Source organism: Panthera leo, chromosome F2 (genome assembly GCF_018350215.1).
Source record: "Panthera leo isolate Ple1 chromosome F2, P.leo_Ple1_pat1.1, whole genome shotgun sequence".
NCBI classification, from domain to species: Eukaryota; Metazoa; Chordata; class Mammalia; order Carnivora; family Felidae; genus Panthera; species Panthera leo.
In genome coordinates this window covers 41,909,875-42,054,053 of record NC_056695.1, presented here as the reverse complement: position 1 = coordinate 42,054,053, position 144,179 = coordinate 41,909,875, and the positions used below count along the sequence as shown (strand labels likewise).

Below are 144,179 nucleotides of genomic sequence, written 5' to 3'. Positions count from 1 at the left end.
TGTATAGCATACCTATATAAATATACTCCATAAACTACACAGACTCTTAAACTTTGATTCATAATCCCCTTAATGTCTCCATAATTTCTCATGGTATCCCTAGGCCAAAGGAAATGCCTAATAGTTCTATTTATTAATGAAACTAATTGAACAATTTCATTTATTAATGTAAGAATTTGGTCCTGGAGTAGGGTGGAGGGAACAAAAAATAAATTAGACTTCATTAAATATTTCTTATTTGTAGACATGTCTTTTGAACTGTAAACATATATTATGCAAATGAAAAACAAAATTAAAACTTCTTAAAGCAAGTCTTGAAAATCAAAGGAAAAAAACCAAGTGAATTTAACTACATATGTAGTTGGTGGCATTAACGACATGGAAAGGAATTATTCCAAGTTAGTTTAATTAGAAAAATTTGACTATGCATACCTAATAGGATATGCTCTAAGGACAAAAAGAAATGCAAATGATAACAACTTAAACTGACTTAAGTAATTATAACTTTTATGTTATCATTTGTTTTATTCTAGTTGTCTATTGTGGGACAAAGCAATTAAGCAAGCATGATGTTATAACTGAGAACCATAATATTCAGCATGGAGGAAGCAGATACAATGTAAGACTAATGAGGTTAAGTGAAAAATTGGCAGTCCTGAATTTGAACTGGATGTATCAGTACAAACTCATAACGTATTTTATCTTCAAAATATTACATGCCTTGGCAACTTCTGGGAAATATGGTCAAGTAGGAAATCCTAAGTTTACCTCATCCCATGGATACAACTAGATAACATCCACATCTGTGTACATAACCCAGAAAATACACCTGAAGACTGGCATAACAGACTCTCCAAAGATAATGTAGAGAGGAGGTGACATCAAAGGGAATATACAGGACTGAGACACTATAAGTAGCTAAATAGACCCTCAGGACTGTCTGTGGGAGGGAGGGACACTTCAGACACAGAGAAGGAAGAGGACCATACACCCACACCAGGCACTCCGGGGAACAAGGGACCCAAATGGGTAAGATGAATCCCCATAACATTTGACTTTGAAAAACAGACAGGCCTAACAATCAGTGTGGCTTAATACCTGGAACTTTAAAAATAAGTGGGCTTGGATATGGGATTGCTGGGAAAGTGAAGTCCCCACCTTAAAAAGACAGCACAGCTAACACCTCCATTGAGATACAGCACAAAAGTTTGAAAACCACCTGAGTTATATGGGAAGGAGATTTATTACTAATCTCCGAGCATGTGCTGGAAGGGCAGGGATCTTTGGGAGACTTCAAGAACAAAAAAGCTCACAGGCACCATTTCTCTCCCCCTCCCTCCAGCCTAAATACACAGACACTTGTGGGAACCAGTACAAGATGAACACCCTCCACCTAACTTGCTAACAGCACACCCCACCACCAAGTGCTTCTGTGGATCCACCCCATCAAACCCCACCAGCCTTAGTAGGAGTTTCCCCAGGCAGCTACAGGTCCCCTACCCTTATCAGACCAATGGGGAGCTTGCAAGTATCATGTACCCCACACCTGCTTTCTCCTGAGGACCTACCCCTACAATAAGCCCTTGGTTGGAGCCTATCCAAAGTGGTGCCAGAGGCCTTTATATGTCCACATAATAAAGGCCATATGTGAAAAACCCACAGCTAACATCATACTCAATGGGGAAAAACTGAGAGCTTTTCCCCTAAAATCAGGAACAAAACAAGGCTGTCCACTCTCACCACTGTTATTCAACATGATACTGGAAATCCTAGCCACCGCAATCAAACAAGAAATAAAAGGCATCCAAATTGTTCAGAAAGAAGTAAAACTTTCACTATTTGCAGATGATCTGGTACCACATATAAAAAATCCTAAAAACTCCACTAAAAACCTACTAGAACTGATAAATAAATTCAATAAGGTCATAGGATACAAAATGAAAACACAGAAATCCATTGCATTTCTACACAATAAAGTAGCAGAAAGACAAATTAAGGATATAATCCCATTTACAATTACACCAAAAATAATAAAATATCTAGAAATAAATTTAACCAAGTGAAAAACCTGTACTCTGAAAACACTGATGAAGAAAATTGAAGATAACACAAATAAAATGGAAAGATATTCCATGCTCATGGATTGGGAGAATATTGTTAAAATGTCTATACTACCCAAGCAAATCTATAGATTTAATGCAATCCCTATCAAAACACCAACAGCATTTTTCACAGAAGTAGAACAGTCCTAAAGGTATCACAATCCCAGATTTCAAGATATACTACAAAGCTGCAGTAATCACATCAGTATGGTACTGGCACAAACACAGACACATAAATCAATGGAACAAAATAGAAAGCCCAGAAAAAAACAAACACACACAATTTTATGGCCAGTTAATCTTTGACAAAGGAGGTAAGAATATGCAATGGGAAAAAGACAGTCTCTTTAACAAATGGTGCTGGGAAAACTGGACAGCCACATGTAAAAGGATGAAACTGGACCACTTTCTTATACCATATACAAAAATAAACTCAAAATGGATTAAAGAGCTAAATGTGACACCTAGAACCACAAAATTCCTAGAAAACAATAGTTTCTCTAACATCAGTCATAGTAATATTTTTCTAGATTTGTCTTCTGAGGCAAGGGAAACAAAAGTGGAAATAAATGATTGGGACTAGATCAAAAGAAAAGGCTTTTGCATAGCAAAAGACAATCAACAAAACCAAAACACAACTTACTGAATGGGACAAGATATTTGCAAATGACATATCTGATAAAGGGTTAGGATCCAAAATTCATAAAGTACTTATACAACTCCACAGCTACTAATAACAACAACAACAATCATCCAATTAAAAAATGGGCAGAAGACATGAACAGACATTTCTCCAAAGACGACACATAGGTGGCCAACATAAACATGAAAAAAAAATGCTCAACATTACTCATCACCAGGAAAATATAAATCAAAACCGCAATAAGATATCCCCTTATATATCTGTCATAAAGGCAGTAAAAAAAAAATTTTTTTTTTTTTAAATTATAGAATTACCATATGATCCAGTATTCTACTGGGTATTTACCCAAATAATACGAAAACATTAGTTCTAAAAGATATAAACACTCTTGTGTTTATTGAAGAATGACTTACAATAGCCAAATTATGTAAGCAACCCATCTGTCCATCAATAGAGGAATGAACACAGAAGATGTGTATATATAGACAATGGAATATCATTCAGCCATTAAAAAGAATGAAGTCTTGCCATTTGCAACAACATGGATAGATCTAGAGGGTATGATCATAAGTGAAGTAAGTGAGAGAAAAACCAATACTATATAATTTCACTCATGTGGAAAGTAAGAAAAACAAATGAACAACAACAAAAAAAGCAACGAACCACAAAACAGACTGTCAACTACAGAGAACAAACTGATGGTTACAAAAGGGAATGTGGATTAAACAGGTGAAGGGGATTAAGAGTACTCTTATCATGAGCACTGAGAATTTACAGAATTGTTGAATCACTATATTGTATCATGAAATTAATATAACACTATATGTTAACAGTACTGGAATTAAATTAAAAAAAAAAAAACAGTATCTTCTCATAGCTTTGTCTGCTGAAAAAGCCTAGAAACTAGGACTAACCTCAGAAATCAGCATCTCTGTACCCAGATTGGGTTCTAAATGTCATTTTCCACTAGCAGGCCCCGAGAATCTTTGCAGAAATGGATGACCCCAGGTCTGGGGGCAGGAATTAGGAAAGATGAGCCTAGACTATCTTATCATTCCAAAAGACAAAAGATGCAATCAAAGACCATGTCAAAAGGACGTGGAAGATGATCCATGAGAATGACCCAAGTTCCTCATTTCTGAGTAGTAGAAGCATTCATAAAGATAAGGGAGGTGGGGCACCTGGGTGGCTCAGTTAAGCATCTGACTCTTGATTTTGGCTCAGGTCATGATCTCAAGGTTCATGAGATTAGGCTGATAGAGTGGAGCCTGCCTGGGATTCTGTCTCCTCTCTCTCTGCCCCTCCTCCCACTCATACTCTCTCTCTCAAATAAACAAACTTTAAAAAAAAAGATAAGGGAGGTTTTCTGTGGACATGTTAAGTGTGGGGATCCAGTAGAGAAGGCAATATCCAGAAGGAAGTTGTATTCCCTGCTCTAAAGTTCAGGGGGAGGTTTAAGTCTTAAGGTAAAGTTACAAGGGTGCATGAAATCGCTTTTGGAGAACTAGAGAATGAGGAGGGATAATGACCAGGGACAGAAGCCTAGGAGAACAGTCATCCTTTTCTTGATGAATTAATGCACACCAACAAAGAAGGCAGAGTTTATGGGAAGGAGAAACCTATGGAATCACCTGGACTGACCCAGCCTACTTGCCTGCAAAGACCTCTGAGAGGATATGTGGCAGAGGGTAATGTGCCAGGAAGCCACTAACAAGTGATACTAGTTGGAGAAGGAGAGGAGGACCAAGAAGGATGGTGCTAAAGAAGAAAAGAAAGGAGATGGTATCAAGAAAGGAGAAAGGAACAATTACTAGTGACAGAGAGAGCAAGCAAAATGAAGAATGAAAAAGGTCCCCTGGAGTCAGCAAATAGTGGGTTTAGTCAGGGTGAATTTAGTGGAGAGATGAGGGGAAAAGAAAACATGCAGATATGTAACCTTCCTCACAGAGGGAAATGACCAGAAGATAAGCAGATGATGTCAATATGGACAGAGGAACATGGGGGCATAACCAGAAAGCACAATCCTAAATAGAGGAAAGGACTTTACCAAAAGGTAAAAGCGATGGTTTAGAAGTACAGGTCTACATGGGGTGCCTGGGTGGTTCAGTTGGTTGAGCATCCGACTTCGGCTCAGGTCATGATCTCGTGGTTCATGAGTTCAAGCCCCGAGTGGGGCTCTGTGCTGACAGCTTGGAGCCTGGAGCCTGCTTCGGATTCTGTGTCTCCCTCTCTCTGTTTCACCGCTGCTCACATTCTATCTCTGTCTCTCTCAAAAATAGACATTAAAAGAAAGAAAAAAAAAAAAGTACAGGTCTACAATCCCTTATCCAAAACCATTGGGGCTAGATGTGTTTCCATATTCAGAATTTTCCAGATTTTATAAACTTAGTAATGGAACATATAGAGTTAATACATAACACTTCATAACCAAATACCCTAATATTTCTTCAGACAAGTGTATGAATATTAACAGCAAGTAGGACAAATAGCTTCACATCAATTCAGGTCTATCTTTGTCACAAGATACAAAGAGCTTTCAGGTCAGCATTTATTTTTTTCAGAATTGCAGACTTTATAGCAAATAAATGCTAAGGGCAGATCTATGACAAGTTTCTGCTGAGCAGATGGCGAAAGGGACATTCACTGAGAAGAATAAAGGTCCAAGTGCCCAAGAGGGCAAAATGGAACATGCTGGGAAAGGGGACAGCAGAATAAGGAAGATGGAGGAGAAAGCTCTGGGCAGTATGCAGAGAAAAGGACTCTGAATAGAGGCTTAGCATTAAGGGAAAGGAACAAGATGTCAAGGATATGAACATGGTTGAACTGACGGCGCTTATGAATGCTGAGTCACAGGAAGTATCAGGATAATGATACTGGATGCTGAGTCCCAGGAAATATCAGGATAATGAGTTTAAAAGACTACATCTTTTTCTACTTCCCAAATGGAAAACTGATGAGAGGCTCTTCTGAAGACTTCTGAAGAGAAGTCTGACCAAAGTGGATAAGGGGTCAAGAAGACTTTGCAAATCCATCTTGCTTATGGTATCACAGCTGCTGGGGATGGTGAGGGGACTTACGGCTTTATGTTTATAGCACAAGACCTCTCCCCATGTGCTAAAGGAAGAGAAGGATCTTGTATCTCACAAGTGTCTTCCAGGCCTTGACACCCCAAAATGTGGGTGTTTGCAGTCTTAGAGCTCTGCTATCCCTTTCATGGACCTAAAGAAAAAGGATTACCAGGTTCCTTGCCTTCCTCCCTCAAGAAGGTCATTCCTGAGAACCAGCAGTTCATGCTTTTAATGTACTTGAACATCATAGATTAAAGGCATGTTTTAAAGTAAACATGTAACTGTATATGCCTTTGGAATGTCTTTTTTCTACCATGCCTTCTAGGTTTAACAGTAGGTATAGAGATTATATTTGGCTTGTTCTAGTAATGTTTAATACACCCCCATCGGGCTGGAAAGACTCTTCAGCCTCAGCCAAAGTTTTTCCTTACAGATTCACATGCAATGAACCCCAGTCAAGGTAAATCCCTGGCCAAGGAGGCAAGAGACCATGCACGCACTGTTTGAGGCAGAACCAGACCCCAAGTACAGTCATTCCTGCCCCGTACACTTCAGCAAAATGAGCAGAGATTAACAAAACATCACATTAAACCACTCAGCTCCCTTTCACAAAAGTCACGGATGGAATGAGGGGAACACAAGGCTTTGGCTCAGGCCTGTCAGGATGCTGCTGGCCAGGATCCCCCGGGAAGGTAAGGGGTTTATGAACACCTGAGAGCAGGCATGTGAGCCGGTGTTTAAGCAGTTCCAACATATCATCAAGGGCTTCAGCCAAGTTAATGAGAACCAGAGCTCCAGACCAAAACACTTGTTTTGGAAATACCTATTTTTCAAAGATTTTTGCATTTTAAATTAAACCATATGAGTAATTGTATCCTAGTTTCATAGTCCATTTTGGAAAATAAAATTCTTGTCCCCTAACTTGGAGAAGAACATCATGAATTTGCAAAAGAACAGCAGCTAGTGGGGAGGAGAGTGGGGAGGAGAGTGGAGGGTCGATACCTGGGGCCACCTGGAGGAGCAGGGAAGTAATGCCCCTGAGAAGAGTTTCCAGACCACTACCTCTTCCTCCCCCCATATATCCAAGTTCATCTTGCAGGCTGATCCTACCTACACCTTGCTTCTATAGAAGATGAGAACTAGCTACAAACTACTGAATTTTAGGCATTCGAAATTCACGGATTAGAAAGAATTATGTAGGGGGCACTTGGGTGGTTCAGTCAGTTAAGTGTCTGACTTCGGTTCAGGCCATAATCTCACCATTCATGGGTTCAAGCCCCACATCAGGCTCACTGCTGTCAGCCTGTCAGTGTAGAGCTGGGAGCCTGCTTCAGATTCTGTGTCTCCCTCTCTCTCTGCCCCTCCTCTACTCACACTCTGTCTCTCTCAAAAATAAATAAACATAAAAAAAAAATTTTTTTTAAGAATTATGTATAATCCAAGCATTGCTATGGCCTTTAAATGGGACAAATTCATCTTGTTGGTATGGGTATTTCTTTTTATTTCTTCCCTCTATTTAATTTTGTTTTGTTTTGTCCTAGGAATTATCTGCCCTTTCTGGGTTTTAGGTCTTAGAATCGAAGAGTGCTCTAAGCAGCTATCTCCAGAAAAACTGCATACGGTTAAACTGATGATAGGCATTCAGACTACAGATTTCCACAGACCTAATTCTTTTGTTTCTCCTTTGACCCGGTGATGTTACACCCAAAACAATTTAGTTCTAGAATAATTATTTTCTTGTTTTTGAAATCAATTAAGGAGCCATCAGTAAAACTTGCTCATTCTTGCAAGAGGCATTCATCTCCCCATTAAATCATTAAATAAGGCGATGATAGGAGGCTGCAGGGAGTGCCCATGGGGAACCAGATAAGTAGAGGGGTCTGATGGAGTCAAGCAAGGTTGCATATTCAAATCCTCCTTCTGCCACTGAATCTTGTGTGTGGCCATCTGCCAGCCTTGTGAATAGAAGTTAATATGCACAGAGCTCTACCACGCACTAGGCACTCTCCTTGTATATAACCTCATTTAATTTTCACACATAAAATCCATTTCCATAAGGAAACTGAGACACCAAGAGGTTACTTTGGCTTGAACAGTGCCTGAGAACTAGAAAGTGGCAGAAGCAGGACTCGAATCAAAGTCTGCCAAACTCTAAAGCCCCTTCTCTTAGGACTTAGATTTGCAAACTAGGCCCCAGGAATTTCACATTAATTCATTGATTTGCATCCAGCTGTGATATGAGGGAAAGAACAGGGCATCTGAATGCTTCTAAATTCAGACTCTTCCCCTTACTAGTAGTGTTTGTTTCCACACTGAAAAAAATACAACTAATAATTACACTTACCTCCTAGTCTTATTGTCAAGGTCAGATAAGAAAATGAAAGTAGAAAGCATCTATCACACAGTATCTCAGTAGATTCTGATTAATTAGGTTACTCAAAAGGAAATACAACATAGTGTCTAAACACTTGGCCTCTGGTTCATTCTACAGGAATCAATCCTAGTTTGATCATGTAGCAGCATCACCTTGGGCAAATTACTTTAGTTCTTGGCAAAATGGATATAATGTTATAAGAATCTCTGCTATGTCCTAGGACAGTGCCAGACATAGTATTAAATGAATGGGTTTTTGTTAGAATTATTATCAATGTAAGTGAATGCAGACTCCTTGAAAATGCTAAGTATACCACATGCTTGGAGAAAGTACTCCTACAGAAAAAAAATATTAATCTACAAGTTAGTACTAAATGGCCCAAGCTAAAAGGCTAACACTTGGTAGAGACATAAATACATAGCTGTGACTCAGTGGGTGATAATAATGAATCATTTATGAAACACATCAAACACATTAATTTGATTTTTTCCACACCATTTTTGGACACATAGTGTGTTCCCAGCACCATGCTTGGACTGGGAATGCAAAGATGAATGAGGGAGGATCCCTGATCTTGAGAAGTGTATCCTCTGTGAAAGAAACGGACATGAAAACAATTCCAATTCAGGTACTAAAAACTACATCAAGGTTAAAAGTTAAAATGATTTTATATTACTTAGTGATACAATTATGCATGCAGAGTATCACCTTTTCAGGCTGTGAAAAGGGGTAGGCAAGAAAGAGAGGGAGACAGAGACAGAGAGAAAGAAGCCCAATGTAGGAAATAGAGATTCTGTCATGGCTAGCAGGAAGAGAGACATGGATGGTCACAGCAGTCAGCCTATAAGGATTCTGGTAAAATTATAGTGGTGGTATGATGGTGATGGCAACCAAATGTTCAAAAAACTAAATGACGCTTCTAATTTCAAATATTTTAAAGCATTACTTTCAGAAGTATACAAATAAATGCTGCACCTACAAATTCCAATTTGGGGTTTGCAAAATATAGGCAACATAAGTCTAGAAAATAATGCCCATGGGGAGGTTGTAATTAAGGCCGAACAGGGCTAGTGGCTGGGGGAAAATAGCCATTGAGTGCTGGGTTCAGTTCAAGATTAGAAAAGGCAGCACCCAGTGGAGGCAGCAACAGATGATCCTTCCAAGTTGATGAGAAATCAGCCAGGAAAAGCCAGAGCCCAAAGGTTCTCCATTTCAGGCACTTAGTATAGTGCAGTTTAGGATACTTCTGAATAGTTTGCTTGCCAGTGACCTCTATGTTTGTTAATCTGCTGCATATGGGGGGAATTTCCTAGGAGAAATTTTCCAGAGGGAGACTCCAGATCCTCAAATATGAGATCAAAAAGACTAATTCAGGAAAACTGAAAGGGCTACTTCATCTAAGAGACAATTTGGGACTGGAGGCCAGCATGGGCAAGACCAGCAGGGAAGGGACCATCAGATCTAAGTTTCCTGGGCCATTCCTCAAGGTCCCCCAAAGCCCCCACTGACCCCCATGGCTTTCACCTGGCACATACCTTTCTCCCCAACTAGACTACAAGCAGGAATAAGTCACTGAGAAACCCAGGCTGTGGAAGTTCCATCTTTTTTTTTTTTTTTTTTTTAACAGCAAGAGTGAACTAGAGGGAGTGAGAGCATGCAGGGGAGAGGGGCGGGAGGAGAGGGAAAAAGAGACAGAATTTCACCCTACCTGTTCTTAACAGCTATGTGAGCTTGGGCAAGTTGTTTGTCATCTTACCTCTCAATTTTTGCATAGTAATAATTAAGTAATAATTAGTAATAATTAAGTGCATATGAGCACTTATAGTAGTGCACATACTTTGGTAGATCATGAACAGTGATTTTCCATAGCCCAATGAACAGTGCATGTTAATTTGCTTTGCTAAGTTTTCTCATCTGAAAAATGAGGGTATAAGATTCAGTCTCACAATTTCTATCGAGCTAATGGAAGTTAAAAAACATGTTGAATGAAAAAATGCAATCCAAATGTTTGTGTTTGCTGTTATCACTGCACATAGTAGGCAATGCAATCAATGATGGCTAAAATATGGAAACAAAATAGACACCGAGAGGTTGGACCAGACCCTCTCAAGACCCACCATCCCGAGATCTTGCACAGGAAAATTATTTGTAAACGTGAATGCCAGACAAGTGTTCCTTGTTAGCTATGCATGGGCCCTGGAGACCAGCACTGCCATGTGGTAAGAAGAGACAGACTCTGCCAAGTACAGCTCTGAGGCCATCCTTCACATGTGCCTGAGAAATAACTCCCCCAGAGGCCTCCTGTGCTGTGAAGTGCCCCACCCCCATCTTGGCTACCTCCCCAAAGACCCCCAGCTCCTCCTCCAGCAATCTTCCAGACTTTGGCCATTCCCAGTTGGCATGGAAGTGCAGAGCTTGGCACATTCTTCACTTCATCCCCCTGGATTCACCCCAATGGGGTGGTTCTGCCTGGCTGTCCCACACAGCATCTCTCGGAGAGTTAGAAAGGAATGTGCTTAACTTGCCAGCACCAGGAGCAGAACCAAAGCCAGCATGGCCTGTCATACAAGATAGTTTAGTGCTCCCATCATCACTGCAATATACACACACAGCAGGCCCTGAGAAGAGTCTGCACCTCCCCCAGAGCCGGACAGGTCCAGAAAACCACATGGGAATGTGGGTTCTCCTGCACTGATAATGGAGCCTTGAATTCCTTCCAAACATACACCTGACATGTAAGGGAAAAGAGGGAGAACTAGCAGAAAAACAGCATCTGTCCCTGAAGCTCTTGGATCCATATAAAACTTAGAATGGCATGTTTAATATCAAATCCCAGAGCTTTGCAAACCAAGGCCATTTGCCTACCACTGTGCTCACTGCTTGCCACAGAGTACATACTCAAGCCCATTTCCTCAATCACTTTAACCCAATGCTACAGGTACCCTCAGACATGGACAACTCGAGGGCGATAAGCATGACATTCCCAGCACTACAGTCTCAGAGTTATTTAAAAATGCTGATTCTCCCACTTCCAACATGGAATCAGTCTGTTAGTCCTTATTTTGCATAAGCAGGATTATGATCTTTAATTCAAGTCATTCATAGTCACTCATCCATTTATTCATTCAATCAACAAATACTTATTGACTGCCTACAATGTGCTAGACATTATGCTAGACCAGGAGACAGAATAGTGATCAAAGCCAGAGATGATTCTTGTTCTTGTGGTCTAGTACATTGTTCTCAACAGAGGCAATATTGCCCCCAAAGGGGACAAACTGGTTCCTATGTAGTGACAAAATCTTACTCATTTTACGTGTAAAACATGGATACATATATAGCACACACTATACACACACACACACACACACACACCCCTAAGTACCCATATAGTTGTATTATTTTCCTATTGTTGCTACAACAAATTACCTTAAACTACTAGATTTGTGGTAACACAAATTTATTATCTTCCAGTTCTGGAAGTCAGAAGTCTACAGTGGGTTTCACTGGACTCAAATCAAGATGTTGGCAAGGCTGCAGTTGTTCTGCAGGCTTTGGGAAAGAACTAGTTTCCTTGCTTTTTCCAGTGTCTAGAGGTTGCCCACATTCCCTGGCTCTTGGTCCTCCTCCAACTTCAAAGCCAGCCATGACGGTCCAGTCTTTCCTAATTGCCATCTCCCTCACACTGACTTCCTGTCTCCCTCTTTCACTTATAGGAACATTTGTGATTACTTTGGGCCCACCAGGATAATCCAGGAGAGTCTTCCCATCTCAAGGTCAGCTAATTAACAAAGTTTAATCCATCTATAGCCTTAATTCCACCTTTCCATGTAATGGGACTTACAGTTTTCAGGGTTTAGGATATGGATGTCTTGGTGGGGGGAGGGTGGAGGAAGGAAGCCACTATTCTGCCCATAACAGTATATCTGTAGTATTAAATTTTTCCAGGGGGAGGATTAGTAAAACATATCTTAAAAGGCTCTTTAAAGGAGCAAGAATGAAACAAAGATTCAGAAATCTTGGTCTACCAGGTAGGCAAATGCAATGTCTTGGTTAAATCTGTACACATTGCGGTCAACAGGCCTGGGTTAAAATCCAAACTCTGCCTACTAGCTGTGTGGCTATGAGCAAGTTACTAAAGGCCTCAGGAAGGACAGTAACTTCCTCAGTTACTGTGAGGACTTAATAAGTCAATGCACTGAGAGGACTTAGAAACTGCCAAATACAGATCATCCTTGATTAACAATGAGGATATTTCCTCATTTGTAATTATGTGGATGGAACTAGAGGGTATTATGCTAAATGAAATCAGTCAGAGAATTTGTTGTCAGAACAGACAAATATCCTAGGACTTCACTCATATGAGGACTTTAAGACCCAGAACAGATGAACACAAGGGAAGGGAAGCAAAAATAATATTTAAAAAAGGAGAGGGAAAAAACATAGGAGACTCTTAAATATGGAGAACAGAGGGTACTGGAGGGGTTGTGGGAGGGGGGATGGGCTAAATGGGTAAGGGGCATTAAGGAATCTACTCCTGAAATCATTGTTGTACTATACACTAACTTGGATGTAAATTTTTTAAAAAATAAAACAAAATGCAATGAGCCTATGTCCTGATAAACTCACTGTAAGTTGAAAGTAAGTTGCAAATGCATTTTATACACCTAACCTACTGAACACCACAACTTAGCCCAGGCTACCTTAAATGTGCTCAGAACACTTCCATTAGCCCATGGTTAGGCAAAACCATCCAAAAGAAATCCAATTTCATAATAAAATGTTGAATATCTCATGTAATTTACTGAACGCTGTACTGAAAACAAAACAAAACAAAACAACAGAATGGTTGTATGGGTGCAGCATCATTGTGAGTGTATGGGTCATTTACCCTTGTAGTCACATGGCTGACTGGGGGCTGTAGCTGCCCCTGCCCAACATCAGAACAGAGGATCACACTGCTTATCACTAGCCTGGGAAAAGATCCAGATTCAGAATTCAAAGTTTGGTTTCTACTGAACAGGTATCACTTTTGCACCATCATAAAGTCAAAAAATTGTAAGTCACACCATCATAAGTCAGAGACCATTTATATACAGTAAGTGTTGGATAAAAGTTTTCAATAGTGTTAGGGGAGACAACAAAAGATTCAAATAATCACAGAAATCAATGTCCAAGTTCAAATGACGTTAAATGCTGGAAAGGGAAAGAAGAATTGATCTTGCGGTATTGTAAGAGTATAAGCAAGGAGGTCTCACAGTGGGTAGGAGGGAAGAGTTTCCTACAGAAGTTACTTCTGAACTAAAATTGGAAGAAGGAGTAGGCATCAACTAAGGTCAAGAGAATGGGGGTAGAGAGAGAGTCAGAGGGAGTCATGGAGAGGTTCCCAAGCAGAAGAAACATCAGGGGCCCCGGGGTGGCTCAGTTGGTTAAGCATCCAACTTCGGCTCAGGTCATGAGCTTGAGCCCCGCTTCAGGATCTGTGCTGACAGTGCAGAGCCTGGAGCCTCCTTTGGTTCTAAGTCTCTATCTCTCTCTGCCCCTTCCCCACTCATGCACTCACTCAAGTGCACGTGCACTCGCTCTCTCTCAAACATTAAAAAAAAAATTTGTAATTAAAAAGAAAAAAAAAGAAACAACATCATGAAGGTTTCCTTGGGGCAGGAAGGGCCTGGCACAAACTCCTGGGACTGACAGCCCAGTATGACTGCCCAATGAAGAGCAGACAGACGTACAGGGTGGATGCCAGGCCAGGCTGGAGACCAAGATGGGGCCAAACCAAGGATTTTCAGCCTTATCCTAAGAGCAATAGGAGGCACTGATTGAACTGAAGCAGAAATGGTGGTGAGAGTGAAATGATCCAGACTGGAGGGGAGAAACAGCAAAACAGCAGATGCACAGCAACTAATCTGAAGGTGATGGGGCTGGCGGGGGTGAGGCACATGGAGAGGGAAAGGTGAAGAGAAAGATACTTAAAAGGTAAAATCAACTGGATTTGTGAAATGTGGCAGAGAGGGGTGGGTTATAGATGCACACATCTAGTTTCCAATGTCCCATGTGCAGGTTCTCATGCATCCATCAATGCCCAAAGCCTCCCCAAGCTTGCGGGTAGTCTGTCCAGAAAAAAGCCTGCCAAAATGACTGATCAGTCCTGCCCAGATGTGCAGTGACTTCTTGTAGCACTCCACACACCATTCTGTATCTCGGGTATAAAATAAACTTTAAATTGGATACAGCTTTAACAAAAAGTAGTGCTGGAAACAGCTCTTCTTTTAGGACCTCTGTTTACTATAGAGTGTTTTAAGCATGACATTTTAATTTCATTTTTTTTAAATATGTATTTTGTGAGAAATAAACAGAGATGACTTAACTGGAAATTGAATTGGGGTCTCCTGGCCCCTGGCCCACATTTCTACCCAGAGACGACTGTCTGCTGTAGTATAAATCCATCTCTGCAAGCTGCTGTATGATCGAAGTGAGATGTGCTTATGTTCTTCTTAAAAATGTATGCACTTCTTAGCCAGAGGGCCCATACGCCCAAGTATTGATCTGTTAGAACTTCTGCTAATTCAATTTGTGACATAATGATTCAAGGTTAGATTGTGGCTACACATATTGTCCCAAAAGTTCTCTGCATTTGCCTATTCAATATCCAGGACAGGACCACAGTTTACCAATCAACAGCTCTGAGTTCCTTAAGCCACTTGCCATAGCAATAGTTGAAAAAGAATCTGCTCAGAATAAAGAAGACTGGAAGAATCTAAACCATGAAAGAAATTAATAAGGATTAGGGGTGAAAGAAGGAGAAAGGAGGGCTGTCCCTGTTTCTTTCAGAAATAATGAAGTCTAGTGACTTGGGTTTTGGGGTGCCTGGATGGCTCAGTTGGTTAAGCATCTGACTTCAGCTCAAGTCATGATCTTGCTGTTCTTGAGTTCAAGCCCCGCGTTGGGCTCTGTGCTGACAGCTCAGAGCCTGGAGCCTGTTTCAGATTGTGCCTCCCTCTCTCCCTCCCTCCCTCCCTCTCTCTCATTTCTCTCTCTCTCTCTCTCTCTCTCTCTCTCTCTCTTTCTGCCCCTCCCCCACTCACATTCTGTCTCTCCCTCTCAAAAATAAACATTTTTAAAAAAGAGAGAGAGAAACATGGGTTTTACTCCCACTTCTGCCACTGATTACCTATGTAACCTTTGGCAACTTAGTTCTATGCTCAACCAACAGTGAACAAATTAATGAAGGACTTCATCAGGCAAGTCAATTAGCCAAACACTGCAGGAGGCACTGAGTGTCCAAAGATTACCTAAGGATAGTACCTACCTGTGGAGAGTTTAAAAATAAGAGGTGGATACCTAAGCAGGAACACAATACCTAACAGGAATAAACACTGAAACAGAAATACAATAAAGGATCATAAGTGATAAAGCATAAATATGCCCCAAAGGACTATGGGAGAGACAGATCCCAACCTGGGTGCAAGGAAGACTTCCTTGAGACAAAGACACTTGTGCTTGTATCAAAACATGAGTCCAATAGGGGTGCCTGGGTGACTCAGTTAAGCATCGGACTTTGGCTCAGGTCATGATCTCACCATTCGTGGGTTCGAGCCCCGTGCCAGGCTCTGTGCTGACAGCTCAGAACCTGAAGCCTGCTTCAGATTCTGTGTCTCTCTCCTCTCTGCCCCTCTCCTTCTCACGTTCTCAAAAATAAATTAAAAACAGGGGCGCCTGGGTGGCGCAGTCGGTTAAGCGTCCGACTTCAGCCAGGTCACGATCTCGCGGTCCGTGAGTTCGAGCCCCGCGTCAGGCTCTGGGCTGATGGCTCGGAGCCTGGAGCCTGGAGCCTGTTTCCGATTCTGTGTCTCCCTCTCTCTCTGCCCCTCCCCCGTTCATGCTCTGTCTCTCTCTGTCCCAAAAATAAATAAAAAACGTTGAAAAAAAAAAAATTTAAAAAAAAAAAAAAATAAATTAAAAACATTAAACAAGAATTAAAAAAAAACACATGAGTCCAATAATGAAGCAGAAGAAAGAAAGAAAGAAAGAAAGAGAGAGAGAGAGAGAGAGAGAGAGAGAAAGAGAGAAAGAAAGAAAGAAAGAAAGAAAGAAAGAAAGAAAGAAAGAAATCCCATTTGAAACTGCACCCAAAACAATAAGATACCTAGGAATAAAACTAAAGAGGTAAAATATCTGCACTCTGAAAACTATAGAGTACTTATGAAAGAAATTAAGGGTGGGGGGAAGAGAAGGAAACCACAAGAGACTCTTAATAACAGAGAACAAGCTATAGGTTGATGGAGGCAGGTGAGTGGGAGATGGGCTAGATGAATACTAAGGAGGGCACTTGTGATAAGCACTGGGTGTTTTAAGTGATGAATCACCGAATTCTACTTCTGAAACCAATATTGTACTATATCTTGGCTAATTAAAATTTAAATTAAAAAAAAAGAAAGAAAGAAACCCTGAAGTACGTCAGGAGCTTAAACTGCCCAAGGGCCTACTTTAGACTAAAGCAAGTTTGAAAATAAAATTAGCACCAGAATTGCTATGACTCATGATTCCATGGTTTAATATTGGACTAGGAAGAGGGAGAGCGACAATGTATAATAAAGCCTTAAAAACTAAAAAAAAACAAAAAACAAAGAAACGATGAGCAAGAATTAACTAGGTGAATAAAAGCGGAAGAGTATATTAAAATAAGCCATGAGAGAATGCTGGGCAGCTCACAGAACTGTCACAAAGGCTGAAGAATCAAAGTGGACAGTTGTCACTCTTCAGCTCAGCATCTGAAATTCCTTTGGGGAATTTTTTTTTAAGTTTTGTGGGTTTCCCTGCATAGAAGGTGAATTATCGTTCCCCCATCCTATGCAATTAGGGACAGACATCTGACTTAGGCTTTGTTCGACAAGTACGTCCATATGCCAAAAATATTCAATTGAGAGCTAATGGCACAAGAAACACAGACCACAAAAAAAAAAAGAAAAACATTTCTGGTACTGAAAAAAGCCATTCAAGGTCTAGCTTTCACAGACAGTGGTGCTGAAGGAGCCAGGGCAGTCCCCAGGGTCAAGATGCAGGCAGAGCAGGCTGTGGTGTGGGGGCCCTGGCAATGCAATCTCAACAGACCTGCTCCAGAGCACCATCTGAGCTACAGTTTCAGTTGGGTAGCCTCTCACCCAGTTCTTCAGCCTTTGTGGTAATTCTGTGAGCTACCCAATGACAGTTTAATAAACTTCTTTTCTGCCTAAGTCAACTGGGGTTGGCTTCATTTTTTGCAGCCAAAACATCTAACTGATAAAAGAATAACATAAGCACACCCTCACAGGTGAGGGACAGTTTGGTGGCTGTGGATGTGTAGTGGGGGCACTGCAAGCAGTTCAGTATCAAGAAAGCATAAAGAATGAAATGGAAAGGATGGGAAATGAGGCTAGAGAGATGTAGCTAGAGAGAGCCACAGAGTGGCTGGTACACTGGGCTAAGAAACTTGGAATTCATCCTAAAGGTGATGGGTGCCTTAGCACAGAAGTGGCATTCACCATATTCATATTTTAGAATGATTAATCTAACATTAGTAGCAAGACTGTAAAGTGGACAGGGGAAGATTGGGAAAGGCCAGACAAGAGGCTGTGGTGATAGGACCCAAAGAAAAGGTGATGAAGGCTGAGCCAGGGCAGTGGTTGTGAGGAGAAAGAGGTGGTGATGGCCTTGAGAAATATTTAGGCAACAGAGTAGGATGCCTACCTTCGCAAGGAGAGGAGAGAAGTCTCTTTACCATTCTGGTCCACAATTTCTTCAACTATGTATTAGGAGTGAAGTCTAGGTATCCTACAAGGCATGTAACAGTCCCTGATTCTAATTACTGGAGATGCAGGTGCATTTGCCTAAAGACAACAGAAACTTCACTAAAAGAGAAAGAAAATTCCTTGAGGACAGTTCAAACAGGCAGGCATCTTCTAATGATTAAAAGTGTAGGATTAAAATTAGAAGTTTGTAGAATTGTGAAAGACACCACACATGGTAAAGATGGGTTTGTTTACTGAAACTTATGCTTCTATGACTGAAAGCTTAAAAGAGCAGGATGTCCTTTTATGAAAGGAAACACTTCATTATACAACAGGTGCACTGCCGAAGTATACTAACCTTTGAAAACCTGATACACTGTAAAATACACAATCTCCTTTATAAACCGATTTTTTACCCTTTATCCAGATATTTCCCCATTACATAGACATCAATTCATGGGTGGATGTGAGGTCTTAAACATTTACAGTGAAATGTTTCCTTCATGAGATTAAAGCATTTCTTGATTGACATTACTATTCTTCCAACAAAACAAGTATCTGAAGGGCATCAAAACATACAAAATAGGATTCCCCTTTTAAGTGTGTGTATAGCTAAAATTTAAAAAAGCAACCAACAGCAGAACCATAAAAAATGGACATTTTCACAGAATCTCAGAGTTTCTGTGCACAGGGAAAACATACTTCTGGTCCTAGTAGAATTACTTGCCTTTGCAATTCATGAGTTCTTTCTCAGCTACAAAAAAAAAAATTGAGTTACTGCAATTATAGTTTTGTTTGAAAATGTCAAGTCCTTTTATTTCCATGTAAATATTCTATTCACTTTCCAAAAGATTTCCCATATAATCCCTTTTGACTGGATTCTTTTTATCTGAGTGCATTTTTTTCAAACATTTCCTAAGTTTTTAATTCATTAACAGTGTTCTATTAGTTTCAGGTGTGCAATACAGTGATTTAACAATTCCATACATCACCCAGTGCTCATTACAACAAGTGCCCTCCTTAATCCCCATCATCTATTTAACACATCCCCCACCTACCTCCCCTCTGGTAGCCATCAGTTTGTTCCCTATAGTTAAGAGTCTGTTTCTTGGTCTCTGTCTTTTTTTCCTTTGTTTTGTTTCTTAAATTCCACATATGAGGGAAATCATATGGTATTTGTCTTTCACTGACTTATTTCGCTTAGAATACTCTCTAGCTCCACCCACATCATTGCAGATGGCAAGATTTCATTCTTTTTGATGGCTGAGTAATATTCCACTGTACATATCAATATATGATACCTTATCTTCTTTATCCATTCATTATAGATGGACACTTGGGCCACCTCCATATGTTGGCTATTGTAAAAAATGCTGCTATAAACATAGGGGTGTGACAACATCGCTCAGATGTTGGGGGAAAGTATAACTCCCTCATCCCAGTCCCTTCTGACCCTACATACCCTCCCCCAACCACAGGCAGAACATGACATTGGGCAACTTGCTCATAAAGCCCCTTCACTGTCACGATTATTTGGCCCACAGAAAAGTATAAATTAAAATAATACTTATAATCATTGTCCATTCTAGTTTGTTTTTTCTGTCTTTCAATCTGAGGAATATTTGGCAAGTTTCTGATAGGATGAGTATATAATAAAACCCCTCCATACTCAACACACATCCATACACAACCATCCTTCATATACCCTTCCAAATTGGGCACACAAGAAATCAAGTTATGTCTTGAAATAGCCAGGAAGAGTATTTGCCTCTTATATTCAGCTTGTTATCTGTTGGAGGATAATCCCATTTTTGAAAATCACCTTGATTTGATGAAGAATAGATTTGTTTCTAAAAATCAGTTTTAAAGAAACTAATGCACTCTTTCCCAAGCAGAGCTGAGTTTTTAATAGCTAAAGACATTACTATTATCCTTATTCCCTCTCCCAACAAAAAGGGATTTATAAAAATAAATAAACCTGTGTTCCTGGAGACTTCCAGGTGTGTTTCCAAAGCCATAGCAACTTCTAAGGTGCCCAACAGTGGGGAGAAGGGCAATCCACCCTAGCTGGTGCAGTTCTTTTTTTCTCATATTTCTAATACTTCCTAAAACCATGAACTTCAGTAAAATTTGCTATATAGACAAATGTTAATATCTTGGACTAATTTGCTCAAAGAGAAACAAGTTGGCCATGGCTGCAAGTGGACAGGGTAAGCAGCCCCTAAGCTGTGAGGCAAATCCTAAGAGGGGTCTCCAGTAAAAATACAGGAAGACAGTTTCTTACTACTAACCAGCTCACCTCTGCTATGAAAAATCAATTAGAGGTCGGGAAAGTTACTTTAAAACAGATTTTTTTTTTTTAACATCAAGTTACTTAGTATAATTTTCTTGCCCCTTCTTTAAGAAGTATGTCCTCACTGGCTGACAGGGACAAATTTCTCCCTACTCCCCAGTATAAATGCACCTCACCATCCACTTCTCCACATCCCTGTGGCCCTCAAATTGGATTCCATGATAAATAAATAATGCTGCTGATGCCCTTGTCTTTATCTCAAACCAGAAAATTAACACAATTTCAAAAACCTGTTTTCTAAACTCCCAGTGACTGAGACAGGAAGGGGTGGCAGGGGCGGGGAGAAGAGGACGGGCGGCCTGTTTGTACACCCACTGGCACTGCGTTTTCCTCACCAGTGAAGCTTTCCATGGAAATTCTGGCTGCATTAGCCTTGGCTAAGCTTGGGACTATTTTTGGAAGCCTAAAAACCTCAGGGGAGTGACTTTTACTTTTATTCATGTACAGGGTCCTTACTTTTATTTATTAAAGAAACAAAAACATGTCTCCTGCTTAACTTCAACCAGCTTTCATGTCAAGTAAAACAAAACTTGTTGGCTGGTCCAATCGGCCATTGGCCAGGGTAGAGGGGGAGCCCCTGCCACAGTGCGTCTGAAGCATATGTGACCTGGGTATTAATCACCCCACAGAGAAAGGGAGGAGTTATGGTCTTTTGAGACTCTTGTACCAAAGGAACAACGTTGGGAGTGTGTTTGAGTCCAGCTGGGAGAGGAAAAAGTCTCTGGGCAAAATTCCAGCCAATTTGAAGTGTTTTCAAAAGCATTTCAGGTGGGAAAGAAAGAGATGGAAGGCTCAGTGCTCCCCCCGACTCCCAACACTGTGACACTGACATCGTAGAACGTAAAAAATCAGCAGAGAGGATCATGGGGTGAGAATCACCCCACAGATTTAACTTCACCCCCTCCCAGAGTCTAAGTGTTCATTTTAACAAGTTGTGAAGGGCAGGCAGCCAACTCCTCAGCCTCCACAAGACAAATTGATTCAAGGTTTTTCTCCTTGAGCCTGCAGCCAGGGTGACTGCAACAATAGCAGCTGAAGAGGTGCTATTGTTTTATCTCAGTGGCAATTTGAAACTCTTACCAGGACTAGTGGCCCACCAGGCATCTACAAATGGGAACAAGAAACAGCAAGAAATTCAAGCAAAGTAGAAGTTAAAGCTCTCCTAGGACACTAAACAAAGCTGCTAGTAGAGTCCCCAGGGAGTGTGCTTGGTGGGTCATTGCCAGGCCTAATATAAGCCTGACCCTCTATTACCTCAGCTCTTCCTTTCCTTCTATACACTCTTCATTGCCCCCCACTTATTACTCTAGCTGGATTCACGTTAGATCCCAACATGTTGGACAATGGCTACAAATATCTGTGCCACAGTGGGCAAATCATTTCAGCTTCCCTGGATTTCAGTTTCATCCGGTTAACTGGGTGTGTGACAGGGACTGCCAGCTGTTCGCCATAAATCTGTTTCATCTTCTTCCTGGGCACACAGCTAGAGTACATAACCCCATTTCCTCTGTGGTTAAGCAGGGCCATGTGACCAGCCAACAGAATATGAACAAAAGTGGCGTGTGCCATTTTCAGGCCAAAAAGTTGGTGTGCCCCCTTTTCTCTTCCCACCAACTGGATGTGGTTAATGGTGGAGACCTAAATAACCACACACTGAAGATGGCAAAGCTGGAAAATATATCCCAGGATCACCCTGTGAAAGAAAACTTGACCTTTAACCAAAATACCCTACTGGGACTATTTCATAAGGAAAAAACACACTGATTGCACTGGGCCACTAAAGCTTTGTGGCCTATTACTGTAGCCTACCCTTCCCTAATACAATGTAATATAAAAAAATAAATAAAATAAAATAAAAATCCCTGCCCTGTCCTGCCTATCTCAAAGGACAGTGGGAAGGATCAAATGATCTATTTTTTGTGAAAATACATCACATCCTTCAAGTCTAGAGCAGAAATAACACCATCTATAGACAGCAAAGCATCCATAAATTAACAATATGTATTGATTCCAGCATTATACTATTTAAATATTTTGTAAGAATTTTCATTTAACCCACCTAACAGCATTATGAAACAGATACTATTGCCATTCCCACTAACCAGATAAGGAAACTAGGGCTTACAAAGTGAACGACTCACCCCACATTCCACTCGAGCTGAGCACAGCAAGCCTGACCCCAGAACTGATATCCTTAACCATGAATGTAGAAAGAAAGGCAGCTTCACATAAATGAATAATTGGAACTTTTAATTAGATGAGTGAAACTTTAAAAGCACTTTGCTTCAATTACCTATTTCAAAAGAAAGCCATCTTTGGCCTACTATTTGCCATCATGCTGACTCAGTTTTTCCAACTTATTTTCCATCTACACACACAGTTCCCATCTATGGCACCTGGTGTTCTTTCAAACAAATAATGCAGACTACCACCTAGATTCCTATCAGAAGTTTGGATGCAGGTTTGACGTTTACTAGGTGTATTTTAAAATCTCAGTCCAGTACATTTTTTTTATTCCCTCTAGAACCTCTTTTGTCCTCTTAAGTGAATTTAATATAAGCTAAAAGACAAAGAAACGCTGTTTAATGGGTGAAAGAGGGCAAGGGCACCTCCCAGGTATTAACTCATTTAAGAAATCTTAAAGCAAGGTTACCTCATGCTTCCACCATTAGCCAGAGTCCCAAAGTACAATTACCGAAGCCTAGTAACGAGACCACCAAAGGTAAGCAGGCCATTATAAAAATTTAAGAGCTATTGAGTACTCCGGGTTTTGCAGCCGGTCAGCTCAGTTATTTAGCACATGTTTTTTCCATCCTTGCAATGCGTGGGGAAAATTCAGTATCCAACATCTCTCAAAACCACATTTCCACCTGTGTGGGGCAGTGGAATTAATAAGCATATAGAATAACCTCACAAATTTGGATCCCACTCATCTGGAATTCATGATATTTCAGTTACGCATATGTGGGCCTGGCCAGACAAAAAGGCTGGCAGGGGCGGAGGTCACTGCACAGAGTTGGAGTGAAATAAGGGCTGGCAGGGTCAAGGGAGAGAAATAGGGCTGCAGAGCTCAGAGACCATTATACATGCATGTTTTAATGATCAAATTAAAATCATATATATAAAGTCACTAATTATGTGCTGAGATTTACTTTACCCTTTGATATTAACGTGGGTTTGGGAAATAAATTTAAATGCTTTAATGAAATTGCAGGAGTAATGTTTCACCTGCTTGCTACTTAAACCAAACACAGCATTTTCTTGTACTTTTCAGAAATACATTCACAAAAGCAACTGGCAAAGCGATCTATTCACCAAAGGAAGGAAACAATGCAAGCCTTAGAGTCCTCCTCACATAAAAATGATAAAACTAGTCTGTAAGACATGGTTCTATTTTGAGACTTATAATAATTCTGATAACCCTCCTACAATCTCTGACCATTCTCACATACAAGCAACCTGTTGCTGAGTCTGTGAGGTTTGGCTCCTCTGCAGATAGAAAGTAGATAGATCCAAACACAGACTTGACTGTGGACCTACCAAGGTAAGGCCATGTTCGCTCTGCTTATTTCTGTCATTTAAAAAATAGGTAACATCATTAAGGAGGGCACCTGTTGGTATGAGCACTGGGTGTTGTATGGAAACCAATCTGACAATAAATTTCATATATTAAAAAAAAAATAGGTAACATCAAACTAGACTTCTAAACCATACTAGAATAACCATCCTGGTGTTCATTCTCTTCCATTTTATCCTAGGGAAATGCTCCCTTCCACCTTTTCAGATCTCTTGTAAGATAATGAACATAAGGCAGTTTTGCTACCTTTGAGGACGGTTTCCATTTTGATGCTGTTAGAAAGATAAAAAGTGTAAGTAGCCCTACAGAGACAAACATGCTCCACTACCTCCATAGGACATCAAAATACATCATACTCTCTTAAGGAAAATAAAACATCAGTATAGCATGGAAAATACCTTCCTATAATGGGCAGAACAAAAGTTAAAATAAAATCTCCATGTATCTGTTTATTGAATTGTCTTTTTTCTTAATACCAGAAAGAAGGTCACTATCTTAGGTTTCCAGGGCTGTCCCAGGACCTTTGCATGTATCACTGTCTCACCTCTTCCAGTCATTTTCCAGCTATTGATCATGGAAAACACACACACACACACACACACACACACACACACACACACACACACACACCAATAACTGAAACTGTACTCCTAAGAAGAATACTTCTTTTTGTTCTGATTATTCTCTTTAAGCATTCAGAAAATAAACACAAATATAAAAGAACAAAAATCACCTATAATCTCATACCCAGAGATAGCGTTTTACTGTATACCCTTTTAAACCTTTCCTATACATACATATGCATGTATCATTTTAAAATTTTTACCAAATGGTAAGGCTATGCATGCTTCTTTATAGTCTTATTTTTTTTCCTCCTTAAAGAACACATGATAGTTACATTTTCTGATCAGTAAAGATCAACATTATCATGGTCAGTGACCATTAATTTAACCAATCCTCCACTAATTTACATTTACAGGTTTTCTAGTTTTTGTCCATTATAAAGAATACTGTTATATACATTCTTTGTGCATACCAGAGTGAAACTGATTTAATAAGTAAATACTCTTTTTGAGCGCACACATTGTCTAAGGATTTCAAGACCTATTGTCAAACTGTACTCCAAAATGTTCTGGAACACCAAGTTTACTATCCTAATAGCAAAGTAAGCAAATGCCCACCACCCACCTTGACAACTCTTAGTATTTTTTTTGATGTTTATGTATTCATTTTTTTTTATTTTAAATTTTTTTTGACATTTATTTATTTTTGAGAGAGAGAGAGACAGAGCATGAACGGGGGAGGGTCAGAGAGAGGGAGACACAGAATCTGAAGCAGGCTCCAGACTCTGAGCTGTCAGCACAGAGCCCGATGCGGGGCTTGAACCCACAAACTGCGAGATCATGACCTGAGCCGAAGTCGACCGCTTAACCGACTGAGCCTCCCAGGTGCCCCATTATTTATTCATTTTTGAGAGAGAGAGAGAGAGAGAGAGAGAGAGAGAGAGAGAGAGAGAGAAAGGAGGAAGGGAGATGGGGGGGGGGGGCAGAGAGAGAGGAAGAGAGAGAATCCCAAGCAGGCTCCATGCTGTCAGCACAGAGCCCAATGCAGGGCTCAATCCCATGAGCCATGAGATCACGACCTGAGCTGAAATCAAGAGTCAGATGCTTAGCCAATTGAGTCACACAGGCGCCCTGATGACTTAGTATTAATAGACTCTTTTGTTTACTTTTTGCCATTCTGATTGTTCAGTCTCTAGTAAAGAAAGCAAGGCAAGCATTCTGGCCATTCACATATCTTCCTTCATGATTTACTTATCTACTTCACAGAGTTTTCTAATGATATATTTAGCTTTTTCTGAATAATTAGGACACTCAACTGCTCCGAATTTGCTCCAAAGTTGTCCTTGCCTTCTGCTACAGATTTGTTGATCTCAAATTAAAGGTGCCTATAGTCATCTCTTTCCTAAATCAGTGTCCCTCTCTCCTAACAATGGCTTTTCAATGTTAGCTTTAGATATCTTAAAAGAGCCATGCTGTGTTTCTCTCTTGATTAAAACAGTAGGAGGTAGGACAAATTGCAATGCCATAGATGATATAAATTTGAAAACTTTAAACAAAGATTTTCTTTGGAGACACCAGGACCACTCACTAGAACCCATGCCCATTCACTGACCCAGGTAGAATTATAGCAGAGATGAAAAAAAAACAAAAACAAGAAAAACCCCTAACTTTTCATGTTCAATTTCTGAAGTTTCAACATGGATGTTAAAAATTCATAACAGGATCCACATAAGAGTGAAACCATATGGTATCTGTCTTTCTCTGTATGGCTTATTTCACTTAGCATCACACTCTCCAGTTCCATCCATGTTGCTACAAAAGGCCATATTTCATTTTTTCTCATTGCCACGTAGTATTCCATTGTGTATATAAACCACAATTTCTGTTGTATGGAAACCAATTTGACAGTAAATTTCATATATTAAAAAATAAAAAAATAAATAAATAAATAAAATAATAAAAAAAAAAAAGAAAAAAAAATTCATAACAGAAACAAGAATGTGGAAAGTCCAAAAGTTTTGTGTTGTAAGAACAAGCTTTTTTAAGAAATAAGATTTTTGAGAATTAAAAGCTAAACCATAAAGGAAGCAAAGCTTAGAGTTTATAAGCTTCTAGTTTTGATCTACGACAAATCTGACACTTCCCCCTCAAGCATGATGATGGTAAGAAGTGAGGTTGAGTTGGAAATATTGGTGGGGGCATTAATTAATTATTCCAATTCCAACAGCACCCTCATTGAGAAATTACTCAAATTAATAAATTGAGGGGAAAACAGATGAAGAATCAGAGAGCATATACTGAGACCAGAGGAGAGCTGCCCAGCCTAGGAAGGGGGGGATGTTTGACCTGGACAAAACTCTGAATTTATGCTGAGAAGGCCAGAACTGGAAGGACCCCCAAAAGGAACTGAGTCAGCTTTGAAAAATGGTCCAGTCTTTTACCCAACAGAAGGTTATTCACCAGCACCAAGGATCCATGTGGTGGCTGAGCCCAGAGCTGCAGACTATCAGTCACCATTCCCATGGGCATCTTCATCACTTGTGCTGAACATCTTAGCTGTCCTCATTTCTGCCTCTGAGCACTTCTTCCAAAAGCCACACACCACTCAAGAATCTTCCTGGTCCATCTAAACTGTCCCAGATGGACAAGGCCCATTCAATAGCTCGTAAGTTTTATAAACCTCCTGAAGCCAAGGGTGGGAGTCCTAATATTCAGAAAGGCAGGAATTAGTGTGGAAAGGTAAGCCCCAGGCACATGATCTCTGAAGGGAGTGAACAAAAGCCCTGGAGACTCCCTCCCTGCCTCAATGCCCACCATGTCCTCTAATCAAGACAGCTGTGAAATGCAGCCCCATTAAATCTGCCTGGCCTCACTTGGGAGAAAAGTGAAACAGATGTGCCAAGAGTCTACTTGCTGAGAGTCTGAGAAATCTTTTAAGGAAAACACCTAAAAATGAAAACAGCAGACACACAAAGTCTCAATACCCTATCTCTAACTTCCTGAGAGCAAGGATTCTATCTACCTTATCACCACTGTATTCTAAGTATCTGGCTCAATGGTAGACACCTCGAAGTTCCAGTAAATGGCTTCTGGAATGAATAAATGGATGGATGGAATGTCCCGAACTTGGATTTACCTAAATTACAAGGTGATTGAGAAATGTTAGTCAAGAACATACAGCTGTGTTTTCTCTGAACTCTCACTGAGAAATTAAGAAAAAAACCAAAACTGTTTTCAGACCCTTAAAGCAAAAAGGAACAGAGAAGAAGACATAGCCATGCTTTCTACATGAACACAATGTAACTGTGCCCTGAACACAATGTAACTGGCAAAGGAAGAGCTCCAGAGAGCACAGAGCAGGTGGGAGTTCTAGATAATGGTGGCCCTGCTGATGGTGACTGTGCCCATACTCACCTTAGTGAAGCCACCTTATAGGCACATTACCAGGAGATGACTTGGAGATGTTTTATGAAAAAGCTGGGTCTTGAGACAAACTTTTATTACTTAGGTATTCACTGAGCATCTAGTTAGCTGCAGGTAGCTATGTGCCAACCTCAGAAAACTGGGGAGATTCTGAATGAACACTGAGGGGTGCAGGTGACTCCAAATTAAGAGAACAAAGTAAACAAAGACAGGAAGGCAACAAAAAGAGTAACTGAGAATGGGCTCACAATTTACAAAGCAATTTTACATATATCATCTCATTTAGAAGGGAGACAATAGTGAACAGATACACAGACAGGTCTAGGGTCAATGCGGGGCTGGTAACTCTCAACTTGGGGGATAGAGACAATGCATGGAAAATAGGGAAAGGATATATTCACCCTCCCAACAGCTTTCTGGATAGAAGCAGGCAGTTAGACATTACTTAAAATTTCCATACAATGGTACTTCTCCTAGACCAACTGGGCAGAGGCTAGAACTCACCTACCTTGGATGACAAGTTTCCAGGACTGTTTCCTTATGGCACATGTATTCCACACCACAGAACATTTTTAAATAGCAAATTTGGGTGAGGTTTTCAAACATAAAATTTTTAAGTGGTTTCATGACAGTTGCAAAAACTGGACTCAATGAATTTATTCTTCAGAGGATCCTGGGAAGTTAGAATTCCAGGCTGCTATTTACAAGACCAAGAATTAATTAATTCCCTTCTTGTATCTTATAGAGTTGCCACTGCTGCATGCCCATGGAGAAAATGCTGAATGCTGGATTCATGACTGAATGAACCAAACATTTTTAAATCAATGGTAATCTGTGTTTTAACTCCCGCCCCCAATTTCAGAAGGTGGCAAGGTCTGACACCTTTCCCCATCCAGAGGCAGATAACATGGAAAATAATGCCTTGTTTCCCTTTCCTCTTTTAGTACATCTCCAACCTATGCCCCAAACTCTGGCTAACATACCTCTTGAATTAATGTGTAGAGAGTTTCCCAAGATCAACACTGACATCTTTCATCAAAGCCTTAATTCAAGGCTAAATGGTATTTTAAGGTAACAGAACCAGCTGTGCATACAACATGTTTGCCTGAGACACCTCTGCAAGATCCAGGCTTCTTAATATAATCATTCAAGCATGAACGAGCCCAGCAGCTCCCTGGAATCTCTGACCAGATAAAGGCAGGCAGGCAGGCAGCTACCCCTAGGAGTTTTGCATTCCACATTGAGTCCAGCTGCCTTGACCCCTTGGGAATTTCTTTCGCTGTAATTCCAAATATTTGGACCCAGCAGCTCAGTCCTCAGCAATCTGACAGTTCAATTAATATTGTCATACCTAGAAAAATGGGACTAAAAAACATCCATGTGTCATTATAATATGGTCTATTTTTAGGAACCACCCAAACTGGGACAGGGTCTTACAGGTCACCGAGGCCTGTGAATTCACGAATTCCTCATCGGAGTATGGTCCCTCTCCTGCTCTTAGATGCCCTCCCTTCTCAGTTCCTTCTAGCATATGATCAGTTACCAGTGTCATGGGTCAAAAAGGCCATTTATCTGCTGCAGATAAAGAGAAACTTTCTTCTCTAAAGAGAAGCTCTCCATCAGAAGCAAAGTGAATAAAATCTGAATACTGGAAGAAAATTCAGACATTAGATTGTCTGACCTCCAAGACAGCTTGAGAAAACTGACCCTCTGACAGGCAGAAAACCTGACTGGGCAAGAAATACAAAGAGTTTCCAGCCTTTGGAAGTACCAAACAAATTTTATTTAAGAGAACTGCAAAAGTTGAAATGAACTGTGTTTCAATTAAAGTAAAATAACCTCATGTATTTACCACATTAGGCCCTGAAATTATTGGAGAAATAAAATGGACTCCTACATAACTTGAAGTCTTCTATCCTGAAATGATCAGGTGATTCTACTACTGTCATAATCCTTTTATATTTTAATACATGCTTTTAATTAGATTCTATTTGTGCCTATCAGTCGATTACTCAGAAGTACTCAAGAAGTTTCCTGTTTACCCGAAAAACAAATAATCCAGTGAAGAAATGGGCAGAAAACATGAATAGACACTTTTCTAAAGAAGACATCCAGATGGCCAACAGACACATGAAAAGATGGTCAACGTCACTCCTCATCAGGGAAATACAAATCAAAACCACACTGAGATATCACCTTACGCCAGCCAGAGTGGCTAAAAAGAACAAATCAGGAGACTATAGATGCTGGAGAGGATGTGGAGAAATGGGAACCCTCTTGCACTGTTGGTGGGAATGCAAACTGGTGCAGCTGCTCTGGAAAACTTTGGAGGTTCCTCAAAAAATTAAAAATAGATCTATCCTAAGACCCAGCAATAACACTGCTAGGAATTTACCCAAGGGATACAGGAGTGTTGATGCATAGGGGCACTTGTACCCCAATGTTTACAGCAGCACTTTCAACAATAGCCAAATTATGGAAAGAGAGTAAATGTCCATCAACTGATGAATGGATAAAGAAGATGTGGTTTATATATACAATGGAATACTACTTGGCAATGAGAAAGAATGAAATCTGGCCATTTGTAGCAACGTGGATGGAACTGGAGAGTGTTATGCTAAGTGAAATAAGTCAGGCAGAGAAAGACAGATACCATATGTTTTCACTCACATGTGGATCCTGAGAAACTCAACAGAAGACCAGTGGGGAGGGGAAGAGGGGAAAAAAAGTTACAGAGAGGGAAGGAAGCAAACCATAAAAGACTCTTAAATACTGAGAACAAATTAAGGGTTGATGGGGGGTCGGGGGGAAGGGAAAGTGGGTAATGGGATTGAGGAGGGCACCTGGTGGGATGAGCACTGGGTGTTGTATGGAAACCAATTTGACAATAAATTTCATATTAAAAAAAATAAAGCTATGTTAATTGGAAAGTTTAACAACAACAAAAAAGAAGTTTCCTGTTTTGACTCTATTTTGTAGGGTGAGTTAGAAGTTTCAATGGACACTTTAGATTCAGTTTGTGGGTCTAAAAACTAAGAGTGGGGCCAGCAGTTTCCCAAAACGTATATATTCTGTGGAATTTCATGGAGTTCATAGGAAAGTATGGAAGGATGGTTCATACCCCCTTTCTGGAACTGGAAGCAAAACCATCTCCTTCCAGGGAACCTGGCCTCAAAGCATAATCAAGAGGGTCTCTGAAATGCAGGGGGAAAAGGCCAAGACATTTAACAAAATAACATACCAGAGCTATACTCTCAGAATATTTGGGAACAGCCACTTTTCTTTATGACCTCCCCTCTCCATGCAAGACCCAAAGCACACACAGAATCACCGCCAACCAGCTGCACCAGCATCCAGCTCCACTGAGAGGAACAAACAGAAGCTGGGAAGAGGAAACCTTAGGAAATGCAGAGATTATCATGAGAAAGAAGTAGTAGGGAAGGAAGGACTAGAGAAGAGAGACTTCCTAAGCCCATCTGTGGGCACTCAGTATAGACTGGAATAATCTGCAAGATAAATGATTTTCACCATCTTCTGTACTCTGAATGTAGTCAATCCTCTAAGAGTACACTTTGATCCTGCAGCAGGAAGACCCTCCAACACTAAGAATATTAAGTGAAAGACTGCACATTCCTGCCTTCCAGAAGTCAAAGGCATGACTAAGAGGTTCCATGTGGCTAAAAGTTATAGGGAAATCCCATTACACTAGGCTCATAGTTCAGAGAATTATACATTAAAAAATAAGAATAGGCTTCCCAGGCAAGATAGCTTCATGATGTGGTTTCGCCTCTCTTCCAAATAATAGATGAAAACAGAAAGGGATAAAATCCTAAGACATATGTAGGCTCAAAATGTCTATAAAAAATCTAAAGTCTAGGTTGAAGCTATGGGCCTGCTGGAGTCAGAAGCCCAGAGCTGCCAGAAGTGAGACAGGGTAATAAGAACTAAAGGTGCTCCATCTGCAAGTAGGTATGGAGCCAGGTTCTTTGCATGAAGCCATAAGGCTGAGGTTCCCTTGATTACTGACGGAGTCAAAAAATAAAAAAATACTGACCGAATACATTGGACTATAGTTTCATAAGAAGCGGTAAGCTGAGGGAAATGGAAGCAAAGAGACAGAGCTTCATGACAAGGAACCAAGTTTATCATCAAAGCTCAGTTTTAAAGCCTGGTAGCCCACATATAAAGGCAAAAATGGAACGGCAACAAAACAAAACAGACTGGACACCAAGGGGAAAAAAAACAGCAAAAGCTCCCACTTAAAATAAATCCTCAAACCAAAATTCTAAAACACAAGAAATCTAATACTAAGAAAGTTATCCAACAAACATGAACAGAAATTTATTGCAGGTGGAAATAAACTGTATGGAATTATTTCACAAAAAATAAGCCTTCTTAGGATGCTCGGAAAAATAAAGATCCTATTAAAGCAAACAAAAATTTATAAAACACATAAAAACAAAAAAAGAATACATGTGATTTTTAAAAACTTATCTGAAATATTAGAAATGAAAAATACAGTAATTGAAACTTTTAAAGATTAAAAATATGTGATGACCTCTAACCTAGAAACAAAGAGATAATTAAGGAAATGAGAAATAAGGCAGATCAAGCAGGATGAGCAGAGTGTCGATACAGGAGGGCCATCTGGCCTGAGAAGTCAGAAACTAAGCAGGAGAAAGCTACATGGGGCAGTCTGGGTGTATGCACACATATGTACACACATATATGTATGTCTATCTATTATTATTTATAAAGGCACATACACACATATATTTCCTAGCTCTGTCCACTGAGAGGGCCTTGGGGCAGGGACAACACAAGAACAATGAGCACACCTAGTGCCCAGTGCTTGGCTCCTAAGTACTCTTCTCCACTCCAAGATCAGAGTTCCTTTGAAAAACAGATGACTCCAAGACTGGGGTAGGGAAAGTAGAACACCTTGTCACACCAGAAAGTAAGGAAATGTTTAAAAAACGAGGGAGACGTGTCAAATGAACACAGAACCCAGCTTGGATGGATCCCTACTCATCTTGGTGATGTTTAAGCAGAATGTGATGAGACAGAAACAGTAGCAAAGTCTCCTGCACCCTAATGGTTCCAGCACCACATGGTACAATAAGATGTCAGATGGTTCTCGATGAGAGAGCACATATTTGACCCAACCAGTTTAGTTTTCGTCTCACACTGTCTGAAGTGCTCAGTGCTGAAAAGCGACAATGATTACATAATGTCCCTCCTACTGTCTTCCTGTGAACACCAGAGTTTGAAACTTTAAAACCCCAGATATGGGCATGAACTTTAATTCTGATTTTTGTAATCAAGCCAGCTCCAAAATGGCCTGCTTTTAGGAGATATATGACTAATGTTTTCATTTCACAAAATCATAGAAATTAGAAATGGAAAAGACTTAAGTCATCTTATACTTGTGTCCTGCCAGACATTGTTCCCCAAGGTTTGTGGGCTCCAACTGTGTCCAGGCATGCTTGCCATGAGGCTGCAGTCCCCTACCTTGGACAACGATCACATTCTGATAGTTCTTCCACTCAAAAAGATTTTCCCCTGGGATTCAACCCCACTAGTCCTTTTGTAATTTTTTTCTTTTTCCATCTTATTTTTTAATTATAGTTTTACCACTCTCCCTAGAGTAGGAAAAACGTCTTTTGGCTCTATAACCCTTAAAGGATGCTGAACCTAAAGTGCTGAGTGAGAATTGTTTTAGTTTAACCTAGGGAGACATTTCTACTATTTGCCCAATGCCAATGGTGAAAATAAAAAAAAGTGGGGGAAATACATAGTGAGTTACAGGGCTCCTAACATATATAGAACTTTGTATGATTCAGAAGATAGACATTTTGTGAAATCATTATAGAGCTCCCATCAAATTATCAAAGAGTGACCCCAAAATGTTTAAGAACTGTTGCCCCAGAGCAAGGTCACAGAGAAGAAATGGAATGAACTCTTGACTTGGGAGTACATAAGCTGTGCATTCTTGAATCTGCTGACAACTAACCACATAGTCTGAACAAGTTTCTTAACTTTTCTGGGCTTTGGCTCCTATTTCTAAAAAAGAAAGGCAGGGAGGAAAATATGGCAAAAGATAAAGCGGAGGTTGAATTAGATTATTTCTAAGGTCGCTTTCCACTCATAGAATCCTATTTCGTGATGAACACCACCAATCCTTACGTTCTGGTTCTAAAAGCTTTGCCCATGGGCTGACAGCTATTAGTTCATTCCAACTTTGCCCCTCTCCTAGATGAAGATCTTTGACATAGGTGTGCTATGTGTAAGTAGCATCAACAGACTTCAGTACACATAAGCATGAACCCCTACCCCAGCCACATCCAACACCACAGTACCCCAGCTTATGAAAAAAGTTCCATGGACCATTACTCAGTCACATAGTCCTTGATCTTCTGAATTGCTCCAAAATGGAGGCCCCAGTGCTTTACATGGAGATTGCTGTGAAAAAAGGCTACTCAACCTTTCTCCTGTTTCTTCATTTAACCCACATTTACTGAGCAGCTACTACATGTCAGGCACTAATCTGAATCCTGAGACACTACTATAAACAAAACCAGTCCCCATCCCCAAGAGGCTAAGGATCCTAACACCACTTAAAAGCCCTCTCCATGGAGCTGTTCATGGTCCAGGTATAGCTACTGGCTTGATTCAACTGAGGAGAGAGAGAGAAAGAGTTAGAGCTGGCATTTAAATAAGGGGAGATAGAGTACCACACACCTACCTATCCAGGGAAGAGTGATGCTGGCACCTTCCCAGAAGTGATAATGATAACCCAGCCTAAGGTGCACTATGCCCCTGTGCTTGGTCAGGAAAGATGCTAAGGTTTTGTGTTTTCAAATTCTTCTTCCACCAAAAAGAAACTAACTACCATACTAGATTAGCACATAAGTATTGCTCTCCCAAGGAGCATGATCCCTCAAGACTCTGAGCCAGCTAACTTCATTAGAGCACACCTAGTAACACTAATCCTAGTGTGATGTTTCCCACAATGGAAGAGCAGACAGCATTTGCCTTTTCCCCAAATGGCTAATATTTCTTGCCTATGTTCTTTTCAAATTGACATCTCATTCTAGTGGAAAGCATTTCTCTCATTTAAGGCAAAAGACTGTCAAATATAAAGCATCCTCTCATGGTAATACCAAAATGCACAAAATTCTGTACTTAATTGTTTACCATTTCTTTCTGTTGGGGATACTTGCCTGGGCCAAAACTGGAAGTCTACAAAATAAATGCAGGCTTATGGCAGTGAATGAAGTGGTCATAGCACAAACAATACCAATACCAGCAATCCAGAAGTGAGACTCAGCACCACCATCTCCCCCAGAACCCCAGGAAGATATTCCTCTCCCATCAGGGACTCAAAGATAAAACCCCATCTCACTTAGGGAGAATATACTGCCATAGCCACCCACCTGCTCCCCACCCCCTATAGCTGGATAGTAGTGGGGATGTCCTATGTGAAAGCCAGAATGGAAGATATATAGTAACAAGGATAGAGAAAATCATACTCATGCACTGTAAATACATAATATGTAAATAACATTGACCACTTGAGGTAAAGAGGGAGGAGACCCCAAGGAGCACACTCAAATAAACTCACACTCAAAGATGGTCACTAAGTCACCTTATAAACGGAAAGGGTCCCATTGGCTGAAGGGTCCTTTGTTTCTGTGTTCTGTTTGCAGTTAGATTCTAGGACAGGTCTGAACTGCTTGATATTAAAAAAGAGGTCAGGAGTGCAGAGTTACCAAAATAAAGAGGAGGTAGGATGGGGGACAGGCCAAGATGGTTGAGGGTCAAGAAAGGGAAGAACAGAGAGTGGAGGAGGGAGGGGGAGAAGGAACAAGGCTACATAGGGGACTGGAGAGAAAACAAATGCCTAGTAAGGGATTTTAAGTTGTTTTGAGATGATGAAGGTATATGCCCCCAGTTTTCATCTATGCAATCTACAAAAAGTTGACAGAGCTCACTGATGTTTTTATGCAAGTGGGTTATTTGGGGTTCAAAGTCAAAACAGGATAATCCAGACACAGGACTAGAAGATGAAAAACCACATAGTTCATTTAACTCCATTGCACACCCACTACACCCATGGCCCTGTGAGGAAGCCTTCAGAAAAGACAAAGGAAAGACAAAGTCCCATGCAAGATCTGTGTGGGAGCTCACCCATACCCAGCAAGGTCTACTCTCTGGAATTCAGTTCTGTAAAGTGTCTGTTATCATATGCCCTTCCTGCTGGAGGTAACTGATCAAGTCCCACCTAGAAATAGCCATACTCAAACTACAGAGGGAACAGTGCATGGAGTCAGCAACGTCATTTACCTCCTGAAGGTAAATGTTCTCCGTGGTTACCAGGGCCAACTTCATGGGTGTGTGACCTGTGCACACCCACACATAGAAGGGCCTATATTTAGTTTAATGCTCTCCTACTTCAGTCTTGAAATTCCTAATAATTTTTGAGCAAGGCCTACTGCATTTTCATCTTGCACTGGGTCCTGCAATTATGTATCCAGTCCTGGTAAATTAGACCATTTAAACAAGAGAGTCAGGGAAAGGTCAACCACTAGGGCTAAGGGCCTCTGACACTGTAAAAGGAACTCTGAACTTGGAATTGAGACCCAGGTTCAAAGACTGACTCTGCCATTTTCAGCTGGGCTCTCTTAGATAAACATTATAATGCCCCTAAGACTTATTTATTCACTGGTTCCTTCAAGTGGGAAAAACAATCACAAGAAAAACTATAATAGAGTGTAATACACATTTTGATAGGAGAAATAAATAATGCTAAAAAAACATGAAGAAGGGGTACCTGATCCTCTGTAAGGAAAGAAAAGGAAAACTGGGAGGGATGGATGAGGAAGGGGAGTGAGCTTGAAGGAAGGTCTCCCCAGTGCGGGGATTCCACCAGCTGCTGAATAAGTCTATTCCAGTTATGCATCCACTGGGGAAACAACCACAGGATGGGTTTAGGGGTTGACTGGGTGGAGGACCTGAGCTAAAATTCCATTGATCACCTGCCCTTCCCTGCCCTACATTAAGTCATAGGCCACAGTGACATTTTTGGGTCTTCTGAAATTACAGCCAGTTCAGAGTTATTGCCCAGGAATCTCTGAAAAGTTTCTTTCCTTTGCCACAGTGCACACTGACCCCCACCAAACATCATAGGTCTTATAGGAAAGAAAGGAAACCTGCACTTCTATAAAATTGTTCTATTCTTTTCTGATCAACCAACACATCAGAGCTGCCATGAGGATGGAACAACAGAGCCTTTGGTACTAGTGAGTGATTATTCAACCAAAAAAAAAAAAAAAAAAAAGAATTGTGATAAGAAAGGATGTTAGTTACAATATGGTGCACCTTCCCTGGACATGAAACCATGGCCATCTCACCTGCTTTTCTTTTCCACCTCGAACTGTGATCATAATTTAAAACTCTATTAAGACTCTCAGACTTGGTGTAAGATCATCACCAGGTTTCAATTTCCAAGATCTCAACTTGCTCTAACTTCACCCTAACTACCCCTTTTCTTCAAATCATAAATCTAAGGCTGGTTACCAGACATCAAGGGTATGACAGAAACATTCACTGCTCACTGAATATCCATCAGCTCAGCCACATTTCCTAGCCCCTCTCCCCTAGTAACTGGGGGTGGGCCATGTGACTAGTTGTGGCCAATGGGCCCTAACTGAAAGTGATACATCACTTCTGGACTGAAATTTTGAAGAAGCAGTGCATGACCCTGTGACTCCATCTTCCACTTCCAAAAGCATTACCAAGATATCAAGCAACCTCTATCTCTGAGTCAAGGTGCCCTGGGGAACTGCCAAGCTTTTCTTGAACAAGAAATAAACTCTCTCTGTCAAGCCACTGAGATTTTTGAGTGTGTTCATCAAGGCAGCAGAGCCTAGCCTGACTAATGGGACTAGGCAGCCAGAAGCACCTACTGCTCAGTGGGACTCAACTCAAAGTGGGGAATAGAACCTAACAGCCCCACCCTCAGATAAAGGTGCTCCTTCCTCAAGATTATCTGGGTCATAAGCTACCAAAAATAGTGGCCATCTAACTGGTAATAAAAGTGGAGAAGAGAAGGGCCAAATAAAATAAGGACAGGAAATGAAAGTCTGCCCTCTCTTGTGGATATACTGGTCATCCCAAAGATGCGAAGTTGGGAAAGATGTTACAGGGTAGGGCTCATGAGAGGGTGGGAATGGAGGCCATACAACCAGCATGGAAGCTCTGCTTCTCAGCCAAACCCCAAACTTTTATGTCAGGCCAATAGGAGGGTAAATTAGAAAGCTGAAAACCTAGGCAGCCACAGACAAAACTGTAAAGTTTATTTTCAGAGCCTGGTATCTGCCACACGGCTGACACAATCGATATTTCTTGAATTATTTGTTCATTCCCCTGGCCCTTTTCCCCTTTCAGCAACTTGAGCCCCATACTTCAGCCACCCAGTGTCCAATTCTTTTGAGGCAAACTCTGAAGCTATCCCATCAGCATCCCACACCCAACATCTTCCTTCTCCCCTACCTTGTCTTCTTATCAGTCTTAAGTCCAATTCTCTTCAGGCCTGGGCAAACCAGTGCATTAATTTATGCAAGCCAAGGCAACACTAGCCACTTTGGGATTAAGGCCTTATGCTCCTAGATAATTACATTGTAAGAGGCAACATTGCTGCTGTGGTTGAAATACGTGACTGTCTGAATTGCAGCCCTCAAAGGCAAATCCAGGGAAGAAATCTTTGGGACAGCAGAAGCCTTTCAGAGCTTTTCAAATCACTCTGGGGACATAGATGACAGTTTCCTCCACTCACCTCTACCATAGGGTCTGGCATTGTAGCCACAGAGCTCCCTTGCTCTGTCCTGTCAAAGCCATAATCTCCTCCACCTTGTCCCGATCACAGACACTCTTATCCTGAACTCCCTCCCACATCTACTTGCAATGACACATCTACATCACTCTCACTGTGACTTGGGAGGAAAAGAAAGGAGCAGAGAGACACCTGGGTTTTCTGCCACTGAAACTGGAAAACAGTCCTTTAGAAAAAGATGTCAAGGTCCAGTGGGACTCATTTTTCCATCAAAACACTGTAAAATGAGTAGAGGTTTCACATGACGCGCATGTCTTGGTATGTGTTTGTTGTTTTTAGAATAGCAGGCTGCATATCTGAAGCGATACATGCATATATGATGTAGGCGTTACCATGGCAAATGCCATGCATTTTTTTGGTTGAATACAAGGGTAAATAAGGGCACAAATACTGCATTTTCTGTTGCTATGGAGATGCAACAATTTGGGCCCTCGTCATTGTGGAAACTTTTTAAGTTTTTGGGTTCACTCCCTGCTGTGAATATTCCTATCAGAAAGTCTCCAGTCCCTGCTGCTGCTCTAATTATGCTTAACCCAACCAGCATTCTTGGCTTGTCTTTTCAGATGGGATACGGCTTGATCTGTGAGGGAGAAGATTCATTATCTGGTTTTCCTTTATTTCCAGATGTGAAATCTATATTTTTAATATTAGAAGTATTAATATTAAAAGCATATTTTAAAATCAAGATTCTGTAGTCTACCTGGCTACAAAAAACTCTTCAAAGTCTTAAAGAGTTTTTGATCTATTTTTTTGATCTAGACAAGGAATGGGTCTAATACCATTTGAACTCTTACTGAACAAAGTGTTTTAATTCCTAACCCTAATATGTCAGCATAGAAAATGAGTGTTTTTAACCTTTACATGGTCTTAACATCTCCATCACAGCCATTGATTTACAAGTTTCTACCATCTAAGCTTGATCTATGATGTAGTTTCTGCTAAATTTATGTCTTCAAGGAACAAAAACCTAGATTTAGAGACTTAGAGTATTTATTCGAAGATAAGCTGGTTTATTGCTTACCAACGAATCAATATATTTAACAATCATTACAACAGTTAATGAGCACTTACTATGTGCCAGCCATCATACAAAGCATTGGAAATTCAAAAGGGATTAAGATCCAGTCTCTGCCTCCAAGTTGGCCTCACTGATAAAACACCAATGTGTTTGTGTTAGGCTGAAGTTGAATTAAATTCTAAATTAAATTCCTCAAAACCTAAGATTATGAGCTTATTTGTTTCTATACTAAAGTTTAAGACAAATAGTAACATTAAAAATTTAGAGTTTGTTTTCTCAAATTATCTCAAATACATATAATCAAGTCTCAATTATAACAGCAGCATTCAAAATTAATTGGAAAAGTTTCTAAGCTCCTTTGCAGCCATAGTGTCAGTGGGCCCTTGTCAGCTCTGGGTTGTCACTTGGTCAACTGGCTGTTGACATGGTCATTCTGGTCATAAAGTAAGAACACATACACCTAATCTGTTCTTCTATGACCCTCGAAGATCCCATCCTAACACAAGCAAGGTTTTCCACTTCCTGCCTATCTACCAGAAACTTCCCTCATGCCAACTGCCTCCTTTCCCCAAGCTATAGCTTTTGGTAAAAGCTCTACGGTCTGAGTTGGCCACATGTGGATCTTGATATGGACTGAAACGCTTTTGAAATTTATAAAACCCTTTTGTCTCATTAAAAAAAAAACAAACCTGGTTTTGTCTTGCTTGGACTCAAATCTGATTTAAAACCCAAACCTAATCAATAACCACTTAATTTTAGGCTTTCCCTTAAGCAATGACATCATTAATTCAACAGGTAAGGAAGCTATGGAACATTTAGGATCCAGAATCATTGAGAAATTCTTTGCTTCATTACCTTAAGCCCATTCTCACTGATCAGTATTTCTGTTTCCCTCACCCTATCTCACCCCTGGACCCAATATAGACTGAGAAATTTAGGGCACTGTCCAACAGAGAGAATATAAAAAAGGTTTATATTCGATCCAACCAGAAAATTGAAAAATGGATTTAATTTCCAATTGTATGTGTTTTCAGAATTTTACAATTTGTTTTTAATCACAAATGGGTGGAATGGATCATCATCTTTTTGGTGTTAGGATATTTGAAGAATTAATTTGACCCTTTCCCATCTAAACCCTTGGCACATATTCAAATGTTCCATACTTTTACTTCTGCTTTTCTCTAAGAGGGTAGATAGTACTTATCAGGTATGCATCTGGGTAGACAATAAAGGGTCAGGATCCAGAACAAAACCATCTGCTGAGGGAGGCAGCCGGGGACAAACCCTGAAGAAAAGTCTAGGCCCACAGGAAGAACACAACACATACTCAAAGATAAAGAGAACAATAGGTAGTAGCCTAAGCAGGTGGTGACCATCACGGAGTGGGACAGGACAGTCTAAATAAAACAACTGAGGTGTCCCCACAGACTGAGGAAGTACAACACTGGAAAATCCAGGAACAGGTAAAAATAAATTAAGCAGGTAGGCTGACCAAAGAGTCCATCAAAAAGTAATCGAAATTCACCATTAAATTTGAAGCCTTGGCAATCATCAAAAAAACAAGAGGACAGCAAATGTTGGTGGAGGATATGGAGGAAAAAAGAACTCGTGTGTGCCATTGTTGAGAATGTAAATTGGTGCAGCCACTATGAAAAACAGTATGGAGGCTCCTCAAAAAGTTAAACTTTTTAGAACTACCAATAATCCAGCAATTCTATTTCTGAATATTTATCCAAAAGAAATGAAAACAAATCTCAAAGAAAAGAAAGATCTCCCATACTCACTGCAACATTATTCACAATAGCCAACATACAGAAAGAAAGTGTCCATCAATTGGCATATACATATGAAATGGAATATTATTCAACCATAATTGCCACTTGTGACAACACAGATAGAGACTCAGGGCATTATGCTAAGTGAAATAAGACAGAGAAAGCAAAACATTGTAGGATATCACTTATATATGGCCTCTAAAATATCCAAACTCCTAGAAACAGAATAGAACAGTGGTTATCAGGGGCTGGAGTTGGGGAAAATGAAATGATGTTGGTCAAAACCTTCCAGATATAAGATGAATAAGCTCTGGAGATCTAATGTACAGCATGGTAATTATGGTTAATAATGCGGTATTATGTCCTTGAACGTTCACCTGTGTGGTTATCTTCCTACGATGCCACTTTCAATCTATAATTTCCCTGATCAAGCACCTTTAATGCCTCTAGCAGAGGCTGACAACTAGAAGCCTCTGCGCTAAATCCAGCCCCAGATGGCTTTTGTTCAGCTCACAGTGTTTTTTGAAAACTTTATCTTAAAATGTTGTATCTAAATCAAGATTCACATGTATGTGTATATGTGTATGTGTGTGTGTGCGCGCGTGCACACACACACACACACACACACACACACACACACACACACCTCTGGTTTCTCTTAGAAATTCAGAATGTCTGGCAACTCTGCACCTGTGTTACCCCCTGGCAATAATCAGCTGATGCTGAGCAGTCCTGGATGCCTGTCCCTGGCATCTGCTCTCTACTATCCACAATGTCCCCACCAGCACCTTTGTTCCTCTCCCGGCCTTTCACCCACTGTGGTTCCCACTGGCACTGAGCAGTTTTTAGAATTTGTTAATCCTTGGCCTATAGGATGAATTCTAAACTCCTAGCATTCGAGATTCTCCTCAGTTTGGTCATGCCATAACACTACTGTCCAACGTCTGAACTCTCCTTTCAAAAACTTCGTATATCCCTTAAAATGATCTTCTTCCCCTTCTCCCTTCATTAAAAAACATTACTGACTGCTGTCACATGCTAAAGAGTAAGCAAGACCCACACAGAACCTGCCTTCAGGAAGCTGCTATTCCAGTGTCTGTTGTTTTGTAAACACAGGGGAAAAAATTCCCTTTAGGATAGTGGACATCAACACTGACTGCCCTCTGGAATCTGGAAGGCTTTAAGAAAAACTGATATTCAACATGAAAAGATGTTCAACGTCGCTCCTTATCAGGGAAATACAAATCAAAACCACACTCAGATACCACCTCACGCCAGTCAGAGTGGCCAAAATGAAGAAATCAGGAGACTATAGATGCTGGAGAGGATGTGGAGAAACAGGAACCCTCTTGCACTGTTGGTGGGAATGCAAATTGGTGCAGCCGCTCTGGAAAGCAGTGTGGAGGTTCCTCAGAAAATTAAAAATAGACCTACCCTATGACCCAGCAATAGCACTGCTAGGAATTTATCCAAGGGATACAGGAGTACTGATGCATAGGGGCACCTGTACCCCAATGTTTATAGCGGCACTCTCAACAATAGCCAAATTATGGAAAGAGCCTAAATGTCCATCAACTGATGAATGGATAAAGAAATTGTGGTTTATATACACAATGGAATACTACGTGGCAATGAGAAAAAATGAAATATGGCCTTTTGTAGCAACATGGATGGAACTGGAGAGTGTGATGCTAAGTGAAATAAGCCATACAGAGAAAGACAGATACCATATGGTTTCACTCTTATGTGGATCCTGAGAAAAATAACAGAAATCCATGGGGGAGGGGAAGGAAAAAAAAAAAAAAAGAGGTTAGAGTGGGAGAGAGCCAAAGCATAAGAGACTGTTAAAAACTGAGAACAAACTGAGGGTTGATGGGGGGTGGGAGGGAGGGCAGGGTGGGTGATGGGTATTGAGGAGGGCACCTTTTGGGATGAGCACTGGGTGTTGTATGGAAACCAATTTGACAGTAAATTTCATATATTAAAAAATAAAAAAAATTAAAAAAAAATTAAAAAAAAAATAAAAATAAAAAAATAAAAAAAAATAAAAAAAAAGAAAAACTGATATTCAGCCCGTCTTATTGGAGGCTGATTCTGTCCAGTAGGGTAGACTGGCATTTTAACCACAGGATGCAATAGAGAGTGCCCACTACTAGGAGGCTGGCAGGAGAGAGAAAAGTAGCTCACTCCAAGGGAACTAACCCAGTCTAGAGGTTTTCTGAAGAGAGTCACATCTAATACAAGGTAGAACAAAGTGGGTGAGGAGGGAGTGCTCCAGACAAGAGCCACAGATATAGCAAGGCCAAGAGGTGAGCAAAAAACCCGAAAGGAGTTGGGCTTGGATACAATGGGCAGTGAGAATGGTCTCTGTGGACCAAGGAGTATGCAAGCTAGAGCTGGAGAAGGAAGTAGGCACGATCACACAGACTTTATCCCAACGGCACTTGGAAGCATTTGAAGAATTTTACAAAAGGGAGTGGCATGCTCAGTTCTGTGGTTTATAAAGAGCATCATGACTGCTTAAGGAGAATAGATTGGAGGAGACAATGAGAGAAGATGGAAGACATGTTTAAAAGACTATTATGAGGCCAGACACAAAAGGTCACATATGTGTGATTCCATTGATATGAAATATGCGGACTAGGTGAATCCTTAGAGACAGAACACAGATTCCTGGTTGCCAGGGTTGGGGAATGAAGGGGAGGGTGTTGCTTAATGGGGACAGGGTTTCCTCTGGGGTGATGAAATGTTCTGGAACTATACAGAGGTGATGATCGCACACACTATGGATCACACACTAGCAAATGAGCCATTTTATGTTTTATGAACATTTTAGAGTAATTTTGTGTCTATTCTAAAAAGAGGATTATGGACTCCAGGCAAGAAACGTTAGGAAGAAGAGATGTCATGACATGAACTCCAGCCTCGCCCATGCCATTCCCTTCACCCTCTGGATGCCCTTTCCTCTCCTTCCCACCTCCCTTGACTGACTGACTCATCCTCCAGCTCCATTTCACTGGCTACCACCTGAGACCTACCCAGCTGGAGTTCATCATTTTCTCCTCAGAACTGGAGGCCATGCCTCTCCTCACACACTCCCTACCGCCTCTTTATCATTTCTTCATGTCTGTGTTCCTCATTTCCTCAATGTAAGATAAGCTCATGAATAATAGCATCATTTACTGAATACAGGATGAGAAGGTCGATGCTGAGATCACTATGTGGCTTTTCAACAAGGACAAGATGCAGGCTTTCTGCCACCTGGATATGAGATTGCAATAGAAATTATATATATAATTATACAATCTACTCATATATAGAATTTCCATTATAATTCACAAATTCTGGGGACCTAGTAGAGAATATCATAAAAATATTTTTAATTTTTATTTATTTTTGAGAGAGAGACAGAGAACGAGTGGGGGAGGGGCACAGAGAGAGAGAGGGAGACACAGAATCCGAAGCAGGCACCAGGCTCTGAGCCATCAGCACAGAGCCTGACACGGCGTTTGATCTCACTGTTTGTGAACTGGGCCAAAGTCAGACACTTAACCGACTGAGCCACCCTGGCACCCCGAAATATTTCAAAGTGATACACAGTTTTCACATCCTGTTAAAGGACATAAGGGGCATCCACAGAAGCAGAATTACAGTTTTTCCAAATGATCTGTGAGTCTAAATTTCCCTGCTTCTCACTGAGGGAGGTTTACTCCATAATGAGCTGACTCCAGTATAACTACGCTGTATCATCTAGCTCCTCCATGGCTGCTCAGAAAGCTGGAGTCCATTCCCATGGAATGGCACATTATCCCAGTCCAAAAGTAGACACGCACCTAGTGTAGATAGGGCTGGCGTGCTGGGCATGAGGGAGAGTCCGCCTAGGCATGGAGCTCAGACTCCTGCCACTCAAGGTGCTGGGCAAAGTCTCTGGCAACACCTGCACAGAACAAAAAGCAGGCAGCACCTTCAGGAAGGAGGGGACAATGAGGCAGCCAGCTTTGCAGCCGGTACAGTGACTCAGATCAAACAATGTGCTCCGAAGAGCTCTGCAATGTAACTGGCATCAATTTATTCATTCAGCATAAAGTCACTGAAAACATACCACGAACCAGGCACTGTGCTGGGAAAACAATGGGTATCAATAAAGACAGTCACTCCTGATGTTCTTAATAGGGGATACAGAGCAGTCAATGGGAAACTATACTCAAGACAGTACACAGGGAAAGAAAATAGCAGAGACTATAAGCTTGAGTTCATGAGTCTCGCTGCCCAAGTTCACATCCTAGCCCTGAGCAACTGTCTGAATTACTTAATCTAGTGATGGCCCCCAAAAAGATATGCCCACATTCTAAATCATGAAACCTGTGAATATGACCTTATTTTGATAAAGAGTCTTTACAGATGTAATTAAGTTAAGATACTGAGACAAGGTCATCCTGGGTTGTGTAAGTGAGCCCTAACTCCAATGACAAGTGCTTTTATTAGAGACAAAAGCCATAGACACAAAGGACAAAGAAGGAGCAAAGACTGGAATGATTTAGTCAAGAAACACCTGGAACCTCCAGCAGCTTCAAGAGGGCGGAAAGGCTCCTCTGGAACCTTCCCTCACCTTGATTTTGGACTTCTAGCCTCCAGAACTATAAGAGAATAAATTTCTGTTGTTCTAAGCCACTAAGCCTATTGTAATTTGTCATGGCATCAGAAGGAAACTAATACCCTAAGCCTCTCTAATCTTCAGTTTTCTCAACCCTAAAATATGGGGAAAAAATAGTACACATCTAACTGGGTGATTAAAATGAGATAAGGCACAGAAAGCCCTTGGCATAGCACTTGCTGCGTGGAAAGGTACTCAATAAGCATTAATAGGATTACCAGGGTGGTTCAGTTGTTAAGCATCTGACTTTAGCTCAGGTCATGATATCCTAGTTCCTGAGTTCCAGTCCCACGTTGGGTGAGCTCATGCCCTGTTTCTTCCTCCCCCTCTCTCTCCCTTCCCCCCCTCCCTCCCTGTCTCCCCTCTCCCCTCCCCCACCCTCTCCCCTCCCCCACCCTCTCCCCTCTCTCCCCTCCTCCCCTCTCTTTCTCCCCTCCCTTGTTCCCTCTCACACTGGCGCCCTGCTGGCTCTGACTTGCTCATGCTCTCTCTTGCACTCTCTCACTCTCTAGCTCTTTCTTTCTCTCTCTCTCTCCCCCCCCCCCTTATGGGATTCTCTCTGCTCCTCACTCACTTACACTTTCTCTCAAAAAAAAAAAATATATGATAATAATAGGATTACCATTACTTGTAGTAACGTAGAAGTAGTATACATACAAGTCTAACCCAGGTTTGTGGGGAGCCTCCTGAGGAACTGGCATCTAACTGAGACATAATGGATGAGAAGAAGGGATTAGCTGAACAAGGAAAATGGGAGAGGATTTAGAGGGGGCGGGGGATGGAAACAGAGATGTGGGGGTGGAGTTTCAAAAGTTTCATGAACATCAAAAGTTCATGTTCTGAACAACATGTTCAGAGGCTAGGAGGTAAGAGGGACCAGGAAACATCTGAGAAATTGAAAGCAGTTCCTACAAATATTAAGTGGCATACAGAAAAAGCTTCATTTCTATGATGTGCCAGCATCATTTCAAGTTAGTGTGAGAATAGGGAGGCTTGGTGTTATTTTACATTTACTCCCAATCTGATGTCCTGTCAAATATTCACAAACAGATCTTCTCCATCTCTAACCTGGGTACAGGGACAAGGGTTTTCAGAAAGCACAATTAACGTATTTTCCTTTCACTCTTGTGCTATAAATCTCACACTCACAACTATCCTAACTCTTTTCCCCTAAACCCTTTTGTACTTAGGCACATATCCTTCTGGCACATAGCCAACAAATAAGTATTTGCATTTTGTTGGGGATATAGGGATTCTTCACATGCCAAATCCATGGGGACTTCCAGATGATGTGCCTGTCACAGACCAATTTGCTCTCAATCCATTCCCAACCTTTCCCCTCCTCTGCTCTCTGCATTCCTTAGGCTTCCCTGTCCTCTGGCTTCCTGGTAGTCCGACCAATGGAAGGTGCCTCCTTAAGTCTAAATTTCCAAGAAATAATACAATGATCTTGCAGAGCTGCAGTAACTATTAAATGAAAAAAAAAAAAAAAATATGTTAGGTGCCTATGGCAACAACTATTGCTTTTCACTCATTATACACTTTCTCTTTCCTTCAGTATAATAGCATTCATAGCTGGGCACATGATCATGCAGAGTAAAACCTAGATTTTCAACTTCCCTTGCAGCTAGATGTAGTCATGGCCTAAGTTCTGAAATGTGAAAAAGAAAAAAAAAAAAAAAGTGTGTGATCTCTGGGCTTGCCCTCTTTTCCCACTTTCTCCTTTGCTCTGGCTGGCGTGTGATGTGATGGTGACCACCTTGGAATGTATGAGCAGGGACAACACCCAGGGGATAGCACAGCAACAAGATCAAAGAAACTTGGGACCTTGAATGACTGCAGAGCAGAGCCAAAAAGCCAGCCAGACTTCCACAACGACAGAAATAAACTTCTGTGCTCTTTAAGCCACTGTTACTTTGGAACCTGGTTGCACAACTTAACCTATGTCTCATCTAATTTAGCACCCAAGAAAAAGTGTCTGGTACACAGTAGGCACTTAAGGAGGAAGTTATTGGCATTGCAACAAGGTACCTGTGGAGACCAACTTCACTTGTTTGAAAGCTGAAAAAATAACTCCCTTCTCAAAGTAACAGTTTCTGCCTTCTGGATGCAACCCAGAACTTGGCTTTGATGTAGTCTATCCCTTTGTTCTCAGGGCAGTAACATGGTTGAGCCCTTTTAATTACACAGTAAGGAAGTTGTCTTAAAATTAGCTAGGGAATTTTTGAGAGAAATGAATTTCCTGCAATTAGGTGAATGGGTATTTGAGAAAATTAATTTGGGATATTAAAAGAAAGCATACTCTTATTAGTAGGACACAGACTAATAAGGCTGGAGATTTACTGGTTACACTAGTTACTACTAATCTTTCATCATGGCCAGCCCTGGACCGAGTAGATCAGCAAACATCTTAAGCAGTATTTGGATATAATGCCTCTAAAAATTTTCTTTTAATGGTCCTTTTATACAAAGTCCAAAACTCTTATACAAGCTTCTCTGACTTCCCCCAAGTCAACCTCCCCAGAGTAGCAGTTCTATGCCAAGAAAGCTTCTTCCTGTCACTTCTTACCCTTCTTGCAATACACACAAAATATCCCCCACAAACAACTGTGTTGTCTGTTCTCACTGTTCCCTTTTTTCAAGAATCCACATTTACCCACACTCTCCAATTTTTTCTCCTTCATTTATATCCTAACCTCTTTCACCATTGATCTCCTCACACACAGTAGTTTTTCTCCAATTGCTATCCATAATGGTCATTGTAGCTCAGTTACAATCTTTCAACAGTCACTATTTTATACTGACCAGCACAGCCATTCAGTGGTGGCCCAGAGTTTGAGTCACTAAGCTTAACTAGAAATCTGATAACCCTGTTTCATTTTTTTATTCTCAAAGAAACTGGCCCCTACTGAGGATCTCCTCTAGGCCAGGAGTTGTACTAACAGCATCATAGCATAGGATACGGCACCAGTTACTAGATGGTGTTTTCCGCCTGATCATTAATTGTAATTGTTAGAAGCAGCAGTATTAGAATGAAAAGAATAGCCATGTTTACCCCAAAATTCCCATTTGTGGGCGGGGGGGGGGGGAGGTTGGGAAAATTCATTTTGATCTTTCTTTCCTCCCCTCCCCCCTTCACTTCCTTCTCCTCCTCCTCCTCTTCCAGTTTGCCACAGCCATGCCCAACCCCACCACAGCCACCACCATTACTGCCCTGGTCATTATTTTTGGAGAATTAAGCCGAGCTCTGGAACCCCGGGCTCTGCACCTAGAGCTGTCTTGCAGGCACCAGTCTGCAGTGTGTGGGATTGGGAGCAGGGGAAGGACTCAAGGAGCCATGAAGCCCTTTATACCCACTCTGCCCATCAGCTCCCCCATTCCATGGAAATGCCTCTTCCCACCTTAGGCATGGAGGCTGCTCTTCTCTGGCTCCTTTTCCCTGCCAGCACTTTCTCTCCTGGTGCTGTCACCCAATTTTCTATTTGTAAGAAAACAAGGAGAAGCTATAAGGGCAAGAGGCTGCATGCAGAGCACTGTTCCAGCTGAACCCCCTAAGACAAATCCCTCTGGAAGAAAAGTGTGGGGCAGTATGTGTGGGGAATGGAAAATCTACAGGATCTATAGGCATTATAGCTATTTATTTGGGGAAAAGACAAGATTCTCAATTCTGCCCCCACCCCACCCTTGTCTTCTCCCATCAAGGTTCCCTCCCCAACGCATTAGAAAGGGATTATTTCAAGGAGGTTTCAAGGTTTTTGGCTGCTGCTTTCTTTAAGAGGAGGACTGTCCCCATTGCCACCTGTCTCTCCCTAAACAAGAGGCTCTGGCAAAGCAAGAGCAGACCCCCAGGAGGCTGACAGCTCCAGAGTTCCGGGACTTTGCTCTAAGCACTAATGCTTTCAAGGGCACATTCCACTCCAGTTTATTTGTATTTGGAAAATGTGGCTGCATCAGTTCACCACCCCTGCAAAAGAAAACACCTATAAAAGGAGAATCTGGCCTTCAAGAGGACAGTGAAGGTGAGATTCAACTTGCACAGGGCATTAACGGAAGAATCACAATCAGCAGGAAGCGGACCAGAAATAAAAATGGATTCCCACCTCCTACTCACCCAAGTTAAACTTGAAAGGAGATGGAAGTAGCCACAGCTGGGCTGGCACAGCTCTGCCCTGGCACTGCCCTTGGCACTGGCATCTACCCGGTTCGCTCTGAGTCTTGCTCAGGGTTTGGCTGGTCAGGAGGTGCCCCTGCAACCACCATAAAATAACACACGAAATTATGTTTTCAGTTCCCATAATGTGTACTTTGACCCTGACTCCTCTGCTGGGAAAGAAAGATAAAATTAGAGTACTGGATGGAACTTTAGAGATTATCAAGATGAGCAGTTTTTCCGTGCTTCCATTCCTGCATCTAGGATGGGAAGAAGAGGTGGGTGACTTTTCTGAGGTAGGGGACCAGCCTCCTTGATCCCATCAGTGCTCTTCCGCCTTCCATGAGGTTGCTTAGCATTGTGGCACTTTCCTTTCATGACTCTGTATGATAAATTTCCCCCCAAAAGGCCACAATATTTTGTACCTCCTCCCATCAATCCCACATCCAGAAGAACCCATTTCTCCACTCCCTGAACCTGAGGTTGGTCATGTCACTTGCCTTAGCCATTTGGGACATTAGCAAATATGATACAAGAAAAGGCTTGAAACATGCTCATGCTGTGACACTTGCTCTCTCTTGCTACACTCAGAACCTTGAGATTATGTGAACGTGTCCCAACTAGCCTGCTGGAGAACCACCAATGTACCCCAGCCATGAGGCCATCCTAGACCATTCAGCCCCAGGCAAGCTTCCTGCTGACCTGCGGGCGTGTGAGTGAGCCCAGGCAAGACCAGAAGAACTATCTGTCACTCAACAGAACAGTGAGCGAATAGTATCAGTTATTAATTCAAATTTTATTAAGTCCTTTCATCAAGATAAAAAGCTTCTACACAGCAAAGGAAACAATCAATACAACTAAAAGGCAGCCTATGGAATGGGAGAAGATATTTGCAAACAACACATCTGATAAAGGGTTAGTATCCAAAATCTAGAAACAACTTCTCAAACTCAACATCCAAAAAACAAATAACCCAGTTAAGAAATGGGCAGAAGACATATACACTTTTCCAAAGAAGACATCCAGATGGCTAACAGACACATGAGAAGACACTGAACATTGCTCATCATCAGGGAAATACAAATCAAAACCACGATGAGATACCCCACCTCATACCTGTCAGAATGGCTAAAATCAACAACACAAGAAACAACAGGTGTTGGCAAAGATGCAGAGAGAGGGGAACCCTCTTGCCTTGTTGGTAGGAATGCAAACTGGTACAGCCACTCTGAAAAACAGTATGGAGAGTCCTCAAGAGACTAAAAATAGAACTACCCTATGATCCAGCAATTGAACTATTAGGTGTTTACCCAAAGGATACAAAAATACAGATTCAAACAGGTACATGGACCCCATTGTTTATAGCATTATTGACAATTGCCAAACTATGGAGAGAGCCCAAATGTTCATTGACTGATGAATGGATAAAGAAGTGGGTGTGTGTGTGTGTGTGTACACATGTGTGTGCATACACACACGTTATGTTTTCAGTATACACACATACACACACACACAATGGAATATTACACAGCCATCAAAAAGAATAAAATCTTGCCATTTGCAATGATGCAGCTGGAGCTAGAATGTATTATGCTAAATGAAATAAGTCAACCAGAAAAAGACAAATACCATATGATTTCACATATATGTGGAATTTAAGAAACAGAACAGATGAACCTATGGAAAGGGGGATGGAGAGAAGAGGGAAACAAACCACAAGAGACTCAATGATAGGGAACAAACAGAGGTTTGATGGAGGAAGGGGGTGGGGGATGGGTTAGATGGGTGATGGGTATTAAGGAGGGCATTTGTGATGAGCACTGAGTGTTGTGTGTAAGTGACGAATGAATCACTGAAGTCTACTCCTGACACCAATATTTCACTGTATGTTAACTAAAATTTAAATAAATTTTTAAAAAGTGTTATTAAGTCCTTACTTTTGGGGTGGTTTGTTCAACAGCATAAGCTAACTGATACACTTGATTATGTCAGAAGCAGATTTGCTTTCCACCTGAAATACACACACACACACACACACACACACACAATTTGCTCTGGAATGCTCACCATAGAGTTCTTTCCACTATAAGCCACTTACAATGTATCAATGTCTTAGGTTGAATTTGTTCACTGAACACTTGCACAATTGTTAGATTATCTTGGTTTATTAGGGTAAGCTAAATGCTGAATACCCAAAATGCAAAGCCTCAATCCCAAAAGAATTAATTTTTCATTCACAGAACAATCTAGAGTGGTTCCAGACTGAAGGAGGGAGGTCTGTTCCATGTAGGTATTCATGGACCAAAGCTGACAGCAGCTCTGTCATCTTCACCATGTTTCCAAGGTCATCCTGGGCATTGCCATTCCAGTTGTGCAGAACAGAGAAAGAACAGAGGAACAAACATGGAAGGTTATGGCCAGCCCAAATGGGTCTATACCATATTCACACACATTCCACTGGCATGAATTCAGTTACATAAATACATATAACTGTTAGTGAGACTGGGGATAGAAGGAAAGAATGGACTCTTGGTGGACAGCAGCAGTCTCTACCATACTTGTGTGGCATGTAGAGTTTAGAAATTATGACCTCAGAGTTAGGAATCCAAGAAAGAACCAGGGATTCTGCATTGATGGAGTTCACAAGAAAGAAGAGACAGAAAACCAGGCAGATTCATTATGGACAGAAGAATCACAGTAACTCCTACTCTGTCTTTTCCCAGGTGGAGGCGGGGCCAGGTAGGGGTAGTAAGACTCTGTTCTAAACATTAAATAGCTCAAGAGGGAGGTTGGAAAGCAACCTCTGACGATCTGATTGGTTTTCAGAAAAGGCCACTAATGTCAAGGCTGACTGTCAACAGGGCTTCCATTCCAGCTGGGATCCTGTCTCTGAACAGAGGCAAGGAAGTACTCTGAGCACTTATAAAGTAGGTTTGAGCCAGACTTCATTCCTCTTTGCCCATTTACTCATGTTAAATATGTTTGGAAAGAGGAAACAGGCCCATAAAAGTGTCATAACCCAGATCTCTTCCAATAGAGAGGATATTTTCTAATATGGAGGGCCACTACTCACAGAAAAATAATCAGTGACATAAGTTATATAAGCCTTCCTCGTAATTAGGGGTGTTGCAAGAAAGACAGTCAAATGTTCTATTTGATTCTTAGATTAAGAGTAAAAAATACAAATGGTGTATAATATAATTAGAAAAGTATGTGCTGCAGTTTGATTTTAATGCTAAATAAGACAGACAACAAGTGTTTATAAAGATAGAAAATCAAAAGACAGACAAAAACAAGGGTAAGAGGAAACAGGGGGAGAGAAACAGAATAAGACTCTTAGTAATACACTCAGAGACATACCCTGAGCAGCCACAAACACACTCACATGTATGTAACAGTTTTCAAAACTGATGTCAACATTGTGTGACCTTTTAAGATACTGTCACCACAAACATTTAAAGCTCCATTGTATTTTCCCAACTATAGGCATAAATGAAATTGTCTTTTCATACCAGCCAGTTAAATTGATGGAATTAAATCATGGGATAGAAAATCCAACAATGAAGTTCTATTTTCTTTTTCTAGGTAGCAATAGTATTTACCACAAAGTGAAGGATTAATGTAGGAAGCACCAAGCATCCAGGAAAGGAAATAGAAAGGATATATAAACCGTGAAACTCAAAGAAGAAAATAAGCCATTTTTGGTTTCCCTAGAATACTCGTTACTGGCTCATTGAAGAGTACACCGTTTCCTTCCTACTCCTTGATAACACAGTAGCACTTCATTTAGGTTTTTTAAATATTTTTTTAAACAAACATTTCTTGAGTAACCTCTATAATGTAAACACTGTTAGGCACTAGAGCTACAGAATGACTGAAATATGACCGCTTTTACAAGGAACTCACATTTTAGGGGGATAGGCAGAGAAACAAATATTATACCATTGGTGCCAAGTAGAAGTATGCACAAGATATGGTGCTGCAATCCCTCAGAGAAAATGTAAGTATCCACAACCCAACTAGAGTGTCATCATCTGCAGCTGTTTCCATAATTGTTCCTTCTAAATGGCCTGCCCAGGTGTCATGTGATTCAAAGGACACATGTCTCCAACCATGTTTGTTAACAATTACCTAGTGCTATGTAACTAATCATTCCCAAACTTGGTGACCTAAAATTTATTTGTTCGTAATTCTATAATTTGGGCTGGGCTCAGCTGGGTAGATTGTCTCTGTCTGCTCCATGAGTTCTCTGGGTTCATTCATGTATTTTCAGCCGGTTGGCAAACTGAGACTAGAGAATCCAAGATGGCTCTACTCACAGCTCTGGCACCTCACCTATGACAGCTCATAGTCATTTATCCACCAGGGAATCTTCCTCCCCAGCTCCTCTCATCCTTAAAAAGGCTAGCCTAAGTTTCTTTACATGATAACCACAAGAGTATTAAAGCTGACTCTGTCCCAGAACTTGTACAATGTTTCTTCCACCAAGTATTATTGGCCCAACAAGTCATTAGACCAGCCCAGGTTCAATTCAGGGAGGTGTGATTTACTGGAACCACTTTGTAACAATTTAATACAATGTTTTTGTGACCAAAAGTTTTCATTGCATCATAAGGAACAAAATATTCTAACCCCAACTTCTAAAGTGTCAAAGTATTCTCTTAAACAGGCAAATGTCCATCCCCTTTGATTTCTCGCTGTTAGGTTAAGCAAGATCTTGATAATGTAGTATTTTTAACAAATGCTCCAAAGCTCTACTGAATGGTCCTTCTGCATAAGAACATCAATGGTAGAAATCTAAAGTAGAAAATGGTTTATCACGAGTTTAAAGATTCCTGTTCAGAACCACTTATGGAGTCCCAAAGACCACAGTCTAAGTTCCACTTCCTGACAATCATTTGGGGACAGTGGAACGTGAAATACTCATCTCTCAGTGTCTCCTAAAGCTCTTTTTATCTCTGAGATGGTTGTTCACAAACCACAGAGGAAGACATGCCTCTGAAATGGTTGTCTTCCTGCAGAGACAGCAGGTGTCAGGACCTTTTAAATAACAGGAAAAGCTTAATTAGAAAAGCAGAATCCTGCCCCAGCCCCCTTCAGATGCGCTATGTTTACAGTAAGGCTCAGGTATTTGAATAGTACACACACCACACTAGTTAACTCTGGTAAAAATGGTTTGCAGGCTGCCCTTTGAAAACGCTGCCTTACAGCAATGGGGTTTTCACACTGGCCTTTAAGAGGCAATTCTCCAGTTTACTCTGTCCCACAAAGGTGTTGCTCTTAGAATTTAGCAAAACACATACCCCAGCTTCTTTTTTCACATTCAGTAGAGAACATGAGTTGCACAACTAGAAAAAATCACAGAGCCAATTTGTGTGAATTACCAGCTCTTTCTCAACTCTTAGCTATTCACAATAGTATCAAACTGCCTCCTTGAGGCAGATATTAAAACTGAAGACATAATTTAACAGACTGAAACAGCTTTGTAAGCAAGGACTTTACTGGTCATAACCTTCCTCTTAAACATGCCCTCCATATACAAGATTCATCTGAAGAATCCAGGAATCTCCACAGTATGCACTATAAGCACAAGCACTCAAAAGCAATGCCCAGGCTGGAAGCAAACTTAACCCTAGAATTTGTTTCTATGGTGCCTGAAAGCCCAGTCACTCAAGGCAATGTCCCCATTAGAGAGATCCGGCATCCACTGGCCACTGAGGTAGACCACCATTCTCTAAGGTTCTGGGCTCTGCTCTATGGACAGCTGTAAGTAATTCTTTGGGGGGAAAAAAAAGGGAATTCTCTCATCTGTTGGGAAAACATTCAAAGATGCAGTGTACTTCACTACACAAAATGTGGAAGTACAGTTAAGAAAATATAAATAAATACTTTTTTATTATAAATTAAAGGGATAGGTTTCTTTTCTCCGCTTTCTTGAATAATATTAATGACTCACTGGTCACAAAACTGAGGTTGATGCTTTTCTTCTCTTGAGATTTTCAAGAGAAAAGTTAAAGAGGCAATAAAACCAACTTGGAAAGCATATGAATGAAGTGCCATGTAACCCCAGGGCAGGGTGACAAATCACACATGCTCTTTTCAGCTCTTTGATTCTAGGATTCTTCTGGATGTTCCAAAGAAACAGAAAGGACTGAAGTTTTAAGTCATATTCCTAGAAAAGAACTGCCAAAAGTTTCTTTTTATTCCCTATTCTGAAGAGAGCAAGGATGAAATGACCATTCATTCATCCACTCAATAAGCATTTCGGAGCACCACAGTCAAGATAGGATGATTAAGAGTCTAATTAAAAGCCTATCCATTTCTGAAGCATCCAGCTAGAATTATCAGTATCTTGAATCTATTTTGCTTTCTCTTAAGTGTTCTGGTTGTATATTGTCTAATAACAACCCAAAACTAGAGTGGCTTAAAACAAAAACAGTCATTTATCTTGCTCATAAATCTAGTTAGGGTAGAGCTCTCATGGAGTAGAGATGGTTCATCTCGGCTCCATGCAGCTTCAGTGGGGGAGGTTCATCTGGAGCTGGAAGACTGACTTCCAAGATGATACACTCACCTGTGTGCTAAGTTGATGCTGGCTATCATCTGGGAGCTCCACCCGGGCTGTCATCTGGGACTTTGGTTCTTCTTCACAGGGGCCTCTTCATGGGATACTTGGACTTCCTCATAACATAGCAGCTGTATCTCAAGACTGAATATTCAAAGACGTCTGGGTCTACATTCTTTTTGATTAGGCAACCCAGGAGTAACAGCTCAACTCAAGGGGTGAGCAATTAGATTCCATCTCTCAAAAGGAGTAGTAGCAAAGAATCCGACTCCCCTTTATTCTACCATAACAAGATTAAGTCTCACAAAGTCTTGCTCACAGTTTTTTCCTCAATAGTTTTAATGAAAGCTTCTTTTATATGTGCCTGTAGAAAGAATGAACCTCTTAAGATTCCCTCAGAGGAAAAGTATCCAGAAGGGTACTGTGTAATTGCCCTAGCAGCCTACTAGAAGTAATAGGAACTCTAACAAAGTAAAACACAAACTTACTTTGAGATTAACATTTTTCTCTTATGTTAGCACACACTCTTTCATTAGTAAATATGGTAGACACAATTGTTTCCCAAATTCATTTCACTTTCCTCTTCTGAGCAAGCCATTTTGTTCAAAATCACCTTCTCTAAACAGCCATGTTGCTTCAGAAAGATGTACATCCCCAGCACCAGGCAGTGGATTAGGTTTGGTTTAAGTCCATTATCTCGATTTCATTACCCTTTCCAATAAATGGTTAGGCCTGTGACATACTCCTAGCCAATGACAAGTGAGAGGGAATCTCTCAGAATGTTTCAGAGAGGGGTTTGTTTGTTTTTTACCAATAGAAGACACGGGAAAAAATAGTTTCTCTTTTGTTGTGTCTGAATAGGATGTTCAGAACTGCCACAGCCACTTTGCAGCCATGAGAAGGACGAGTCTAACGATGGACCTTTCGGTGTCTTTCCACGTTTCTGAGTATCTCCTATGCTTCATTTTAGATACAGAATGTATAGACATTTAGACTGATTTGTTTTTAACCCTCAGGACAATGACAGAATCTCAGTGTAAGAAGCTGTGTTAAATGGTTAGGATAATCAATTTCTATGGAACTATACAATTAGAGACATCCATGAAAATTGAAAAGGCTAATATATAACAGAGCCTCATTTTTCATGGATTCTATATTTATGAATTCGTCTACTCACTACAATTTGTAACCCCAATATCAATATTCATCCTGCTTTCCCACTCCTACATGCACAGAGTAGGGGGAGATTTTGAGCTGCCTGACACACACGTCCCCAGCTGAGGTCAAACAGTAGGACACCCTGCCTTCTTGTTTCAGACTTCAGACTATATAGAAGTATCCTTTTTCATGGTATATTTCGTGTCACAATTTTTGTTTTGTACCTTTTTGATGATTTCAGTGTTAAAAATGGCGCCATAGTACTGAAGTTCTATCTACTCCTCCTAAGCACAAGAAAGCTATGCTATGATAAACACTACAGAGAAAGTACATCTTAGATAAGCTTCACTCCATCATGAGTTCTAGTGCTGTGGCCAAGAGTTCAGGGTTAACGAATCAACAATATAATAAAGTATATTTAAATAGAAGCACACAAAAAACAAGGTTATATACTAACCACTGAAGAAAATGTGACCAGAGGCTCACAGTCTAAGCCTGTATTTCTTCTAGGAACAGTTCAGTATTTGTTAATTCAGTGTTTACAGAATCTTTTAGAACAACACTACCATGCATAATGTAAATTGACTAGGTTTCCTATTATTTGCTTCTTTCTTGCACAAAAAGTATAATGTTCAGGGGGCAGAAAGTCTGGAAAATGAGTACCATCAATCTCCGTGAATCCTTCTCTTACAAAATCCAATGACTTCACAGTTCTGAATCCAGCCTGCCTGGAGCCCTCCAGCGGCCTGGCATCATAACCAGATGACCTGAGGTAGTTCACCTCCACATTCCAACCGTTGTCAGCAAATCACAGCAGGCTACAATGAAAGGCTCACACTCTGTAGTCAGAGAGGGACATTAGAGGAAAGTTTTCCCAAAAGCAGATGTTCCCACAAAACATCTATTTTCAACTTGGACCTGATTATTCTGCCAGGTTTCCTCACTTGAGGTGATGGAACATTCATTTGTTAAAGTGGTACTTTGATCTGGGGTCTCCTCCAAATCTGTATCAGACAAGAAGAAAATGCTCTTTCCAACACAAGCATTTGAGCCCAGCCTGCCAGGGAAAGCCAGCTTCCTTCTGAGTCAGGCTCTAGCTCACTTTCCAGAAAGAGCCTGGCTGCATGTTTCCCAATCCCTCATGTGTCATCTTCCCTGGGTGGTAAGATATTTCTGTCACCCACTGGTGAAGTCAAGACCACTGAATCCTACAGAAACCTGGCCAACACAGGCCACTTCCATAACTGCAAAACTCAGCCAATGCAGGAGACCTCCAAGGTTAGTTCCTGCATCCAACTGAAGGCCATGACCAAGGGAGTTACAGCACTCTCCACTGCATGCAAAAGGGGATTTAGATACATCACGGCTAGTCCTTATTGACTACCCCACACTTGTCCCAGAGGTAGCCTGTACTCCTGGCTGACATCTTCTTCCCTGAAAAGCCAAACTCCTCAAATAATTTGTTCCCACCTAATGTCTCCCTCTTTCCCCACTCTCCAAGTTGTCTTCAATCTCTACTATGCCACCTAAAATTTACAAAAGTTTTCAATCACTTCCTATCAGTTGGGCTTTTTCAGTCTTAGCATTCAAGCAGTCTTAGCAGCATTTGACACTGCTGAAAGACACCCCCTTGCCCGCTCCTCAAAGTACTGTCTTTCCTTTGCTCCCAAACTTCTGTTTCTCTTATCCCACTCCATCCCAGGCACTGTGACTCACTCATCATCTTCAGTCTGCTCTTGGATTCCTTGAAAACCTGGAGTGAGGCCATCTTCCTTCCTTACTCTATACCCACTCCCAAAAGGGCCTCATCCCACATGCAGCTTCACTTACCATTTGTAAACAAGACCCAAATTTATAGAAGCAGCCCAGATTTCTTTGAGTTTCGGACTTCTTTATAATAGTAACAGTGACCAACATCAATATAGTACTATTTCTGTGCCAGGCACCAATCTAAGTTCTTCATACATGCTGGGGTGCATGGGTGGCTCAGTCGACTCTTGATCTTGGCTGAGGTCATGATCTCACAGTTTGTGAGTTCATACCTCGCATCGGGCTCTGCACTGATGGTGTGAGGCCTGCTTGGGATTCTGTCTCACCTTCTCTCTGCCCCTCCCCTGCTTGCACACTCACATTCACACATATAAAATAAATAGGCTTAAAGAATAAGTTCTTTATGCATGCTAAACTCCTTTGGGCCTCAAAGGAACCTTATAAGGTAGATACTGTTATTATAATCCCCATTTTACAGATGAAGAAACCAGGGAGCACAGAAAGATTGAGAAACTTTTCCAAGGTCACACAGCTGGTAAGAGTCAATCAGGGTCCACAGACCATGCTTTTAACCACTACAACACCACCTTTCAATGTGCTTACTAAAAATCTCTATTTGAATATCTTATAGAAAATAGGAACCGAAGTCCTAATATTTATCTCCAAATTTGATCTTCCTCCAGTATTCCCTTAGAGAATGGGCGCCACCACCCCAACAGCCATTCTGCTGTTCCCTTACCTGCCTGTCCCAACAGCTCCCAAATCCTATCCAATCCACCTCAAACATATTTCTCATATCTAACTTCTCCCCAACGGTAGTATCTTGCCTGGGCTTTTGCAAGAGCTTCCTTCTGTATGCACCCAGGGCTGCCTCCAGAACTTTCTCCCATGACAGATAAGGCAACTTTTTAAAACTCAGACCTGCCTATGTCAGTCACATCCTACACAGTTTCCCATTGCCCATGGAGGAAAGTTCGGAATCTTTCCCAGGCCTACCAAGCCCTGTAGATGGAGCCTGCTTTCCTCTCTTGCGCCCTCTTGCCCCTTTCCTCCTTACTCCACAAAGTCCCCTTTCAGTTTCTCACACGTGCACCTTCTTCTTCCCAATGGTCTTATTCCCCCTGTGTGAGCACCCTCCCCTTCCCCACTCCCACCACCCGCAACCTCACTTGATCTAACTTTTGCTCATACTTCAGGATATCTTTCAGAGTTCAGCAAGCCTTTCCGGACATGTCACATTCCTGTAACACACTTTCCAAACATGGTGCTTCTCCTTTGTAGCACATCACACAACCGTCAATAAATAATTTTGTCATAAGCTATTTAACATGTCTCCCTCAGAATATCCATGATGACTGAGGCACTTCCTGTCCTTGTCACTATGTCCACAGAACCCATCAGTGTCCTGAGAAGGTTCTCAAATGTTTTTATTTCCCACCCCCATCTGCCACCCCCCAGGGATAGAGTCATATTAGAAGCAGCTTAAAAGCCAGGTTGAGAAATTGGCACTTTTTCATCAGACAATGAGAACTATGGCAGTGTTTTAGGCAGGGAAGTGGTAGGAATAAAGTGCCATACTAGGAAATTAACCTGACAGCACAGTAGAGAGTGAACTGCATTACACAGACGAGCAGTTGGTCCAGTCATGGTAGATCAGAGCCCGGGCTGGCAGAGTGGTATAGAAAATGGAAATAAACAAGGGGGCAGAGTCAAGAGATGCTGCAAAGTAAAAATCTGTAGGATGTGGTAACTCAAGTTATGGACTACTCGTAAACTGGTCAGTTTATTTCTGCTACCTAGCAGAATGGGGCTCTGTACTAGATGTCTATGATGTAGTCATGTGCTCATAGAAGACTAGAATGTAGGGAGTCAATAGGAAAGACTGTAGGAAGGGTGCCCAAATTCCCACCCTTGTACCCTGAGAAAATGCAGATAAATAAGACAATTACATTTGCAATAAGTAAATATGAATTAAGACAAGGGCAGATAACTAATACAATTACAACTCACTCCACCTTATCTAGTATCCAAAAGACTCATCTGTTGTTGCTTAAAGCAGGTCAACCTGGATGGTAGTAATAAAAAGCCTTTCTGCTTTGGCCATGCTCTGTTTTCATCACAAACAACCATTCTTTACATCTGAAACTGAAGTTTCATAACCTTGTTATCATATTTTAAAACATCGACTTCCTCTTATGAAACAAAACTTTGTAAAATAGGCCAAAAGCATTCCAAGTGTTCTCTGATAATAGACAGAGACAGGCATTATCAAATAATCTGGCTGCATTTACAAATGTATAAAAATATTTAAAGGCACTAATCTGAGTGCTTCTACCTTAAAGGCCATTATTTACTTCTAACATTAAAGAGCTTTCCATCATCCACACATAATAAAGAAATGGAAATTCTGAATAGCCCCACAAATGAGATGCCTCTCTATCTCTTAGGTTTTGAGGCTTTTGTCTCTCCCTAAAGATACCCAGAAAATTTAAACTAACTTTCAGGAATGGCTTGGCCCTAAGTGAGATATATGTAAGTATATAAAATGTCAGACTGCATTTCTCAATCCTGGCCTTTTGTACTGAACTTCTAGTTCATGGGAATAAAATGGCACTCAACACCACTACACTCTGCATAAGTATTTTGGGTGCATCATATGACTTCTCAGCCAACAAAAAGCTTGTCTGAATCAAAATGCTTTGGAAATTTCTTAAAAATGTAACACTCTGCAAATCTATACATAAACTCACAGCTCCTCCCCATTTACCAGCAAGGCTGCAAATGGATTGAAAAAGGCAAATCAGAACCGTGGGCTAAAATGTGCCCCCATTAACCAGTTGTAGAGCACTGGCTTTTCCAAGCCTCCATGTGCTGACCAGCATTCCATGTTTGTGTTAGTGTCCCTCTTATCTTAAAAATCATGATTTATCTGGACAAACTTTTAATAAGGTCAGTGGTTATGTCAACAAAAGAATAGTATTTGGTCTTGAAATAGAATGAGAAGGACTCTAAGCAAAGTGCAATTAACGACAAAGCAATAATCCATTCAAACCAAGAGGAAATGGCTTGAATGAAAACAAATGACTTGAATTTTTAAAAAATAAACTATTTTTAAGTTATACAAATGCAATTTCCCATTTTTGTTTACTTTGGTTGTATTATTTTTCTATTTACATATAAGCCAACCAGAGCCTGATGGCTGATTTCATCACAGAAAAGAACAGCAGAGGGGTGCCAAATTTCTTGGTACCTGCCACAATAGAAATTGTTCCCATGCGTGCTCACTGGGCTCAGCCTATGCAACTACTGGAGATCACTGTGATACAGGACTTCTTTCCTTGATACAGCACTAATTTCATCTTTGCAACAAGCCTGTAAAATCAGTACTCCTGGGCCCACTTCACACATAAGCAAACTGGGACAGATTGGGCAGTCAGAAAGATTATCAGCTAGCACAAGGATGATAGGTCACATAAACTCTGGTCATTTGACTCTAGGTCCATTCCCCACATACACTGCTATTTGATAAACACAGATCAAAATTTCTGGAATCTCTGGTACATGCCCAGGGCCAACCCAAGATTCTTTAAACCCCATGTTAGTCCAACAACTGTACCCCTTTCAACCCAGTGGGTAGAATCAAGCCTGAAATAAACAGCTCCACCTATTAACCTTTAGAAAAAAGACTCAAGAGGAGCACCTAGATGCCTCAGTCAATTAGGTGTCTGACTCTTGATTTCAGCTCAGATCATGATCTCAATTTGTGAGATCGAACCCCACATTAGACTCTGCGTTGACAGCATGGAGCCTACTTGGGATTCTCTCCCTCCCTCTCTCCCTCTCTCTCTGACCCTCCCCTGCTCGCACTCTCTCTCAAAATAAACATTTAAAAAAGACTCAGGGCACCTGGATGGCTCAGTCAGGTAAGTGCTCAACTCCAGCTCAGGTCATGAGCTCACAGTTCATGGGTTCAAGCACCGCATCTGGCTCTGTGCTGACAGGGCAGAGCCTAGACCCTGCTTCGAGTTTTGTCTCCTTCTCTCCCTGTCCCTCCCCGGCTCACCCCTCTCAAACATTTTTTAAAAAAACATGTTTTTAAAGACTCAAGACAAAATATCTAGATTTCCTTCTATCAACTAACCACTGACCACATGCATTGAGTATTTCAATACCTGTAATTCACACACACACACACACACACACACACACACACATCATTTCCCCTCTTGACTTGTCTGTTGCGGGCAATCATGTTCAAAACTAGCTGTGGCCAGAACTAAAGGAGGCAGTAGAGTCAAGTGAACAATGCTGAGCTGCCTCATCTGGGTGACCATTCCCAGCACCCCATTATTTGCAGCACCAAGTTGAACCCATAAAAATCTTATGTCCAGACTTGTTCTGCCACACCAGTAAGCCTCTTCCTTCCATCAAAGGACTGAAACAAATACTATCTACTGTTTATTCATTTACTTCATTTAACAAATATTGAATATGGAAAATCAACTGTGCGTCAGGCATTCTGATACGTAAACACAGTCTTACTGCTCAAAACCGAAGTGTGGAGCTTAGAAAACAATGTTTTGAAGTGTGTTAAGAGGTACAGTAAAGAAGAATAGTGTCTATGGACAGTCTATAGACTTAGAGATCAGAGAAGGTTTCCTGAGGGAAGGCATGTATGAGCAAAACTATTATGGATAGAAGGGAGTTAGCTAAAGGAAAAGCCTACTATGTGCTGGGAATTTTCTGTCTTCTCTTTTAGTCTTTTAATAACTTTCTAAGGTTATCATCACCATATGACAGATGGGAAAACAGGTTCTCATGATTCTTATAAGGGCCACCTAGTCTCAGAATTCAAATGCAGTTCTGCAAACCCCAAAGCCCATGTGTCATTACTCTCACTACTCTGCAAACGAAACACCTTCCCACAGGTCCTGTAGGAGCCATGAATGGGCATCAGTGTCAGTCTAAGACCCCCTTCCTTTGTGTTATTAGTCTTCTGAAAGATGCACAGAAAAGGTTCTCATGCCAACTGCTGTTTGGGCTGCTATCTCAGGCACCACAACAGTGGTGCTGGGTCAGAACTAGGGATTGATTTGGGGGGGTGGGAGGGGCTCTGTTGGGAATGTGCCCTTCCTGAACCACAGCGGGGGGCCCTGGGTTCTGCAGCAGGCTGCATTCACAGCACCAGTGATTGATACACCCACAAACCTCTCCATGACTTCATCTGTCAAAGCTACACATTCATTTGTATCAAAATTACATCATTTTATAGAGCTTGGTCAGCTGTCTTCTTCCCCAAACTTGTTACCTATAGACACTGGGAGGTTTTCACCAAACTCACCCACTGGCAGAAGAGAATTTGAATCCACCAGGGATATTCAGAAGAAAGAACCACAGGCCCTGATAAGATTATGGGGATGGATTACCTAGATAAAACTGTAGTGTACATTCCTACATCAACTACTTTGACTTAGTGGGAAAACCCATCTGAGTGTGCAAGTTCTGGTGCGTTGGTTCAAAGAACAGTCTTATCACCTTTCTGTTGTACCTTCACTGGAAGATCTAACTTTGGTGAATGAGAATCTTGCAAGACTCCAGAGTTCTCATTCTCAAAGGAATTTCTCATTAGCAAGATGCAGGCATTGTAGGCAATTTGCTAGATCTAAAACTTAGTCCCTATAACAGCCCCTATAAATCCTAGATGCCAGCTTGCTCTCTCCTGCTGCTTTCTCTTAATTGCAGACTGTCTCAAACAGATCAGTTAATTGGGAATTCTGGTGAATTATGTTCCATGTGGTTGAAGTGTCTTTGAACCGAGGTTAATTTTATGTTCATTGAGACCTCCTAGGTGCTGGCACCATTTATGTGCAGCAGAGGACCTCCTCTTCAAGAGCAATTACTCACAGTCACAGACAAATATGGTCATTTCACTGACAAGTCTCGCTCTAGTCTAGGCATCAGTCATGGGAGGAAATCCTCCCTTGCAAGTCTGTCTTCACTATCAGAGCAATGGCACTGTTCTCGGCCTTCCTCTTCCTCCCTTTCCTACTCTCTCTCCTCATAGCTCCACGTGACCTCATGCTGCTTCTGGCTGCCCACAACCTCCTTCCCAAGGTACTCCTCCTGGGGAGAAAAGGTCTCCCCAAAGTGGTATCTTCCCAGGGGATTTCTGTGTCCTCCAAGCCAGTACCCCATCCCATTCCCTGTTCTATTTCCCTCAAAGAGATCACCTCAGGTAGACTGAAAGCAGTTTTAATCTTTTAAAAATGATTAATATAATAATTACTAAGATGAGTGAAATAAATGATACTGAAACATCAGTAGATTTAACTCCTCTGGAAGGGGTCTCCATTTTAAGACTTTATCAACCTATGCTAAATGGGGAGACACAAAGTTAAGTGGGGACAATCTGTCAACAGTCTTCCTCTGTGACAAAACTTCAGGAGAACCTTGATCAGCACTATACTCTGACACTTCCAGTCCACCATTGGTCTTTGCTTTAACAAACAGTAACCTCCAGAGGATGGAATTTTCTCCCATGCTCAGGCAAGAATTAGCTAGGTGTCATCCTGAAACACAGAGGAGTGATGAGAATTTTGTCTCTCTGCATCATCTGTTAAATCTTTACTGAAGGAGTCATTTATTAAATCTTTACTAAATGTCTGTCATGCTGAGTATAAAGGCTTTAGAAGGTCTCCATCAAACTCATGATTTTATGTTCTGGATACAGACATATATACAAAAATATATACAAATAAGGAAAGCATGGCATGAAAGATGCTCCTCTTACTAGAGCCACACATGGGAGATTTACAGAAGACTAATATTCTCTCAGTTATATTGGGAGCAGGAAAAGGGGAGAGTATGAAGTTGTGGGAGGGCAAGGCCAGGAGTTCTGTCCAAGTGCAGAACACTCAGCCCTTACCCACAGCCAGGCTCCTAACTTTCCTACCATTTAAAAAGAGGTTCTAGGGACACAGCCAAATAGTCTACCCTGAAAAGATCAGTGAAGAATTAAAATCAATTGTCCAGACAACTCACAGGGCTGACAGACTGAATGAAGTAACATGGTGTAGTAAACGATGGGGGGGGGGGGGGGGGGGGGGACTGGCATGGGTGTGCATATTGGTTTAATTACTAATTGCTAGGTGATTTGAGGCAATTAAATTCTCAGAATTTGGTTTCCTTGTCCGTAAAATGATAAAATATACATCTCATAAGGTTGTCTTAAATATGCAATTATAGAGGTAGTATATGTGAAGGACCCAGCACCCCAGAAAAAAAAAAAATCTTACAGCGCCCTTACTTCCCGATTTCCTCTCCAGGCCCATATACCTGTGTGAAGAAACTAATCCCAATCACAGCAGAATGAAACAACTTCCGGAACCCATGGTCAGGGGAATGACTCAGTCAGGTAAGCGTCAATCATAACAGAATTGAAACAACTCCCGGGACCCTTGTGGGGGCTCAGTTGGGTGAGCGTCAGACTTGATTTCAGCTCAGGTCATGATCTCATAGTTCGTGAGATGGAACCCTACGTCCAGTTCTGTGCTGACAACATCGAGCCTGCTGGGGATTCTCTCCCTCTCTTTCTCTCCCCCCCCCCACCACTCTTCCATTCACATGCCCTCACGTGCTTGCTCTCTCTCTAAATAAAATAAACAAACAAACAAAAAAAAAAGAGGGGCGCCTGGGTGGTTCAGTCAGTTAAGCGTCCGACTTCAGCTCAGATCATGATCTCATGGTCTGTGAGTTTGAACCTCGTGTCGGGCTCTGTTCTGACGGCCCAGAACCTGGAGCCTGCTTCAGATTTGGTGTCTCCCTCTCTCTCTGCCCCTCCCCTGGCCATACTGTCTCTCTCAAAAATAAATAAAATCGTTAAAAAATAAAATTAAAATTAAAAAAATTTTAAAACAAACTCCCAGCATTCAGATCTGTGGTCTCAGAAAAGCAATGGAGAAGTACACATAAGGGTAGGTCTTATTAGACAGAAGAGGCCAAAGTGTGCCAGAAATATACCCAAAGGCCATAGGCACGCTATTTTGCAGTGACCCTGAACATAGTCTTTAGCTCCCATATCCACCCTTTTTCTGATCTACCTTTTTTCCATTAGCACTGCCTTGAGCCCTTATTAGCTAAGATTCTGGTTCTCCAATAATACCTTGAGGGACAGTCAGCTTTTGGACAGGCAAAATCCAAGGATGTATCAGACAGCTGGGGAAAGCAATCAAGAGTTAAGGGATGGGAGCAGGAGGAGAGGGGTGGATACCAGGGGAGGAGGTGAATGGGCACAAGAAAGCATCACTCACTCCATATCCTTGTTGAGGATCAGCTCTGTTGTGCCAGGGTCTCCTAAGCATCAAGAATAATGTTGTTCTAGTTAAGTCCCAGAACTGGAAAAGGACTTTCAAAATCATCAGGTTCATCCTCTGCCCCCAAAACCCAAGACTACCTAAGAACTAGAGCAAATACAGAAACAAGTCTAATTATTAAAGAGACCTTCATTTCTTATGAGCCACCATGTGAATTTTGTTTTCTCTTTACTACCTCCCCAAACTCAGGAAACACATGCATATTGACCTCAACCAGCTCTGAGTGACAAGCAGAGAAAATAAAGCAGAAAAGAAGGTGGGGGGGAATGCGTCCAATTAAATCAGTAGGATTTAATTGCCCATATGGAGTTAAGCTGGACAAGGGTGATATCAGAGGACAGCTGGAGGTGGGAATGTCTGCATGCATTAGGGGCTGAGTCTGGAGGCTAGGAAGGCCATGAGACCATTTAACCCATTTTTCTTCCTAATGTTTATTTTGAGAGAAAGCACAAATTGGGGAGGAGCAGAGAAAGACAGACAGACAGACAGGCAGACAGACAGACAGAATCTGAAGCAGGCTCCAGGCTGCGAGATGTCAGCACAGAGCCTGATGCACACTCGAACTTATAAATCGAGAGATCATGACCTGAGCCAAAGTCAGACTCTTAACCAACTGAGCCACCCAGGTACCCCTAAGCCATTTGTTTAATCTTTGGGCTTTGCCAACATTAATACCAATTTACCCCCATGTTAAAATACCAGCTAGATTGCCCTCATAGGAGACTAGAAACAAAGCAGTGACTTCAATTCATTCACTGATTCATCGGGCACCTACTGTGTGTCAAGGGTGCATCCAGGCCTCCATCATGTTGAACTCCTCAGTAAGTTGGGTGGACATATGAGGGTTATTGACCTTGATAAGAGCAACCCTCATAACCTGAAACTGACACCCGTCCAGCTGACCCTCAGTGTTTGTTAAAGAACTCACGTACCCTGCTACCTCTTTTCACTGCTGCTGTCAAAACACAGAGCCGGGCACCCTGAAGGTGGCTTGATAAATTCTATTCAACCCATAATCGAGAAGACAAGTTCCCTGACCTCAGGGTAGCATTGAATCCACTAAAACAAAACATTTTCAGAAAGGCTTATTTTATGGAGTAGATTCCAAAGGACTATGTGCTCAGAATAAGTAATCTGACATGATAAAGGCCACGTTCAGTGTCCCTAAAATGCGGGCACATGTGGTACAGGACACAAACAGACTCCAAGCTCGCAATTGCTTTGTTTTAACCTTGGCAGCCCTGCAGCTTGGCTCCCACATTCAAAGGGATGATGTATTTTCCCATATTTATTATTTGCACTGGACTACTGAGGAAAAAAAGCAGGGCAGCAGGCCGATGTGTCTCAGTGTTCCTGCCAGAAATAACAGAGAGGCCTTGCACCAGCGCCTCATTAGCTTATGGAAAACAGTTCCCTAAGGAAACTGCAGGGTGTAAATAAATTTAAAACATTTCAGCTTTTTGAGGCCTGCAGATGCCAAATTTGTAAAACAGTGGTGGCTCAAGAACGCTGTAACATTCTGTTGCACGTCTCATAAATTTAGCATAAGTTCTGTAGTTGTTAATAAGCAAAATAATGTGATATCATGGACATACTTTTTAAATAACAATATGCATTACTTTGTTATTTATAAGCAAAAATTTTGTTGGTAAATTCAGTCCAAAAGGACAGGACAGTTGTATAGATCCTCACGCATATATGTTCCTAACTCAGGGCCCTATTTAAGGAACTATCCTCTATGGACACTATACCATGCCCTAGTATATGGGCAGAACTTGCTACAGCTTCATAGATTATCCATGCTTCGCACACTGTGCTAAAAAGCATTATATACAAGAAAAATGGGTGAGGTTTAAACCTACATCTCGAACTGAATATTTCCGCTAATTGTTAACAAAATACACACAAAGAGTGGGCTTTTAAACTTATGTCACAGACAACATCTAATCTAATCCCCTCATTTTAAAAACAAAACACTGAGTGCCAGAGAATCAAAGCAATTTATCAGATTCCCACTACAAGTCAGCGGCAGAGCTGGGAGAACACAGATTTTTTTCTCTGTTCACTGTTCATAAGTCTAATAGGACCAGAGCTGCATAGCACATGGCACCCTGGCACATGGGGAGCATGAAACAAAAGTTGGCTGTGACTGTCTCTGTTGCTACTGTCATTATTTCTGCTACTCCGAGGTGCTAAGTAATACAGCTTATTTTCATCTTTGCCAACAGTAAGGACTTCTGAGAAGCTCACACTAAGACTAGGCTTCATATATGTTATCAAGTTATTTTAAAGCATTAGCCCAATTTCTTTCATTAGGTGAAATAATATTCCTCCCTCCCCAATATTAACTCCTGGGTCCAAGAAATCTCATACACTCTTCGTTTCATTTAACAACACATGATATACTGTTTCCCACTAAGTCGTGATTTATTCATTGAGTACCAACAGACTATAGACTTTCTAAGGGCAGGAACCACATCCACTTTTTCATCTGTAGCCACAAATCCTAATGCCTACTGACAGTAGGCTCTCAATAAATATTTGATGGCTATGGTACTCAATGATGAGGACTCAAAGGCAAGTAAGACATGATCTTTCTTACATTTCACAGTCTGATGAGGCCCATTCTTCTTGAACCTATTTCAGTTTTTAGTCCACTCCATCCATATAAATTGTTAAGTCCATATAACCCATATTCCTATTAATCCAGGAATAGTCTTCAAACAAGATTTCATCCAAGATTGGTCTTCAAATAGCCCTAACAATAACACACCTCAAATATACTAGATAAAGGTGATCCTTAAGAGATAAATGGATACGTGGGCTATATAATAAAAGAAAGCTATACAGATTGGGCTAAATAAAAAGTCTACATAATTTTTTAAAAGACGAAATTAACCTAAATTAAATTCAAATAAGATAAAATAAATCTCAAGAATTCAGTTCTAAGAAGCCATTTGATCTATACCAAGGGCTTACAGCACATGAGCTATCAAAGACCTTTGGCACAAGGTTACTCAATCAGAATATGCAAACTAATGCAAGTAAGTAACACCTGGCCACAGGCTAAGGCTAGCCCTAAGAAGGGAGTAGCTAGGCAGCCCAGAGGTTCACAATCAAGGTCCTGATTTATGGAGGGTCTCTTCAGTGTTTCACAAACATTAATGTGGATCAGAATCCCCTGGAGGGCTTGTTAAAACACAAATAGCTAGCTACCCTCAGAGTTTCTGGGGCAGAACCCAATAATTTGCATTTCTAACAGTTTTCCATGTCATGCTGATGGTACTGGTCCAAGAACCCCTAGTTTAGAGAAAGCACAATATACACGTCCCAAGACTTGTGGACAGTAAAATATCAATGCCAGTGACCTGTATAGTATGAACTAAGTTTGCCTTTAATTCCTTGAGCCAGTCAGCAATCGTGTGTGCCATACATCTGAGTGACTCAAGCCAAAGCAGAAAAGGAATTAAGAAGCCATTCCAGTTATGGGACAAAATGTAGAAGAGTAGCCTGAGATGGAAACCCAAAAAAGGAAAAAAAAGTTCCTCAGATAGAAAAGCATCAGAACCAGAGGCAAGGAGGTGGTGAGTAGAAGAACTTGACAGAGAGGGGGAAAGTGGATGAGGAGAAATTGCACCACTGGAGTAGTGCCAAGGAACTGGGGCTCCTCCAAGCTCTGACTGTAGGCTTTGTGAGTAACAGCCCCACTTTTTGTGCATTTACCATTATTTCAGGCTCTGTCCTAGGAGACATGCGAGGTTTCAGAGAGACCTGCAACATCCTCTGAGGTAGTTCTCTCTCTTTTACAGATCTGGAAACAAAGACTCTACAAGATTAAGTAATAACAGCTAATAAGTGGCAGATTCGGGATTCAGATTCCTATCTCTCAAGTTTGACTCTTTTCACCCACCCAGTCTGCCTTCCTATTCCTCTTCTCTGAAGATGAAGCCTAAAGGCAAAGGCACTGAGGGAAACCACAAATAGTGGCTAGAATAGGGCTAGAAAGAAGTAGAACATAAGAGAGGAAGAGGGAGTACGGTGCAAGGGCTCACACTCTAGCTTTGGGACTAGACAGATCTGCACTCAGATCTGTGTTTCTCTACTTAGGAGATATGTGGTCCAGGACAAATCACACAATCTGACCCCAATTTCCGTGTGTGCATAAGGATATTAACAGCTACCTTCCAGTGTTACTAAGAATATAGATATATTTTTATTTTAGAACTAGGGGGGTTTTTTTAGTACATTTGTTAGCAAATAGATATTCAACAATAAAGGTGATAGTGGGTGATGATGCGGTGGAGAAAATCCTGAGACCCTAGTAGTCAAGGAGCCAGAAAGAGAACATTTAACAGCTTTCAGTAGGTTTCAAGCCCCAGGTTTGAATCAAACCTACACCCAATACAAAAAGAATCTGCCACTGTCCGTTGCCAACCAGGAATGTGAAACTGGGGAGGTGTGTGAAAAGCAACTGAGCAACTTCTGATCCTATTTTCAAAAACACAATAATATATATATGTACTCCAGAAACCCTAGACTTTCAAGCTTATGGTTGAACCTATATGTATACAACCTTTGGGCACCGCAACAGAGCATTCCTTTTTAATTCAGAGACAAAATAAACAAGGCTACCCCCCCTGAGGGTTATCCAACAAAAATCAACACATAATGCTGGAGTTGAGACCAGAGTATTCAAAGACACCTTGAAGAGACCAAGTGATGCAAAGGTTCCAGTAGATTTCACTGAAACTAATGAAAGGTATTTACAGCACTAAAGGAAAGACACAAACAGGAGGCTGACAGGAAATACGACAAATGCGGGAAGGGATGAATGAATGTCAAATTGTCAGGAGCAGAGCAGACAGTAATTCTTTACTAAGAAGAGTATGCTCTAGTCCAAGTACCTGAACTAAAAGCTCCTTGAAGACAGGAACTATTCTTTCTCACCTTTGCATCTTCAGGAACTAACACAGTGCCTGGCACAAAGTAGCAACTTAATATGTCAAAGCCCCACTGTATGCTTTCTGGGAAGCCAGGACTATGATGACTGCCTTCACAAAGGATGTGCTGTTCCCTGTACTCTGCCTTACATGTCAATCAAAAATATTCCCTCGTTCTCTGTGACTCTTAGTCCAAAGCCCTAAGTCCTGTTAGTGTGGTATTTCAGCCCCATTCCATTTTCCCTTTCCAGGGTAGGTTCCCATTCCTTCTCCTAAGTCAATTCTCTCTTCCTGCCAAAATGATCTATCCAAGCCCAAAACCAAGCCACCTTACATTCTCTCAACACTTTTTCCCTAAATGATTTGCCTCAACCATAAATGCGCTCTTTGTTTTTCTGTACCTTTTAAGGTCCCGTCTCTAGAAATGTCCCCTGGACACCTCAGGAGAATTTTCACTCTCCCACTTTCAAACTCTTTGAGCTCTTGTTTCTCTACCACTCATTCAGCATTCACCAAATACCATCTTGTGTTGACATTTGTGTTTTTTCAAATGACTGTCTTACCTCCCCTGATGAACTACAAACATCACGTCTTATTCATCACTGCATCCTGCCTTGGGCCTTGCACAGAGTTAGCACTTAATAAATGTTTGTTGCTGCTATTAATGATGAAAAACAAATGCTTTGGTAATTCTGAGGCATCTGACATGCCCAACCCACCCACACTCTATGTCATCATTTCTTCCACTGGAGGTAAACAATGTCTCTTCCACCAGCAGTTTCCACCCAGTCCCTCCCTGTGCCCTGGCTAACCGGGGACAAAAGGAAATACTTGTTTGTCTCAGCCTGGATGGGAATCTCCAGCCTGTAAGAGGCTCACAGACTCTCACATCCCTAGCAGCCACCTCTCTAGGCCTGCTTTTGGTTGTCAACCAGCTACAGGATCTTCTAAAAGGCATTAAACAGCCATGCGGCTCTGGCCCTAAATTTCATTGCCCTTTCACATAAGGTTGTCATTAAGATAAACGAGATCATAGATCTGAAAATGCTCTGAAAAAAATCAAAAGTTATACACAAAAGAAAAGTGTTTTAAGGAAACAACTTAGCCTTTTCTGCCCTTTAGGAGATCACTTGGTTTGGTACCCTGGCAACCCAACCACCTAGAACTGTCCCCTTTTCTTTTTTTAATGTTTATTTATTTGTGAGAGAGAGAGAGACAGAGTACAAGCAGGGGAGGGGCAGAGAGAGAGGAAGACACAGAATCTGAAGCAGGCTCCAGGCTCGGAGCTGTCAGCACAGAGCCCAACACGGTGCTCAAACTCATAAACCGGGAGATCATGGCCTGAGCTAAAGTCTGACGCCCAACCAACGGAGCCACTCAGGTGCCCCAAATTGTCCCCTTTTCTTAGAACCTAGTGTTTTGTTGTGTTTTGTTTTGGTTTGGTTTGGTTTTAATCAGAGAAAGACTGAAGTATTAGAGACAAAGTGGCTCAGAGGAATCCTCGGCCAGGAGGGTATTTTAAGAGTTCCCTGTGTTGTGTTTTCTTCTGTAGCCTAATTCTGAATTTAGACATGCTGAAAGGGTTTCTTTTCTCTCATATGCTTCAGAGGATAGCCCTGAATACAAAAAGATTGCTTAAACATGCAAGACAGCAGAGAACAGAAGGCCAGTCCCCCCAGATTTCTCCAGTTCCACAGGCCACGGTTAAATGGCCAATAGCCCTCAACTGGCTGGGAGGAGTCAAGAGAAAGCCACACTCCTTGAATCTCTGGTAGTTGTTTCTTCTTCTAAGAGGTTGCTTAGAGAACAGAATACCCCAAAGAAATGTTCTTTCTCCTCTACGGGATATTCTAAGGAGGCTGCTGATGGAACAGACACTGACACGCTCAACTAAGTCACCTTCCAACATCCACTGAGTGCTCACTGTGTGCCCAGCAGCACCATAAGTCTGGCCCAGCTCCAGATGATGGGAAGGACTTGATGCTTGGCATGCCACAGTTAAAAATTCTTTGCCCAAAACCCTAGTTCTCCTTTAATCTTCATCACTGCCCACCATTTCATGTTGCTGACTTTCACGAGAACAGATGCTGATAGGTAAAAGGATGTGCAAAGAAGCACATTTAAAATAAACAAGGCACAGAAAACACAGTAAGACCTTTCACTGACCCTTCAACACATAAAAACTGGGAAGCCTGTCTTAATCAGTTCATGCTGCTCTGACAAAATACCACAGACTAGGTGGCTTAAACAGAAATCTATTTTGTCACAGCTCTGGAGCCTGGAAGTCCAAACTCAAGGTGCCAGTATGATTGGTTTCTGGTGAGAGCTTGGTCCTGGATTGGAGAGAAAGAGAGCAAGCTTTCTGGTGTCTCTTCATAGAAACACACTAATCCCATCATGACGGCCCCACCCTCATGATCTCATCTAAGCCTTTCAAAGGCCCCATCTTTAAATACCATCACAAAGAGGATAGGGCTTCAACATATGAATTTGGGAAGACATTCAGTCCATAAAAGAGCCCCAGAGAATGTCCAGAATCCCTCCTCCATACCACTGGAAAAAAAAAAAACCACAAAGCCCCATGTCTGTTACTCCCTCAAAGATAATGGTCCTGGGACTCCCTAGCCTGTAAGTCCATTGGCTACCAAACCTTTAAATGACTCAGACTGGTGCACCCAAAATATGAGTCCTGAATCCCTGCCCTCAGCCTCATTCCTTGATTTATTTTACAGTCTTAGAGATTGAGAGTTTATCCAATATTCCATGCATACATAAGCATAATAATCCATACAGTTTTGTTTTTACACAAATACCTGAAAACTACATGAAAAAGAGAAGACTGAGGGTGCATAAAAGCCCAATGGGCCTCTCCCTTATCCTACTTTTGCCCCAGGGGCTCCTTAGCCTGAATCTCTCCCCAGACTGTACTCTCACATACAGACATGATACCTGAAATGCTTCTCAACCAACAAGACAGCACTTAGCCAAGGGGTGGGCAGGGCGCTAGAGGCCCCTGCTGTGCCCAGACCATTTACCAATCATTTACAGATATAGCCACACAGGTGTGTACTGCCTGAGACTTCACCCTGCCAGTGTACAATCTTCCCATTGAAAAGCAGCTGTTCCCCAGAACTCTGGCTCAGGTATAGAGGCTCGTCGGTGCTTAGCCCTGTCAAGGGCAGCCCACTGTATTCACTCCCTTTCTTTTTGGATGTGGTCTGCTCATTACACTAAATAGTCAGCCCTTTGGAGAACTCCACCTCACAGTTTCATCCACTGCCCACAGGTCTCAATCCCTCACTTTGCACACAATGGGTTATTAAGCAACACTAAATAAAACCTGCACTGAGCCTTCAGAGTGAGCTGGACATCACCACTTGACAGACAGCCATTATGGACTGGATGTTTGTGCCTCCACCATTGCCTCCAGACCTAACCCTCAGTATGGCTGTATTTGGAGATGGGCCTCTAAGGAAGTAATTAAGGTTAAATGAGATCACAAAGATGGAGCCTTGACCCAATGAAATTAACGTCTTTATAAGAAGAGACACCATAGAGCTTCATCAATCCTGCACTCTCTCTCTGCCACACACAAGGAAGTCACATGAACACACAGCGAGATGCGGCCACCCATATGCCAAAAAAAGCAGCTTCATAATGAAGCCTACCTTGCCAATACCTTGATCTTGAATTTCCAAGGCTCCAGGGTGAGATTACATTTAAGTCCCCCAGTCTAAGGGTACTTTGTTATAGCAGCTCAAGATGACAACACAACATGACATTCTGATTTTCGTTCTCATGACAACCCTGTGAGGTCAGTACTACTACCTGCATGTAAGAGATACAAAAGTCTAGGAAGAGAAAGGTCACCTAACCTGTCCTCTATCACAGAGGGCAGTAAACCCAGCATCAAGCTCAAGTCTACATTCAGTGGAGTGAAAAGCCCATGTTCTTAACCAGTAAGCTAGACTGCCACATGGATGCACTTTGCAATGGAAATAACCATCATTGCCACGATAGTAATAGCTAACAGATATGGAGCACTTACATGTTGCAGTATCATGTTAACCACTTCTCAAACATACTTCTTCCTTGCAACAACCCTTTGAGGCAGGTGCAATTATTACTGTCATTTTAATAGTACCTAATAAAGAAAACAAAGATGTCATGACTCCCTTCATTTCTAACTCCTGTCAGTATTCTGTTTTATCCCTTGTTCTTCCCTGAAACAACCTTCAACAAATATTCATGATGAGTCACGTGCCATCTGGTTGGGCCATGTGTGATTTTCCAAATGGACTTAAATTCTTTCTGGAACAGGGGAGGGTGCACCCTAACTTTTCTTTTAATCCACAAAACAGCAGGATGTCAGGGCCCCATTGGGCTCACAAGGACCATGCCTGGAAAAGAGCCAGGTAAGAAAGTACCAGCAGAAAGCGTCTTATTTTCTGTCAATTCAAACGCAGCCCGCACTCTGGTACTGAGGGAAGCAAATCATATCCAGGCACACGCCCAGGAACAGGTCCAACCCCACTCTGCTGGCAGAGCGGCAGCCCCCACCCTACCCTCCTCACAGTTTGTGAGCAGGCTGCCAGCACCACACTTCTCGGCTTCCACTGAATGGCAGAGGAGCCTTCACTGCAACAACAGATGTGGGCCAGTGTGCTGCCATCCATCTTCCCCAGCCATCTCCAGGATGGTAAGGAAAGTGGTGCAATGCTTTTCCATGACAGGCCAGAAACACAAGCTCTGCCTTCAAGCCTGGCCTCTCCCCCAAAAGTTCCTAGAATTGACCACATCTCCCCTAGACTCCAGGCTTCCTGGGGTGGCTTCACCCCTTTGCAAGGCTTTGCAGCAGAGTATGACATCATAGCATGCCCAGAGTGTGAGGTAATAAGTGAGTCATGCTCCAAGAAAACTTCTGTCTTCTTCACAGCCCCCAGGAGTGGCCTGAGGAAGGGCTATCTGAGGGAGGATCTGCAAAGCTTAGTGCCACATATCTGGTCACCTAACTGATTTCCACTAGGGAACCAGACAAAGTAAGATGGCTCCTCAGGGGCAGCAGCCCCATGCCCAAGTGCCATGGCTGCCTGGAATGCGAGGAGAAAGGGCCATGGGTTTTGTGTTTTGGGGGGGTTTTTTGTTTTTGTTTTTGTTTTAGAAGAGGGGACACTGTTTCAGTGGTTGTTTATCATACCAACTTTACCCATGGTGGTTTTCTTCATGTGTGTAAAACTAAAATAATGGTATTGCTATTCCCTTTTGATTAGTTACTTCTAAGGACTTGTGATTCCTCCACAGTCCCTGAAAGCATCTTTTTTTTTTAATGTTTATTTATTTTGAGAGAGTGCACACATGCAAATGGTAGAGGGGCAAAGAGAGGGAGAGAGAATTCCAAGCAGGCTCCCCGCTGTCAGCACAGAGCCCAACACAGGACTCAAATTCATGAACCATGAGATCGTAACTTAAGCTGAAATCAAGAGTCGGATGCTTAATCGACTGAGCCACCCAGGCACCTCTAAAGCATCTTCTGATACAGGAAGGTTTGCCTTGCCCATACCCAATACAGTCAGGACTCATCTGGTTTGACAGGAGGGGTACAGAAAGAACCAGAGGACGCAAATCTCTCCTCTACCAGCTTACAAATCCTCTTGTGGGAAACTCTCACCATTCAGTTGCTCCTCGAGGTAGGAAATCCAACCAGAATAAACTTAGAAGGCAGAATCCAACATCATAACCAAAAGGGGCCTCAATTATTTTTTCTAGTTGGTAACAGGTATTGAAGGACTGAAATCCACACACTACCACTCCAATGCGCAAAACTGTTCCTTCTTTTATTTTTCTAGATCTGAACTGAACCTGCCAAAACCTCCCATTCCCAGACAGAGCACAGAAAATAATCTTGCTAGTTAAGCCTATTCAGTCTCTTTCCATTTAAAACGGTATCATTTGGGATATTCTCTCAAAGTTTGAACTCCTTTTCAGGGCTGTTTTTATTCCTCTAAGTGCCCCTCCTGTATCCCAACATTGGGAGTATGTACAAGGTGTCATTGTTGCATTCTAAAGGCATTGAGAGAAGGGGAGTCCCTTTTACCCTTCTCTTTAGCACGGTTACGTTTCCTAATACCTGGGTGTTGGCCTCTGTCTAATGCAAACCCTTCTCAAGTATCAGCAGCTGGGGACCTATATGCCCTGTTCCGTTGGCCAGGACAGGGCCCAAGAACCCCCACTGGCTGAATAACACCCAGCTTGACTCTTTGCTGTCCCTCAGAGTGTCAGCCACACCCCTCCTCTGATCTATGGACTGTTCATCTCAAACCCCCTTGGGTATGCTCATTTTGCCACCCACCATATCAACCCCAGGGGGGCAAGTTCACTAGTTCTCACCTCTTGGTTACTGAATCCCCACTAAAGGCACTTGATCCAACTACTTCTCACCTCCCAAACTGCTGACTAGTCCAAGCCAAGTGGGTCTATTATCTGGATTACTAGAGTGGCTACTCAACTTCCCTCCCTGCCTCCACCTGAACATGGTCAATTCTCAACACAGCAACCAGAGGGAGTGATCCTCTTAAAAGGAAACTCAGGTCCTAAACTCCTTGACTCAACACACTCCACTGGCTCCTCCTTCTCTTAGAGTGAAAGCCAAGGTGGGAGGCTGTACTGAGCAGACACCCATTCCCTTTCTGACCTCTCTCCTATCCTGGCAAGTGCTTAATTCACTGATCACTCTGGCCTCCTTACTGAGTCCAACTTAGGGCTGGAAGGAGAAAAGATAGAAAAGGAAACAGAATCAGGAAAGAAAAATGGTATAGAAGGAAAGGTCAGAAGGCAGGGGAAGATAGCACATGTGCATTTAGCCTCAGAGTGGGCTTTGGCAAACAACAGGAGTGAGAATACCAATAAGCTGGGCCCTACATTCCATCACTCTCCCACTGCATGCACTTGGCCAAATTCTGGTCTCCTTTATGCCCTTGGTCACCCCTCACCCTCTTCATGGGACATCTGATACTACAGTCTGCTTCCTACAACCTCTGGTACTCAGGAGTCCCCTTACCCTAGTCTACATTTCCATTTTTCCATAGCATTTATTACATAACATTCTCCATAAGCTACTTATTATGGCCCTTTATGTATCTATCTTCCCCCGCTCTCTCACCCTGCCTCATTCCTCCAGAGCAAGGACCTTTGTTTTGTTCACCACTGCATCAATGTCATTTGACTACATTCTAAGCAACTCAATGTGAGCAAAAGTGATGTGTGCCACTCTGTCTTGTTCCTAAAAGAATTTAGGTGTCGGCATCCCTAGCCTTTCTTCCTTCCTACTAGCTGAGAGATGATGATATATGGAGTGGTCTGATGAGGACAACAGTGTTTCCACATTCACCCAGATCTTCTTACCTACAAACTCAGAGTTTGAGCTTCTAGCTAAGAGAAATGTGCTTCTAGATCATATAAGCCATTGTGTTTTGGTGTCCCTTTGTTACAGCAAATTATTTTATGAAAATCTATTTCATTTAGTCCTTTCCATATAAGACATCATTATTTTCATTTTCAAAGGTAAAAACTGGTTCAGAGGAGCTAAGTCACCTTGCATGAGATCAATTCAGTTAAAATATAAAGCGTTCCAGACACAGGCACAATGGAAAATATTAAGGCACAGCACCCATCTTAGGTAGACACAATCTGCTAAGGCCAGAGTTAATAGATGAAACAACCACCATCTAAACATCTGGTGTTAGATGTGCTCCTCTACACCAAGTTGTCCACATCCCTGCCTTTCCTGGAACCAGCCCTAGGAAGCAAACCTGACTATCACATGCACCTGGGTGGTTCTTCTGAAGAACAGTGTTCAGCTCAAGACAGGCTGGTTGTTCTCTCTTTGCACCATCCAGGTGGGAGTCTATAGGAGATACAGGATGAGCAGTACCTTCATGCACATAGCAAGGGGAGACTGAGCCGGGAGGGAGGACCATCTGGCAGAGGTCTCTCTTACAAACCTCTCTAACTACAGTTGTGCCCAAAAGCTTCTAAAGACCATTGATCAGAAAGCCCACAAACAATAGTGAACAGTGTAATCCGAGGTAAATTATTGGCTCTCTGTACCAGAGAGATGTGCCTCATCTCTCAGAAGAAAAGGAAATGCTCAGAAGACAAGAGTGGATATGTGCTTCCATGCTGCCCACAGAAGGTTGGGAACAGGCCAAAAGATAGAGAGGTCATTCTCAGCAAGATTTACATTCACCCAGCAGGAGTGGAAAGGCTGCAAGAATTATGTGACTCACTGAAGTTCAGGGTTAACAGATACATCGAAAGAACATAAACCAGTGATTTCTGAAGGTGACCATTAAACACAGCACTCAATCTTCTAGGGTCTGGAAGCCATTCTTCAGAGTGTCCTGTTAAATGCCTTTTTATTATCAGCAACTGGTCTTCTTTAAAAGATACATGCAGCTAACAGCCTCCTATAGGCAAGACAGACTCCAGGAAATCTGATTTTTTTTTCCCCTTACAAAAGTCATATTAATGTCACTTCTTTTAACAAAACAAAGAAAGAAGAAAAAAAACAAAAAACAAAAAACAAACATACAAAAAAACAAAGCCAGGTATAGGAAATTCTTATTTAAAAGCTGGGCCCCTGGTGCTTTAGCAATATACAATCACAAAACCAAGCTCCTTAAATCTGGGTTAGCCATGGACTCCTGCTCATTCAGTACCTGCTGGGGTCCAGTCTGATCTGTACCCTGAAATATGTGCTGTGTCTCCTCAGAATTAGGTGACATATACTCCACCAGGGAAAGAAAGAAAATGAGTTTTTCTGAAATTCACTGTGTAAGGACCAGGATACAAACAAATATCTCCCAATATCACCAGAGGCGATCCTATAAAGGAAGCAGATACTGGAAAAAGAGGAAAAGAAGCCCATTTTTATGAAAAATGCAGAGGAAATCTTTCATAGCCGCCTTTGTGCAAGCATCTCCTCTAAGGACCTACAGTGCCTGCAAACACCTGCACACACACAGCAGTGGCTATGCCATCACCATTCTCAGTCACCTCTTGCTCAATCCCACTACAGAGACTAAGAAAAACCAGATGTTCCCCAAGCCTCCCTTGCAGCTAGAGGAGTCCAATGACCTACTGTTGGTCAATGAGAAACATAGGAACATCTGTTGGGAGTCCTCTGCAAAAGACTTTTCCTCCCTAATAAGAAAAGAAGGACTCATTCTTTCAAGTCCAAGCCTTGATGACTAGAACGACATCATCATCTTCCAACCAGGAGGGACAGATCAAGAAAATTCCAGAGATGCTAAGCCAGCATCAGGGGATACTAGAGGTGTTCAACCAGTCTTGAAACCACCTGTCTCCAATGTGCTAAACAGATAATAAATCATACTTTGGTTTGATCACAGCTTGCTGGCTTCCCTGTCACTTGTAGCCAAAAGCATCCTCCAGAACACAACAAATATCCTCTATTCTTTCCTGAAGTTGGATTTGGCACTTCACCATAGCTCTTAAAAGCAAATCCCATTCTGCCAAGTATTAGCACTTAATGCAGATTTTTGCTGAAAATCTAATGGGAATATGAAGGAATAGGTTAGATCACACATTATCCAGTGAAATTTAATAAAAATCCAGACTAGATCAATGTTTCCTTCTAAAGACCCAGTCTGAATTATTCCTCTTGACATTTTTTCCATGCAGATTTTTGAGACTTACCATCTCAGTCTTCACTGCCTCCTGGAAATTCCTAATTCCCAGCCCCTTTTGTCACCCCCAGCAATTTAGCTCTCTCCTGGATTCCCTAATCATGAATCCTCACACTCGTGATTCTTTTGGTAAACAAGAGGCATTACCTAATAGAATCTGTCCTCTTTAGAAGACAGGGTCTATGAATAGTAAATAGCAAATGATCTTCCTTTTTTGCAAATAATTTCTTACCACACTATACCCTCTTCCTGACCAAGGTTGATTGGCTAACTAGGAAGAACGGAAGAAATAGATGCAAAGGAAGAGAAAGGGGAAAGAGAAGGAAGTGAAATAAAGACATCCCATCAATGCTCACTTTCCACCATTAGCCCCCATCACTCTCTTCTTAAGAAAGAGAACTGAAGGAAAAAACACAACACTTTCTTCTATTTCCCCCCCACACACCTATCTTCTACCTTTTGGATCTCCTCCCATTAGCTAGAAATAATTTTGAAAGGGCAACCTATATTCCCTATCTCTCTTTTGTTGCTTCTCACTCACATCCTCACCTGATCTATGGCTTCACCCTGCTGGCACCACACTAGAACTGTTTAGGTAGAATCTAAAACCCTTTGGTGCTCAGATGACCCATCCAAATGAAATCAAAGTGCCATCATGACAATATGGTACTATTTCATTTTGACGTAGGCTCCTACAAGACAAGCTACGACCCCATGTTAAGGTACCTTTGGGCCACAGATTAAAAGACTAAAAGTATTGTCTTTTAATCCCCCTTTGCTATCAAGGTGCACACACACTCCAGAGTCACTGCATTCCTGCATAAAGCTCTGCCCAATTGTGACAACACAAGCTTAGGCCCCAGAAGCCAGGCCACATGCACTGGAAAGGCTTGTAGGTGAAAGCCAGCACCAAAGTGATGAAAAGTGCAATCTATGATACAACAGGTGGCAAGCGATAATGGTTCTGAGCAAACATGCAAGTGGGCTTTGAAGTTTTCTGAGATGCTTGTTGCTTTTCACCCCATGGATAAGGCAAATATGCTATGTACAGACAACGTCTAGCACTTTTTCACAGACTACAGCTATGGATGCCAATGCTGTGATCTCCTATGCAGCACAGAAAAATAAACCCCAGGCTTTAAGAAGTTTTTGCCATTTCAACATTTTTCCCTAAAAGCATAAAACTTTGTTTTCAAGTTCAAGAGATTTCCTACCCATTGGGGTTAAAAGCTGAAAATGAGGAATGGCTCTATCCCTCAAACCTCACCACTGGCTGCCCATGGCGAGCAGAATGTGTGAGGTTGCTGAGCTTCCTTCCCTGGGCTTACCAAGGGTGCTTCAGGATGGGGGCCTGGAATTTGGAACATTCTTTTGTCTCACAATTGCAAATGGCATGAAACTGAATCATGTGGAAAGGAGGAGGAGGATAAAGAAATTGTGGTTTAGATACACAATGGAGTACTACGTGGCAATGAGAAAGAATGAAATATGGCCCTTTGTAGCAACGTGGATGGAACTGGAGAGTGTGATGCTAAGTGAAATATGCCATAAAGAGAAAGACAGATACCTTATGGTTTCACTCTTATGTGGATCCTGAGAAACTTAACAGAAACTCATGGGGGAGGGGAAGGAAAAAAAAAAAAAAAAGAGGTTAGAGTGGGAGAGAGCCAAAGCATAAGAGACTCTTAAAAACTGAGAACAAACTGAGGGTTGATGGGGGGGGGGGGGGTTGGAGGGAGGGAAGGGTAGGTGATGGGCATTGAAGAGGGCATCTTTTGGGATGAGCACTGGGTGTTATATGGAAACCAATTTAACAATAAATTTCATATATTAAAAAAAAAAAGAAAGGAGGAGGAGGAGCTGCCAGAGCTACAAGACTCTTGTCTTACTGCAGCAACCATGGCTGAGCTTAGAGCTAAATGCCTTTTCCATCCCTGGGGTCTCGGCATGATCAGGTGACATATTGCTGGCCTCATCTTAGCCCAGCCGTCACTTTCGGCTCGATTTTTGTCAGGCATCATGAGGCCAAGAAAAAGGCTAGAGGGGTAAAGCAGGCATCTGTTTATTCAAGTGATTTTTGTTCAAGTTTTGTTTTGTTTTTTCATTGCACTGTGCTCCTTCCTAGCCCCACTTGTAGAAAGAGCACCTTTGCCAGAAAACCTGGTAGCACCAGCTGCTTCACAGGAGAGGTGTTGTAAAGAGAGCCCAGAGGAAGCCGATTACCTACCTGCTTGTCTGAGTAGGCTTTATTCGCCAGTATTTGCTAAATGCAAGCTGCCTTGGAGGGCACACAAGGGCTTGGTTGATTTGCTTCTGTATACTTGTACATATGACAGGAATTCCTCAGAAAACACATCTTCAGTCTAGTCACTGTGTGCATTACAAAGCTGTTTTTCCACCCATGTATGGGAGGAAGGGGACACAGCCTTTCTTGCTAATTTAAAAGAAAAAAGAAGTGCTAGGGATCCATAGCACTTTATCCTAGAGCTAGAACACACGTCTCACTTGCCTTACTTTTATCACTGGCTACCCCTCTCACTCCTCCCCTGGCATAAACCAGGCCTCCGAAGTTTGCCCAAGTCCTTCCCCCAGTGTCAACACTGCCTCCTAGGAAGGTACTAGGAATTGGGGGGGAGGGAGGGAACTGGTTCCTATCTTTATACAGCAGAGTCAGTCCCAGTGCCAACTCTATCTTACACGAATCCTATTTCAGTAAAACTATCAAAACACGTGGATCTTCCCCTCTAGATCACAAGCCACATGAGGGCAGAGACCACGTCTCATTCACCTTCCTATGCCCAGCCTCTTTCTTGGCACACAAGAGTCACTCTACAAATGTTAGTTTAACTAAACTGGTCATTTTATAGAATTAAATGGGTTGAGTTCTCATTTTTCATATTCAGCAAGCAAAGTATCAGGTATCAGCTTTACTTGCATATTGAGGAATCTCCATCAAAGCAATCAGGTTTTCTTCAAAAATTTTGCTTAGGTCTCTCTAGGCCAGCTCTAGTTTACTACTGTTATTTTTTTTTTATCATTTTTTTCTTTCACTCCATTAGTACCTCAGTTCAAACTGTAAATTACAGAGTGATCTGTGTTGGTCTGGCCCACTGAGAAGCAGATACCAAGATAGGATTACATGTGCAAGGCCTGTATTAGGAGAAGTACCTTTACAGAGATGAAATGGGGAGGAGCTGGATAAAGCTGGAGAGTGCTCAGATCACTGGGCATGTCTCAAGAGGGAGGAGAGGGTAGGTGCAAGCTTCCAAGGTGGCTGAGTAGCCTACAGAAGGTTTGGCAAGGCCATCAGTGAGCTCAAGAGCCAAGGTTGGCCTCCAGAGGATATATATGTCCCCCCACCCACCCCATAAATAGGCCTGCCTCAGTCTCCATAGGCTAGGAGCAGCCCTCAGGAAGTGACCTCAGCACAAATGTAGACATGGATTTCAAAGCTAATGGCCTCCTACCCAAATGAAGCCTCAAGGTTTGGGATGACAACCACCACAAACAAATCAGCTGTCCTCCAAGAGTTCAGGAGGACCCAGGTTAAACAATGGTTCACCTTCCCCCACCACAGTCAGGCCTGGGAAATGACCAGAAGAAACTAAGAGGTACAACAGGGCAGAAGCACCATCACATTTTGGCAAGCGGTTCTCTGTAAAGGAACTAGGCATGAACTGGCAGAGCCACTGTCCCAGAGGCAATGTCACACTGCAACCCACATGGCTGGTGTCTCCTTGGGTTGTATATGGCATTAAGCTACCTGGAGGGGCTATGCCCAAACCCGCATAACCTCTGTCAGACCCTCCAGAAAGTCACTCCCAATAAACACACGTTCCAAGTAAAAACCAAGGTCCTTACTCTGCCAAACATATACTGCTGTCCCCATGTGAAATCTGAAAGACTCACAGGGTATAGGACAATTCAACCCCTCTGCACTTGCCAAGCAAACAGCCTTGCTAAGGGTGAAGAGCCCCTCACACCAGAGTCTAACAAGGAATCATTCTGTTCCTGATTTGGTTGTGTCTTTAATTGCACTGAAAAAAGAATGGGGCTGGCGATGAGAAGGGCTGGCAGTCAGCACTCCCCGTGCCCCTGCCTTATTACAGACAGAAAAGGGACACTAGGCTATCCTACACAGACATTTCTTCCCCACCCCACCTTCTTTGCCCTGGCAGTCAACCTAATACCAGACCACACAACCTTCCCCTAGAAGAGAAGGCCTGAGAGAATTTGGTCATGAGCTCTAAATTCATCTTGGGGTCTAGGTAGAAAATTGCCCCAGCCCATCGAAATGTCCATTTGGGGGCACCTGAATGGCTCTGTCAGTTAAACATTCCATTCAATTTCAGCTCAGGTCATGATCTCACTGTTGTGGAATCGAGCCCTCCATCAGACTCAGCTCACAGTGCAGAGCCTGCTTAGGATGCTCTCTCTCCTTCTCTGCCCCTCCCCCACTCATTATTCATTCACTAATTCTCTCTCCCTCCCTCCCTCCCTCCCCCCCACCCCCAGCTCAAAATGAATCTTTTCTTGAATCTTTTTAAAAGACATCCATTTTGTTCACCATGGAGTATACACATGGAGTGACAATTACCTCAGCTTTTCCTCTGGCTCTCAGCACACTCACTCACCTAGGTATCAGTGAAAGAAAGCGTTTCCTACCATGTCATCCCCAGAGGTATAGATTCTGTTTTTAAACTGTGTATTCTGTTCACACATTTTGGGCATTCTGACAAGTCATTCGTCTGTGTACCCTTCAAATAGCCTTGCACATAGGAGACGCCTGATACATGTTTGCTGAAATAATTGCCCATCCCTGCTTCAACCCAGCTATACACAATATCCAATCTCCTCATGCTGCCCACTTGTACTGAACGGAAACAGGAGTGGGCCCCTCAAAAACCGTATTTGTACTATATGGTCATAGCTGATTAGCCAGATTGAACATCTGACCCAAATTTGGCAACTCAGATCATCTGTCCTGGGAATTTGGAATTAGGATTTAAAGACTGATAGGATTCATATGTGCAGCTAGGCGTGGTCAGAAGTCAGATTCCACTAAATGGAGAAAAAACTGGCCTGCAGAGACAGAATATAGGAGATAGAAGCCGATACTGTCAGTGCCCTGCTCAGATCCTTCATACCACTTCATGTGCACTAGCCAACCACAAATGGCCAGCTTTATCCGAAGCCTTCCTCAGCAGCCCTGAAAAAATGAAAAATTAGTGCGTAGATACTCCAACTCCCTCAACCTCTACATGGGATAACTCTGAGTGTGTGTGCTAGAACACTGGTTATCAACCAGGCAATTTTGTACCCGAGGAGGGCATTTGACAATGTCTGCAGACATTTTTGGTTGTCAGAACTGGGGGGAAAGGAGTGCCATGACATCTATCAATGGAGACCAGGATGCTGTTAAATACCCTACAATTCTCAGGAAAGCCCCCTAACAAAGAATTACCCAGCCCGAAATGGCAATAGCATCAAGTGTAAGAAACTCTGCTCTAGTGGAAGAGATTGAAGACTAAGCTCCCCAGAGCAAGTAACCAGCTTACTAAGGTGTCTTTTACTGGCCACCTTCTCTTCCTTCTCTCTTTCCTTACCATTGCTTTCCTTCACCTCCCAGATAAACCACTTGTACTTAAATCCTTATTCAGGATCTGTCTCTGGGTCAACCCAAACTAAGGTGCTGAGCTTAACAGATGTTCAGTTCCTGGTTCCAATGCTTCTTATGATGCAAACAATTTAGTCCAAGAGCAAGACCTTGCTAACTATACAGTATTAGAGGGGCACAGTCAACCCACAAGATTGCTCACTTCTGACACCAATTGCAGGTTCAAGGGGTTACCAAAACCACCCTCAGTTTTCATCCAAGGGATAAATCAGGCTAGACCTGCTCTCTTTATGCAGCTTTCTTCCATTCAAGGACCAATTGCATTCTCTAATTTTAATCTCTATTAGGATTAGAGTGATCAACCATCCTAGTTTTCCCTAAACTGGTTTCAGCAACGCAAGTCTCACTTCCCAGAAAACCCTTTAATCCTGGGCAACATGAACGGTTGGTCACCTTAATTAAGATTCAGTATTTGGAGGCTCTTAGGTTATTGAAAGCTTGCCTCATATCCAGTAGATACTTCGTCTCCATAGGAAATCAATGTTATATGCTTTACATTGGGGGGGGGGAGGGGCGGTGGGGGGCAGGGTGGGAATGCGTGGCTGGATCCAGGCACACTCCCCACCTCGTAACATTACTGAACACCAAATCTGCAGACTGGCTGGACTGAGAGACCTCCCCTGGGCCCACATGGAGCCCCATGGCAGTGAGGCATCACAGCTTGGTGGTGAGATCATGCCTAGAAAGGCTTCTGAAAATGTGAACTGCTGAGAGTCATCATTAATTATATATTAGAGGGCACTCAACCAGGAGAGTTGGCATGCACACCTAAGGAAAACCCCAGTGGTCAGCAGCTGGAATTAAGAGATTGCCTCATGCTGGGACTGACATCAGCCATCTCAAAAAAGGGGGTGTGGCCCAGAAGGCTGTCAGCCTCAGCGGCTGCAGGATCACAGCATAGCAATCTTGTGCTTGGATAACGTGGAGACTGCTTAAAGAGAAATTCAAGAGTTACCACATGAGCCATAAAAATAAAACCGACCATCCCTCAATATCAAATCCAAGAGAATAGAGTCTTGCCTTATGTTTCTTATGCTCAAAATCTTGCCACAGAGAGACAAAAAGAGCATAACATGCAACTACCACAATATGTGCAATACACCTGGAGTTCTCTACAAGTATGTGACATTCATTCGCTCTATAAGTGTTTATTGAGCATGTCAGGTACTGTACTAGACACTTGATACTCAGGAAGGGAAAAGTCAGGAATCCCTGTCCTCATAAAATACATATTCTAAAGAATATGAAACTTCTGATAACATAATTCTATAGTGAATAAGTATTTGGTAAAACACTGAGAAGAATGAAAGTAATACGATGTGAGCACTAATATTAAGTCAAAAAAAAAATGAAAGGTCAGTGTTATACCTCACAGGTGGGACACCAGGGAGGATTATAGGGAAAGGAAGCCTTGACCAGACAGTCTCTAGAGGGCAAAGGGAGTCTGGCAGGAACTGACTCAACCAAAAAAGCTGACTCTGGAGAAGGCAGCAGGATGGCTCAGGCAACAAATGATGGAAAAAGGCTGGTAGCCACCAGGAAAGCATTCTGGGTGCAAGTCTGAGAGGGTGACTGACCCAAGATTGAGTGAAAGGAGTTAAGGTGTGACTGGCATGGTGTGGAAACCACCCAGTAACTATACCTGCTACATGCTGTTCTCACCTTCCTCCTTCATCCAATCATCCATTAAGTAGTTGAGTCTCCCCACCACATGCCAAGCACTGTGCTTCATGCTGGTTTCACACAGTTCTCAAAGAGATACAATGTCTTCCCCCAAAGAACTTTCTGTCTGGAGGGGTGCTAGACAAGTAAATAAGAAGTTATGATGGGTATGGTAATGCTACCATGGGGTATGTAGAGACTGTCAAGCATGCTCATCTCCCCCACTAATACTTTATTCAACTCCAGCCCTCCTCAGCCAATCAGGATTCCCTCACTTTACTTGAATGATGGAGGTCATTTCTTCTCATAGTGTTCTTTCCCACGCTGTTCTGGACTCTTGGAATTTCCTCCTGCTTCCCCACTTGATCAGGCTAAGTCATACTCACATTCCACAACCATCCCATTCATATATTCTGCCTTCTCCTTTGCTCAGCCATGGTACATACAACATTCCCCTCTAGAACACTTATCACACCTTATACCAGTTCTTGGCTTATTTATTTTTCTTCCCTACCAGACAGAAGAAAAGGGCTCAACCATGTATCATTTGTGTTGTTCCCAATTTATTCATTCATTCAGCACAGTAATGAAGATTTCTGAATGAACAAATGAATGAAATGAAATGACAAAAAACTCTAGCTTCTAGGGGTTAAGAAAAAAAATCAAATTAGGCATGAGGTTGATAATTCTGAACAAAGAGACAAATATGACTGTGCCCTTTGGTAGAATTTTTTTTCCAGTAATTTTCCCCTTTATTCCAGCTTTTTAAACAAAAAAAAAAAAAAAACTACACATTCAAAGTATACAATCTGAGGAGTCTGGACATATGCAAACACCTGTGATACCATAACAAGCAAGGTAACAGATATATCCAATACCTCCCAGAGAGAAGGCTTAGCCAGCTAGGCCACTTTGCATCATTCTTTCTCCAACCAGTGGGCCAGGAGGCCAGGAATATCCCTCTAGCTAGTGGAGTTTCCTTTACCAGATGTAAGAAGTCATGGGAAAAGTTCTTCCATCCCAAACACCTCCCCAAAATACTAATCATAAAACCACTATTAGAGAAAACCCATCCTCTAAAAGGTGTTAACTCCAGACTTCTACAGGAATCTAAAGATTGTGATCTCTACTAAAACGCTTCCCAAAAAACCTTCCAATAAACTCTAATAGTTTGGTTTTCTTCTGAGACTTGAAGACAATTCTCACATCACCCTGATGATCTAGGTTCATTACTAATGGATGAGTGATCCACTAAGGCAAAAAGAAAGAGGGAGGAACAGGAGAGAGGGGGAGTGGAAGAGGCAAAGAGGGAACAGAAGGGGAGTGAAGAACTGTGGTTGGGGAAAAAGGAAAAAGAATGTCTAGAGTTGGTCTTTTGAGCCATTTAGACTTTTAGGTTCAATCACATTACACCAATCTGTGATATTTACAGTCCCCAGGTGCATTTCACCTGATCAAAAATACAAATATCCTTTTGCATGCATAGGTACGCATGACCTGCTGTTTAGCCTTTTAATCACAAGAAAAAAAAATACATTTATTCACTCAGAACTACAACATCTAAACTCCTGAAGCACTACATAGTTCAACATCTGGAATTCATCACCAAGGTTACACTATTCAAACAGCCAGCATAAGGGAGACAGGCTAAACCCTACAACTTAGGCACACACAGAAGTGGGCTGAGGAAGCATAGGTTACAAGTCCGTCTTCAACTTCATTTTGCTCCTACACAATTAGTTCACGGGTTGAATGGCATTTACATTAGTAAATGTAATTTACTAAGGTTGGCAAAGGTATTGAAAATATATTGAGTTAGAAGCAAAAAGCCAAGGGAGGTTGAAAATCTGAGAACAATCTAGTACCTCTCAATATATGGCCATTTTTAGACTTAAAGGTTTTGGTCCATTTTTGTCAAGTGGTTTCTCCTTCCCTATAACCAGAATCTTAGTACACTTTACTGTAAAATAATCAGGATAAGGTTCTCAGGGCAGCCTAGCTCCTTGTCTTATGCTGAATCCCTCAGGAAGTCTGCATCCTGAAGGAGCTTGTAAGTGATGGGTCATTTACCATGCATCAGACTGTCCTGGGCCAAGCACCCGTACTTAGTGAAGCATTTGTAGCCCAGTTGAGAACTTAAGTCACCTTGACAGCTACAGGACTGTAGCTACTATAGCTAAACCTACTTGTGACAGAAAGTCTCTCCACTATGGAAGAGCCATCTGGGGATGAATGGGGGGTGAGAAAGCCCACAAACAGAGCCAAGAGCCACTCAGAGGGAGAACCAAGAGCAAGGACCCTGGAGTCAGAGCCAATTTTGGATTCTGACCCTGTTTCTTGAGAGCTGAGTTGTCTTCTCTGAGCCTTAATTTCCTCATTTTTAATATGGTAATAGCAGATGCCTGGGTGGCTCAGTTGGTTGAGCATCCAACTTTGGCTCAGGTCATGATCTCACGGTTCATGGGTGGGCTCTCTGCTGTCAGCACAGAGCCCACTTCAGATCTTCTGTCCCCCTCTCTCTCTGTCCCTCCCATGTGCACTAACTCAAAAATGAAACATTTAAAATTTTTAATACAATGGTAATAACAGTATCTACCTAACTGAATTGAGATTTAAATATTCAATTACATAAAATGCCTAAAACAGAGCCAGGCACTTAGTAGAACTTAGTAAAGGAGTCTTCCTTATTGTGCATTTGACAGTGTGTTCCATTCAATAGTTGTCCAAATCCCTATAGTTGTCAGTTTTATTTACAGCCTCCTGAGGACAGGGAACATGGAAGCCCAAGATCTGGCCAGTATATAGCCTCCAAGATTTGAAGACATTGGGTACTGATCAGATTCCCAAATGTTATAACTAGAAGAAAACTAAAGAACTGTCTAGGCTGAATACTTTCCAAATTCTCTTTTACACACAGAAGCCATTCTTCAAACAAAAAGTTTCTACAGAAATTCAATACAAGGGGTGCCTGGATGGCTCAGTCAGTTGAGTGTCTGACTCTTGATTTGGGCTCAGGTCATTATCCAAGGGTTGTGGTATTGAGCCGCGCATCAGACTCCATGCTGACCATGGAGCCTGAAGATGCTCTCTCCCTCTCCTCCCACCCCCTGCTTGCTCACACATGCTCTCTTAAATAAAGAATTAAAGAAATTCAATATAAAGCAGAGCAGAGCTAATTTAAGTGGGGGTGGCAAGGCACAACAAACCACTTGCTATTCACAGCCATTCCTGCAGTGATGCCCTTGAAGCACATCCACCAGACCCCAAGTCTCCAGATAACATAGTTAGAAAACTACTGGTCTAACACACCCTGCTCTTTTAAAAGCAGAGAAACTGAAGCCCAGAAAGGTTAAGTCTCTGCCCCAATGGTATTCAAGGATCGAGTATAGAACCAGGTCTAGAACCCTAGACTCTTTGCCACAAGACAATGGTCAGCCCCAGTGGTATCACCCACAAGGGGAGAGAAGAAACGTGTCTTGAGTGCTCCTCCACCTTCCAGGCCATTCATTCAAACCTTTACCAAAGTTTTCCCATCATTCCTGTCTCCCCTGCCCAAAATATCCCACCCTCCAAACCTTCTCAGTCTCCTCTTCCTTCTCAAAACTTACCCGCCCTCTCTTGTTCCCTCAAGTCCCTGCTCACCACTGTTCAACATGCTGACAAACCAATCAGTAAAGAGAGATTCTTGGATGCTTATATATTACCTGAGTGATGTCTACAAGTATACTTTAACAAGAACCTTCTAGAAACCTTTAAAAAAAATCTCAAAAGAAGATTTATGTTGAGCACTAGAAGGTTTTGAATAGAGGTTCTTTTAAATCATACCAAGACTTACCTTCTAGTATGGGAATCACTTCACTTGTGTATGCCAGAGATGAAAGGCTAGAAGGGGAAAGTAGAAGTGGGGTTAAATACCCCAAAAGGAAACCTGACACCACAACTCCAACTGAACTTTCCACAAAAAAGACTCCCCGTCCCCTGTTCTCAGTCACCTGATATATACCTAAGCTGTGCAAAAATCATAAGCACTTCAATCAGAGTGCTACAAAAGTAACTGACAGTCAGAAAACCCAATTTCTAGCCCCTATTCTGCCATTAACTAGCTGTGTGGACTTGGAACATTCTCATTACCACTTAACATCCATGTCTCCTCAGCTGTAAAATGGAGAAAGGGGATATAATGGCTCTAAAGTCCTCTCAGATCCTATGTTGAACAACTCTGTCATTCTTCAAGCTGTACACTTCATGGGAGAGAGGACGGAGACAGCTGGTCTTCAAAAATGTGCTCTTTCTTCTATAGCTTCCCTTTCTCCACTCAGAAGCAGCAGCCTACCAGGAACTACTTGCAGCTAGTGGGGCCATGTGACTTGTTCTCCCCAACAGAACATGAGTGCAAATAATGCCTGTCACTTCCGGGCAAGGTGATTAAGATGCTGATGTCCCTTTTCCACTTACTCTTCCCCTATCTCTGGCTGGATGTAGAGGATTATAAGGCCTAGAAGAGGCAGAGCCACAAGAGAAAAGGAGCCTGGGTTCCTGAATCACTGTGTGAAGTGGCCACTGACCAGGAACATGCACAATGGACCATTACATGAATGAGAAGTCAACTTTTAGGTGAAGCCACTGAAATTTGGTGGTTTATTTGCCACAAGCAGCTAGCATGATGTTAACTACAAGTAGTACAGAGTTCTAAGAGATTTGGAGCTTCATTACAATTTGAAAAATCTTCATGCAAAGCAGAATGCTAAGAGCTGGAGAGATTGAACAATGAGAAAATATATCCCTTCCCTAGTACAGCATAAACATATTCAAGTTCCTATAAGGCAAAATGAGGTGAATTCCATAAGAAAGCAACAATCTGTAGGAGGGAGAATGAATAAAGGCCACCCAACTCACCTCACTGAAGACTTCTGGAAAACATCCAAGGGAACCATTATTAGTTCCCAGATGGACTTGAAATTATGTTCCAGTTCAGTTAGGCCTCCTGATACTCAGGATGACCCACACTGCCCTCTGATTAACACACTCTGGTTTGGGGGTAATGGCTGCTTCCCCAATACATCAAGACTCCCAGCATTCCCCAGACTCAGCCCAGGCACAAGGATGTGATTTGCCCAAAGCTGTAGTTCCATCCTTTCTTAACTCTAATTCTCCTAGATGAAGGAACAAGGTATGTCAGCCCCACTGACCACCCAGAGGGACTGGGAAGAAACACAATTACCAGCATCAGAAAGCATGCTAAAAGGACCAATCCCAAGGAACATTAAATTTGCTAACACCTCTGAAAAGAGAACAGTTGGATATCAGGTGGTCACTAGCCACTGAAAGTTACTCTAAACTTCTCAGAGGTTGAGAATATTGCCATTTATTACTTGGGGACTTGTCAAAGTATTATTTTCATTACACTAATAAATACTGTAAATGTCAAAATAAAAAATACTTTAAGTTCTGGAACTTGTCTTATCTAAATCTATATGATCTGGAAATATTTAGCAAGGGAGCCCTGTAATACAAAACAGATACAGAAAGGGTCCCAAGGAAAGCCCTTGGGAAATGCCAAACTATTAATTACATGTTAAACCTAAAGTCTATTTAACAGCAATTGCCTATACTGCAAAGAACAAAGCCAAATGTATTCCAGGGGATGGAGCAGAGAAGTCTAAATTCTTTGGCTTCTTTGAGTAAAGGCCTCTAAAGATGAAACAAAGTTGTAATGGGTATTTGAATTTTGTTTAGATTGTGAGGAGAAGGGAAGAAACTTGGAGATATTTGTTTCTCAAATAAAAAAAAAAAGAATTTTGATTTTTTTGCTTTACTATAATAAGCCTAAACTAAATCTAAATAAGAACTTGTACGTCAAAAACTCTAAACTGGAAATTTTGCCAAGAAGACTCTCACTTACCTACAAACCTGTCTATAAGCCCTCTTCTCACATGGAATCCATGTCATTTATCAAAATATTTTCACTTTAAATTAAAAAAAAGTAACATGAACATTTAAAGGGGAGTTTCACATATATATGCACGGACAAGTGGGTCGTACTTTTTGAGGGTTTCTGCTTTGACATCATTTGTAACTACATGCAATGTGTTCTCTGAATTCTTCACAAAAGAGGTGTTACAGAATTATTAAACTGCAACACCGATAATGTAGATGTATTCAAATTCAGAATGAAGATGAATGTGACCAGCATTTGGACGGCAGGGCGTGACCCAGTTTGCAAGTGAATCATAAAAAGATTTCAACCTCCACATAAAAGTGCAGCAATTTACCTGCACCACCCCAGCGAAGACCAGCACAGTTCTACATTTTTCCAAGAGCCATAACCACCCACAATGACACATCCTTGGGCACTTGCAGAGGCCCCTAACAGCTAACACACTACACCAGGCCTATAAAGCATGTTTTTAAGTTTGTTTATCTTTGTTTATGTGAATTCCACCCCCTCCCTCCCCAACGTCTTCGATGAGGCCATTAAGTGCTTGTTTCTGAAGCTGGTGCAATCCTTGTTTTTCCTGTGGCTTTTGCTCTTCAAATCTGGGTCTCCGCCCACAAGTCCTTCTTAGCCAGCTGGCTCTTGGGTACTTGCTTGGCAGAAACCACGTATCCTTTTATTCCGTGCTACCTGGCTTCTTCCTGCTGCAAGGAGGTTTTCCCCAAAGCGGATGGAAGGCATTTCACACAGGATGAGCAATTATTTGTGTTGTGTTTTGCCACCAAGTCTCTTTATTGCTCTCCCAGGCAGATCTGATAGAGTTCCTCTGAACAGCTGGAAAGGATGTGAACCTGGGGAAGTTTCTAGTCAGTCACTTCATTGGCTGTGATTATGGAATTGATAAATTTTAGTGGTTCATTTTTTTAACCTATTCATTTCTCCAAAAGGTGTTTCTGCCACTTACAGACTTTTTTTTATCTATAATAAGATGTTAATGCTAAAACAAGAATTAACGTTTAAGATTGTTGAAAACAGTTTTCAGACCCATCCAATTCATTACATGTGGGTAGTGAGTAAACACCAAATGAATTAAGTAAACTTAATATGAATTGCTTTCATATTAAGATTAGTTTTAAAACTAATCTTACCTTGAACAGCCATATTTAAAATTATAGTAGATTCACAGTGCAAAGCATATAAAGCTTAGGAAGGCTTATTCTTCTATCAAAACACCAATACACACACATACACCACAAACTTCAGGAAAGAAAATGACAGGCTCACATAAGAGCAATTTATATCATGTATTTCAGAGAACTGGACATGGAGAAACTTCCTTGACATAAAATCTCTGCTTATGATCTGGTTTCATGCTTCACCCAATGCAGAAAAAATAAGCATTGAAAAATGTATCGAAAGCAAGTAATGCTATAAAAAGGGGGAAACTAGCTATAACATTGCTAATTTGTAGGATACATTTCAGGATACTCACTAATTTTAGAAAATAAGATAGTATTCTGCTGAAATGCTCAGCTGTTTCCCCATAAATTTCTAAGGAATAGCTATGAGGGAATCAATTTCACAACAGAATATTCTTCAGGACTTGTAAGTTTCAGATCAAACTTGAACCTTTTGGGGTTCAAGTTTGTTTGTTCCCAGTGATACATGGCTTCCTATTTATAAGAAAAAAAGAGGGTCACCTAGGGGGCTCAGTCGGTTGAGCATCCAACTTCGGCTCAGGTCATGATCTCGCGGTTTGTGAGGTCGAGCCCCGGGTCGGGTTCTGTGCTGACAGCTCAGAGACTGGAGCCTACTTCAGATTCTGTGTCCTCCGCTCTCTCTCCGCCCCACCCCTGCTTGTGCTCTGTCTCTCTCTTTCAAAAATGAATAAACATAAAAAAAAATTTAAAGAAAAAAAAGTCTTTAAAAAACCTTTAAAAAACTCAAAAAGGCTTCTTGGACCTTGAATCACTCTTGCAAAACATTTTGATGATTTTAGTGTAAATAAATCTGAAACATATGATTAAATGTCCATTAAAATGTACATGAGTTTAAAAATTATGAGGAAAAAAATTCTGACCAAAACAAGCTTTATGTTTTTGCTGACCTCCTAGCACTTGAAAAGTGGTTGGATACATCCAAATCACTGCCGTGTTTGCCATGAGTGTGTGAATATACCTTTCCAAGTTTCTAATGTAGTGCTCATCATTTTAGTGCACCATTAATCACCCCAGAGCTTTGTCACAGAAACAGGTGCCAATATGGTCTTCATCTGACCATATGGTATGCTTCCCTTAGCATGTACCCCAAAGTCTAGCCCCCTATCTCCTGAGGGAATGAATCCAGGCCAGGATGTGCTAATCCCAGAGCTACCCTAGGAGTTAGGAGCTATTCCCAACAGCTCATAAAATGCTGAAGTATATGTGGTGAGAGAGTGGGTGGGATGGGGACTCAGCCCTCCATACCCAGGAGAGATCTTAAGACCTCCTCTCCACCATGAAGAAAAGAACTAGGTTTTCAAAGCATGGAAGTGAAAGGACTTATTTTTTTGTCAGCTGTTCCTCTTTACTCTAGCCTGAATCCTCCCTTTGGTTTGCTCCAGCAAATACTGGCAGTACATCAAAGAACTGTTAAGACCATGGATCCCATTTTCAACATGCAGGTAAACAAGGAGAGCCAGGACATAAGGATCTGAAGCATGATAGTCATCCTCTTTCCTAAGGGACATGTTCCTTAGGACAACCCACACTGCCTACATTATGGAAAGAACACTCAGGAGTTTCCAAAAGTCAATGTTAGTGTGTCCAGGTGCTCCATAAAATATAAGAATTATAGGGCTATGAGGGGCTTTACAGGACTGTCGTCTCTAATGAGCCCCCACTTTACAATAAGGAACTGGAGACCCAGGGAAGCTTAAGAGACTCACAGACATCACACAGTTAGGTGGTAATAAATCTTTTAAGCCTGAGTCCAGAGCTATCTTCACTGTACCAGGCTTGCAGTTTGCCCCTGGTTCTTTGGTGGCTTATCTGTTTAAGAGTCACAGATATCACCTCATACTTGTTAGCATGGCTATTATCAAGAAGAGCTAACAGGTGTTGGCAATGACAGAAAAAGGAACCTTTGTATATTGTTAGTGAGAATGTAAAGTGAATAGTCACTGTGGAAGACAGAATAGAGGTTTCTTAATAAAAAAATCGGGGGCACCCAGGTGGCTCAATCAGTTAAACGACTGCATGTGGAGCCTGCTTAAGATTCTCTCTCTCACTCCCCTCTCTGCCACTCCCCTGATTGTGCACACATGCAGTCTCTCTCAAAAAAAAAGAAAGAAAAAGAAAAGAAAAATTAAAAATAGAACTACCATATGATCCAATAATTGCAATACTGGATATTTACCCAAAGAATACAAAAACACTAATTTGAAGGGACATATGCACCCCTATGTTTACTGCAGCATTACTTATTTACAAAGCCAAACTATGGAAGCAGTTCAAGTATCCATCAACAGATGAATGGATAAAGAAGATGTGGTATGTATATATATGTACACATACAAATACACACAATGGAATATTATTCGGCCATAAAAATAAAAGAAAATCCTGCCATTTGCAACAATGTAGATGAATCTGAAGGGCATTCTGTTAAGTGTAATAAGCCAGAAAGAGAAAGAAAAATACTGTATGGTATCATCTATTTGTGGAACCTTAAAAAAAAAAAAAAAAAAAAAAAAAAAAAAAAAAAGTTTAACTCCTAGAAGCAGAATAGAATGATGGTTGCCAGGAGCTGAGAGGTGGAAGAAATGGGGAGAAGTAGGTCAAAAGATACAAACTTTCACTTAAAATGAGCAGGTTCCAAGGATCTAATACACAGCATGTGATTATACTTAATACTGTATTATATACTTAAAATTTGCTGAGAGTATAGATCTTAAATGTTTTCAACACACACACACAAAGGGGTGGTTATGTGAGGAGGTAGATGTGTTCATTAACTTGATTATGACAAATATTTCACAATGTACACATCAAATCATTACACTGTATACTTTATATACAGTTTTGTCAATTATACCTCAATCAAGGTCGGAGGTACTAAAAGAAAAAAGTGACCAGATAGGAATTTGCAGATAAATGGAGAATCATCTGAGTTAAATGATGGTACAGGCAGCTTCAGACCACCTGCAATAAGGAAGAAGCAAAAGTCTGGAGGACTCATAGCAGGTGGCAATTCAAATAGAGATGCTATTTGTCCTGAGAAGACACGATGGGATTTGCCAGCCACAAGAGCAAATCTCTTTCAAAATTAAATACAATGTCAAGGCAGAGATAGGTATTTATCAATGAATGGGTGAAACACAAGCCCTGAATCATGCTGGGTGGCACTGAAGAATGAAATTGGCAGTACACACACACAAACACACACGTAAGCACATGCATGCATTAGGAAGTGATAAGAGACAAGGTAGCTCCTCTTGCTCAAAGAGCTCTCTGTTGAACTCTCTACAGCCAACAACGGAGTCCAAGGTGATGATATGGCAAAACCTACAATGGCCAAGGTCTAAGATTTATGCTTTTCTACTTACAAGTCAGCACCCTTGATAAACTGCATTTACTTTTCCAGAGAACTATTTATGAAGTTGGCTCTAAGTTTAAGTAAAAATAGGTCCCTGCCTTTTTAAAGTCCCTAGAAAAACTCCTACATCAAAAATACCTCTTTCACCCTGATCTAATGCCTGGAAACTGGCTCATAAACTTGTTTGAGTTATCTATAGCTGTATAACAAACCAGCCCAAATATTAGCAACTTAAATAAACAATAATTGTTTTATTATCTGTCACATTCTTGGCCAAGCTAGCCAAAGCAGGCATGTTCTTCACATTGGCTGGGACTATAGTCATCTGGAGCCAAACTAGGCTGAACCATTGACATCACAAGGCTGGCAGCTGAGGCTAACTTTTGACCAGAGAGCCCACATATAGCCTCTCCATGTGGCTTGGGTTTTTATCTCACCACAACTGTGTTCTGAATGAGGATATGACAAGAATGAATATTCCAAGAGGGGGGATATGGAAGCTGCCCATCTCCTCTAGGGCTGGGCCCAGAAGAAGACAATGGGCCACTTCCACTGTGTTCTATTAAATAGCCACCGGTCCAGCCCAAGTTGAAAGGGATAGAGAAATTGTCACTCCCTGAGAGGAAGAGTCTAAGAATTAGTGGACATCTTTAACCCACCACAGAGCCTCATTCCTTTTCTTCTATATTTTTATGTTATAAAAGCAGCCATGGTGTTGGCAATGCATTATCTTTGCACAAAACAGTCAATGCAGCTCACTAGAAATATTACTTGAATCCTTTCCTGAGAAGTAGTTCTATGGGAGGAAGGGTATAATACATCAAAAGCATGGTCCTAACTCTTCACCTTTTTCTAGATCTGTGCTCTTTGCCATGTAATTTGGCAATGTCCACCAGTCTGACCCTAGGCTCATCCACATGGTTTGCTTTGGCCAATGAGATGTTAGCAATTCTGACACAAGAAGATTTGAAAAGTGCTTCACAGTTGAGCTTAACCTCTTTCTCACACCTTGCCAACACCATAAGAACATGATTGGACTCAACTGCCAGAAGATGAAGACACCTAGCAAAAGGTCAGTTGCCCCAGCTGAGGCCATCTTAGACCATTCAACAGCCCAATACCCCCCAGATGAGTAAGCAAGCCCTGCCAAGATCAGCAAGACCCTCTAGCTAATCCCCAGCTGACTCCAGAATGAGGAATAAATGCTAGTTGTGTTGCTGAGGTTGCATAGTTGTTACTCAGCATTACTGTGGCAGTAAGTAATCAATACAGAAAGTGTAGGACTAGAAATGTTTGAGAATGGTCAAGGTAATCAAGAAAGAAAAAGTAAACCTATCAAACTTGACACTTTGTTTTTCCCTGTTGCCATGTAGAATTATTAAATATCTAATTGATTATCCTATAAGTATTTCACAGAAGTGATTCATTTGCAGCAGGGAATCATTTGGCACCAAGACAATGGGGCTGCTAAACAGCGTGATGACAACAGGAAAAGTGGAGGGAAAAAAAAAAAAAGAACTCCATTGGGTTTTGCTGGAATCACTCATATCCATGGGCACTTGGGGTTGGATGCAGCTCAGCAGAGCCCAAAGCCAAGTGACAAATGAAGCCACTGGCTACATGTACACCAGAGGGAACCCTGGCCTTTGGCTATGGTTCATTAACGAGATTGAGCTTTCTCCTTGAAAATCTGGTCAGCAGCTTTGAGAATCCTTCGAGTTAAGCCTAACAGGCAGATGTAAAGGTTCCTTTTGTCTGAGTTTGGGTGTTTTGCAAGATTTTAACCACTGAGCTTATTTATTTTCTTTGCTATAAATTACAAGTGTAATGTGTGCATGTAATATATGTATAGAAGTATATAACTATATATACATCTGTGTGTCTGAATATATATCTCAATCCATGGGAGTATACTGGAGCAGGTCCTATAGGAGCTATAATAAATAATGGGAAATGCATGGAGCCCTTAAAAAAAATGGTAATAATCCATGATTCACATTGTCTGTCACAGCCACACAGAAATTATAGCCTCCTTGCAGGTGCAGTTTTACAGATATTGTTATCTTTTCTTTCCAGAAAACAGCCTCTGTTATCATGATGATTGTAAATTGTCTTATTATGTAACACACTGGTCTGAGTTTACACAACCCAGTTTTAACAAGAGGTTCTCAGCAGTAAATGGGTGTTTTCCATTGTACACATACCCCTAAAATGTGTAACAACCATAATGCATAAGCAAAAACATAAACATAAATTTAAGAAAATAAATTGAATTCTCATGGTAATGTTAAATTGTTGCATTTGAGCTCCCATTCAAAAATCTATAATTAAATATGTATGTAGTCACGCAGATGAAAAAATGATTATGCAACCAATTAGGAGATTCACATTCATTTTCCAACTTGACAGGTGTGTTTTGTTTGATCCATGGTCTACAAGGTGACAAATACAAACACAAAAATAAATGTAAAGGATCTAAGAACAAGTTATTAACATACCTAGATGCTTACATATTTCTAAAAGTATCTAACATTTTATAAAACGTCCAGAGTTTATATTCAACTATATGATGGCTGTGTCTATGCATTTTAATTCAAGCTATTTTTTAAACTGGAAGACAGTAACCAAAACATTTTAAAAGAAATCATTTTTGTGGGTGGATTCCAAAAATAGACAAATTTAGTCAGGTACTCCCTCTCCCCGAGCTTTGAGTAAGCTGTGAGTTTGGGTTGGAGGAGGGAGAAAAGTTGGGTCACTTCCAAAGACCTAGTCAGCTTTACAAAAAGTTGAGTTACCCTTATGGAGGCCACGCTCTCTACACAGAAGCCTAGATCAGAGAGGAGGGAAGAAACTGATCAAACTGGATTGAGGATTTTCATAACACTCGAATTATTCATTTACAATAACCTTTCCTTTTGGTTTTGGAAAGGTACCATGTCCATGGAAAGATTTTTGCAGCCTCAAAATTCTTTGGAACAATAGTTCATACAAAAATATATATTATTAAAAAACTAGATCATTTCCAAAACAGAATACAAATTTAGAAGACTAACCACTTGTGCATCCATACTGATACTTATTTTTTTTAAGACTCAAAAGCTGTCTGCATCCAAAGGAAGAACTAATAGATCACATTCACCCCTCCATACAAGGGAACACTCATTTCCACATTTAGTTCTGAATTCAGTGCTGGGGCACCTGGGTGGCTCAGTCCATTAAGCATCCAACTTTGGCTCAGGACACTATCTCACAGTCCCTGCGTTCAAGCCCCACATCAGTCTCTGTGCTGACAGCTCAGAGCCTGAAGCCTGTTTTGGATTCTGTGTCTCCCTCTCTCTATCTTCCCCTCCCTCACTCACACTGTCTCTCTCCCTCTCTGTCTCTCTCTGTCAAAAATAAATAAACATTAAAAAATAATAAATTCAGTGCTAAAATTTCTCTTCCACCTGGACGCAAGGAAAACCCTTCTTTCCCCCAGACCCTTCTCCATTCCTCAATCTTGATGCATTCTGTGTAGCAAGTCTCCCTTTTCCTTAGAAATCTCAGAACAAGTACATTAAGATTATATCGAAGAATAACCTTAGAAGGTGCCATGAATTAGTGCTTCAATGAATTAAACAATCATCTCACCCAAACCTTTACAACACTACAGCCAAAGACTGTACTACCTCCTATTTAATGGATGGGAAATGGAGGCTTAGTGAGCCTCATGGATTACAGTAGTCATCCCTCTGTCTTAGATGGTAGTGCCTTAGATCATCAGCCAGCTAGGAAAAGACAGAGCTAGGATTAAATGTAGATTTTTCTGCCACCTGGCCATATACCACTCCTTTACACCCAGGTTGCTCCTAGAAGACTCGCAAAGGGTGGGAATGAGCCAGCACTGAGGGAGAAAAAGAATGCCAGCCTCCCTAGAAAGAGTGAAAGCCCATCTCCTCATACTCCAAACTCTCCTCCTCCCTTCCTGTCTCCTCTTGAAACCTTTATCCCACTACCTAGCATCACCAAAACCTGCTAGAGCTGCTATCTACATTTCCATGTGAGTTCAGGCCCCACCCCACTATAGAAAGGGATTCTGTTTTCCTGTGTCACCTAAAGATGCCACATATGTACTCAGTGTCATCCTGCTTTTGTTAAAGTATTTACAACTTTTCCCAAGCATTTAGGGTTTGGTTTGGACAAACCTAAAAGACATTTTGCCTGATGCTTTTTCCCATAATTTTAAACTTAAATGTATTTTATGAGAAATCTAATCCGTATGTTTCTGATTAATTTGTAAGAGCCATTTGATGTCCAAGGGCCTTTTAAGTTTTTATAAGCCTTTTTAAGACTTTCCCTTAAAGATGTTTTGCCAAAAGAAAATGAACTTAGATCCCCGTAGTTCAAGTTTAGTCCCAATCTCAACAATCACAGGATTCGTTGCTGAAACTATATTGCTTGCTGCTCTAAGCCAATCGTCCACAACTGCCCTGGGTGCAATTCATCATTTACACCTTTGCTCAAGGTTCCCCACTGAGATGTTGCTTTATCTTATAAATGGGATGATGATTAAGTTTCACTGACAAAAACATATCTCACAACTTAGCCTAGGTCTATATCCAGCTACCAAAGAGACTCTGGCAGCTGAATTGGATGAGTGACTCAGTAAGGCATTAAGGTTAGTCCCCATAGAAAAGGTAAAGATTTTTTCTTTGACATAAAGGATTATTTCTGGGTTGGAAATCTGGCTTGTACTCCCAGTTCTATAATTTCCTAGCTGTGAGCATGGACAAGTCACTATCTTGAGCCACAGTCCCCCTTAATAATAAAGTAGAAATTCTCTTTAATCTTGAAAATGGCGATAAATTATAATGCCTGTCAAGTGCCTGTCACATAGACCAGTGATTCCTAAATTGGAGTCTGTATACAGATACATAGGTAAACATATATAGACAGATGCAAAGATTAAAATGAATGTGATGTATACAGAAATCATCTGAGGGACATGTTTGAGATGCAAATTCCTGAAACCCACTCTACAGTCTGCTTCAGTAGATATTAACTGAGGCCCAAGAATCTGCATTTTGACATGATTCTTGGGTAATATAGGTGGCTTGAGGACCACACTTTGAAAAACAATGACTTACTATAATGCGAGGGAAGAAGAGAGAATAAAAAGAAATAAAGATTGTAATAAGATGAGAATACTAATAAGGAGAAGATGTTAGAAGGCCAGGAAACACTTAAGGAAAAATGAGGCACTGTAGTTTGTCGACACCTGCTTAATTATTTGCATTTCTCAGAGGAGAAACATAAGCATACACATAAAACTAAATTAATGGGTGTATTCTAGTTAACATTCAGAATGGGTTCCAAATTTAACAATCTTTGGTAAAAAAAAAATATTAGTTATAATGCAATCTAGAACCATAGACAAACTATTTCATTATGGATAGAGAATGTTGAATTTTAAATTATAAGCCAAATTTTCAAATTCAGCCTTAATTAAAGTTCAAATCAGAAGACACAGATTTCTACTAACAGGAAAGTTGAGAGATCAAGAAACCTTAAATTAATGACTCAGGACTTTGAGAATATCAGCATACTCAAGGCAAGAGGGAAAAAAGAAACAACTTTATAAGATTCCCTAGACACTATTGATATGAGGAAATAAAGCAAGACCAACCAAATGAGAACAGGTGCAGGCTATTTATTCAGAGCTTGCTATAGCAAGAAAGTCAGTCACCATACTACAGTTTTGTCAAAGACTCAAGGCAAGCAGAGGAATGGGATATTTCATAATGGAGCAAAGGGAATGATTTAGGTATGCCCTGATCGGAGGTGGTGGGGTAACTAGAAGGGGGGCATGATATGTGACTGATTAGGGGGCACATTTGGCTTTCTCCAATTGCTCCTAAGTTGGAAGCAGGGGCAAAGATTAGGGAAGCTGTCAGTTATTAATCAAGTCCTGATTACTTTGGGGCCAAGTGTTACAGAGGTTATTGTTTGGCTGCCTGGATTATTACTAAAAATAGCTGTCTGACCTCCTCCAAATCTGATTTGATAACATTCTGGCTTCCTAGGCTGGCTATTAATTTAAAAAAGGAGGAAAAGAAAGAAAGAAAGAAATGAGTTTCCTAGGCAGGTTGCTGCAGGTTGTGGGTCAAAGTTCTATTTGTATATATAGTCTGACCATTGTCCATGTGTACATTCAGTCTCTCAAATACAAATTTTAGCTAGGGGATAAAGCTCTTATTTAAAATAAGAATTTGTTGGGGCACCTGGGTGGCTCAGTTGGTTGAGCGTCCAACTTCAGCTCGGGTCATGATCTCACAGCTTGTGAGTTCAAGCCCCGCGTCGGGCTCTGGGCTGACAGCTCGGAGCCCCGGAGCCTGCTTCGGATTCTGCATCTCCCTCTCTCTCTCTGACCCTTCCCCGCTCACGCTCTGTCTCTCTCCCTCTCTCTCTCTCAAAAGTAAATAAACATTAAAAAAAATTAAAATAAATAAAAAATAAGAATTTGTTTTATATCTTACTGTACTATGGAGTACTTATTAGAAGAGAGATGGAGACACAGAATCCAAAATGGGCTCCAGGCTGTCAGCACAGAGCCCGACGTGGGGCTCGAACTCATGGACAGTGAGATCATGACCTAAGCTGAAGTCGGAAGCTCAACTGACTGAGCCACCCAGGCACCCCCAAACTGAAACTTTTCAATTATCTATTTTCTCATTGGTTATAAGAAAATTTGTGTAGCACTGTTTAACCTACTTACTACTCTGACAAATTTTATAATTCAACCAAAATAAAAACTATTCCTATCCTCTTAAAGATGGGGGAAAAATCATCTTTTTTATCAATCATGGCATAGGTAGAAACATATGGTGACTTCAGTAGAAACATTTTAAAAACAATGGCATCCTTCAATTTCTTCACAATAGAGAACTACTTCAGGGGCAGTTTAAATCTTCTCTAACTGGAAACATATGAAAAGTAGACTTTTTGATATTTTTGCACAATTTGGTTTATAAGATTTACTATTTCTGCATGTGATCTAAAATGAGTACCTAGTAATATATACTGGTGGCTCACCCTAAACTCTTCTGGGTAAAGGGCGAGTGCCATGGAACTAACCCAATGGAGATCTGTGATCAAGCCAACGGTACATGGTGCCATGGATCATTCATGGCCATAGAGAACAGACCACAAGAATCATCTCAGCTTAAGACCAGAGTCAGGCTGGGAGAATGAATGGCTATTAAGGGAGGCAGTTGGGAAGTCCACTCATGGAGTTCAAAAGCTGTATCAAGTTCAAGATACCCCAAGCAACAGTATGTACTAGGCAGTCCAGTCAGACAAGTGGAGCCCAGTGGGGGAACTTAAGCAGCAATAAAAGCTAGAGCTCCCTCAGGACAGCAGGTACCAATCAGAATATCTGTGCATGGCTACAGGACAGGTTTGAGTCAAGGCTCTAGTCCCAGAACAAGTCTCAAAAGTGGAAGGCAAGGTACAAGACCAGGATCTGTAGTCACAAGCCTGAGCATATGACCAATAGAACGTGAACAAAATTAGACAGTGGAAATTATATCTGACAGCATTCAACTGAAAAAAACCAAAGTCATTCTAGCTATCTTCAGGAAAAAGGGATTCAATACAATCAAGTCCTCATTGGAATATCATTAGAATGCTGGATAAATGGGCTCAAGGCTGACTCCAAGAAGGACTTGTGAAACAACAATGCCAAATTTGCCTGCCAAGGGAGTCGCTTCCTCTGCCTTCACGAAGAAGGTGTAGAATCAAGAAGCTTCTACCATCTCCACAACAGCCTCTTGCCCCCATGACACTAGGGAGTAAACCCTGGAATGCTTCTGCAATCAATGAAATCAGTACAAACCGACTGCCATCATCACTACAGTCACCCCTCGACCCTCACCAAGGGGTCAAGTGGTAGAATCATTGCCACAAAAAAAGCCAGCATCTACTCTACCTTGCTTTTCACTAACAGATAGTTAAGCAGTGCTCCAAATACCACACAAGTGTGTCTAACTGGTGGAAATGGATTCTCATCCAGAACCCCAGGTTTCCCAGCTTCCACCATACAGAAAGACATAGTGGAATAAGTGAGTAAGTAAATGCTGAGTGCAAAACCTCCAGTCCCATTGGAATGGAGAAAGAAATTGCTATTCCTCTGAGTTGCAAGTATCTGGTGGTCATTCCTAGAGAATCCCAGGAGTGTTTCACAATAGGGCAACTCAAGAAGCAACATGGAACACCGTAGTAGTCCTAATTACAAAGAAGCTACCATTTTCTGAGCAGTAAACCCAAATTGTACTCTAGGTACACTTCATAAACAGGTTCTGCAAATAAGTCATGTAAGGTATAGATTAATCTCCATTTCACAGGTAAGGAAAGGAGTTTTAATTTAAGCAACCTACCTACCTACAACTATAGTACAACTACAACTATACCTACAACTAGTAAATGACAGAGTAGAAACTTGAGGCTGGACTCTGAACACAAAGCTCAGAACCCTTCTACTGTACCACACTGTTTCCCAGTGTTAACTGAGCCACCAGTTCCCAAGTCTTAAAGGAAAATTTAATTCTAAGTCCTGCCAAGCGTTGGCATCACAGCTGTTGATAAGGCCTGTCCTGGATCAGGACCTGTGTCTAGAACTGGAATTGCCACAGCCTTCAGGTAAAGAGCCCACTGAGACAGGAAAAATAAGTCAAAATCTGGGTTTATACAAAGTTGGTTTCTGTGACTGACCAAAAGAATGGCTTATATGTTTCAAATGTGTTATTTAAAATTATTTAAAACATGCATATAAAATGAAGGGATCAAATGGACTTTGATCTAGGAAAAGGAGCTCACATTTACTGTAGTTTATTCCCACAAAACATTAGTTCCATGTTCTGCTATTGTCTGCCTTAACTCTAGTCTTTAAAACAAGGAGCCAGAGCAGTGTCTGCATGGCTCAGTCACTTAAGCATCTGACTCTTGATCTTGGCTCAGATCATGATGGTGCAGTTTGTGAGTTTGAGCCCCTCACTGGGCCATGCACTGTCAGTGTGGAGCCTGCTTGAGATTCTCTCTCCTTCTCTGTCCTTCCCCTGCTCACCCTCTTACTCTCTCAGAATAAACTTAAAAAAAATTTTTTTAATAAAAAATAGAAATAAAACAAGAAGCCAGAGCCCCTCAATACTATATCAGGTCCCATAGCTCCATTTATGGCAATTGCTCAGCGGCCTCTTTTGCTCTCTGTGTACCCTATTTGGCCTCCCTTGTTCCTAAGACAACAATGCCATTTATCCTCTGGCTTACCTCTTACCAGTCACTTGGGACAATTATCCCTTCTAATTGGGTTCAGGTCCCTGCATTCTAGGCTCCCCTCAACTAGTAACAGTTGGTCCAAAGAGCTCAACTCAGCTCAACTGCCTCAATAATGACACTTTGCTAGGGGCAAAAGAGAACCTTAGCTTAACATTATCCCAACCTCGAGGACCCTGTAAGTCAACTTGTTTTATTTCAACTGCCCCAAAATATATGCAGGCAATCACACTCCAAACTTATGGCCCCCCACTATACATCTGAAGGGTCTCATGACTGAAGTTTTATTAAATGGTAATAAATGGCATTTCCCTAGCAACAGCTAGCCCCTCAAAGTCTTGGAAACCTTGCTTCCAAAATTCCTTAGAGACTTACTCTATCCCTGACCCCCTGGCAACCTAAGGGTATATAATGAGTTACACGTCAGGACCCCAGTGCAGTTCTTCCTGCACCTGTGTCCTGTCCCCGTGCTTTAATAAAATCACCTTTTTTGCACCAAAAAAAAAAAAAAAAAAAAAAAGGAGGGCATTTGTTGGGAACATTGGGTGTTATATGGAAGTGATGAATCACTGGGTTCTACTCCTGAATCAGTACTACACTATATGTTAACTAACCTGAATTTAAATTAAAAAAAAAAAAAAAAAACAATGAGCACAGCTACTGTTCAGATACAGATTTCTAAGTATCACTCTCCACACTCTTCAGTGATGCCTGCAGAGGTGGCAGCCACCTCCTACTCATCACCACCGCCACCCTCAGACCTCTGGTAAAGCCCAACATGGTTAAAAAGAGGACCAAAAAGTTCATCCAGCACCAGACTAATAGGTCGAAATTAAGTGCAACTGGCACAAATCCAGAGACATTGACAATAGGGTACACAGAAGACTCAAGGGCTACATCTTGATGCCCAGCATTGGTTCCAGGAGCAACAAGAAAACAAAGCACATGCTGCCTAATTGTTTCTGGAAATTCCAAGTCCACAATGTCAAGGAGCTTGACATACTGCTGATGTGCAACAAATCTTACTGTGCAGAGATTATTCGTAAGGTCTCTTACAAGAACGCCAAATCCATTTTAGAAAGAGCAGCCCAGCTGGCCAGAGTCACCAATCCCAACACCAAGCTGCACAGCAAAGAAATTGGATAGACAAGCTTATACACACATAGTATTTGTGTTAATAAAACCATAAAACTACAGGGGCGCCTGGGTGGCTCAGTCGGTTGAGCGTCCGACTTCAGCTCAGGTCACGATCTCGCGGTCCGTGAGTTCGAGCCCCGCGTCAGGCTCTGGGCTGATGGCTCAGGGCCTGGAGCCTGCTTCCGATTCTGTGTCTCCCTCTCTCTCTGCCCCTCCCCCATTTATGCTCTGTCTCTCTCTGTCTCAAAAATAAACAAATGTTAAAAAAAATTAAAAAAAAAACCATAAAACTACACACACACACAAAAAATGTATCACCCTCCATTAAAAGAAACAAAGGCTCCTTGGAGGAATGGCTGATTCTCAGACTAGGGCAGAGAAAGACCAAGATGAACCTGGAACACCAGTCTAATGGGCGAGTAAGGAAGTACTCCTAACATGAAGGAGAGGTATCAAAAGAACACAGAAACCAATTTGAAAGGTCTCTTAATGGTCAAGTCTGGGACAGTTTGAGCACCAAAATAAATAAGGATAGTAATGGATTAAGACCCACTAAACAAATTGGAATCCAGTAGTTCATACTCCTATATATAGGTGAAAAAATAAGTGGAAAGAAAGGTCTTCCTTATAGCAGAATGTCAACAAATACAAAATTGTGGCACCATGAAATCATGTTTTTCAACTAGAACTATAATAACGGAGGCAAGAAACCAATGCATTCTCAAACTAGTGGGTCAAAGTGGAATGAGGAATGGGTTTTACAGTCTCAAACTATACGTCCACAAAATACTCATGAATTACATCAATAAGGGGCGGGGAAGGAAATTTACAGTGGAGAAACCTGGCAGATACCATCTTCGCCAACTGATAAAATTAATAACCACCAGTAATTAGTCAATAACATATGCCACATTATGTTTTATGAAGAACACAGACTCGGGGTGCCTGGGTGGCTCAGTCAGTTAAGTGTCTGACTCTCGATTTTGGCTCAGGTCATAATCTCACAGTTTGTGAGTTCAAGCCCCGCATAAGACTCTGCTCCGACAGCACAGGGCCTGCTTGGGATTCTCTCTCTGCCCCTCTCCTGCTCGTGCTTGCTCTCAAAATAAATCAACTTTAAAAAAAAAATGGGGTGCCTGGGTGGCTCAGTTGGTTAAGTGCCAACTTTGGTTCAGGTCACGACCTCTCAGTTCGTGAGTTTGAGCTCCGAGTCGGGCTCTGTGTTGACAGTGCAGAGCCTGGAGCCTGCTTCCAATTCTGTGTCTCCCTCTCTCTCTGCCCCTTTCCCACTTGTACGCTCGCTCATTCTCTCAAAAAATAAACTTAAAAAAATAATAATAATAATAACACAGACGCACTGGGTCTAGTCATAAGGAAACATTAGAAAAACCCAGATCGAGCAGTGTTTTACCAAATGGCTGGCTTATAATCTTTAAAAATATATTTATCATGAAAGTCATTACAAGACTGAGGTACTATTCAGATTCAAGCACTCTAGAGAGACATGATCACTAAAAGTATACATGATTCTGGGGCACCTGGGTGCCTCAATCAGGTGAGTATCCAACTCTTAATGGCTCAGGTCATGATCCCAGGGTCTTTGAATTTTGCCCCACATCTGGCTCTACGCTGAGTGTGGAGCCTGCTTTAAATTATCTCTCTTTGCCCCTCTCCCCTCTCTCTTGCTTTAAAATTTAAAAAATTAAAAAGCACACATGATTCAGACCTCAGTCCTCTTGCTACAGAGATCACGGAGATAACTGGCAAACCTTGAGTAGGGTCTCTAGGTGAAGGATATATGGGAATTCTCTGTACAGTTTTTAAATTTTTCTCAAATAGTCTCAAGATTTAAAAAAGTGTTATTAAAAGGCTTAATTTTTAAATATCTACAGGTTTTTTTTAAAAAAATCAAAAGCAAAGTCAGAAGATAAATGACAAACTGAGGGTTGCAGAAAAAGAGGAAACAGACACTACGAGGAAACACAACTGCTCCTAAGTGTACTACTTGGGATCATCTATTTGCAAAGAAATACTGTATACAATGAATTAGGATTCTAACTCAGTGTGACTGTTGGCCCAAATTTAAAATGGGCCATCTTAACTAAAACACAGGGCTCTACAATTCTAAATATCACTGTATCTAGAAACATCTTCACAAAAGCTATGCAATTCAGTCTTATTAATTCTCTACCACATTATAAACAGTTCTTGAATTCAGCTCCATAATCTATGCCTCAGGAGGTAAGTTTTAGGAAATAACATAATTTTAAAAGGGGGGAGGAGAAGAAGTGAGATTTATACCGGCCAAGTTTGTACACAGATAGGAATGCAGGGCCACTTTATAAGCCTTCCAGATTTGCTTGTCCTCATACTCTTTCAAGCCATCAGGCACCATGGCCTCATCCCCTAGCACTGCACCACAGGCTATCTCAGCCTCCCCTGGAGTGAGGACAAGGCTTTAACAAAGCCATCACTGTGTCCTCTGCAGAGGGTCCATAGGGGCTCTGGTGGTCAGATCTAACAGGGATCCAAGGCCATGTTGCAGAGCAAAAGATCTACCTAGCCCAGAAACTGTCCAAAAAGGCCAGGTAACACAACCCCTAAGTGCAGTGGCTTTAACACTTCATGGGTAAACTTCAGTGGGAAAGGACTCCAGATGATTCCAAGGTGTGGCAGTTCCACACAGCCGCTCTGAAAGACACAGCCTTTGCCTGGTGTGGTCATAAGGTGCTCCCACTAATGAAGCTGTGACTACCTGGGTAACACAGGTAGTCTAGCATCTGCTTTCCCTGTGTCACTTCCCTTTTTGCTTCACTCTTACTGCCCTAGGATTGCACCTCTGATAAATCCTTAGGATGCAAACTTTGGCTCAGGCTCCATTTTCTAGGAAAACTATTAAATAATACTTTTTTTTTTTAATTAAACAAGTTTCTTTACAGTACTTTGACAAGCTTTTGTACAAGCCTTTGACATGCTGGTGTAGGTCATGGGTCTCCAAGAGTGACATTTTACATGCTGCAAACCAGAAAATTTTTCTGGAGAACATTTTTGCAAAAATAGTGCTCTATGGAGTAAAAATCTTGGGAAAGCCAGTGTTGTAGACTTCCATTATAAAGTAACTCATTATAAGAATCTGAATGTGCCACAAATTTAATCTTATCTTTCAAAACCTAGCAACACAATAAAATGTATAACTAACACTTATTCTTGAACTTAGGTTGTAAAATTAATGACAAATATGAGGCCTCTGTCGAGGGTCAGGGGAAGTGAAACTACTTCACAAATTACAATTACATACTTATAACCTAGAAATTCCTACCAGTCTATGGCCATACCACCCTGAACATGCCCAATCTCATCTGATCTCAGATCTAAGCAGAGTCAGGCCTAGTTAATACTTGGACAGGAGAAATTCCTACCATACGACAGACAAAAGTCAGCCTTTACATACTACCCTGAGGTAAGCATTTTTATCATCTCCATTATATAAATGAGGGAACTGAGGCACAGAGAAGTTTGTAACTTGCCCAAGATGACATAGCTAGGGAGTATCAAGTGAAGGACGTGATCCCAGAGCCTGCATTCTAACCACTACATCATCTCTACATTAGGATTAGTTCATACATTACACTCACCCCTAGCAAGAAAACAGGACATAAGATTCTTTGTTTCTACTCAGCTCAACAGGATACAAAGAAATCAGACTGTTGAAAGAATCCCAAAGCTTCAAAAGGAGAGCCTTTTTTGATGCCCAGAATTGATACTACCCTTATCTTGGACTAGTTCTGCCTTTTGAGCAAAATGGCACCAAAGAAGGGAATCTCTGTTTAGTATGATTTGTTCTGGTAGCTGTGCCTCTAGGCTATGCTCTGCCATGTGGCTTCCTGAGCCTAAGACTCTTTCCTACTCAGTTGGGATCTGCTCATAAATACCATATCCCTTCATATGTTTACCAGACAAGCAGGTAAGAGGGCAGGAGGGAGTAAAAGGAACAACAAAGAAAAGAGCCGTAAGTGGAGGGAATGCCTTAGATCCAGCAGAAGATGGGGCAAAAATCCTAGGCAGATAAGAAGATAAGGAGGAGAGAAGCAAAGTCTCCAAAGAGGCAGGTGTATGGTTTAAGGCATCTGAACAAGAAGGTGTTAGGGGGTAGAAATGAAGACAAGGTAGGGTCAGTCCTTCTGGCAGTTAGGTGCCTCTGCCCTTTAATAGAAAAATGTCCTGACACCTAGAAGAATCATAAGTACACAACAGGAGAATAATCAGGGCACAGTGCAAAGACTCTCCACCTTTTTTTTTTCCTCCAAACCTAAGTGTGACTTATCTGTAATGTAGGAATGTTGCACTGGAGAGGCATAGAACTGGAAAGCTCATTAAAGTAAAAAAAAAAAAAAAAAAAAAAAAAAAAAAAATTCTCCAAAGGACTTCTGGAGAAGGGATCCAACCTATCCGTCTCATCACTGTACAATTCTGAAATGGCCTTGAAAAATCCTAACCTACATATGTATCCATCTCTGAAACTGTTTATACGTACTACCTTAACTATAATAGATAAAATGATTTGTGTTTCAACATGTAAATGCTTGTGCAGGATTACAGTAGCAGAAAACAGTGAAATGATCTGACACATATATTTGCTCTTTATGAATGTTTGCTTTTGAGAACACATCAGAAACCATTCTGTATGAGGATAAGAAAATGAAAGAGAAGTTACTGGTGCATACTAAATTATATTATAATATACACTTACCTTTGGCAACTTCATATCTGAAGGCAATAAGGAAAATGAGGGATTAACCTTGAAGATGAAGACATTCAAAAATGCAGGAGATAGGATATTTTTTTATATGTGAGGCAATTCCACATATTATGGGGACACTGCATCCTTGGGCTCTGTGCTGCACATTAATACCCCACTCCGAGATTTCAGAAATGTCCCCAATGAGAACCACTGATCTACAAGTCTTCACCGGATGGGTGATGGGAATTAAGGAGGGCACTTATTCAGATGAGCACTGGGTGTTATATGTCAGTGATAAATCACTAAATTCTACTCCTGAAACCATTATTATATTATATGTTAACTAACTTGGATTTAAATAAAATTAAAAATAAAGAATAAAAGTCTCCACCTGAAAACAGGCTATCCTTTTGAACTTCAGTGTACATCCACCTTGACTGCTGTGGAAGTTGGGTTCACAGGCAGTGTTTCTCAATTATTTTTGGGAGGTGAGGGAAAGGGTTAAACCTATACAACAAATACAAACTGAAAAGCTGATTATATACTACCTACTACATGATTATTCATAAAACTGAAACCGTTTAGTAGTACCATTCTTTTACTCAATTAGAAAACTTAGTTTCTGCCCCAAAAGCTCAAGATTTGCATATTCTGATTATAGATAAACAGATAACTGCAAGTCTTTCATATCACTGAACACCTTGCAACTTGGACCTTTTATGCTAAGATTCTTGGGAAATTCAAAACCTTAAGAGTCACAATTCTTGTGTTGGAGAAATCCTAGAATAGGAAAACAAAGATATCAAACTACTATTATGCATCAGCCTCTAAGTAGGTGGCTTTACATATAACTAAGAAGTCTACTTTGCTCATTTAATCCCACTGCAACACTATAAAGTAGGAAATATCTTCTTACAAATGAAGAACCTGAGGCTTAGTAGGGTTAAGTAATTTGTCCAAATCAAACAGGTAGTTCATGTCAAAGCCAGGTTCCAGGTTCCCATTCAGGTCAGACTCTAAACCAATGCTAACATCAACCATCACTATCACCAAGGAATTGAAGGGAAGTCATTATGGAAAATAGTACACAGGTCCCTCAGAAAATTAAAAATAGGACTACCATATGATCCCACTTCTTGGAAATGAAAACAGGATCCCAAAGAGATATCTGCACCCCCATGTTCACTACATTATTCACAATAGCCAAAGAACACAAACAACCTAATTGTCAATAGATGAATGGATAAAGAAAATGTGGTATATGTTAACAATGGTATTCTACTCAGCCATGAAGAAGGAAATCCTGTCATTTGCAACATGAACGGACCTTGAGAACATCGTGCTAAATGAAATAAGTCAGATACAGAAAGACAAATACCATTGCAATATCACTTATGTGTGGAATCTTGAAAAGTCCAACTCCTAGAAACAGAATAGAGTTAGTAGTTACCAGGGGCTAGAGGAGGGCAGTGTTGGCCAAAGAGTACAAACTTCCAAGTATGAAATAAGTTCTGGGGACCTAATGCACAGCATGGTGATTATAGTTAATAATACTGTATTATACACTTGAAAGTTGCTAAGTGAGTAGGTCTTAAATGTTCTCACCACAAAAAAAAAATGGTGATTATGTGATGTGATAACAGGTCTGCTAGCATTACTGATGAAAACATGTGTAGCATATAAGCATATCCAATCAACACGTTGTACACCTTAAACTTACATGATGTTATAGGTCAATTCTAGCTTAATAAAGCTGAAAAAAAATTAGTAAAAAAAAAAAAAAAACTGAAGAGAGGCTGACATTTTTTTAAGGCCTCATCTATGTGCCATCTCCAGAGGTGCATATTCACAATCACCATCTTCTCAACCCAAAGACAGGTAGACATGGTCCTCACCAAGATGAGCAAACAAACCCAGAAAGACAAACCCTTGGTCATGGTCACATAGCGAGGGTTTATCAAAGGTGAGATTTTAAACCCAAATCATGTGCTTTCTACTACATCATGCATCAGTCTCTGCAAGGAGTGTCCCATCCATGGTCATTAACTAGCTAGAAGTTATTTCAGACCCTTGCCTGAACCTACAGGAGAGCTTAGAACAAAGAGCTACAGTTATTTCCTAGAAAATGTTAGATCATCTAAGATGACAAAACCATTTTATTATTCTCAAATAAAAAAGATCGCTGTTTGCAGAAGACTATTATTTAAACAGGCTTTTTGGCTGCGTTGTCTACAAACAGTCGTTCAGTTCACCTTGGGTAATATCCTGACATTAAATCGTAAGGACTGCGGTAAGATTTTCAAACAGTGCATGGAAGTTTTGAGTCATACTGTTCCCTTTCTCGGGATCTAAATGATCTTGATTTTCCTGCAGTTTATAGTAGTCTTTTTGCAATGTAGAGATCTGGTCAGTGTGAGCTTCATGTTGTTCAGTCTTTTGAGGCTTATCACACTCCTACCACCCACAGTCTCTGTACAGGCCCCATGTCTAATACAAAATATATGAGCCTGGTTGCACACTGTCCTGTCAAGTCATGTCAGGGAGACAAGATATGAAAGTTACATGGACTGAAACTCTCCTACACAGGTGGTAAGCATGTAAGTGGGTACAACACATTTTGGTTTAGAAGTTCCTACTGAAGCCAAACACACGTATGCCTATGACTCCTAAGTATATCTCCAACAAAAATGAGTGGGTTTGAACATTAAAAGACCTGAATAAGAATGTCATTAGCAGCTTTGTCATAGTAGCCCAATACTGGAAACCAAAATATTCATCAATAGTGGAATAATAGATCATGATCTATTTATATAAGATATGACAGCAATAAGAAAAAAAAATACCAACTTTCAACAACATGGAGGAATATCAGATATAATGTCGAGCAGAAGCTGTACTCTATAGAATTCTATATGTATGTTTAAAAATAGTTGATGTGCATCTATGGTGATAAAAGTCTAAATAGTGGCTACTTTGACAGAGATATTACCTGTGGGCACAAGGCAATTTTCTGGAGTGTTGGAAATAACCTGAGTAGTCATTACATGGCTATACACACATGTAAAAATTAAGTAAGATTTAATCGATAGGAAATTTAAAATGATATGTGCAAGTTACAGTGCAATTTAAAAATGTAAGTTCAATAGCTGTGTGAGATTTAGCTTAGAGATATCAGAATAAGAAGAGTCGCCAAGAACACTATACAAATACGCACTATGAATGCAAACAATGGCAGGGCACTCCATGACCAAGGTCGGACTTAAAGGGATCTATCTAAAAGGTAAGCCTGGAGCTAGGTCTCCAAGCATGTTTATAGTTAACTGCTAGTTGCTGCATAAAAAGCCTAAACAGATAGAATCTTGAACCTCATGTTCTTATACTCCAGAACAGCCCACACCTAAGGGAACTAACCTCCAGAAACATTAGGCACAAACCTTTTCTTCTTTTTTTGGTTGAAACCCTGTCAACTAATTCTGTTAGACAAGAATGAGAAGAGACTAGAAGAAGAAGATAGCCAAAGAGGCTATCACTTCCTTCACAGAGTGATAGGAAGCAGTTATAGGTTCTCAGAAACACACATATCAATAATCAAACCATTCTCAGTAAGGGTGAGCCACTGGCAAGCTCAGTTAGGGCTCTGGGAAGAAGAGGAAAGACCATGATTGAAGCAAGTTCATCTGGAGAACAGAACCCAGTGAAAGATCAACTCTCCTGAGTCAAGAAAGGATTCACTAAGTATTTTAATAGCTTCCTGGAGGAATACCTCCTAACTAGGAGATATTACAGGAGACTCACTTAGCTAAGTTTTAACTATTTTAGCATCTCTAACTATAAAATATTAAATCTTTTAATGTTTATTTTTGAATGAGAGAGAGAGAGAGCACGTGCACATAGGTGGGGGAGGGGCAGAGAAAGAGGAAGACACAGAATCCAAAGCAGGCTCCAGGCTCTGAGCTGTCAGCACAGAGCCCGACTCAGGGCTTGAACTCACGGACCGTGAGATCATGACCTGAGCCGAAGTCGGACGCTTAACCGACCAAGCCAACCAGGCGCCCTATCAAAGTATGAAATATAGAGTAGCCATAAATATTGTTATATGCTTTAACCAAAAAAGAGGACTGGTTGACATAATAATCAACATAAAATAATCAAAGAAATTTGTTTGTCACTGTGCCTAAAGAACACACATCCAATTGTGCATAAAGAGGCCAATTCCTGTGTCAACTAGAGATGGTTATACTAATCTAAAGTGAGAAGCATGTGCAGGGATAAGCTCAATATTAAGTACCTGGCTTAATAAGGCAGAGGCATCCTGGCTGGCCACTCACAGGCAAGGGAATAATGTAGGTACCAGGAGACAAGTAAAGGGCTCCTCTCTGGCCTAATCAGGCAGCTGTCCAGACACTATGCTGGGTACCCCAGCAGGACATGTTGCTGAGCTGTGTATGTCCCTATGGGGTTTCCAGAGGGCAGTGCAGCTAGGATCCCTCTAGGAGAGCTTTGGGGCTGCAAAGGGGGTACAAGAGAAAAGAGAATTAGGAGGTTTGGATTTCTTTTTATTATTCCTTTCCCTGTACCCCACCTCCACATAAGGCAGAATCACTAACCTCATTTCCAGCAGACTTCTCTTGACCTACCTGTAGTATTAAGCATACATGCTAAGAGGAGTGAGAAGGCCCAAGAACCAAAAATAATCATTAAGGCCTAAAGAAAATGAAGCCACTATCAGCCAAGAATTTTCACCAGAAGGAAAAAGTTTAAGAAGTGTGCTATACTTATCAGAATGGGTAAGAAAACAAGACCCATCTATATGCTGCTTACAAGAGACTCGTTTTAGACCTAAACACCTGTAAATCGAAAGTAAGGGTATGGAGAACCATCTACTGTGGTTCTAGATTTTAAAATAAAGACTATAACAAGAGATAAAGAAGGGAATTCTATCTTAATAAGGGGTCTATCCACCAAGAAGATCTAACAATTGTAAATATTTATGCCCCCAATATGAAAGCACCCAAATATATAATCAATTAATCACAAACAAACTCATTGATATCACTACCATAATAGTAGGGGACTTCAACACCCCATTTACTGCAATAGATCACCAAAGCAGAAAATCAACAAGGAAACAATGGCTTTGAATGACACACTGGACTGGACGGACTTAACAGATATATTCAGAACATTTCATCCTAAAGCAGCAGAATACACATTCTTCTCAAGGTCACATGGAACATTCTCCAGACTAGATCACATACTGGGTCACAAATCAGCCCTCAACAAGTACAAAAAAATCGAGATCATACCTTGCTTATTTTCAGACTACAACACTATGAAACTCAAGATCAACCCCAAGAAAAGATTTGGAAAGACCACAAATACTTGGAGATTAAAGAACATCCTACTAAAGAATGAATGGGTTAACCAAGAAATTAAAGAGGAAATTAAAAAGTACATGGAAGCCAATGAAAATGATAACACCACAGCCCAAAACCCCTGGGATGCAGCAAAGGCAGTCATAAGAAGAAAGAAGAAAGGTCTCAGATACACAACCTGACCTTACACCTTGAAGAGCTGGAGAAAGAACAGCAAATAAATCTCGAAACCAGCAGAAGAAGGTAAATAATAAAAATTAGTGCAGAAATCGGTCTTGGGGAGGGTGGGGCCAAGATGGTGGAAGAGCATCGAAGTTTTTTGTGTCTCGTGTCCATAAAATACAGCCAGACTAACACCAAACCATCCTGCACACCTAGAAAACTGATTGGAGGATTAACACAATCTGCACAACATGAACCACAGAGTTCAGCAGGTATGCAGTGCGGAGAGGTGAACTTGGGGAGCGAGAAGCCACGGGAAGGGAGGTGCTTTTGCAGGCAGAGAGAGGCTGGGGCAGGGGGAAGAATATGGGAAAAGCACCCCTCCCCAAAAACAGCTGGAGAAAAAGTGGAAAATTGGAAACAGCCACAGGGACTAAACTAAAAAGGGAGAAAGGAGAAAGGAGAGGGTTTAAATTCCATTAAGACTGTAAACAAGGGGAGCACAAAGTCTGCAACTCCACAGCTCCATACCAGGTGGTGTTCTGGTGGGAAGGGCGAATCCCCAGGAGCAGAGTGGGGTCCGGGAGGTTCTTGGGCCACACAGGGGAAAGCGGTTCCACTGCTGGAAGGACATTTGGTAGAGACTGTTGAAACCACCTGGTCCCAGCAGACCCCAGAGAACTGCCACATTTCCGGGTGCTGGAACAAGGTCGTTAAGGGTGAAGTCCGGTGCCAGATGTGTGTTGTGATTTTCCATAATCTCTGAAAAGGTACTGCTACACTATCTCACGAACTTTTTCTGGGGTGGGCTGGCACCTGGCCGCGATCTCGGGACACCAGCAGCAGCAGGGTCCAGCAAGCGTTCCTGGGTACAGCCAACATTCAGCCGTTGCTCATTGAGACCCTCCCGCAGAGGGGCGGAACAGGTCAAAGCGGCAGTCCTTCAGAAGTAAAGGGCCGGGGAAAACAGCCACATCTGAGACAAAACTCGGGAGAGAGGTACTGCCTGGGGCCTGGTCACAGACAGTGAAAAAGCGGGGAGTGGACATAAGCTAAAGACAGAGCACAGGTGCACAACTGCTGATCCGGGAGAACAGAGCTCCGATATTAGAGACTGGGTACTGGGTGATGCCATTTTCACTACTCCGTGCATGCGCAAATGCACCTGCGAGCTCAACAACACTCCACCCCAGTAGGCTAGCAGCGCCATCTAGTGGACAACGGAGCCATTACACTGAGCCCCGCCCAACTGGGCCAACCTGGCTCTACAAGAACACAAGTCTCTCCGCCTGCTTAGTTTATGGACTATAAAGCAGTTCATAGTCTGACTTCTGGGGAAAAACAAAGTAATTTTAGTCCTATTTCAATCTGTTAGCAGGTCCATCTGTTCAATTTTCTTTCTTATTTTTTCTCTTTATCACTTTTCTTTTTCTTGAATACAGAAAGAAAAAATTTATTTTTATTTTCAATTTTTATTAAAAATATTTTTATTTTTTTTACTATATTTTTTTACTTTTGCGTAAATTTTTTCAAATTCTATTTTACTTCCATCATTTTATTTTAGTCAACTTCAGTGTATTCACTTTTTCAAATTTTCAAACGATTTTTTTTCTTTTCTTTTTCTTGCAGAAAGAGAAAAATTTTTATTTTTAATCTTTATTAAAAATATTTTTAATTTTTTTCTACTTTTTTCTACTTTAATATTTTTCTTTACTTTTGTGCAAATTTTTTCAAATTCTATTTACTCCCATCATCTCATTTTAGTCCACTTTAGTGTATTCATTTTTTCAAATTCTCAAACGATTTCATTTTCCCACCTCCCTTTTTTCTCTAATCTGTCAAACCACTTTCAACACCCAGACCAAAACACACCTAGGATCTAGCATCATTTATTCAATTTTGTGTGTGTGTTTAATTTTTTAATTTTAATATTTTAATTTTAATTTTTCTACCTCATTAATTCCTTTTCTCCCTTTAAAATGACAAAATGAAGGAATTCACCCCAAAAGACAGAGCACAAAGAAACGACAGCCAGGGATTTAACCAACACAGATACAAGCAAGATGTCTGAACCAGAATTGAGATCACGATAATAAAAATACTAGCTGGAGTCAAAAATAGATTAGAATCCCTTTCTACAGAGATAAATGAAGTAAAAACTAGTCAGAATGAAAATTAAAAATGCTAAAACTGAGCTGCAATCACGGATGGATGCCACGACAGCAAGGATGGATGAGGTAGAACAGAATCAGTGATACAGAGGACAAAATCATAGAGAATAATGAAGCAGAAAAAAAGAGGGAGATCAAGGCAAAAGAGCATGATTTAAGAATTAGAGAAATCAGTGACCCATTAAAAAGGAACAACATCAGAATCATAGGGGTCCCAGAAGAAGAAGAGAGAAATAGGGGTAGAAGGGTTATATGAGCAAATCACAGCAGAAAAATTTCCTAACCTGGGGAAAGACACAGACATCAAAATCCAGGAAGCACAGAGGACCCCCAGTAGATTCAACAAAAACCGACCATCAACAAGACATATCATAGTCAAATTCACAAAATACTCAGGCAAGGAGAGAATCATGAAAGCAGCAAGGGAAAAAAGTCCCTAACCTACAAGGGAAGACAGATCAGGTTTGCAGCAGACCTATCCACAAAAACTTGGCAGGCCAGGTAGGAGTGGCAGGATATATTCAATGTGCTGAATCAGACAAACATGCGGCCAAGAATTCTTTATCCAGCAAGGCTGTCATTGAAAATAGATTAAAAGTTTCCCAGAAAAACAAAAATTAAAGGAGTTCGTGACCACTAAACCAGCCCTGCAAGAAATTTTAAAGAGGACTCTCTGAGGGGAGGAAAGACCAAAAAAAAAAAAAACAAAAAAAAAACAAAAAAACAAAAAACAAAAAACACTGACCAAAAGCAGCAAAGACTAGAAAGGACCAGAGAACACCACCAGAAACTCCAACTCTCCAAGCATCATAATGGCAGTAAATTCATATCTTTCAGTACTCACTCTAAACATCAATGGATTCAATGCACCAATCAAAAGACATAGGGTAATAGAATGGATAAGAAAACAAGATCAATCTATATGCTGTTTACAAGAGACCCACTTTAGACATAAAGACACCTTCAGAGTGAAAATAAGGGGATGGAGAACCAGCTATCATACTAATGGTCAACAAAAGAAAGTGGAGCAGCCATACTTGTATCAGGCAATCTAGACTTTAAAATAAAGACTGTATCAAGAGATGCAGAAGGGCATTATATCATAATCGAGGGGTCTATCCACCAAGAAGACCTAACAATTCTAAACATTTATGTGCCAAATGTGAGTGCACCAAAATATATAAATCAATTAATCACAAACTCATCAATAGTAATACCTTAATAGGAGACTTCAACACTCCACTCACAGCAATGGACAGATCATCTAATCAAAAAATCAACAAGGAAACAATGGCTTTGGATGACACACTGGACCAGATGGCCTTAAGAAATATATTCAGAACATTTCATCCTAAAGCAGCAGAATATACATTCTTCTCCAGTGCACATGGAACGTTCTCCAGAATAGACCATATACTGGGACACAAATCAGCCCTAAGTAAGTACAAAAAGTTCGAGATCATACCGTGCATATTTTCAGACCACAACGCTATGAAACTCGAAATCAACCACAAGAAAAAATTTGGAAAGGTAAAAACAGTCTTGGAGACTAAAGAATATCCTACTAAAGAATGAATGGACTAACCAAGAAGTTAAAAAGGAAATTAAAAAGTATATGGAAGCCAATGAAAATCATTACACCATAACCCAAATCCTCTGGGATGTAGCAAAGGTGATCATAAGAGGAAAGTATATAGCAATCCAGGCCTTCCTAAAGAAGGAAGATTGCAGATACACAACCTAACCTTACGCCTTAAGGAGCTGGAAAAAGAACAGCAAATGAAACCCAAAACCAGCAGAAGACAGGAAATAATAAAGATTAGAGCAGATGGGGCACCTGGGTGGCTCAGTCAGTTAAGCGTCCGACTTCAGCTCAGGTCATGATCTCACAGTCCGTGAGTTCAAGCCCCACATTGGGCTCTGTGCTGACAGCTCAGAGCCTGGAGCCTGCTTCAGATTCCATGTCTCCCTCTCTGTCTCTCTGCCCCTCCCCTGCTCATGCTCTGTCTCCCTCTGTCTCAAAAATAAATAAAAACATTTAAAAAATTAAAAAATATATTAGAGCAAAAATTAATGCTATTGAATCCAAAAAAACAGTAGAACAGATCAATGAAACCAGAAGCTGGTTCTTTGAAGGAATTAACAAAATTAATACACCACTAGCCAGTTTGATCAAAAAAAAAAAAAAAAAAAAAAAAGGAAAGGACCAAATAAATAAAATCAAGAATTAAAGAGGAGAGATCACAACCAACACAGCAGAAATAAAAATAAGAGAATATTAAGAGCAATTATATGCCAATAAAATGGGAAATCTGGAATAAATGGACAAATTCCTAGAAACATACACTACCAAATCTGAAACAGGAAGAAATAGAAAATTTGAACAGACCCATAACTGTAGGGAAATCGAATTAGTAATCAAAAACCTGCCAAAAAACAAGAGTCCAGGGCCAAATGGTTTTCCAGGGGAATTCTACCAAACATTTAAGGAAGAGTTAACACCTATTCTCTTGAAGCTGTTCCAAAAAAGAGAAATAGAAGGAAAACTTCCCAACTCTTTCTAGGAGGTCAGCATTACCTTGATTCCAAAACCAGACAGAGACCCCACTAAAAAGGAGAACTATAGACCAATTTCCCTGATGAACACAGATGCAAAAATCCTCAACAAGATATTAGCCAACCGGATCCAACAATATATTTAAAAAATTATTCACCACAACCAAGTGGGATTTATACCTGGGATACAGGGCTGGCTCAGTATCCACAAAACAATTAACATATTCATCACATCAACAAAAGAAAGGACAAGAACCATATAATCCTCTCAACAGATGAAGAGAAAGCATTTGGCAAAATACACCATCCTTTCTTGATAAAAACCCTCAAGAAAGTAGGGATAGAAGGAACATATCTTGAGATCATAAAAGCCATATATGAACGACCCAATGCTAATATCATCCTCAGTGGGGAAAACTGAGAGCTTTCCCCCTAAGGTCAGGAACAAGACACGGACGTCCACTCTCGCCACTGTTATTCAACGTAATATTGGAAGTCTTAGCCTCTACAATCAGACAACACAAAGAAATAAAAGGCATCCAAATTGGCCAGGAGGAGGTCAAACTTTCACTCTTCGGAGATGACATGATACTTTATATGGAAAATCCAAAAGATTCCACAAAAAAACTACTAGAATTGATTCATGAATTGACCAAAGTTGCACGACATAGAATCAACGCACAGATATCAGTTGCATTCCTATACACCAACGATGAAGTGACAGAAAGAGAAATTAAGGAATCGATCCCATTTACAGTTGCACCAAAAACCATAAAATACCTAGGAATAAATCTAACCAAAGGGATGAAAAATCTATACACTGAAAACTACAGAAAGCTTATGAAAGAAATTGAAGAAGACACCAAAAAATGGAAACATATTCCATGCTCATGGATTAGCAGAACAAATATTGTTAAAATGTCAATACTTCCCAAAGCAATCTACATATTCAATGCAATCTCTATCAAAATAACACCAGCATTCTTCACAGAGCTAGAACAAAGAATCCTAAAATTTGTACAGAACCAGAAAAGACCCCGAATAGCCAAAGCAATCTTGAAAAAGAAAACCAAGGCAGGAGGCATCACAATCCCAGACTTCAAGCCATACTACAAAGCTGTAATCATCAAGACAGTATGGTACTGGCACAAGAACAGACACTCAGATCAATGGAACAGAATAGACAACCCAGAAATAAGCCCACAAACGTATGGCCAACTAATCTTTGACAAAGCAGGAAAGAATATCCAATGGAATAAAGACAGTCTCTTCAGCAAGTGGTGCTGGGAAAAATGGACAGCGACATGTAAGAATAAACCTGGATCACTTTCTTACACCATACACAAAAATAAACTCAAAAATGGATCAAAGACCTAAATTTAAGACAGGAAGCCATCAAAATCCTCGAGGAGAAAGCAGGCAAAAACCTCTCTGATCTTGGCCGTAGCAACTTCTTACTCAACACGTCTCCGGAGGCAAGGGAAACAAAAGCAAAAATGAACTACTGGGACCTCATCAAAATAAAAAGCTTCTGCACAGGGAAGGAAACAATCAGCAAACCTAAAAGGCAACTAACAGAATGGGAGAAGATATTTGCAAGTAACATATCAGATAAAGGGTTAGTATCCATAATCTATAAATAACTTATCAAACTCAACACCCAAAACACAAATAATCCAGTGAAGAAATGGGCAAAAGACATGAATAGACACTTCTCCAAAGAAGACATCCAGATGGCCAACTGACACATGAAAAAATGCTCAACATCACTATCATCAGGGAAATACAAATTAAAACCACAATGAGATACCACCTTACACCTGTCAGAATGGCTAACATTAACAACTCAGGCAACAACAGATGTTGGCGAGGACACAGAGAAAGAGTATCTCTATTGCATTGTTGGTGGGAAGACAAGCTGGTGCAGCCACTCTGGAAAACAGTATGGAGGTTCCTCAAAAACTTAAAATAGAACTACCCTACGACCCAGGAGTTGCACTACTAGGCATTTATCCAAGGGATACAGGTGTGGTGTTTCAAAGGGACACATGCACCCCCATGTTTATAGCAGCACTATCAACAACAGCCCAAGTATGGAAAGAGCCTAAATGTCCATCGATAGATTAATGGATAAAGAAGATGTGGTACACACACACACACACACACACACACACACACACACACACACAATGGAGTATTGCTCGGCAACCAAAAAGAATGAAATCTTGCCATTTGCAACTATGTGGATGGAACTGGAGGGTATTATGCTAAGCAAAATTAGTCAGAGAAAGACAAAAATCATATGACTTCATTCCTATGAGGACTTTAAGAGACAAAACTGATGAGCATAAGGGAAGGGAAACAAAAACAACATAAAAACAGGGAGGGAGATAAAACATAAGATACTCATAAATACGGAGAACAAACTGAGGGTTACTGGAGAGATTGTGGGAGGGGGGGATGAGCTAAATGGGTAAGGGGCACTAAGGAATCTACTCCTGAAATCATTGTTGCACTATATGCTAACTAATTTAGATGTAAATTTGAAAAAATAAAAAAATTTAAAAAAATTAGTGCAGAAATCAACAATATCAAAATCAATAAAAACAGAACAGATAAATGAAAACAAGAGCTGGTTCTTGAAAGAATTAACAAAATTGACAAACCCCTAGACAGACTCATCAAAAAGAAAATAGGACCAAAATAGATAAAAGCATGAATGAAAGAGGAGAGATCACAAACAATACTGCAGAAATACAAACAATAAGAGTTACAAGCAATTATATTCCAACAAATTGGACAAGCTGGAAGAAATGGATGAATTCCTAGAAACATATCAACTACCACAACTGAAACAGGAAGCAATAGAAAAACTTGAACAGACCCAAAACCGGTAAAGAAATCGAACCAGTAATCAAAAATCTCCCCCCAAAAAAAAACAAGAGTCCAGGGCCAGATGGCTTTCCAGGGGAATTCTACCAAAATTTAAGGAAGAGTTAACACCTATTCTCTTGAAGCCATTCCAAAAATAGAAATGGAAGGAAAACTTCCCAACTCTTTCTATAAGCCAGCATTGCCTCCATTCCAAAACCAGACAAAGACCCCACTAAAAAGGAGAACTATAGACCAATTTCCCTGATGAACATGGATGCAAAAATCTTCAACAAGATACTAGCCAACCAGGTACAACAATACATTAAAATAATTATTCACCATGATCAGGTGGGATTTATACCTGGGATGCAGGGCTGGTTCAATATCCACCAGACAATTAATGTGATACATCACATTAATAAAAGAAAGGACAAGAACCATATGATCCTCTCAATAGATGCAGAGAAAGCATTTGACAAAATACAGCATCCTTTCTTGATAAAAACCCTCAAGAAAGTAGGGATAGAAGGAGCATACCACTAGATCCTAAAAGCCATATATGAAAGACCCAACACTAGTATCCTCCTCAATGGGGAAAAACTGAGAGCTTTCCCTCTAAGGTCAGGACCAAGACACAGATGTCCACTCTCGCCACTCGTCCACTCTGTTATTCAACATAGTATTGGAAGTCTTAGCCTCAGCAATCAGACAACACGAAGGAATAAAAGGCATCCAAATCGGAAAGGAGGAAGTCAAACTTTCTTCTCAGATGACGTGATACTGTATATGGAAAACCCAAAAGATTCCGCCAAAAAACAGCTAGAACTGATCCATGAATTCAGCAAAATCGCAGGATATAACATCAATGCACAGAAAATGATTTCATTTCTATACATCAATAATGAAGCAACAAAAAGAAATCAAGGAATCAATCCCATTTATAACTGCACCAAAAAAAAAAAAAAAACCCAGAAAACAAAAAAACAAAACACACATAAAATACCTAGGAATAAACCTAACCAAAGAGGTGAAGAAGTGTGCTATACCTACTTGGGCAACAATCTGGTGACTATCAAAGACAAAGTATTTAACCAGGCATTTTGGGGAGATGGCAAAGCCTTAAACAAGACAGTCCCTTGACTGCCCTTGAGTTTACACATCAGTTTATGTAAACACAGTTAATGAAAAATATTAGTGAATATACCTCTATTTTAATCACAAAAACCAAGAGACCTGTTAGAATGACCCTCAAAACCAAGTTTATTCCATCTAGAAAGATGGACCTTAACAGGAAAGGTCAAATTCATTTAACAAAATAGAGAAACTCTGGCAGAATACAAGAGTTTTGCCATCAGAAGGGTAGATGGGTGCTGGGCTGGAGAAGGTACAAAAGAAGAGACAGTGGGCTTGCAATTAGGAAGCACACTGTTGAGGTCCTCAGAACTATTCCAAGAGAAGAAAGGAATGTACTCCAAATGATACTTAGAAGAGCCAAGTCTCACTGCTGAGAGCAGGACCAATTAGAATGTAGATGGCTAAGAGCAAGCTGGGCAAGAATGAAAGTCACGATGTTAAGGTTTCATGCTAACTGTTCTCAGTTACCTGTGAAGGGGCACAAGATCCCCAGCCAGTAACCCCCTACCCTCATTCCCTTCATGTCACTGCCTCAACTCTAGGATCTACAGGAGCTCTGGATTATCTTTACTAGGAGGTATAAATGTGCCTTCACTATCCCCCTGCCAAAGTATCAAACTTCATCTCTCACTCCACCCTATGGAGGACCTCCCTTCCAGCCAGGGAAAGCTCCCCCAAGCAAGTCTTGCTCATTTGCATTCTTTGGAGTCAAGTAGACTAGAATTTCATTATCAACTCCAATATATGCTCTTTAAATGACTTCAGTTTTAAATAAAGGCAAAACCTCCCATACTGTAAATTAATAGAGATTAAATGTTTCATGACATGGTAAGGCATTTAGCAAAGTGCCTGTCCAATAGTATTTGGTTTTCTTACCAACCGGCTTTTCCATGCACATCTCTTCTCAGCTATCTTCCAGCCTAGAATTACCACTTCTCACCATCTATTCCACATAATCCACATAAAGCCTCAACTCTCCTGTAAGAAATATACCCTGGCAAAGCCTTTATTCATTATACCAATTCTTCAACCCTCATCCCAGAACTCAGGAATGTACACACAGTGAATTCTCAGTAACTGCTTGGGTGATTTTAGTTGATGGATATGGGAAGAACTGTTGAAAATACTGAAGGATAGTAACAAGTACCTGTTACAGTAAATGTAAGAGAAGGATTTAGACATTTGAATAAACCATCTACACTTGAATGACCATTAGTCATGCTTTCCCAAGCACCACAAAAGTAAAACATCCCTTTTGCTAAGTTACAAGAGTAAAGAATTATTAGTATAATTATCCCATTACAAATGCCAGAAGTAAGTGATTATCTTGATTTAACTTTATAGATACTTTCCAAAGTGTAGGTAGAGGCTATATATTCTAGCCTTGAAAAAAGAAGAAAAAAAAGGGTATGAATATTTCTCAGATTTTTACTAATCCATGAACCCCTGGGAAAAATGCCCTGAGTTTATCCTATAATGGCAAGTGGCCACCTTTTCTGTGAACATGAAAGAAATTCAATTTCTCTAGACACTTTTTTCCTCTGCTACCAGTGAGCTCCAAGGACTGGTAAACTCCTAAAGGAAAACCATAAAAAAAAATTTAAAAAAAAACATAATCCAGAGAAAACAAAATCGAGCTAGTTAAACTATCACCAATAAGAAGCATAAACAGGAACAATTTTCAATTGCTTGGAATCAAAAGCTCAATTTTTAAAAAGCTTCAAAACAAGAGTTTACTGTTTCCTGGACATCTGCAGTTGAAAATACACACACACACACACACAGAGTTCTGGAAACTACTGTAGTTTACTTCATACTGAGTGATTTCCAGGTGTGAAGGGGGATAGTGGGGCAGAATAAAAAATGAAATGAACATTAACCAAAAGTTTTACCAGAGCCATATTCACATACACCTTTCTGGTTGGTAACTCTTTGCACATAAAGGTAACATGTGGCACTATGTGCTACTGGGGACTGTTTCAGGCAGATTTCCTCTGGTAAGTTCCGTACAAGACTTCTAGCTCAGAGACCCTTAGGGGAAGGGCATGGCTTACTATTATTTGTCACTGTTCTTCTATCTGGAGCAGGAAGCAGAGTAAGAGCCTTTGATGGTGAGTGCCATAGCTTCAGGAGCAGAACTGCCAGGCAGCTGTGTATGCTTCCCAGACTGTGGAACAAGCAATAAAAAGAAAAAAGCAAGAAGAGAATTGCCAACTTCTTGCAACATGGAGCCATAACTATAAGAGCCAAGCTGGTCATTTTTCCACTCAGCCAGCCCCAAGGTTGGCGTCTGACATCAGTGTGGAGAATGACATCAGAGAGTCTCCAATCACCTGCTTGACTGACAGCCTTGCTCAAAAAATGCCAATGAGACCACAGAAAAGAGGTAGGAGGGGGAATTAATGTTGTCAAAAGGCCCTCACTTTTTGTTAAATAGACCTATTTCAACCAACTGAATAAAGCCAGACTGGCAGAGCAAGATGGAAAAAAGCGGGGGGGGGGGGGGGGGGGGGGGGGAGTGATTTTTCAGAAGGATAAAGTAAGACTAGCAAATTTAGGTTTAGGTATATCTGCTAAAGTTCCTCATTTCTAAGCCAGACAACAGACTTTACCTGATGTTATAGACAAAATGTTTCTGGTCCTCCAAAATTCGTATGTTGAAGTCCTAGTCCCCAGTGTGTATTTGAAGGAATTTAGGTTAAATGAGGTCATGTGGGTAGAACACTGGTTAAACAGGATTCGTGTCTTTATAAGAAGAGACACCAGAGAGCAAGCTTGCATTCTCAGTGTGCATATACAGAGGAAAGACTATGTGAAGCCAAAACAACCATCTACAAGACAGGAAGAAAGTTCTCACCAAAACCAAACCCCAACAGAACCTTGGTCTTAGACTTCCCAGCCTCTAGAACTGTAAGAAGATAAATTTAAGTCATGCAATTTTTAGCATTTTGTTATGGCAATCCAAGCAGACTAACTCCAGCCAAAGGAAACAAAGGACTTGCAGAACTGATCAGAAGATGGAGAACGAGCCCAGAAACTGGCAGGATCCAAGTCAGCTCCAGAGAACGAAGAATCAGGAACTGAGCACTGGTCAGGAAGCTGCTGTTGGAATAAGGAAATTCCAACTGTTTCTAACTCCCAGGAGGATGTGTCCAATTACTTAAGCCTGGGCCATGTGTGTGGCTCCTGGTCATACCAGGAGGGACAAAGTATCTGGTCCTTCCCATTTCCATAGTGGCTTGCTGACATGTGTATTATCCCCAAGCATCACAGTGGGGCCAGGTCTTGACTCAAAAGGAAATCAAGATGTTTCTATGAAGGGAGATTAGATGCTGGGTAGGCTAAGAATTTTTAATGTCCATTACACTAAATAACTTCACAAATTCCTGATGGGCTCACCATTCTCCCAGTATGCACATCACAAGTCTGTGAGTGGGATTTCTATGGTGCAGATTCAGAAACAGTAACTTCTAGAGGGGTACCTACCCACTGGTAGGCCCACAGGGTCAAACTTCTCTGAGCTCCAGGGAAGCTGTCTCTCTAGCTAATTTTGAGTCAGTACCACATGGTACTTGGAGGTCCTTGATCAAAATGTTGATGCTAAAAAGATAAGTTATTGATTATTATATACTTTATTCACTCATCAGTTCCATGGTCCCATCACATTAGTTCCATGATCACCCAATTACAATATTTATTGAACAGCAATGTATCACTGTTTTTGCAAAGAGTTTTATCCAGGGGGCATTTTCCCCACAACAGACAGAAAAAGATGTATAGAGACGAGCTATATAAACAGATCTATAGCTAGACAAAGACACAAAGAGACTCTTTTTTTAAATTTTTTTAATGTTTATTTATGTCTGAGACAGAGAGAGACAGAGCATGAGTGGGGGAAGGGCAGAGAGAGAGGGAGACACAGAATCCAAAGCAGGCTCTAGGCTCTGAGCTGTCAGCACCCGATGCAGGGCTCCAACTCACAAACCGTGAGATCATGACCTGAGCCAAAGTCGGTGGTTCAAGTGACTGAGCCACTCAGGCGCCCCTATAGACTCTTAAATAGAGAAAAGAAACTGAGGGTTGCTAGAGGGGAGGTGGGTAAGGGGGATGGGTTAAATGGGGGATGGGCATTAAGGAAGGCACCTGTTGGGATGAGCACTCGGTGTTGCATTAAGTGACAAATCACTGGGTTCTACTCTTGAAACCAATACTACACTGTATGTTAACTAACTTGAACTTAAAGTTTTTAAAAAGCAGGAAAAAAAACCTGAATGAGACACAGAGAAAAGAGAGCCTGAAAAGATAGAAATAAGTGTAAGAAAATAAAAATGGTTGAGATAGGAGTCATAAAAACTCACCTACAATGTTATGAATGAATAAATGCTTCTAGAAGACCAGGAGGTCTCTAGATGAACTTTCTCAGACACCAGGCTCTCTCATACACTAGGCTCTGAGTCTCAAAAGTCCAAGTGATTTGGGCACTCCTCTCCTAACCTCCCCACAGTCCCCAATGCCATTCAGCCAAGATAATGGTATTGGGGAGGAGACAGAATCTCAAAGCTTTGCTAAACGATCCCCTGTATCAAACATCAAAACATTTGATGGCCATTGCTAGAATACATGAATTCATCAAAGTCGCAGGATATAAAAATCAACATACAGAATCTGTTGCATTTCTATACACCAATAGTGAAGCAGCAGAAAAGTCAAGGAATTGATCCCATTTGCAACTGCACCAAAAACCTTAAAATACCTACAAATAAACCTAACTAAAGGGGTAAAAGATCTATACTCTGAAAACTACAGAATACTTATGAAAGAAATTGAAGAGGACACAAGGAAATGGAAAAGCATTCCATGCTCATGGATTAGAAGAGCAAACATTGTCATAAATGTCTATACTACCCAAAACCATCTATAAATTTAATGCAATCCCTATCAAAACACCAACACTATTTCTTTCAGAGCTCGAACAAACAATCCTCAAATTTGTATAGAACCACAAAAGACCTGAAATGGTCAAAGCAATCCTGACAAAGAAAAAAAAAAAAAAAAACTGGAGGCATCATGATCCTGGATTTCAAGCTATATTACAAAGTTCTAGTCATCAGGATAGTATGGTACTAGCACAAAAACAGGCACGTAGATTTATAGAACAGAATAGAAAACCCAGAAATGGACCCATAACTGTACGGTCAACTCATTTTTGACAAAGCAGGAAAGAATACCCACTGAAAAAAATATGGTCCCCTCAACAAATGGTGTTGGGAAAACTGGACAGTGACATGCAGAATGAACCTGGACCACTATCTTACACCATACACAAAAATAAATTCAAAATGGATGGAAGACCCAAATGTGAGATAAAAAACCATAAAAACTCTAGAGAAGAACACAGGCAGCAACCTCTTTGACCTTGGCCCAGCAACTTTTTTAATGTTTATTTTTGAGAGAGAAACCCAGCAGGAGCATGGGAGGGGCAGAGAAAGAGGGAGACAGTACAGAGTCTGACGCAGGGCTCGAACCCATGGACCGTGAGATCATGACCTGAGCTGAAGTCGGATGCCTAACTAACTCAGCCACCCAGGCACCCCTCGGCCACAGCAACTTCTTACTAGACACGTCACTAAAGGCAGGTGAAACAAAAGCAAACATGAACTACTGGGACTTCAAGATAAAAAGCTTCTGCACAGAGAAGGAAACCATCAAAAAAACTAAAAGCAACCAACAGAATGGGAGAAGATATATGCAAACACCGTATCTGATAAAGGGTTAGTATCCAAAATCTATAAAGATCTTCTCAAACTCAACACCCAAAAAACAAAAAACCCAGTTAAGACATTGGCAGAAGACATGAATAGACACTTTTCCAAAGACATCCAGATAGCTAATAGATTATCACTCATAATCAAGGAAATAAAAATCAAAACCACAATGACACACCACCTCACACCTGACAGAATGGCTAAAATTAATAACTCAGGAAACAAAGGTGTTGCTGAGGATTCAGAGAAAGGGGAACGCTCTTGCACTGTTGGTGGGAACGCAAACTGGTGCAGCCACTCTGGAGAACAGTATCAAGGTACCTCAAGAAACTAAAAATAGAACTGCTCTACCACCCAGCAATTACACTATTAGGTGCTTACCCAAAGGATACAAAAATACATATTCAAAGAGGCACATGCACCCCAATGTTATAGCAGCATTATCAGTAATAGCCAAACTATGGAGAGAGCCCAAATGTCCATCGACTGATGAATGGATAAAGATGTGGTGTACATACATACAGTGGAATGTTGCTCAGCAATCAAAAAGAATGAAATCTTGCCCTTTGCAATGACATGCATGGAGCTAGAATGTACTTGCAAAGTGAAGTCAATCAGAGGAAGACAAGTACTATATGATTTCAGTCGGATTTAAGAAACAAAACAGATGGGCATAGAAGGCGGGGCAAAGAATAGAGGGAAATAAACCCAAGAGATTCTTTATGATAGAGAACTGAGGGTTAACTGAGGGTTGATGGAGGGAGATAGGTGATGGGTACTAAGAAGGGCACTTGTTGTGAGGAGCACTGGGTGTTGTATAAAACGGATGAGTCACTGAATTCTACTCCTGAAACCAATATTGCACTGTATGTTAACTAAAATTTAAATTAAAAATAGAAGGAAAAAAAGTATTTGATGGCCAGAGCTTGATTTTCTGCAATAAAAGGATATGAACAGACAAACCAGCCTGGAGTGTCAGGTTCTGACACTCTGCTGAGTGAGCTCCTAAGAAACAGTTTGTTCCATGACATTTCTCCTAAATTATGGGAGTTGCTTTGTAGGGTCTTTCTGTCCAAGATCATAGCTTATTCTTTAAAATAGCCGGTGAAGTCAAAAGATCAATAGTAAGAAAGTAATAAAATAGTAGAGATGGAGTTACCATCCTCTAAATTCCTTCAAAACAGCAAAACCTACAAACTATAGAAATACAAGACAACCAGAGTGTAAATAAACAACATGTGAACACATAGGAAAGGAGAGTAAACTAGCTGCACCAATGCGCGTGTGAGAATAGTCTGGATTAAGGGCTTAAGTGTGCCACTTATCCTCACACAAGTAATGACTTTTCTGGGCCTTAATTTCCTCACCTGTTCAATGAGACCTGAGTTAAATGACCAACAAGGTGACTTCCATCCCAGAGAGGAGGTCATTCAAAGTTTTTGATGCATTGAGTCAACAAGTGGTGTGGATTTAGGGAAGGTTTCTTGCAAGAGGGGAAATTCTCAACCTGTGCTTCTTGGACTCCACAAATTTTGTTACACACATTCAACAGACTCTCTTATGCCCACCTACAGGCCAAATCCAGTTCTTGCAGTTCAGAACTTACTTTAACTCTTCTGCTGCTTTTGCACTGCTTACCAGTTTGCCTTTCTTCAAATCTGTCCTTCCTTGATGCCCCTGAGAATCCCCTCTCCTGGTTCTCTTCAGGCCCTCTGCCTCTCCTTCTCAGACTCTCCTCTCCAGCTGTTCCTTTTCCTCCCCTGCTCAATGCTAACAACTCCTTAGCTCTGTCCTTGGCTTTTCACTTATTCTCCTACACGTCATGTCTGGACAATTTTATCCATACCTGTGGCTACAAATACCAACTGCAGAGTCCCTCATCTTTATCTCTAATGGAGGTTCCACTCCCAAGTTCCAGATAGCAATCATTTATCATATTCTACGTTCCTAAGAGCCTCAACTGTAACAGGCTCAAAACTGAACTAAGATCCCCACCCACAACCTTGCCCTTCCACTAGTTCAGTGAATGATGCTATAACCTACTCAGGCATCTGGAAGTCATCAAAGCCTCCCTCTCACATAATTGGTCTTCAAGTCCTGCCATCCCATCTCCAACCTATCTCAGGTCCAGCCCCTCGTTTTCATCCCCACTGCCATAACCCAGCATTAAGCCCTCAGTCTTCCTTCTACTCCCCTGCCTATCCTACCTCACCCATTCCAAGCACACCAGAGCTATATTTCTAACATAATATTTACTGATTCCCATCCACTCAATATTCTTCATACATTGTCAAATACCCAATAAAATAAAATGAGTGCATCTGCATGGCAAACACCTAGTAACCATGGTACTAGACTATTGTAACTGCTTTCAGCTTGCATCACATTGTACTGTGTTGTAGCTGCCTGACTGTGCCAATTTCACCTTTACATGGCCAGTGCTTAACAATGCCTAATGCAGGGCTCAAAAAAAGAAACCAACCACAATGATTACCTCAATGGATGAATGAACCGATACCTCAAATTCCCCTCTCACAAAATTTCCCCCTACATGCAGTATTACATTATTTTTATTGTAACCATGCTAAAATAACCAGATATTCATTTTTAATCTTAGATGTTTTTCTTTTATTGAAATTCATGTTAGTTGAATGGTTAGTTGAAACCATACATGTAGTATTGGTTTCAAGAGTAGAATTTAGTGATTCATCACTTACGTATTAACCAGTGTTTATCCCAACAAGTGCCTCTTAATACCCACCACCCATTTTAGATCATGCCTCCACCCACCTCTCCTCCAACAACCCTTAGTTTGTTCTCTATAGTTAAGAGTCTCTCATGGTGTGCGCCCCAGTTTTATTTTATTTTTTGTTTTATTTCTCCTTCCCTTCCCCTATGTTTTATTTCTTAAATTCTGCATGAGTGAAATCACATGTTGTCCTTCTGATTGATACCTTACAGTTTAAATCAGTAAGACCTTAAGTGAGCTCAAATCAGTGGTTCTCAACTGTGGATACACTTTAGAATCACCTGAAGTGTTTTTAAACCTGACTCCAATCCAGACCAATGAAATCCAAATTCAGCCTTTGTATTTACTGTAGCTGTTTTCATTGGAAAGAAAAAAGATAAAAAGAGCCAACATTCAAAGAGATTCACATCATGCTTGATGGATAGCTTTTTATACATGGTAGCTTATATACTGTTAAAAAAAAAAAAAATCAATCCATGAAGTAGAATCCTCTTTTTCTTTATGAGGCACCTGAAATGCAAAAAGATTAAGTTACTTGAATGGGTCACCCACCTAATATGTGGTGAGTATAGGACTGAAATCCAGAGCTGTTTGCTTCCAAAGAACATGTGATTTCCTCGGTCTGATAATCCCCCTTTAGGCAGTGTAAAATAGGACAAGACCGAGAGGAAGGGAATAAGAAAGAATAGCTCTAACTGGCACTGGATTCCAATGTGAGGAATAACCCATAGTCATCCTGAGTCCAATGTGTTATACTGAACCATCCATTTGGACATACAGGTTTGGAGTTTTAAAAACAAACATGATCATTTGCCAAATGCCTAGGTAATAATGGTTCTGGGAAAGAATTTTAGATGCTTGTGAAGGTTAATTTTATATGTCAATTTGACCATAACAGGAAGTGCCCAAATTAAACAGTATTTTTGGCTGTATCTATAGGTTTCCAGATGAGATTAGCATTTGGACCAGTGGACTCATTGAAGCAGACTGCCCCCCCACACACACACACACACAGTGTGGGTGGGCATCATCCAATCCCTTGAGGGCCTGAATAGAACAAGAAAGGTAGAGAAAAGGAGAGACTCACCCCTTTTTCTTCCTGCCTGCCTACCTACCAGAGCTGAAACATTGATCTTCTCCTGCTCTTAGACTGGGATTTACATCACTAGCTCCTCTGTTTCTTAGGCCTTTGGACTCAGACTCAAATTATACCACCTGCCTTCTTGGATCTTCAACTTAAAGATGGCAGATCATGGAACTCCTCTGCCTTCATAATGTTGGCCAATTCCTCATAATATAAATACACATACAATTTTTTCTGGTTTTGTGGAGAACTCTAATGCAAAAATTAGAATATGAGAGGGGTGCCTGGGTGGCTCAGTCGGTTAAGTATCTGACTCTTGGTTTCAGCTCAGGTCATGATCTCACAGTTTCAGAGTTTGAGCCCTGCGTCAGGTTCTGCACTGCCAGTTCAGAGCCTGCCTGGGATTCTGCATCTCCCCTTCCTCTTTCTCTTTCTCTCTCTCTCTCTCTCTCTCTCTCTCTCTCTCTCTGTCTGTCTGTCTCAAAATAAATAAACTTAAAAAAAGGGGGGGCGCACCTGGGTGGCTCAGTCGTTGGGCGTCTGACTTCGGCTCAGGTCATGATCTCACAGTCCATGAGTTCCAGCCCCGCATCGGGCTCTGTGATGACAGCTCAGAGCCTGGAGCCTGTTTCCCATTCTGTGTCTCCCTCTCTCTCTGTCCCTCTCCCACTCAAACTCTGTCTCTCTCAAAAATAAACAAACATTTAAAAAATTAAAAAAAAAAAAAAAAAAGAATATGATGAAAGAGGACATTTCCATAGTCTCAAACTATCTCCCCGCCAAGGAACTTACTTACAAAGGGGAAAGTACTAACTTTAGTGGAGAAGCCTAGCAGACACTACCTTAACCTAGTAAGCAAAGTTAATATCTCCATAATAAGACAGATTAGTATCATGTGCATCTTAATATAATGTGTACTGAGAAGGCTACCATGTCTATGGTATCCTTGCCAAAAATGCACAACTTTATGAGAAAACATCAGAGCAACTAAATTGAGAATCTACAAAATAACTGGCTGAGGGGCGCCTGGGTGGCTCAGTCGGTTGGGCGTCCGACTTCGGCTCAGGTCATGATCTCGCGGTCCGTGAGATCAAGCCCCGCATCGGGCTCTGGGCTGACAGCTCAGAGCCTGGAGCCTGTTTCGGATTCTGTGTCTCCCTCTCTCTCTGACCCTCCCCTGCTCGTGCTCTGTCTCTGTCTCAAAAATAAATAAATGTTTAAAAAAAATTTTAAAAACAAAATAACTGGCTGATCCTCATCAAAAGTGCCAAGATCATCGAAGAGACCAAGGAAATGTTCCAGGTTAAAGGAAACAAAGGGGATACAACAAGATGCAGTGTTCCTTAACTGGATTCGGGACCAGAAAACAGACATCAGTGGGACAGTTTGTGAAATCTGAATAAAGTATGTAATTACATAGTATTTTATTAATGGTATTTTCTTGCTTTTGGTGATTATACTATAGTTATATAAGATGTTGATATTTGGGGAATTCAGATGAAGAATATGTGGAACCAATTTTTACCACTTTGAATCTGAAATTTTAAGTTAAATTTTTTTAATTAAAGAAGTTTTAAGGTTCGATATAAAGTTGAAGGACTCGTTTTCACCCATGAGTCTGAAGACTCTGAAAGGAGTACTGTATTATGGGTGTCATTTGCCTCTCAAGGTGAATACATTTTACAAACAAACAACAAAAAAAACTCCTTTACATGTGTAAAAAGTAACACTTGTTATATTACCAATCTTCTTACAACCTCCTATGTTTTTTTTTCTTAAAACCCTACAGAGGTTTCTCACATCCGCCTCACTAAGTACCACCGATATATAAGAAGTTAAGTGACTCCCACAGCTCCCAGGGCCAGTAAATAGAGGCAGAAGTGGAAACAGGTGTCTGCTCCACCTGCGAGGCCCCTTCCACCAGGCTGCACTGCCTCACGAGTCTTCCCTCCAGAGAGCACCAAAGAAAGACCCATTTCCCAAGACGTTTCAGAGACACCAAAAAGCTCAAAATGAGGGAAAAGCATGACAGACTCCACACTTGTGAATTACTATGCTAGAAGGTTCACAAAAATCTCTTCCTATAATTAAAATGTTATTTTTAAAGAAGCATAGCCAAACATTTTACACTTAGGGGAGAGGAAAGAAACTAATCCTTTCCCTAAGATCTTTAATGAATGTGATAATAGTTAACATTTATTGAGAAATTACTATTGCCAATCATTGCTCCAAGTTCTAATATGTTAGTTCATTTAATTCCTGAAACAGCCCTATGTTGTACATAAAGTATTCTTCCAGTTTTATAAATGAGGAAATGCAAGCATTGGGAGTTTTAGCAACTTTCCCACAGTCACACAGCTGGGGGGATGAAGACAGCTCAGTGAGGTCAGATTGGTCTAGGATCTTTTTTCCAGCATTTCTAAGAAGATTTTGCCTCTTCCTATAAACTCTCCAGTTTTTCTATCTCCTTCCAAATTCCATATCACCTTCATAAGACTGCCCTCCATCATCACAACCTCTCTCCAGATCTTTGAGAAGGAATGGCTTCAAATAGTGAAAGCTAGAACGTTGTTCTGTCTGTAACACTCACGTCATAATCTCACAGTTTGGGAGTCTGAGCTCTCTCAGCAAAGAATCCATATCAGGCTCTCTGCTGTCAGCAGAGCCTGCATCAGATCCTCTGTCCCCTCTCTCTCTGCCTCTCCCCTGCTAGCACACATGTACTTTCTCCCTCTCTTTCAAACATACAAAAATTAAAAAAAATAAAAGTGTGCACTCTGCCCAAAACCACACCAGAAGGCATGGGAAGAGGGGACATGATAAAAATTAGATGTAATGTCCCTACTCTTTTAGATGCTTCAATCTCTTCAAAGAGCTCCTTTTAAAAATAAACATCTTGGGGGCGCCTTGGTGGCTCAGTTAAACATCACACTCTTGATTTTGGCCCAGGTCATGATCTCACAGTTCATGGGTTTGAGACCCAAGTCAGGCTCTGCACAGCCTGACACACTCTGCACAGTGCAGAGCCTGCTTGGGATTCTCTCTCTGCCCCACCCCAGCTCATGCCCTTGCTCTCTCAAAATGAATAAGCTTAAAAAAAATAAAATAGATTTTTCACTATCCTCAAGGGGAAAAAAAGTTACTCTCTTCTTTGCTCATAAGGAATTCATGTGTGGATTAGTATCCTTTATTAGCCATAGGTGGATAGCAATCCTGCCTTTGCCAATGGTCAGGATGCATAGTTCAACAGGGATCAGGTCAAAAAATGCTTGATTAGCTCATTCACAATTATTATAACCATTCTAAGAGACTTCTCCAAGGAGGTAGTCAATAAGCCATTTGATTAGCTATGTCTCTTCAACAACAACATTTTCTCCTTGTTGTACAGAGATATCATCAACCGAACATTAGTAACAATTTTGAACTAGATTTTCAATGGTTGTGGGAAGATACTCTCTGAACCTACCCTTCTGTGAACAGCAGCAGCAAGCTCGTTCTGGGGTTGGCAAATCCCTCAACAGCCTCTGAGGAGATCAGACCCCTATTCTTGTCCTGGTCAGTTCTCTACTCCCAAGTTTAGAGGCTGATCAGCCAATCTAGGACCTTTCAGGGCAGGTTCATCTCCTGCACTCTCCTGCTATTTGCTATTTGTCTATGCAAATGCATTTTAATCAAAAGACTTCACAATTCCCCTGTACTGTGATAAAGCATTTCTTGGACAGGATGGCTTACAGATGACAGGCTGCATAGAAAGTTTTAAATCCTACCTTGAAGATCCATACAACTTCCCAGATAGCTGCAGGGGAAAAAAATCCCATTATCTCTCATAATCCCACACAGTACTAAAAGGTCAAGAAAGACATTATTTGGACCAAACTTTGTTGCTGCTATACTGATACACTCAGGAAACTCTGAATAAAGTTTGAAGCCCTAACTCTTTTGCCTACTGTACCACGCACCTCCCTCCTACACACACGCCCCCTCCCCACCCACACACACCTTGCACTTCCCATTCCCTCTTCTGATTGAAGTTAAATTCAGATAGAGAACTCAGACAGCAAACCTTATAGGAAGGGAGAGGTGGTGGCAATGGTAGCATAATATTAAAAGAGCTCAGAACACCGATCTTATTCTTAGTTACTATATTCACATTTCCTAAGTTTTGTTTTTCTAGAAATGTGGATATTTAGCTTTTCAATGCTGGCAGTCTTTCTTAACTTGGATGTGGGGGATAATTTGTCATGATTGAGGAGTAAAATGAAGCTGCTCAGGGACTTTTAGACAGGACTCACAAGTCAAATCCCTTTTCCAATTCCTGGGCAATCATTCAAAGCGCCAAGGCCCCACGTATGCATTCTGGAGTGTTTTAAGGCTAAATCTCCACTGAACTCTGCCTG

The 144,179-nt window shown here is 41.1% G+C and overlaps 1 protein-coding gene across 1 annotated transcript; it reads left to right on the top strand.

Moving 5' to 3' along the window:
- The first annotated feature begins 82,106 nt into the window (after window positions 1–82,106).
- Window positions 82,107–111,180, top strand: LOC122210591 (60S ribosomal protein L32-like). The gene is given in 3 exon segments (XM_042923355.1): window positions 82,107–82,309; window positions 110,740–110,858; window positions 110,861–111,180. Coding segments are annotated over 3 exon segments (642 nt in total).
- The last annotated feature ends 32,999 nt before the right edge of the window (window positions 111,181–144,179 follow it).